This window comes from Somniosus microcephalus, chromosome 14 (assembly GCF_052327205.1).
Source record: "Somniosus microcephalus isolate GS21.2 chromosome 14, FLI_Smic_1.0, whole genome shotgun sequence".
Lineage (NCBI taxonomy): Eukaryota > Metazoa > Chordata > Chondrichthyes > Squaliformes > Somniosidae > Somniosus > Somniosus microcephalus.
Window position 1 is genome coordinate 104877380 of NC_141000.1, and position 144179 is coordinate 105021558.

The following is a 144179-nucleotide window of genomic DNA, read 5'->3' on the forward strand; positions in this document are numbered from 1 at the left end:
TGGGAGGCAGTGCGGGCAAGATCAGGGCTTGACACTGTCAGGGCTAATCGAACATGGGAGGCAGTGCGGGTAAGATCAGGGCTTGACACTGTCAGGGCTAATCGAACATGGGAGGCAGTGCGGGCAAGATCAGGGCTTGACACTGTCAGGGCTAATCGAACATGGGAGGCAGTGCGGGCAAGATCAGGGCTTGACACTGTCAGGGCTAATCGAACATGGGAGGCAGTGCGGGCAAGATCAGGGCTTGACACTGTCAGGGCTAATCGAACATGGGAGGCAGTGCGGGCAAGATCAGGGCTTGACACTGTACTTAGAGGCAGTCCTTTCTCTTGCAGGCCAAGCTGGCACATAACAGAAGACAGCAGCGACAGACCGGGGGAGGCCGTCCTGACCTGAAACAGCTGAGCGACCTCGAGCAGCGAGTGGAGCGGATCATGGCAGGCCGGCTGAGTGGCCCCGTTGCCACTGGAGATGCTGACCCTGTTCTGGGCACCAATGGTAACGTCATCACCTTTTTGACCTCTCCCTTTCCACTTGCGCCTCACACCAGCATCCTTTGCCACTATCGAACCAATGCAGTGCACAGCAGCACTCATGCCTCCCTCGCTGCTGCCCTGTCCTCACTCTAAAGCAACTCTTGTGCCTCCCTGCTTTCAGATGGTGACTCGCCAGGTGAGGAGGCGGCCCCTCAAGCTGGCACTGTGTCCGAGTCAGACATAGAGGAGGAGGAAGAGGAAGCCAGCCCATCAGGGACACCCTCAGCCGAGGCAGCCCATGGCCATGATGGTGACACATCTTCCCTGGAGGGGAGCAGGGGGGAAGGGTCGGAGGATAGTGAAGCTCCGGGGACCAGCGGGCTGCAGCAACGTGGGAGGGGTGGGGAAGCTCGGCGGCCTTCTCCCCGGAGGGTGAGTGCGACCTCCAGTCCTGCTACGGTGAGCGCAGAGGAGGTGCGGCTCCTAGCGGAAATGGGCGCCCAGGCTGAGCGCAGGCACACTGAGCTCATGGCTGCAGTGGCAAGGATGCCTGACTCCATAGAGTCACTGGCAAGGAGTGTGCAGGAATTCGGGGCAGCACAGGCCAGGAGTCTGCAACAATTCAGTGCAGCACAGGCCAGGAGTCTGCAGGACATTGCGGCAGCACAGGCTAGGAGTCAGCAGGACTTCACTGCTTCACAGGCGGCTTCTAGCCAAGTGCTCAGTCATGCCGTGCATTCACTGGCTGCTGTCATGCAGACACAGACCAGGGCCACACGGGCACTAACTGCTGCCACACTCGCTGGATCGGCCAGGTATCGCCGGGGCACTCGCTGTGCCGCAGCAGCCCAGCAGTCTGTGCCTCAGCAGATTGCTGCATATGCTGCAGTGCTGGCCCGTGCGCGTGCCAATGTATCAGCCGACCAGGGAGTGCCTGTGATCTGTCAGGTGGGCAGCATTCCTGCAGCCAACACTGTCACTCCTCCATTGCAGCTGCCACCAGCTGTTGGACAGACTGCTGCCGCCCAAGCAGAGTTGGAGCAGTCAGCAGCCGGCCCCTCCAGGCCCAGAGCTGGTCCAGGCCGACCCCCAAGGGCATCTGCCGTCTCACCATCTGACCCTCAGCAGCCTTCCCCCAGCCTTGCTGCAGCCACTGGGGTCCCATTGAGGAGGAGCTGCAGGGCGGGTAGGGGCCAGTCACGGAAGCGAAACGGATCACCCTCGCAGGGGAAAAAGTAGAAGGTGTGGCCAAATGTTTTGTTTTACTTATAAAAGCCGAGACTGGTGTATTTGTTTCATATTTAAAGGCCAAGACTGGTATATTTGTTTTACTTGTAAAGGCCGAGACTGGTGTATTTGTGTTTTTGGGGGGGGTTTCTCTCCATTAGTTTGTCATGTGGGAAGGGCACAGAGGAATCATAGTAAAAAAAATTCTTAAATTGCACTGTCCATGCTTTCTTTTGGAAGTCCTGGTTGCCCTGCTCGGCTGAGGGCTTGTGCAGCGGCTACATTCATCTTCTGCCATTGGCACAAGCCATTCCCTGAGAGGGGGCCTAGAACCGACTTGCAATAAGCCACCGATGGGCGGCCCTTGCACTTTCTGCCTCCCTCCTGTGCTGGTCCTCCTCCTCCTCCTCCTCTGGTGGTCCTCCAATGTCTGCTGGCAGTGGCTGAGTCCTGCGGATAGCCAGGTTGTGCAGCATGCAGCACACGACAACGAAATGGGAGACTCGCTCAGGCGAGTACTGTAGGGCTCCCCCGGAACGATCCAGACAGTGGAACCGTTGCTTCAGCACGCCGATTGTTTGCTCAATGATGTTCCTGGTTGCTTGATGGCTGTCATTGTATCGCTCTTCAGCAGGGGTGCTGGGCGCACGGAGCGGGGTCATCAGCCAGGTGCACAAAGGATAGCCTTTGTCCCCGAGAAGCCATCCTCGTGGGTGAGGCTGGGCCTCGAACATGTCTGCCACAGAAGTCTGGCGCAGGATGAAGGCATCGTGGCTGCTGCCTGGAAAGCGGGCATTGACAGCTAGGATGAGCTGCCTGTGGTCACACACCAACTGCACGTTGAGCGAATAGTAGCCCTTCCGGTTGCGGTAATCCTCGGCATTCTCTAGAGGTGCCCGCAAAGCCACATGCGTGCAGTCAATGGCGCCCTGCACCATGGGGAAGCCCGCTAATGCTGCAAAGCCCATTGCACGCTGTTGCTGCTTGTCAACGGTCATGGGGAAGGAGATGAACTGACGTCTCCTTCTGAAAAGGGCATTGGTCACCTGGCGGATGCAGCAATGTACCGCAAACTGGGAGATTTTGGAAATGTCCCCAGTAGTGGATTGGAAGGAGCCGGTGGCATAGAAGTTGAGAGCCGCCGTCACCTTCACTGCCACCGACAGAGATGTCCTGCTCCTCAGCTGTGGCTGCAGATCTCCGCGAAGCAGGTGGCAGATCTCAGTGACCACCGCCCTTCTGAATCGCAGCCTCCGAACACACTGCTCCTCAGACATGTTCAGATATGAGAACTGCTGGCGGTATACCCTGGGTGGGTAAGGCCTCCTTTGCCGATGCCTGTTGCCCCTTCTCCGTCTGGCCATGACTGGCACGCTTTCACGGCGTCTCTGAGCCCTTTGAATGCAATGGAGAAGCCCAACGTTTCCACCCATTGCAGCCCCCATTATATGTTTCCAATCAATGCTATGACTCTGAAGTTAAAGACAAGTGCAAAGCTGTGGCCTGAAGCCACAAGTACCTGTGCGAGTGTTGAGCCAAACCAGAAAGCTCTCTACCTTTGTCTCTCTCCAAAGATCCGTCTCTCACAAAGAAGGAGTGGTGCAAAATGGCTGCCATTTATACTGCAGGAGGAGTGCCCTTTAATTAGCGCGCCCCGCAGCGACTGGGAACCATTCCCCTCTACCAGTCGCTAGGGGCGCCAGGCGCACAATAGGCCAGCACCACTGAATTTCTGGTTTGGGGCGCACAAAGGGCGTTGCACCATGAAATGACGTCAGGATCTGCGCGCGCAGCTGAGCGCGCGCAAAGGTTTTGCGCCGCCGCGAAATCTTAACTGAAGCTTGCGACAGGCGCAGATCACGCTGCGCCCGGGCGATGGCCGCTTAGCACCCCACTTCTCCTCCTCCTAAGGCGCTAGCGGCTGGTGCAAACAACTGAATTTCTAGGCCTGTATCTTTTACTGTTTCTTCTGCTATTTGCTTTGATTTTGTGTCTGACACGGGCAGCGCAGCAGTGACCATACTCACATGAACATCCACGTCTTCTTCAGTAGAGCTCACATGACTCATTGTGGGTGCTCGGGATAGTGCATCTGCTAACACTATGTATTTGCCTGGTGTGTAGATCAGTTCAAAGTCATATCTTTGCAGCTTCATCATAAGTCGTTGAATCCTTGGAGACATCTCATTCAGATTTTTTTTTATGATGGCAACCAGTGGGCAGTGGTCTGTCTCAACTGTGAAAGTGGGAAGTCCATATATGTAGCCATGGAACTTTTCTAGTCCAACTACCAAGCCTAGACATTCCTTTTCAATCTGGGCATATCGACACTCAGAATCAGTCATAGACCTGGAGGCATAGGCAACAGGCTTCCAATCTTCACCCTCTGCTTGTAGCAAGACCGCGCCTATGCCATCTTTTGATGCATCCGTTGACACTTTGATTCTCTTTGTTGGGTCAAAGAAGGTGAGTACAGGTGTGGTTTTCAGCACTGTTTTGAGTTTCATCCACTCTTGTTCATGTCTTTCTGTCCATGCGAACTCATTTGTTTTACGTAGCAGGTCTCGCAGACAGGCTGTGTTGGCTGACAAGTTAGGAATGAACTTTCCAATGAAGTTTATCATCCCCATGATGCGTAGTACTCCTTTTTTGTCAGTGGGTCGGGGCATGTTGAGTATGGCGTTTACTTTTTCCATATCTGGCTCTATTCCTTTACCAGATAGATTATCTCCTAGGAAAGTGACTTCCTGGACGCCAAACTGACACTTGGCTTTGTTGAGCTTCAGTCCATTCCGTGTATGCTCTGTAGCACTTTAGTCAGTCTCTCATTGTGTTCTTTCAGTGTGGAGCCCCAGATGATGATGTCATCAACATAGACCCGAACTCCTTCCAGACCTTCAATTATGCGTTTCATCGCTCTATGAAAGATTTCAGATGCAGATATTATCCCGAAAGGCATTCTGAAGAAACAATACCTGCCAAATGATGTGTTGAAGGTACAGTATTTGGTGCTCTCTTCATCCAGTTTTAGTTGCCAAAATCCTTGTGAGGCATCGAGCTTTATGAAGTATCTGGCACCTGACATTTCACTGGTGATTTCTTCTCGCTTGGGAATCTGGTAGTGTTCACGTTTTATGTTTGCATTTAAGTCCTTTGGATCCATGCATATTCTTAGATCATTGTTTTTTCTTTACACATACCATGGAGTTAACCCAGTCTGTTGGCTCTTCGACTTTCCTGATGACTCCTAGTGTGGTCATTCTGTCCAGTTCTTTCTTGAGCCGGTCACGCAGGGGTGCTGGAACTCTTCATGGAGCATGTACCACTGGCTGAGCATCCTCCTTTAGCTGGATCTTGTAAATGAATGGTAGAACTCCAAATCCTTTGAACACATCCTGGAAATTACTCACTACAGAATCCACTGAGTCATCTGGTCTGCTTATGGCACAGTTTATACGGTAGACTCTCTTGACCAGTTCTAAGTCCTCACAAGCTTAGTCACCTAGTAGTGAATCAAGTCCTTCAGCCACAACAGAAAACATGAGATGATGCACTTTGTCTTTGACTGTCACTTTAAGTCTGCATACACCTAAGCTATCTATTTTCTGTCCATTATAGTCCTTCAGTAGTACTGACTTTTTCTGTATTTTGGGCTTTTCTTTCATATTTTTAATGTCACTCATACTGATTAAGTTTGCTTTTGCCCCAGTGTCTAGTTTCAATGTGACTAATGCACCATTTACCTGCAGTGACATTATCCATTTGTCCTCTTTTACTGCATTAACTTTATGTTCAGCATTATCCATTCCTGAGGGCTGCACATTTTCTGTATCCTTTTTGATATTGTCACATGACACCATTCCTACAAAAAATGTCTCACTTAAATCAGTGTCCTCAATCACATTGACTTGGACTTGTTGCCCTTTCTTTGTTTTTACTTTTGAAAAGCATTGTTTGGCAAAGTGATTCTTTCCATGATATTTTGTGCACATTTTTCCAAACACTGGGCATTGTCGTGACTGGTGTTTGTAACCACAGCATTTACAATTAAAAATTCCTTCCTCCGATTGCTTTTCATTTCTGTACTGCCCATGTTTCTTCCCTTTGTAGGACACAGCACCGACAGCAGCACTATCACTTACTACAATTGCATTATTATTAATTTCACTGAAAGTCTTCGCGTGCTTTTGAGCTAGCTCACTGGCTTGGCATATTTTCACAGCATTTTCCAATGTTAGTTTGGTTTCTCTCAACAGACGTTCCCTGACCTTTTTATCATGAATGCCAAACACAATCTGGTCACGAATCATGGATGATTTCAGCTCAGAGAAATTACATGTCTGTGCTTTCAGTTTTAGATCGGTCAGAAAGCTATCAAAAGTCTCAGTTTGCTGCTGTGTCCGTGAACGGAACACGTACCTCTCATAGGTTTCGTTCTTTTTGGGAGAACAATGTGTATCAAATTTCTTTAGCACATCGTCCAATTTTTTTCTGTCCTGCTCTGGATCAAATACAAATGTATTAAATACCTCTATCGCCTGTGGGTCTGCAACCGTAAGCAGCAATGCTATTTTCCTTGCGTCTGGCTTCGTACTGAATCCGATGGCAGCAATGTAGAGTTCGAATTGTTGTTTGAAAGTCCGCCAATTGCAGTCGACATTCCCCGTGAGTATCAAACCCTCCGGTGGCTTTAAAGTCTCCATGTCGCATTTCACAATATTCAGCAGATTTTACCAATCCTGGTAACATGTTATGTTCATTAATAACTAGTCATTTTCATTATGAACAGCTAGCTTCTAGCTAGTCACTTTATTCATGCCATGTGGACTTTTATACAGCATCCATCTTGACTACTGCCTTGTGGATAGCCTAGTGCATCATAGGTAGTCCACTCTTATATACATACAGCTAAACATACAGCAACATACAGCTGCACCTAGTGTACCATTCTAGAATGACATGTTACTGATCAATACACATGCCGGTTTATACTCCACACGAGCCTCCTCCCACCCTACTTCATCTAACCTCATCAACATATCCTTCACTTCCTTGCTCCCTCATATGTTTATCTAGCTTCCCCTTAAATGTATCTATGCTAGTCACCTCAACCACTCCCTGTGGTAGCAAGTTCCACCTTCTCACCACTCTCTGGGCAAAGAAGTTTCTCCTGAATTCCCTATTGGATTTATTAGTGACTATCTTATATTTATGGCCAGTTCTGATGAAGGGTCATCGACCTGAAACGTTAACTCTGTTTTTCTCTCCACAGATGCTGCCTGACTTGCTGAGTATTTCCAGCATTTTCTGTTTTTGCTTCAGATTTCCAGCATCCGCAGTATTTTGCTTTTGTATTTATATTTATGGCCCCTAGTTGTGGCCTCGCCTGCATGTGGAAACATCTTCCCTACGTGTACCCGATCAAACTCTTTCATAATCTTAAAGACCTCTATCAGGTCACCCCTCAGTCTTCTCTTTTCTAAAGAAGATCCCCAGCCCCAGTTTGTCCCTGGGCTGTTACATAGAATTAACAGCACAGAAACAGGCCATTTGGCCCAACTGGTCTATACGAGCTTTTTCCCACCTCACTTCATCTAACCCGATCAGCATAACCTTCTATTCATTTCTCCCTCATGTGTTTATCTAATTTTCCCTTCAATGCATCTATGCTATTCAGAGATAGGATTGTTAATTGTTTAATATAAAAACAGAAAATTCTGGAAACACTCAGCAGGTCAGGCAGCATCTGTGATGAGAGAAACAGGGCTGAATTTTCTGGGGTGGCGGGTCGGGTGGGAAATGTGTTATTTTCGACAGTGGGTCGGGAACCCACTGTCAACCCACCACAACATGCCTTTCCCAATGTCGGGTCTGTCAGCACTATGCAGACCCGACAGGCAGCGGCGGGTGACCCAATTAAACTCATTATAATGTACTTACCAGACCCTTAACAGGATTTTTTACCTTACTTTTTAACTTTAACGTCATGGTCATGGGAATCACGCTATTCGGGGACCACGCCTGTCAACCTGAGGCGGGAGTTCAGTGATCATTGCTCCAGCTGATTCCTTGACAGCTTCAAATGTACAGTAACAGCTCCCACCTGACAGATCATCGCTTTCCTCAGCCACAAGCTGTTCCTCACTGCATTTCCACAAAAGAATCAGCATGCTGCAAGTCTTTCCACAAGTATCCATCCAGTCTCACCATTGACAGATTGCTCCTGTCATCTGTACTTCACCTGCCATCTATTCCATCAGCATGGGTGTCATTTATACTGTCTCACCTTGGTCCTCAGAATCTGAGCACGATGAGCCCCAACACCAGCAGCACCAGGCACACCAGCAGCACCAACAACAACACCAACCTTCTTCACAATCACCCGATGCTGCACAGGACAGAAGGCATCATCACCCGAGCACATTGCTGCCCGGGAGGCCAGCGATGGCCTCATCATGGCCAGATTTACTTAACTTTATACTGTACATCCTGGCTGCCACATGATGCGCCAAGTTGGCACCACCCCACACCAACACCATAAAGCATTTTTACAATGACCAAGCCATTCCTTTCACACTCATCACCACACTTACCACCATTGCAGTGGGCACTGTTAGGTCTCACCATTCACTGCAACTCATTAAACCACTTCCAAAGGTGCACACAAATCTGTCCAAGACTGGAAAGTGTTGAAAATAAAGATTTCAATGTTTGACAGCACATTAACAGAAACTTTACATAAACATTAGATAAAACACCCAAGTGCCTACCCTTGTGTGTTGTTAATCTGATTGGAAAAAGCGAGTGTGAGGATTGGCTAGTGAGATGGGGAAGTGATAATATAGATAGAGGGGGGTGGGTGGAGGTGCAAGGTAAATTGGTGTGAGTAAGGATGTGTAGGAGCAGGGTAGGGAAGGCAGAGTGATGGGGATGTGATGAGAGGCACAGCAGGATGAGGTTGAGTGTGGCTCTGTACTAATGAGATCATTGAAAGGTTTGCGCCACTGCAGCCTGGTCCTCCTGACCACATCCCTGCTTGTGCCCTCCTGTGCAATGTGCAACCAGGCTGCGTTGATCTCCTGGGGAGGTTTCTTCCACCCATCGGAAGTAAAGATGACCTCCCTGCGTGCACTGACTCCTTCCAAAAACATATGGAGGGAGTCAATGGAGAACCTGGGTGCAGCCCTGCACCTCTGTGCAGTGCTTGTCAGTGTTTGCAGCACTTAAATGCTGTAGAACACTAACAGCACAAATGTCAGAAGAAAGTTGGCCATGGTCCCTTGAAGGAAACTGGCTGATGACATGTCATGAATGACATCACCAGATCTGCTTCCTCTAATTGGCTGGGAAACGCATTGGGCGGACTTAACAAGCCCTATCAACGGAAATTCAGTTTAGGCAGTGGGTTGGAGACCCGCCAAGGTGAGCAAAATCTTGGCCACAGTTAAGGTTTCAGATTGATGACCTTTCGTCTGCCAGTTTCAATTAATAATCTGTTCTAATATTATTAGGCTTCTTGAAATAAAATGTTTCTTCAGAAGAAAAAAAAGTCAGATTTAAAGAGAGAAAGCCTTGCATTTATATAGCGCCTTTCATGACCACAGGACGTCTCAAAGCACTTTACAGCCAATGAAGTACTTTTTGAAGTGTAGTCACTGTTGTAATGTGGGAAACACGGCAGCCAATTTGCGCACAGCAAGCTCCCGCAAGCAGCAATGTGATAATGACCAGATAATCTGTTTTAGTGATGTTAATTGAGGGAAAAATATTGATAACTCCCCTGCTTCTCTTCCAAATAGTGCATTGGGATCTTTTACGTTCACCTGAGAAGGCAGGCGGGGCCTCGGTTTAGCGTCTGATCCGAAAAAAGGGGCACCTCCGACAGTGCGGTACTCCCTCAGCGCTGCACTGGGAATGTCAGGCGAGATTTTTGTGATCAAGTCTCCTTCTGGCCCAGAGTGCGACCAACTGGGTCACTGGCTGACACGAATTGATGTTTATTGGAAGTCGTGAGGGGCTGCCTGGCTGACCTGCCCGCTATCAGGTTAAAAACGGCAACATATTTGTATCGTGTTGCCAGTGCTGACGTCCCGGGCAGTAACTTGTTGCGTGGTGTCCTGGCAACAAAGTATCGGCGCACGACGAAGGAGCAGCGGGCAACACAGGAAACTAAATCAAGAGCCGCTTTCCTTCAGACACAGGCGGCGAATTCAGCCTCCCGCAGGATGGGTGGGGGCGGCTGAGGGAGTGTGTTTAATCATTTTAAAAAAAAATTACCAAGATTATTGATTTTTTTAAAAACAAAAGCTGGGAAAATAATGACGGTAGCGAATAGCGGGGACAGCGAGAAGAGAAGCTTGGTTAATGCCGACATGGAGAGAGAAAACGAGATGTTTCCGGCCGCGCCAGAGGACGACTGTTCCGGAGCAAACGGCGAGCCGGAGATGGAGACGGAGCCGGCGGCTGCCTCCAAGGGTGGCGGTCCCGGCCGCCCCCAGCCAATGCACCTGGCGTCCCAGCTCGATGACCTGCCGACCTCCACCATCGCATGTAACGTGGACGAGCGGGTGTTCGTGGACGCCTTGTACCGAGTAAGTGGTCCCCCCTCCCCTCCTCTCTCTCTCTCTGCAGAAACACTAGGCCGCTGAGTCTGTGTCAGCACCAGGCCGGCAGGAGAAAGCTTGCTCTCCTCCAGCAGTTCCATTCACACCTGTTGTGACTTGCTGCTACCCGTGCCCTGCTTAAAATAACCCGGTTATTCCCCCCCCCCCCCCAATTTTTTAAATCATTTGGCCCACCGTGTCCCTACCGGCTGAAGAAAGCTATCCAGCCTAATCCCACTTTCCAGCTCTTGGAGTATGCACTCAAAGTACCACCAAGTACTTTTTAAATGCGATGAGGGTTTCTGCCTCGACCACCCTGTCAGCCAGTGAGTTCCAGACCTCCTCCTCTGGGTGAAAATATTTGTCCTCAACTCCCCTCTAATCCTTCTACCAATTACTTTAAATCTATGCCCCCCTGGTTGATGACCTCTCTGCTGAGGGAAATAGGTCCTCGTTTTAGTTACAACGTCCTCATGAAGTTATGTGGTCTTGCAGCAAAAAAAATTCACTTTGGTGACTTTGAGAACATGTATATAGTGCATAAAATGGACATAGGTTTGTCTTTGAGCAATAATGTTTTGATCGTTTTTTTCCCCTCCATCCTTTTACAGAAAAGATTGTAAATGTCCAAGTGACTGTCTTGGATAATGCTCCTAATCTGCCATTCTTTAGTGACTTAGATTGTGATTATGGAAATAGCCATCAGGTACCATTTAAACTATTGAACAGGTCTCCTAGTAGTCACATCGATCAACTTACTCAGGCTAGCGATAATTCTGAAGTGGGAAGGAAAGGAAACAAAATTAACTTGATGCAGTGGACCAATTGAGGTTAAATGGGAAGTCCTTTTAAGACATCTTGTTCACATTTCTATATTATATTGGTCTTGAAAACGTTTAAGCGAAAATGTGTTTCTGTTGCTGCTTTTGTGGGTTTTTTTTACTAGTCCAAATTATCAGCTGTGGGAGCTGAAAAGTTCACGTCTCTGTGTTTAACGGATGTTGGTCAGTGGCTTGAAAATGCACAAGGTCAGTTTGCCTGCAGGTTATGTTGTGGGTTTTGTGCAATGTAAAAGCAAAGTGAGTTGTTAATGTGAAATGTTGTCAGTACATACCTACATCTATGATCTTAGCTTTTGTACGTTTGACTGCTGATTCCTAACCCACTGGCTAGCACTTTATATGTACTGAAGGTGCATTTTGTTCTTCGAGAATGAGCTTTCTCTGAATACATTGCAGGAAAAATTGTGCTTAAGGCAATATGTGTTACTATTACCCCAATAAGCTTAGTTCATCTCGTTCTTCATTACTAGTGCCACCAGTGACCTATAATTATCAGTACTTCATGTTCTCTCCAAACTAAATTTGGAATGGCAGACTCTATAATCGTGCTGCTGGATTGCTTTTTACATTTCAAATGGTCATAGTGTGCAAATTCTACCAATTCACCATTACACTTTATTGAAATCTATTTGATAACCACTGCTGATTAATTTAGAAACATAGAAACATAGAAAAATAGGAGCAGAAGTAGGCCATTCGACCCTTTGAGCCTGCTCCGCCATTCAATATGATCATGGCTGATCCTCTATCTCAATACCATAATCCTGCTCTCTCCCCATACCCCTTGATGCCTTTTGTGTCTAGAAATCTATCTATCTCCTTCTTAAATATATTCAGTGACTTGGCCTCCCCAGCCTTCTGTGGTAGAGAATTCCACAGGTTCATCACCCTCTGAGTGAAGAAATTTCTCCTCATCTCAGTCCTAAATGTCCTACCCCGTATCCTGAGACACTGACTCCTTGTTCTAGAACCCCTAGCCAGGGGAAACATCCTCCCTCCATCCAGTCTGTCTAGCCCTGTCAGAATTTTATACGTTTCAATGAGATCCCCTCTCATTCTTCTAAACTCTAGTGAATACAGGCCTAGTTGTCCCAATCTCTCCTCATACGACAGTCCTGCCACCCCAGGAATATGGTTGAATGGAATGAAAGGATTAGGTGATTTTCTAAAACTCTTCTTTCACTTAACTGTGTATAATCTTCTAACCACAGAAAAGCTATTACCACATTTTCTGGATAAGTTGACATTTGTTTTTATCAATTGTGATTTAGTGGGTTTTTTAATTTAGTTGAGTGCCATTATACCACAAGTACCAGTTTCAGACTTGTATCTATGAGAAGGCTGCACAGTTGGCAGGCGTGCATTATACCAGTGATTTCACTTCATTCTCCTTGTCAAGCAAAGTAAAGTTCTGTGTAAAAGTGCAAGCAGACATGCGCAAAAAAAACTCGGCTCAGCACCGCCGTAAGTGCCAGTTAATTTTTAATGATGGTGAAAAGCCGATGGGACATTGGGCTCTCTGCCATCATCAAAATGGTTATTGATGAGCCATTTTAAAGTTTGCTCTGTACTGCTTTTGACTGTACTGCGGCCAATGCAATGCAACTGCCTCCTCCCAATGGTCTCACTCCACTTATGAAAATACGCAATGCCTGTCAGATCAGTCACTGCACTCCTGCCTGCCTCACATTTTTATCTCTGCAGCTGCTCCACATAATAACTGGCCCATGAAGCAAGCTGGGTTATCTTGCTTGTGACTATCTTGGTCCAAGTAACAGTTCTGCGGTATGTTGCATGAGTTAACACACTTGTGTATGTGTAAAAGCTTTGAGGATCATTCCGCATGTCAAGTTTGTTGCTATTGGAAACCTATAAGCAAAGGAGACAGATTGTAACAATTTAAGTATGTGGAGCTTTACTTTTGGGAATAAGATTCATCAAAATGTCTTTTTTTTTTCAACTCCACTCAAATGAGTGAGATTTACTCCAGGGTTATTGGGAGTAAACAGCAGCCAGCATGGATTCAGAAAGGGAAGATCCTGTCCGATTAAATCCCCCTTGACTTTTTCCAAGTGGACAGTGGAAAGCCCCATGACCTTGTTTTATCTTAACCTCCAAAAATAAATATGACCGTGTTCCACATAAACATAAGTGGTGGCGATTCAGGGTAGAAGCTGGGAATGGATAAGAAATTGGTAGATTAGCACATTACTTGTTCAATGAATGCCACGAGGATCAGTGTTCGAACCCTTTCCAATTTGTATTAATGACCTGGATTCAGAAACTCAATTCACAGATCTATCAAGAGGGGCAGTTGAATCTGACAAGACCGCTTGGGAACTACAAAATGAGTTGGACAAAATATGTAAGTGGGCAGATCAATCGCAGGTGAGGTTTAATATGGAAATGGAAAGTACTGCACATAAGAAAATGAATATAGGAACAGTAATCCATTCAGCCCAGTGCCTATGCCACAATTCAATTAGATCATGGCTGATCTGAAGCTCAACTGCATTTACCTGCCCTTGCGCCATATCCCTTGATACCCTTACATAGCAAAAATGGTATTGATCTCAATCTTGATCATTTTAATTGACTGAGCCTTAACAGCCTTTGGGAGTGGGGGGAGTTCCAGATTTCCACTACCTTTTTGTGTGGGGGAAAAAAGTGCTTCCTGATTTCACTCCTAAATGGCCCAGCTCTAATTTTAAATTAATGGCATTTGTTCAGGATTGCCCCACCAGAGGAAAACGTTTCTCTGTATCTACTCTATCAAATCCCTTTATCATTTTAAATAACTCAATTAGATCTAACCTCCAGGGAATACAAGACATTATGCAACCTGTCCTCATAATTTAACCCTTTAAGCCCTGATATCATCTGGCGGATATGCGCCTCCAAGTCAGTGCCCCCAACACTGGATGCAGTACTCCAGATGGGGTCTGACTAAGGCTCTGTACAACTGAAGCATCACTTCACAGAATCACAGAAACCCCACAGTGCAGATAGAGGCCATTTCGGCCCATCGAGCCTGCACCGACACATATCCCACCCTATCCCTGTAACCCCACCTATTTAATCCCCCTAACACTAAGGGTCAATTTATCATAGCCAATCAACCTAACCCACTTCCTCACTTTTGTATTCCAACACCTTTTGAGATAAAAGCCAAAATCCATTATCCTTTTTGGACAATAGAAGTACTTCATGAATAGTGTTGAAATAGCTCAGGATAAAGTTGAAAGAGATCTAGGGGGTTTTATTAGACCCAATGCTCAACAGTGCCACTCATTGTGAAACAGCAATCAACAAAGCAAATAAAACACTGAACGTTCTTACCGAAGCAAAAAAAGCCAGAAGACTGATCCCTAGAATCGAAGGACTGTGTTATGAGGAAAGACTGGAGAGACTTGGCTTTCACTCCTGGGAAGGAAGATTGAGAGGTTATCTCGTATGTAGTCCGACAGTTACTTCAAAATTGCCTGCTTCCAATTATCTGATGATTCAAAGTCTTTTAGCAATAAATTCCCACTTTATTACTTGCATTGCTTAATTTAAACTTTTTTTTGCACTGAGAGTTATCCAGTAATTTAAATTATCAGGAGTAGAGACTGTATGGAGGATCCTTAAAATTCAGTAGCATCTCGAGGCCAATTTCTACGGCAAGCCATCCAAATTATGTGGCAAGAGCGTTTAGATTCTGTAACATATTCTCAAGTGGTCTCCACACACTTGTGTCATTAAAAAGTTAGATAAGATTTTTTTTTTAAAGCATTAGGTTTAGGGAATAGCACAGCACAAGCTTGCCAGTCCCCGATGAGAAGAGACAGAGCAGGAGCTGGTGCAGAGACGGCAACTGTACCGCGGGAGAAACACACTCACAGGCCCAGGTACAACTTGCTTCTGATTCTGCGGCCATGGAATCATGGAGAATTGGTCGTTCTGATACGAGCTAGTAAACCGTATTTTTTTTTTTTTTTTTTTTAAAAGGTGGATTCGGAACAGCACTCTAAACTAAACCATAATCTCAAGACAAAGGGGACATGTTCAAAATTGATAAAGGATAAATTTTGGACTGATGTCAAGAAGTTCTTGACACCAAGACCGATCAACACATGGAATGGACTCTGCTCCAAGAATGGAGGGCATTTATGGAATCATTTAAGGAACAGTTGAGTTCCATGAGGGTAGGAATGGTCTGTTTAGGGTCTTCAGGTGTCAGCTTTGACTCAGTGATAGCTCATTTGCCACTGAATCAGAAAGCTGTGGGTACAAGCCCCATTTCAGAGACGGGAGCACATAATCTAGGCATTTCAGTGAAGTAGTGAGGGAGCACTGCACTTTCAGATGAGACATTAAACCGAGGCACCGTCTGCCCTCTCCGGTGGACATAAGACCATGGTACTATTCAAAGAAGAGTAGGGGAGGTCTCCCGGTATCCTGGCCAGCATTTATCCGTCAACCGACATTATCAAAAACCGATTATCTGGTCCTTTATCCCTTGCTGTTTGTGGGACCTTGCTATGTGCAAATTGGCTGTTGCATTTCCCTACATTGCAACAGTAACTACACTTCAAAAGTACTTCATTGGTTGTGAAGCACTTTGGGACATCCTGAGGACTTGAAATGTGATTCTGCCTGTCCTTCCTGAGCGAAGTTGGGCTTAATCTCGTCCTCATCTGTATCTATCTCGCCAGTGTCAGTTAATGGGGTTTTTCTAGGGAGTCATAAGTGAACTGGGGGACAGTCTCAATGTAACCCATACCACAAAACTGCTTGCGTTTGGCAGTCTCCGCCCAGCCTTGGGGCAGGACCTCACATGAGTGTGGTCTATATTTGTGAAAATTGCGATTTAAAAAAAAAAAAAAAAAAAATTTATAGATCAAACAGGCTTTTCTTTGTTAATTCTTTCATGTGACGAATGGCATCCGAATTGTGGGCCTGAGTATAAATGAGGCAGATTGCTTCAAACAGGAAAAGTGCACCTTTACAGAAGAGAAGTGGCTTTCAGGGCAAAGTTCTGTCATATGTTTTGTACACCAGGAAATGTTACAGGCTCTTGTTTGTAGCATTTGTATATAATGACCTAGTGAAATACTGCAATATCCATTATGTATGGCTCCTTCATTAAAGCTGCATGACGCCACAGTTCTAATATAGTTCTCAAAGTAGTCGCACTTTAAAGAGGAAAGCAACTAGTGGCTAAGTCCTTGCCTGTAGAAAATTCTTGCTTGCATCGTGTGTAGTACCAATCTATTCTTGGCTATACAGGCAGAACACTGCAGCAAAGCAGGTGCCAATATTCTATCACGTATCACAGGGAGCGAAAGAAGGCAGGAGTGCTGTCACACTAGGGACACTACAGAGACATTCTGCCGCCTTCAGGCTGCTGAGATCACAGTGGAAGATAGCTACAAGGTGATTTTATAAATTTGTCAGTGGATTCTAAACCTTCCAGCTGTTGAGGATAGGTCAAATAATCAAAGTTTGAGTGAGAAATCCTGTTTTATTGGAAGCGCTACAGTTTTATTCCCTCTTTATTTTAATTTAATTTAATGCAACGGCAATTCACCAGAATGATACTGGGGCTGAAAGGGTTAAATTGTGAGGACAGGTTGCATAGACTGGGCTTGTATTCCCTCGAATATAGACGAGTAAGAGGTGATGTAATTGAGATGTTTAAGATGATTAAAGGATTAGATGGTGTAGATAGAGAAAAACTATTTCCTCGGGGGGGGGGGGGGGTCCAGAACAATGGGGGCATAACCTTAAAATTAGAGCTAGGCTGTTCAGGGATGATGTCGGGAAGCACCTCTTCCTCTCCACACAAAGGGTAGTGGAAATCTCAAACTCGCTCGTTTCCTTCCTCTCTTTCCCCCCCACGACCCAAAAAAAAATGCTGTTGAGGCTAGGTCAGTTGGAAATTTTAAAACTGAGATTGATCGATTTTTGTTAGGTAAGGGTATTGAGGGATACGGAGCCAAGGCAGGTAGGTGGGGGTTGAGACACAGATCAGCCATGATCTAATTGAATGGCGGAACAGGCTCCAGGGACTGAATGGCCTGCTCCTGTTGTGTAATTTTTACTGCCTTGATTCCTTATGTGTGGCTCACAGGCCACATCACTGCCAATGTCCCCTGCAGCAGTCTGTCAAGAGGGATGATGTGCCATCCAGATGTCACGACCCCCCTTCTGATGTTTTTCTCCCCCTTCCCACTCCGCAAGGAGAAAGTCCAACCTCCACTCAGCGCAGCCAAGAGTCAGGATTAAACGCACATTCTTCGCACACTATGGCACTAAGTACTAGTGCTCTAATATGCAGCAGTGTTACATTACCCACAGTGCTTTCGGGTTTGTTTTCAGTGAACCTTTTCTCGTGGTTAAAAAATATGTTCCTTTTTGTTTTGAGAGTTTTGTTATTATGCGCTTCAGGAATTCCATGAACCTGAAGCATGGGCCACATATCACAAGAATGAATCCCATTGTCATTAAGGGCGAGAGCTTTGTGAGGTGACCCCTCTGCTGCCCCCTCGCCAACAATTTTGGTACGTATTGAGAGGAGCATGTGATTCTTTGACACCACCTTCGAGGGCTTGGTTCATCTTCAAGACAAAGCAAATTGAAAACGATAAATATAAGCAATGTTTGAGTCCCTGTGTCATAAAATACAATTCCACACAATATGTACAAAAAAGGTAGCTTCTGCAACATGAGCATTAACCCTGCAGGATCAGTGCTCTGTACAAGGCAGTTGACTGGTGTTTTCCTGTATGTTTCATTGAAACAAAGCAAGTGAAAGCTGATAAACACTCATACTCGAGCGCACACGCATTTAAACAAAGGCTGTATAAGGAGGTCTTATTTGTGGACACCTTCCGACAAATAACATTGCAGAGGATGCTGCTTTTATCATCATTCTAGAGGTGAAAGCAGCCTTTCTGGGACAAAATGACCTGTTGGTGTCTTCAACTGCTTTGGAGCGGTTTAAATACAGTACTGATATTTGGGAATGTACAGTGTTCCACGAGGCAGCCTTGTTGACGGTTTAAAATGTGGCTGTCTAGTGACATAAACTGCCCTTGGTCTTTACTGGATGATTTCTTGAAGTTCACATAGGAAGGATGTAAGGCCTAGCATACCAAGTGTCTGAGCAGCCTCTGTTAGAAGGGGGCGAGTTGCCATGTTAAGTGTTCTCTAATTCTTCACTTTGTAACCATAAAAGGCTAGATTTTATATAGCCCACACACAATATTAATTGAAAGGTACTTTTTAATTGAATTTTATACATTAGATTCAAGACATTTGATTCATACCAAGCCTGTAAAGCTTAGCTGTGCAATTTGTGTATGTGTTTTTTTCTCATTTTTTGCAGATATTTAATATATAGACCTATAATGTACAGGACAGCATCTATGAGGTTGCAAAAATGTTATCTGAAAGATGGGACAAGAATACTGGGAGTGGTCAATCTGGCATTTGTCGAAATCTGTGGCCTAAGAACTACCGGATCATCATGCCTTAAGAGTTAATGGATACTTGATCATTTTGTTGCCTCAGCCTTCAACAATGGGATGTCCCAGGTGTAATGATGTAAAGACTTGGCTTTCCAATTGCCAGGTTGTCTTTAAGGGTAAAATGAGGCTAATGTTCCCCAAAAGAATCGTGAGGGGAAAATAGAAGACCGCTTTTGTTGCTGGTTGCATGGGGCCAAGTTCCAGCTCTGATGTATGGAAGATATTCCAAGATTAGAAGACCTTGTAAGAGATGTGGATATACCTGGTGTAGCACTGCCTGTGGCACAGTTTTGTTTTATCTTTGGCATTATACAAGCAGTCAGGGACAGGGGGTATTTAAATAACAACAGAAAATGCTGGAAACACTCAGCAGGCCAGGCAGCATCCGTGGAGAGAGAAACAGAGTTAACGTTTCAAGTTTGTGACCCTTCGTTCGAACGGTTCTGACGAAGGGTCACGGATCTGAAACGCTAACTCTGTTTCTCTCTCCACAGACGCTGCCTGGCCTGCTGAGTGTTTCCAGCATTTTCTGTTATTTCAGATTTCCAGCATCCACGGTATTTTGCTATTGTACAGAGGGTACTTAATTGGTTTCTGTAAATTGTTTGACTTTGAAATGACATCGTGTATGAGTGGGAATCCAGTCTGGGTCTGAAGAGATCAGTTTGAACACTGTTCTCAAAACTGAACACTTTTGAGCATGTAGTCTTCATAGACAAGCAAGTGGCCTGTTGGCTTTGAAGTAGCCCAAAGGTCATAGGATTAAATTGAACTTGGTCTGATAGCATTTACCCTTCTTTTCATTCTGAGTGTTGTTCAGGAAAGAGTTTTTTGTAAGGAAGAATCCTTGGCAACTGTAGACATTGGACTGAAGTCCTGCTTTGGCTGTGAGGGATGAATACTGGTGGTTACAGATCTGTTGCTGGCAGTGGGAGCAATATGAAATGGCGAATTAAGAGTATTGCGTAAGAAGCATACAACTCGACATCAAAGCCTGTTGGCTTTCAGCTATTTTTTTAAAGCCAATACACTAAATAAACCTAGTGACGGCACTGTTTTAGAATGTGTCCAGCCGCAGTTGTCTTTCCCCTGAAGGTCAGGGAGAGTCCACAATCAACTGTTCAGAAATTGACCTGAAGTGGTTTGTCAGTATTGAGGGTCTGTATTGAATTTAACCTCTTTTTCAGTGCTGGATAATATCAATGTTGGTTAAAGTACGTGCTGTTGGCGATGATTTTGTGATATCTTTTGTGAGAGCACTTGTTCTGAGTACCTTTTTTTTTGTGCATGTAGGCATTCATTTGCAAATACCAGCAGGCTTCCCACCACTTGACAGTACTGGAGGGTCAGTGAGCAATAGGATTGAAGCGCTCTGCTTTAATGCTGCTAATGTTTATCAAACATTCTTGTCCTTGAGCTGTTGGCTTATATCTTGCTGCTGAAGCAGATCAACTGGTATTGAATGGTGCAGAGCTAATGCTGGATCAGCACAGGTCTCGATTAGAACATAACATAAGAAGCAGGAGTAGGCCATACGACCCATCGGGCCTGCTCCGCCATTCAATAGGATCATGGCTGATCTGAACTTAGACTCACGTCCACTTCCCTGCCCGCTCCCCGTAACCCCTTATTCCCTTATCAGCTAGGAAACTGTCTATCTCCGTTTTAAATTTATTTAATGTCGCAGCTTCCACAGCTCTGAGGTAGCAAATTCCATAGATTTACTACCCTCTGAGTGAAGAAGTTTCTCCTCATCTCAGTTTTGAAAGGGCAGCCCCTTATTCTAAAATTATGCCCCCTAGTTCTAGTCTCACCAGTGGAAACATCCTCACCGCATCCACCCGATCAAGCCCCCTCTCAATCTTTTATGTTTCGATTAGATCGCCTCTCATTCTTCTGAATTCCAATGAGTAGAGTCCCAATCTACTCAACCTTTCCTCATACGTCAACCCCCTCATCTCCGGAATCAACCGAGTGAACCTTCTCTGAACTGCCTCGAGAGCAAGTATATCTTTTCTTACATATGGAAACCAAAACTGTACGCAGTATTTCAAGTGTGGCCTCACCAGTACCCTGTATAACTGCAGCAAGACTTCCCTGCTTTTATACTCCATCCCCCTTGCAATAAAAGCCAAGATTCCATTGGCCTTCCTGATCACCTGCTGTACCTGCATACTAACCTTCTGTGTTTCATGCACCAGGACCCCCAGATCCCTTTGTACTGTAGCACTTTGCAGTTTCTCTCCATTTAAATAATAACTTGCTGTTTGATTTTTTTTCTGCCAAAGTGCATAACCTCACACTTTCCAACATTATATTCCATCTGCCAAATTTTTGCCCACTCACTTAGCCTGTCTATGTCCTTTTGCAGGTTTTTCATGTCCTCCTCACTCACTGCTTTCCTTCCCACCTTTGTATCGTTGGCAAACTTGGATACGTTGCACTCGGTCCCTTCCTCCAAATCGTTAATATAGATTGTAAAGAGTTGGGGTCCCAGCACTGACCCCTGCGGAACACCACTAGTCACTGATTGCCAACCCGAGAATGAACCATTTATCCCAACTCTCTGTTTTCTGTTAGATAGCCAATCTTCTACCCATGCCAGTATATTGCCCCTAATCCTGTGATTTTTTTATCTTGTGCAGTAATCTTTTGTGTGGCACCTTGTCAAATGCCTTTTGGAAGTCCAAATACACCACATCCACTGGTTCCCCTTTATCCACCCTGTTTGTTACGTCCTCAAAGAATTCGAGCAAATTTGTCAAACATGACTTCCCCTTCGTAAAACCATGCTGACTCTGTCCGATTAAATTATGCTTATCCAAATGTTCTGTTACTGCTTCCTTAATAATGGACTCCAACATTTTACCAACCACAGATGTTAGGATAACTGGTCTATAGTTTCCAGCCTTTTGTCTACCTCCCTTTTTAAATAAGGACGTTACATTAGCAGTTTTCCAATCTGCCGGGACCTTTCCTGAATCCAGGGAGTTTTGGAAAATTACCAACAATGCATCCACAATCCCTACTGCTACTTCTCTGAAGACCCTAGGATGTAAGCCATCAGGTCCAGGGGATTTATCCGCCTTTAGTCCCATTATCTTACCGAGTACCACCTCCTTAGTGATTTTAATCGTGATTAGCTCCTCCCCTCTCTTTCCCCCCCCCCCATAGCCCCCCGTTTGTCCAGTGTTGGGATATTTTTAGTGTCCTCTACTGTAAAGACTGATACAAAATATTTGTTCAGCGTCTTTGCCATCTCCATGTTCCCCACCACTAATTTCCCGGTCTCGTCCTCTAAGGGACCAACGTTCACTTTAGCCACCCTTTTTCTTTTTATATAACTGTAGAAACTCTTGCTATCTGTTTTTATATTTTTTGCTAGTTTACTTTCATAATCTATCTTCCCTTTCTTAATTAATCTTTTAGTTATTCTTTGCTGGCTTTTAAATGCTTCCCAATCTTCTATTCTCCCACTAGATTTGGCTACTTTATATGCCCTTGTTTTCAGTCGGATACTATCCTTTTATTACCTTACTTAGCCACGGATGGCTGTCTTTTTTCTTTTACGCCCCTTTTTCCTCACTGGAATATATTTTTCTTGAAAGTTGTGAAATATCTCCTTGAATGTACACCACTGCTCATGTACCGTCTTACACTTTAATCTATTTTCCCAGTCCACTTTAGTCAACTCTGTTCTCATACCTTCATAGTCTCCTTTATTTAAGCTTCGTACGCTGGTTTCAGATCCAACTCTCTCACCCTCCAACTGAATTTGGAATTCAACCATGTAATGGTCACTCATTCCAAGGGGATCCGTTACTAGGACATTTTTTATTAATCCTGTCTCATTACACAGGACCAGATCTAAGATTGCCTGCCCCCTGGTTGGTTCAGTTACATACTGCTCAAGGAACCTGTCCCTAATGCACTCTATGAACTCTTCCTCAAGGCTGCCCTGCCCAATTTGATTTGTCCAGTCAATATGAAAGTTAAAATCCCCCATGATTATAGCTGTTCCCTTATTACAAGCCCCAACTATTCCCTGATTTGTACTCCGACCAACAGAGTTGCAACTGTTAGGAGGCCTATAGACTACGCCCACTAGTGACTTTTTCCCCTTATTATTTCTTATCTCCACCCAAACTGTTTCACTATCCTGATCCTTTGACCCAATATCATTTCTCACTATTGCAGTGATTCCATCCTTGATTAACATAGCAACCCCACCTCCCTTTCCTTCCTGTCTGTCCTTCCTAATTGTCAAATACCCCTGGATGTTTAGTTCCCAGTCATGGTCACCTTGCAGCCATGTTTCTGTAATGGCCACCAGATCATACTCATGTGTAGTTATTTGTACCGTCAACTCATCTATTTTGTTACAAATGCTGCGTGCATTCAGATAAAGAACTTTTAAATATGTTTTGTGACAATTTATTCCTGCTTTTACCCCCTTTACTACTCTACCTTTTATCTTTATACACTCTGTCCCTTCCTGACACGCTCTGGTTTTTAATTCCCCCACTGCTACCTTGCTCTATTGCCTTTTCCGCTGACATTTTTATTTTTCGCTCTCTTGAAACCTTTCCTCCTCCCCCCCCCCCCCCCCCCAACTAATTAATTTAAAGCCCTCTCTACAGCCCTAGTTATTCGATTCGCCAGGATTCTAGTCCCAGCACTGGCCAAGTGAAGTCCATCCCAACGGAACAGCTCTCTCCCGTCCCAGTACTGATGCCAGTGTCCCAAGAAGCAAAACCCATTTCTCAAACACCAGTCTTTGAGCCACGCATTTAACTCTCTGATTTTATTTACCCTAGCCAAATTTGCTTGTGGCTCAGGTAGTAATCCAGAGATTATTACCCTTGTGGTTCTGCTTTTTAATTTGGCCCCTAGCTGCTCATACTCCCTCAGCAGAACCTCTTTCCTTGTCCTATCTATGTAGTTGGTACCAACATGGACCACGACAACTGGATCCTCCCCCTCCCACTCCAAGTTTCTCTCCAGCCCAGAGGAGATGTCCTTAACCCTGGCACCGGGCAGGCAACACCGCCTTCGGGACTCTCGCTCTCGGCTGCAAAGAACCCTATCTATCCCCCTAATGATACTATCCCCTACCACTACAACATTTCTTTTTACTCCCCCCCCCCCCCCCCCCCCCCCCACTTGAATGGCCCCTCGTTCCACGGTGCTGTGGCCAGGTTGCTCATCCTTCCTGCAGTCCCTGTTCCTGTCCTCACAGGGAGTAAGAGCCTCGAACCTGTTGGACAAGAGCAAGGGCTGCGGCTCCTCCAACACTACCTCCTGGATCCCCGTACCTGCCTCACTCATAGTCACACCCTCCTGTCCCTGACCACGGAATACTTCTGAATTAGTTAATCTAATTGGTGTGACTACTTCCTGGAACACAGAGTCCAGGTAACTCTCCCCCTCCCTGATGTGTCGCAGTGTTTGAAGCTCGGACTCCAGCTCATCAACACGGAGCCGGAGTTCCTCGAGCAGCCAACACTTACTGCAAATGTGATCACAGTGAACATCAGTGGTGTCCACCAGCTGCCACATATTGCAGCAGTAACACATCACCTGCTCTGCCATTTTATGTAATTAAATTTATTATTATTTTTAAATACCCTCTGCCCCGATTCTAGATAAATATCACACCTCTATTTAATTGAACTTACCAACTTATAAAGGTTTAAAGGGGAAGGAAAAGTACTCACCAACCAGCCAATCACCACCTAGCTTGGCTGTGATGTCACTTTTGAATTCTGACCTCCCTTTGGAATGTTGCCTGTTTAGGCTGCCTCGCCTCGCTGCTCCGACTCGACACCTGCTGCTCCCGGCTGCCTCGACTGGGCCTCGCTTCGCTGCTCCGCCTCCGCGATGTCTGCTAATCCTGAGACTGGCAGGAAAAACGAGGCAAAAACAAAACACAAACAGCACCTCACACCCCACTTACCCTAACTCTCCCACTTACCCAAACTCTCAGAAGGCACTCTCTGCTGCTAGCACTTTGTTCATTAAAGGAACTACAGATCTTAATCGTGTTTCATAATGGATCTCCGAGACCTGACTTGGCTCTGAAATTTGAGGAGGCTGGGATCTGGGCGTCGCTGGCAAGGCCAGCATTTATTGCCCATTCCTAATTGCTCTTGAGAAGGTGGTGGTGAATCACCTTCTTGAACCGCTGCAGTCCGTGTGCTGAGGGTACTCCCACCGTGCTGTTAGGGAGGGAGTTCCAGAATTTAGATCCAGCGACGATGAAGGAATGGCGATATATTTCCAAGTCAGGATGGTGTGTGACTTGGAGGGGAACTTGGAGGTGGTGGTGTTCCCATGTGCCTGCTGCCCTTGTCCTTCTAGGTGGTAGAGGTCGCAGGTTTGGGAGGTGCTGCAGTGCATCTTGTAGATGGTACACACTGCAGCCACGGTATGCTGGTGGTGGAGGGAGTGAATGTTTTAGGTGGTGGGTGGGGTGCCAATCAAGCGGGCTGCTTTATCCTGGATGGTGTCGAGCTTCTTGATTCTTGTTGGAGCTGCACTCATCCAGGCAAGTGGAGAGTATTCCATCACACTCCTGACTTGTGCTTTGTAGATGGTGGAAAAGCTTTGGGAAGTCAGGAGGTGAGACACTCGCCACAGAATGCCCAGATTCTGAACTGCTCTTGTTGCCACAGTATTTATGTGGCTGGTTCAGTTAAGTTTCTGGTCAATGGTGACCCACCCAGGATGTTGATGGTGGGGGATTCGGCGATGGTAATTCCGTTGAATGTCAAGGGGTGGTGGTTAGACGCTCTCTTGTTGGAGATAGTCATTGCCTGGCACTTGTGTGGTGCAAATGTTACTTGCCATTTATCAGCCCAAGCCTGAATGTTGTCCATAGACTGCTTCATTATGTGAGGAGTTGCGAATGGAACTGAACACCGTGCAATCATCAGCGGACATCCCCATTTCTGATGTTATAATGGAGGGAAGGTCATTGATGAAGCAGCTGAAGATGGTTGGGACTAGGACACTGCCCTGAGGAACTCCTGCAGCGATGTCCTTGGGGTTGTGATGATTGACCTCCAACAACCATCTTCCTTTGTGCTAGGTATGACTCCAGCCAGTGGAGAGTTTTCCCCCTGATTCCCATTGACTTCAATTTTACTAGGGCTCCTTGATGCCTCACTTGGTCAAATGCTGCCTTGATGTCAAGGGCAGTCACTCTTGCCTCGCCTCTGGAATTCAGCTCTTTTGTCCATGTTTGGACCAAGGCTACAATGAGGTCTGGAGCCAAGTGGTCCTGGCAGAACCCAAACTGAGCATCGGTGAGCAGCATGGAGTGGTTCCTTGTTCAGTGCACTAAGGACATGCCTGCTGTGGAACCAAAGTTCCCACTCAATTCTATATTTGCTGTGGATTCTTGCAGCATGAACTAAAAATCTCCAACAATCTATTGTTTGGAGGAGAGGCAACTCAGACCTTGAATAGCCAACCTGGAAGAGCACTGTTTGAAGCCAGGAGTTTTTTGTTCCTTTACCAAGAATAAGAACATAAGAAATAGGAGCAGGAGTAGGTTATTCGGCCCCTCGAGCCTGTTCTGCCATTCAATATCATGGCTGATCTTCTACCTCGACTCCACCTTCCCTCACTATCCCCATATCCCTTAATTCACTTAATATCCAAAAATCTATCGATCTCTGTCTCGAATATACTCGACGACTGAGCATCCACAGCCCTCTGGGGTAGAGAATTTCAAAGATTCACAACCCTTTGAGTGAAGAAATTTCTCCTCCTCTCCATCCTAAAATGGCTGACTACTTATTCTGAGACTGTGACCTAGTTATAGATTCCCCAGCCAGGGGACTCGGGTAAGCTCCAAAATTGCCAATAAATGGCAGTAAGCGAACTAACATTGTCAGATGGGTACATGTTACATACTTTGGGGATGTTGGACCTCTTCAGTGTCTTGCAGGATTTTACCTGTTGGTAGCAGTGTTTCACCATACTGGACTATGGAGAACGACCATGAATAATGAGTTATGGTTCTAGATTTTCTCCACAAAAAAAGACTTAGACATGTCATCATTTTAATGTGTTGGGCAGAAGTTTGCCTGAAGGCGAGTAGTTTCCCCAGATGTGCTGGGTTGACCATCCATAGGCAGATGAATGATTTTAAATGCAAGACGTGCAGTTGTTTTGCACAGATCCCAGAACAGTGGCCCGTTTGTCATCAGTCTCTAGCATTTTGGAAGTGACTAACTTCTTTGCTCTTTGCGAGTCTTTGAATCAACAAGGACACCTGAAGTCAGTCAGACAGCAGCAAGAGCCTGCTCACGTTTTTACATTAAGGAACGGGCCCATCGAAGTGGGCTAGGGTTCCTGTGTTGTTTATTTTAGTAGTGGTATGCATACAGAAGTTGAACTGACTGTGCCAAGTGATTTTCATCGCTCACTGTGCTCTATGTTTTGTGAAATAAAGCAACTTCCGAACCAAACCAAATTGCACTTTGTCTAGTGCTAACTTGGCCTTCCTTCAGAGAGATTAAAGGAAGACGCACGCTTAAGACACAGATCTGGTACAGATCACAAGGAGTTTCACTGTTACACAGGCACCTTTTTTATATGTTTATAAATTGCATGTTTTGATGGCTTTACGCAATTTTGAAATGTACGTATTTGATTTCCTTTGCTCCTGGCTGAATTTCAGTGGGATGGAGTGTATATCTTGGACTTTGTTGCAGCTTGGGCGTTCTCTTGCAATTCTACACGGCTACAGTATAATGGCATGATGGTTCGGTGACACTACATGTACAAGTGTTATCTTGATGTTGGTCTAAGCTGAGCAGAGTGCAATGTATTCTGTTATTTTTCAATCTGTGAAGGTGTAAGTTAGAAGCTCTGTAAAGAAGTGAAATCTACGGTATTGACTTTACTTTTTAACCTTTTACTGTTGACTTTTCTTAAACATGAATCATAGTTTATAGCCTGCTAACACCGCTTGATGATGCTTATTCTTCTGCTACCCAGAGACTGAGAGGATGCACGAGGGCTCAGTAAGCTAATGGTAGCTCCGAGGTTACGGTTACCGGACTCGCAACCCAGAGGCTAGGAGTTCAAATCCCACCATGATTTCAATAAATCTGGTAAATTATGGGCTGGCATCAGAAAAATGACCATGAAAGCTGCCAGATTGCCATGAAAAGCTAGAGGATTCACAAATGTCTTTCAGGATATACAGGTACAGTAGCATAGTGGCTATGTTACTGGTCTAGTAACCCAGAGGCCAGGACGAATGATCCAGAGACAGGAGTTCCACGGCAGCTGGGGAATTTAAATTCAATTAAATAAAGCTGGTGACCATGAAACTGCCGGATTGTTGTAAAAATCCATCTGGAAAACTGCCGTCCTTACCCGGTCTGACTTGTATGTGACTCCAGACCCACAGCAATGTGGTTGACTCTTAACAGCCCTCTGAAGTGGCCGAGCAAGTCACTCGGTTGTATTCAAGAAGGCGGCTCACCACCACCTCCTCTAATGCAATTAGGGATGGGCAATAAATGCTGGCCTTGCCAGTGACGCCCAGATCCCAGGAACGAACAAAAAACCGTCTGAGCCTCCTCAAATTTCACGTCCTGTGAATGAATTAAAGGAAAAAGGAAGCGACCTACCACATCTGGCTCATGTGTCACTCTAGTCCCACATGGTTGACTCTTGATGCCCTCAAGGCAACTAGGATGGACAATAAATACTGCCTTACATCCCAAGAATATATATATTTTTAAAAAATCACATTCAATCCCAGACAATGCTCCGATAACCAACTCTGGTGCGGAAGAAGAGCTTGTTTACAGGAATGGTCTTTGGCGTTTGCACTTGAGAACTATTGGGTAAACCTGTTGTTTAGGTAAGTGAGAGATGTAACTAAATCCAGCCCTGCAACTGATAAAGATTCACGGTGAACAAAGTCCCGAGCAGCTGCTTGGATTTCTTGTGGATCCTCTGGGATCTGAGCCTATCCACAAAACCTCCTCATTGCAGCAGTGCTTGAAGTTCAATTTTTAACCCGGTATAAACAGACAGGTTCGTTTTCTTAAAATAACAGCAATCAAATGATCTAGAAGGGAAGCTGGAAAAGAGAAATTCTGAATTTTAATTCTTTAAAGATTTCAAGCAAATCTGAATACTTTTTGGTGGGTTTCTTAAAATGCCCCCCAAAAATGACCATGCAACTATAACTTCAATTAGCCCCCAAAAAACTGTTTTTGGCCCTGATCTGTTAAATTCCTGGAGTGCGTTTTACATGGGTGGGAAAATGTATATTTTGGACAGTTATTTGCCCTTTTTTCTGAATCAACCAATGACCTTTCAATAATGACCTGCTTGTCCATGACCTCTGTCCTCGCTGACCTAGTTCCCTCAGTACCTCACATTTTAAAATATTCATCCTTGTGTTGAAATCCCTCCAAGGCGTTGCCGCCACACCTTTGTAATTTTTTCAGCAAATCTCTTCCCCACCTCCAAACTCTGTGCTTCTAAATCTAGCTTCTTGTTCATCTTCCCTTTCTCCCCCCACCGACTTCTATTGGCAGCCATGCCTTGAGTCGCCGAATCCCAATGTACTGCAATTCCCTCCCCCTCAAGGACCCTCTGTAAAACCTACCTCTTTGACCAAGCTTTTGGTTACACTTCGTAATATTTTCTTCCTTGACGCGCTATCCATTAAAAAAATCTTGCGCCTTTGTGAAGCGCCATGGGCCATGTTTCTATAGTAAAGGTGCTACGTAAAAAAAATTTATTCGTTCATGGGATGTGGGCGTCACTGGCCATCCCTAACTGCCCTTGAGAAGGTGGTGGTGAGCCGCCTTGAACCACTGCAGTCCGTGTGGTGAAGGTATTCCACAGTGCTCTTGGGGAGGGAGTTCCAGGACTTTGACCCAGCGACGATGAAGGAGCGGCGATATATTTCCAAGTCCGGATAGTGTGTGACTTGGAGGGGACCGTGGAGGTGGTGGTGGTGGTCCCATGCGCCTGCTGCCCTTGTCCTTCTAGGTGGTGGAGGTCACAGGTTTGGGAGGTGCTGCCAAAGAAGCCTTGGCGAGTTGCTGCAGTGCATCTTGTAGATGGTACACACTGCAGCCACGGTACGCCGGTGGTGGAGGGAGTGAATGTATAAGATGGTGAATGGGGTGCCAATCAAGCTGGACGGTGTCGAGCTTCTTGAGTGTTGTTGGAGCTGCACTCATCCAGGCAAGTGGAGAGTATTCCATCACATGCCTTACTTGTGCCTTGTAGATGGTGGAAAGGCTTTGGGGAGTCAGGAGTTGAGACACTTGCCGCAGAATACCCAGCCTCTGACCTACTCTTGTTGCCACAGTATTTATGTGGCTGGTCCAGTAAAGTTTCTGGTCAATGATGACCCCCAGGATATTGATGGTGGGGGATTCAGCGATGGTAATGCCGTTGAATGTCAAGGGGCGGTGGTTAGACGCTCGCTTGTTGGAGATAGTCATTGTCTGGCACTTCTGTGGCGCAAATGTTACCTGCCACTTATCAGCCCAAGCTTGAATGTCGTCCAGGTCTTGCTGAATGTGGGCATGGACTGTTTCATTATCTGAGGAGTTGCGAATGACATTGACTTCAGTTTTACTAGGGCTCCTTGATGTCACACTCGGTCAAATGTTGCCTTGATGTCAAGGGCAGTCACTCTGGCCTCACCTCTGGAATTCAGTTCTTTTGTCCATGTTTGGACCAAGGCTGTAATGAGGTCTGGAGCTGATACTCTAACTGGAGGTTCATTTTTGCTGTGCAGTGAAGTGATGTCAAAAGCAGTAGCCTTTTAAAGTGACTTCCAAGCTTGACTGCATTAAACATTATTTACAGCTATTTCTGGAGGGCTGTTTGGATATATTTTTGTCACCATGGATGACTGTTTCAGGATCTGAAATCATTTTTCTCCCTTTTTGTTTTCTCTTTTGGCATCCACTGCTACCATTGGGAACTCCTAGCTCAGGCGTGCCACCAAATTCAAAGCTCCAGGTATTCACACAACAATTTTCTATCCAACTGTTGCCTTTGATTGGGGGGAAAAAAAAAACTGGACTGAGGCTTGACTTGTGTTTTCAAAAAAAATCTATTTTATAAGCTCGGGACTAACCAAACTGTGTTGTTTTACCTTGGTAGTTTGTTTGTGTTGTTTTATATCTTGTTGTGGGGAGGTGTGTGCAAATACTGTTGCCTGCCTGCAGCACAGCACAAGATAAGAACATAAGGAATAGGAGCAGGAGTAGGCCATACGGCCCCTCGAGCCTGCTCCGCCATTCAATAAGATCATGGCTGATCTTCGACCTCAACTCCACTTTCCTGCCCGATCCCCATATCCCTTGATTCCCCTAGAGTCCAAAAATCCATCGATCTCAGCCTTGAATATACTCAACGACTGAGCATCCACAGCCCTCTGGGGTACAGAATTCCAAAGATTCACAACCCTCCTGAGTGGAAAAAATTCCTCCTCATCTCAGTCCTAAATGGCTGACCCCTTATCCTGAGACTATACCCCTAGTTCTAGACTCTCCAGCCAGGGGAAACAACCTCTCCGCATCTACCCTGTCGATCCCCCTCAGAATCTTTTATGTTTCAATGAGATCCCCTCCTTCTTCTAAACTCCAGAGAGGACAGACCCAAGATTTAATTAAAATATTTGAAAGTATCATCCCCATAAAAATTAACTAGCTTCCTTTTGAAATAAAACTCCTGGATTCTTGCCATGGCCTTTCTGTAGCATGATTCACTCTGAATTCCATTTGATAATAAGTGACCTGGGAACTGCACCTAACTGTTGTCCTTTTCCCCACCAGGTGTGACTCATTGAGAAGGTTACCCTCTCCTGATTGAGTTGATCTCCACTAGAGTAACAGGTGCTACACCTGGCCTTGGCGTCTTGGTTTGGGGAGAGAGCACATTGCAGCATCAAAGCCAAGCCACATCTTGTCCACACAAGCAGCATTTGGTGGTTAGCATATGTGAACCCTGGCTGTTTCTTCCCCCCCCCCCCCCCCCCCCCCCCCACCCTGGTGAAATCTAGTCACTAACTCATCAGACACAAAGTTGATTCTTGGGATATGCAAGAATGCCCAAACCTGTTATTGTAAACCTATACTTACGGTATAGGAAAAAAAGGACATTTGATCCTGATTTTTTTTTTTATCTCCCAAATTTGGCTTTCCCGATCTTTTGTGTACTTCCTGCATTTTTCTCGGCCTGCTTTTTTTAATTGACCTTCTACAAGAGGGTTTTAGAATTCTATCTCAAAGGCTTAAACAGCTGATCCATAGAAATAAATAAGAGTTTCTGAAAGCAATGAAATTTGTTCTTTGTCAATACGTTGCCCTTCCTTTGTCTAGGTGACACTAAAGTCCCACAAGTTGAACTACAACAATGCTGCTCTAGAAAGAACACTTGATAGAAATAGTATGAGAATAGTTTATTGTGTGTCACCAATAGTTTTGGTGTCGTGAAGGTACCTTTTATACTTAAAGGAATTATAGAGTCTTGCAACATAAACTTTTTAGGCAAGTTGGAAGCATCTAAAGCATCATGAGTTTATTTTTTTGTACTTAATCGCATTTAATAGACATAGTATGAAAATCATTTGTATTCTCCCTCCCTTTACAAGTTTAAATTCGCTTTCATTTTTCAGACTTTGACTCAAAGTTTGCTGTGCCACTATTCTGGCAGTGATGCCCTGGATTTTATAAATAGGTCAATAACCAGGAGGCATAGATTTAAAGTAATTGGTGGAAGGATTAGAGGGGAGTTGAGGAGAAATGTTTTCACCCAGAGGGTGGTGGGGGTCTGGAACTCACTGCCTGAAAGGGTGGTAGAGGCAGAGACCCTCGTCACATTTAAAAAGTACTTGGATAGGCACCTGAAGTGCCGTAACCTACAAGGCTACGGGCCAAGAGCTGGAAAGTGGGATTAGGCTGGATAGCTCTTTTTCAGCTGGCACAAACACAGTGGGCCGAATGGCCGCCTTCTGTGCTGAAAATTTCTGTTTCTATGAAAATGTTCCTTTCTTGAGGTGTTTTACGATCTTTAAGCATAAAAATAAATCCGACCCCAGAATGATCACCGTTCATACAAGGTCCAAAGAGACTAGGATTCAAACTTGGATGGGAAAAATGAATGGACAATTAAGACATAACTCCTTATGCAGAGATGGAAATCATGTGGAATAGCCCACCCAGGGAGGCAGTATAAGTAGAGGATGTTGTAAATTTCCAAGAGTGTAATGGATACAATTTTTGGCTGTCGGGACTACTAAAGGATATTGGAGCTAAAATGAGTAAAGAGGTCTGTGGCAGTTTGGAATCAGCCCAATGGACAAAAATGGTAATTTCTAGTCCTGTATAGTCCTAATATTTTTAAGAAAATTGAGGCATGTTAGTTCAGGTATGTCTAATGATGTCATAGGTAAATTTGGTTTCCTGAAGTTTGCTTGACTACCTTAGGGAGTCAGGAGCACTTTTCCAGAGTTTTTCCTAAAATTGAGCAAAAGTTTGCTGGATTTTTTTTCTTCCCCCCCCCCCCCCCCCGCCCCGCCCCCCAAGAGTTGCAGTACCAGCTGTTGGAGAGGGTGGTGCACAAGGTCTAATGGGGAGAGTGAATATGGATGAGCGTGATGGTATTTTCTCACCTTTGAATATGCTTGTGTGTAAAGTGATTCCTTTTTATGTAGCCCTCAAATCTATGAACTCCTGAATCAAATCTAAAACTATTCTCTATTCCTGTGCCAAAACAAACGGCTGTGACGTGCCTGAACGACTATCGACCTGTCGCACTCACACCCATCATAATGAAGTGTTTCGAGAGACTGGTCCTGGCTCACATCAAAGCCAGTGTTCCCGCCTCTCTTGACCAACACCAGTTTGCCTATCGTGCAAACAGATCAACAGAGGATGCAATCACAACTGCTCTACACTCGGCACTGAATCACTTAGATGGTAAGGAGACCTACATCAGAATGCTGTTCATAGACTACAGCTCAGCATTCAACACTATCGTCCCCAACAAGCTGGCCACCAAACTCTTGGCCTGAACACTTCCCTCTGCAACTGGACCCTGGACTTCCTAACAAACAGACCCCAGTCTGTCAAATTAGGTAACCACACCTCTTTTCCCTCCCCCCCCCCCCCCCCCGACCCTGAACACGGGGGCCCCACAAGGATGTGTGCTGAGCCCCCTCCTCTACTCCCTCTTCACCCACGACTGTGTGGCTGTTCATGGTTCCAACACCATCATCAAGTTTGCAGATGATACCACGGTTGTAGGCCAGATCACCAACAACGATGAGTCAGCCTACAGGGAGGAGGTCCAGCATCTCGTGAAGTGGTGCGCCAATAACAACCCGGCCCTTAACATCAAGAAAACCAAAGAAATCATTGTGGACTTCAGGAAGTCTAAAGGCGGAAGTCACACCCCCATCCACATCAATGGGGCTGTGGTGGAAAGGGTGGACAGCTTTAAGTTCCTCGGAGTCCACATCACGGAAGACCTCTCCTGGTCCCTCAATACCTCCTCTCTGGTGAAGAAGGCCCAGCAGTGCCTATATTTCCTAAGGAGGCTGAAGGGATGTAACCTGTCACCCCCGATCCTCTCTAACTTTTACCGCTGCACAATAGAGAGCATCCTGACAAACTGTATCACAGTATGGTGTGGCAGCTGTAGCTACTATGACCGGAAAGCCCTGCAGCGGGTAGTCAAAACTGCCCAATGCATTACCGGCACCCGGCTACCGACCATAGAGCACATATACCAGAAACGCTGTTTACGGAGATCACGGTCCATCATCAAAGACCCTACCCACCCCAGCCACAGTCTGTTCGCCCTCCTGCCATCTGGGAGACGCTACAGATGCATTCGCACCCGTACGACCAGATTTAGGAACAGCTTCTTTCCCAGGGCTGTCATCCTACTGAACTCCACAAATAAACTCTAAAGCCTGCACATCTGCCAATGCACTTTATTATGGTTATGTTTATGTTAATGTATTACAAGCCAAATGTATGTTGAATGTTTAAATGTCTTCATCTAAATGTACACTCTCGGGAGCCGCAAGCCTACATTTCGTTGTACTGCACTTGTGCACTAACAATGACAATAAAAGTTGATTTGATTTGATTCTATCTAACTGTACAATGCCAGCAGCACACCTGCTCACAGTAAGTGATGCTCAACAACATTGCTGCATGACTGCATTCTATATTTCTGAACCCCTCAAACACCAGTAGGTGTCTTCATCAAAAAACCTCTTTTTGTGGGGCATGGGCAGGAGTGATTTACTTAGAGTAAGTATATAATGAATCAGACCTATAATTAAACTTTGAGTTGTGCCCAATGTTAACTGTTGGTTAACTGTGGGTTGGTGGGGAGAACGATAATGTGTTGTTAATGGACTCACCTGGGGATCTAATGTGCTCTATTCACCTTCTTGAACAATTAGCTAACCACTGGGATAGGGTGGTAACTGAGGTGTTCACTGAGGAGACAGCAGCCAGGATGAGGGCCAGCAATTTGTTGGAGGAAGATCTGCAGGCACTCTTGGAGGAGATCGAGCTCAGGAGGGACAGGTTGCTCAGTAGCAAGGACATCAATTCATCCCATAAAGTTAGCCAGGGTGCTAAACAACAAGAAACGTTACATTGGAGAGAGTTTGGAGCGCATCGAGCAGCAGCAGCAGCCACGACGACTCGCAGTCCAACTGGGAGGAGGGGAGCCGGGAATGGTGGCCAGAGGGTGAGCAGGAGAAGCGGGCCACCACACGTGGAGCCGAGCCGGCAACAGTGAGGAGGAGGCCGCGGTGACGAGGAGGACGGAGCGGCTGAGGGACATCGTGCTCCCACTGCCACTGGATGCCAAAGAATTGACTTTCTGAACACGGCGCTGTAAAAATAGCTGATGTGTCCCTACGGGGAGTAAGCATTCCATTGTACTAGTTACATATGGCAAATAAAAATTGAATTGAATTTTATATCCCAGTAAACCATCATTTTGCTAATGTACCCTTGTTTAGCCACTAGATGTCCTCCCTCATTCAGGAGGATTTTGTTGTACTGTACTTGCTGTCTCTAGGCCTATGGCAAGGTATACCAGCAAGGAGCCAACACCTTCAGGAGAATGGAAAGAGAAAATTGACAGAAAGAGGAGGAAGAAAAAAATTGCACATTTTAATAAATTCAACTGTAATTGTGCCTGGTTGTAGAGATTTGGTACAGTGAATGAACTCTGGGCAGCTTATACAATCATTTATTAAAAAAAAAACATTATTTTATGTAGAGATTACATATACTTGCATTGTGTTAAATCCTGCTTAAACTAGAATGACCCAGTAGCACTCTGTTTTCACAAATTTTTCATAAAAACCAACATGAATTTCCAGTCACAGCATTGGCATTACTTCAGTCGGCAGTTGTGACAGTAAGCGTGTGCAGACTTCAGTTCCATTCATGTGGTGTATGTTCAAAGACATTCCTTACTTTCCATCTCCAAATGGAATTAAATCAGTGTGGCTTTGTTCGCAAGCGTTTTATTACTTTTAAAAACAAATCTGCAGTCAGCTTTATTTTATTGGTGTGTCGACTTATCTTATTAATTGCGCCATAAAGGGGTCCAACGTGGCAAAATAGCCTGTCTTCAATATGGTTATATTATTGTTCCAGTAACGTAATGGAAAGTTGGGATGGAAATGGCCTGATGCATTAGGGAAATGGTCATTGGATGAGCTTTTAAAAAGCTGTTGTATACAATGGATACCACTGTTCAGAATTTCCATTTCTCTAACCACCTTTTGCATTTGACTAAATCCACTGTTGTACCGGAGGCTGTAGAGTTGTTAAAGGTGTTTTTCCATTACAAGTATATAATTCGTAGAGTAAATGGTTCATAATGGAATTAAATCTGACTTCTGCACCTTTTCTGTGAAGCATCCAAACCTCTGCAGTTCAGGTTTGTTCTTTCAATTGGAAACATTTTGAGAAATAATCCCTGAAATTTTGTTCAGTGGAATACCCAAATAGTACTTTGGAGAAGAAAGGAAAATGTTAGATGAAATTGGGAAGCTATTTTCCATCAAATGGATGCTATTATCATTTTTTTTTTAATCCTATTAATTCTGAGAATTCAGCTGAACAGTTTATATTAAAAAAAATTTTTTAAAAACTATTGCTGTATAAATAGTCCTAAACTGACAGATTGGGATTTGTTGGCGTATTTGCAAGTATATCAAAAGCCTTTAGATCAACTTTGTTTTTTGTTTAATCGTATGTTACAAACTTTGGACTGTTTGGAGTACTGTGCAGTGCTGCTCATCAAATCACAGGTAAGCAACTACGATGGTTCTGGATATTGGCAATTTTAAAGCTGTGAGCAAGGTTAAGGAACTTGGGCTTGTTTTATTTGGAAAAGAGGAGACTGAGATTTGATGGCGTAATTTTACAAACAATTCAATTATACACATAACCGAAACGTCCCAACTTTTTTGCAAACTTCATAGCCTTGGGCACAAAAGGATTTTTCATTACTCGCCTGCAACTTGACTGGTCAGATCGATTGGCAATTCTGAAGTGTAAGATCCATCATTTAAAAACTTGTATAATGACCTATTGTCCCAAGTCCTTTTCATCACCTTGGTGTCTTTTTTTTGAAAAGTTGTCCTGATTTTAGGAAGGGATTTGATGAAATTGATCAGGCGAATTGTTCACTCTGGTGAGGTGTTCAAATATCAGGGGATGCATTCTTTCAAAATTTATGAATTAAGAGAAGTCAGGAGGAGTGCTTTACCTAAAGGGTAAAAAGTAAGGGAGGCTATTGATGTGGACTGTATAAGTTGATTCAAGGGACAAATGGATGCATTTTCTTTAGTGCAAAGGGATTGAGAGATAATGGTATATCAGTGGAATCATTGGGCAGAAGCCCCGATGGCCTTTTCAGTTTTTTTATTAAAAATAAATCTGATGAATTCCACTTATTTGTGTTAGGGTGACCATATTTTCTAAACCGAATCCGGGGAGACACAGGGTGGGAACGCAGCAAAGTAGCCAGGACAGAAAATCTAGGTCGCGCAGCGTAGCGAGGCAAAAAGTTTTAGCAGCCTATATTTTAACAGTTGCACATGTACACTACAAATGTGCATATAATTACCGCAGATGTGATGTCACAGTATTAAAGCCTATTCAGACACCGTTTATAAATAATACAGTAACACTGTTCAGTAATGTCAGTTTTTCGTACCCGTTTGTTTACATTGCTGACCCTGTCCTTTTGTCTCCGCTGTGCTTGAGCACAAAACTAAACATGTCATATATTAACGGAATCATTGGGCGGAACCATCACTGACCTACCAATCTGCTTCCGAATTGGGACCATTTCGAATTGGGGGTGGGTGACGTGAATCTTGTCATTCATGTGGAAATGACTTATGAAGTTGTTCAATCCGTGTATCTTGATGTAGTGTGTCCTTCAATAACTAGACAAGAGACTGCAGAGAACAATCAACAGGCGTTTACTGGATGAGGGTTAATCTAAAACTAACAGTACAGATCCCTACTCAGGGTTTATATACAGGTGTGGTCACTGCCGGTACTACAGTATACAGGAGCTGTAAAAAGTAGTTCTCCCCTTAAAGGTACATACACTACAGAAGTAATACGGGGTGGCCTGCTGGTGGCGCTGTCCAGGGAGAGTATAAATACTCGGGCATGGGCCCAGCTTGCTCAGGACATTCCTTAACAGGAACTAGTGAAGGACACAACTAGATCTCCATGTTGAAAAACAGTTGATTAAAGCCTTGTTTAATACTCAGACCAAGTGCCTAGCCTTGCGTCAATGGGGTTGTGGGGGGGGAGAAGACGACGCAATAAGAAGACCGCCGACCAATCGGCTCGCGACCGCCTGTGATTTTAAACTGGTACATCCTGTAGCGAAGGAAGATGGAGGGGCCGGGGAGGAAAAGTGGGGGTTTGGTTGTCTAGCAAAGCTGGGTTGGGAGCGCAGCCGAACTCGTCGGCAGCATATGCTCTGTGCTCGATTGACATGGACGCTAATAGATCAGCCCCTTACACCACCGAACCCGCATCCGGGCTGGCCTCCTGTCCAATCAGCGATCACAGTGGGCATGATTGACAGGTGGTTCCCAGGAAGAACACATGTAATCAAGTTCGAGTGAATGGTACGGTGTATGTGTACGTCATATCCCAACACGAGAAATTAAAAGTTAGGGTATTCGGGGCCGAGCTTCGTGAACCGGGGACATTGTTTACCCGGAGACATGGTACCTCATCCGGGGACTGTCCTCGCAAAACAGGGACGTGTGGTCACCCTAATTTAGGTGAAAGATGTTGATAACAGGAGTTGGAACAAAGTGTAAACATTGAAAGCTCCCGGGTATGTTTAATATGGTCAAATAGTTTACTCGTGTTTTTAGTCTGCCTCAAACCCAAATTCCAAGGTGCACTCACAATGCACTACTGAGGGAGTACTGCACAGTCAGAAATGTCATTTCAGATAAAATAGTAGCCCTCACAGGAAAAAAACTTGCATTTATATAACGCCTCTCACGACCTCTGGACGTCTCGAAGCACTTTACAGCCAATGAGGTAGTTTTGAAGTGTAGTCACTGCTGTAATGTAGGCATTGGATGTAAATGATCCTTTGGTACTGTGCAAAGCAGAGCAGGGGCATTCTTACATCTTGGCCAACATTTATCCCTTATTCAACGTACTTTTTTAACAAAAACATTATCTGGTCATTTTATCTCATTGATGTTGCTGTGCACAACTATACTTTTTTCTCATTACAGCAGTAACTGCTGTGAAGCAATTTGGTACATCCCAAGGTCGTTAAAGGTGCTATATAAATGCGGGTTTGTTTTATTCACTAGAACCACTACAGAAAACGCTTCAATTGCCCCTTGATCCCAATTACACAGCCCACTTCAATAGCCTTCCCTGGCAAATTATTCCATAACTTGTGTTAGAACGAAAGAACCTGCATTTATATAGCGCCTTCCACAACCTCAGGACATCCCAAAGCTCTTCACAGCCAATGAAGTACTTTTGAAATATAGTCATTGTTGTAAAATAGGGAAATGCAAAAGTCAGTTTGCGCACAGCAACAACAACAACTTTTATTTATATAGCGCCATTAACGTAGTAAAAGTCCCAAGGTGCTTCACAGGAGTATTATAAGACGCAAAATTTGACACCGAGCCACTTAAGGAGAAATTAGGGCAGGTGACCAAAAGCTTGGTCAAAGAGGTAGGTTTTAAGGAGCATCTTAAAGGAGGAAAGAGGTAGCGAGGTGGAGCGGTTTAGGCAGGGAATTCCAGAGCTTAGGGCCTAGGCAACAGAAGGCACGGCCTTCTGTAATCAGGGATGCTCAAGAGGGCAGAAGTGGAGGAGTGCAGAGATTGGGGCGGGGAGGAGGTGCTGTGGGGACAGTAGGGTTCCACAACCAGCAATGTGTTAATAACTAGACAATCTGCTTTAGTGATGTTGGTTGAGAGATAAGTATTGGCCAGGACACCGGGAGAAATCCATTGCTCTTGTTTAAGTAGTGCCCTGGAAGGAAGAAAGTCCTGAAGTGCATTTGCTTAGGGCTGGGAATCGTAGATAGTTTTACTGTGCTTCGACTTGAGTTTGCAAATAAAATGATGTGAGGCGCAGAAAACAGTACCACACAAAAAATACAATACTGCAGATGCTGGAACTCTGAAACGAGCACACAGTCTGGAAACCGCCAGTCAGTCAGCATTTGTAAAGAATGGAAAATATATCTTTTTTGTTTAAACCCCTTCATGATCTTGTCCCTCTCTCCTCCTTCAGCCCTACAATGCCCATCTCTCTGAACTCGCTGCTGCTCTGAGCCTGCCTTTGCTCCACCATTGGCAGCCATACCTTCAACCAACTAGGCCCCGTGCTCTAGAATTCAGGCTCTAAACACCTCTGCCTCGCCATCTCCCTCCCCTCCTTTTAAGGTCCCCCTTAAAACCCACCTATCCGACCAAGTTTTAGTTACCCCTCCTAATATTTCCTTGTTTGTCATTTACAAGGCTGTGCTGTGAAGCACCTTGGCATGTTTTTTTTTTCTCCCTATGTTAAGGTGCTATTTAAAGTTGCAGTGAAGATTTAGTGGACTTCAAAAAAAAAAATGAAGTGAAAGAACATTGTATTATATTGTGCAATGAGAGATGGCAGAACTGAATAATGGAAACCAGCTTTCAAACTGCACTTCAACATCCTATACAAATATCCCAAAACATCAACTCAAATTTCTGTCCACGGATGTTGCCTGACCTGCTGAGTTTTTCCAGCATTTTCTGTTGTTATTTCGGATTTCCAACATCCACAGTATTTTTGCTATCGTCCTTTTAATTAATGTTTACTGGCTCCTGTTTATTCAGAAGTACAGCACCTTCAGTGTTGAGAAATTCAAATCAATGTTGCAGCAAGCGACAATAAATGTAGTAAAAGCAGCATGTGCAGCATACAATTGCATCACGATTCAGTTAAGAGATGCACAATAATCCCAATTTATAAGGGCTCCCCCCCCCCCCCCCCCCCTGCTTTCCCTATCCATCTCTGAATTTAAACAGATGTCTACTGATTAAATTACTGTGCCATCTTAAATTTGGATTGTTTTAATTCTCTGTGGTTCTCTTTCCATGGATGCGTTTAAGCATTTTTAGTTACTCCTGGGTTAACTGTTGCAAGTGAATTTTAATTGGGGAGAGCTACACAAACACGGAGTTCAGTTAATTGCTTCCAATAATGTACCTGCCAAATCTTGGGGTTTTTTAAAGAATGCGATAGAGACAATGATGAAAGAACTCTACTTTTAGTGACAAAATAACTACCAGATGCACACAATAACAGTGTAAGTCCAAATTAGACAAAACAATTATTAGTGTCTGCATTTGGTATTAGTGATGTGGTTGCAAATTCTTCAAATGCAGGGCTTGAAGCAATTGAAAAATCATTGACTCAGATATTTGTGCTGGCCTGAGTTAAATGCGAGAACAGACACCCACATTTAAAATTTGTCAATGTCAGCAGACATGTGTTCACTTTAGAGACAGCTGCTTTGCCCAAAATTGTTGTTTTTTTTTTATATTAAATGCTGGAAACCATACAGGATGCTGGAAACCATAAGACCACGATGCACCTCAACTTGTTTGTAAATGGCGTGTCTTTAATCAAACATGGCTTTCCCTTTCAACAAATGAGGTTCGCCTTCTGACTCCCCAAAGCATTTTTTAAGATAAGACTACACACCACCTACAAGGTATAAGTCAGGGGTGTGATGGAATATTGTCCAGTTGCCTGGATGGGTGCAGCTGCAACACCACCCAAGACACCATCCAGGACAAAGCCGTCTGTCTGATTGGTACCTCCTCTACTAGCCTAAACATCCAACCCCATCACCACCAGCATAATGTGGCTGCAGGTTGCACTGCATCAAGTTACCAAGGGTCCTTTGACAGCACCTCCCAAATCCACGACCACCACCCTTTTAAGGCCGAGGGCAGCAGTTACACGGGAACACCATCACCTCAAAGTCGCACATCATCCTGATTTGAACATGCATGTCACTGTTCCTTCTTTGTCACCGGATCAAAGTCTGTGGACCTCTTACCTAACATCATTGTGCGATTGCCTTTACTACAGGGACTACTTATCTCTGTAACCTCCTCCAGCCCTAAAACCCTCTGATATCTGTGTTCCTCCAATTCTGGCCTCTTGCGCAATCCCAGATTTAATCAGTCCACCATTGGCGGCTGTGCTTTCAGCTGCCGAGGCACTAAGCTCTGGAATTCCCTCCATAAATCCTCTCTACCTCTCTTTCTTTCCTCCTTTTTAAGATGCTCCTTAAAAGCCCATGGGATCCAGGGCAAAGTGTCAAGTTGGATTTAAAACTGGCTCCGAGGCAGAAAGCAAAGGGTAATGGTTGATGGGTGTTTTTGTGACTGGAAGGCTGTTTCCAGTGGGGTTCTGCAGGACTCTGTACTGGATCCCTTGCTTTTTGTGGTATTTATCAATGATCTAGACTTAATCATACCCCCTATATTCAAGAAGTTTGCAAATGATACTAAAATCGGCTGTCTGGTTGATACTGAAGAAGGAAGCTGTAGACTGCAGGAAGATATCAATAAATTGGTCAGGTGGGCAGAACAGTGGCAAATGGAATTCAATCCGGAGAAGTGTAAGGTAATGCATTTGGGGAGGGCTAATAAGGAAAGGGAATACACATTAAATGGTAGGACACTGAGTACTGTAGAGGAACAAAGGGACCTTGGAGTGCATGTCCACAGATCCCTGACGGTAGTAGGCCAGGTAGATAAGGTGGTTAAGAAGGCATATGGAATGCTTGCCTTTATTAGCCATGGCATAGAATACAAGAGCGGGGGGGGGGGGGGGTTATGCTTCAACTGTATAAAACACTAGTTAGGCCTCAGCTAGAGTACTGCATGCAGTTCTGGTCACCACATTACAGGAAAGATGTGCTTGCGCTAGAGAGGGTACAGAGGAGATTTACAAGGATGTGGCCGGGAGTAGAAAATCTTAGCTATGAGGAAAGACTGGATAGGCTGGGTTTGTTTTCCTTGGAACAGAGGAGGCTGAGGGGAACCTTATTGAGGTGTATAAAATTATGAGGGGCCTAGATATAAAGTGGATAGAAAGGACCTATTTCCCTTAGCAGAGGGGTCAAGAACCAGGGGGCACAGATTTAAAGTAATTGGTGGATGGATTTGAGGGGAAATCTCTTCACCCAGAGGGTTGTGGGGGTCTGGAACTCACTGCCTGAAAGGGTGGTAGAGGCAGAAACCTTAACCACACTTAAAAAGTACTTGGATGTGCACTTGGGTTGCTGTAACCTGCAGGGCTACAGACCAAGAGCTGGGAAGTGGGATTAGGCTGGATAGCTTTGTTGGCCGGCGCGGACACGATGGGCCAAAATGGCCTCCTTCCGTGCTGTAACTTTCTATGATTCTTAAAAGCTACCTCTTTGACCAAGCTTTTGGTCATCTGCCCTAATATCTCCTTATGTGGCTCGGTGTCAAATTTTGTTTGATAACGCTCCTGCAAAGTGCCTTGGAACATTTTACTACGTTAAAAGGTGCTACATCGATACAAGTAGTTGTTGTTGTTACAGCAGTTCAAGAAGGCAGCTCACCACCACTTTCTCAGGGTAATTAGGGTTGGGAACTAAATGCCGGCCTTGCCCGCTATGTCCAAATCTCAAATGAACCAAAGGAAAGAGAGAAATTATGGCCTCTCTCTTGATGGTTCTTTCTTTAAAAAATCAGTTGTAATTGTGAGTTTGCTGTGTGAAATTCTGAATGTGAAATGATTCCTTGCCAGGCCATCACTGCAGTGTGTTAACAACCACTAAACCGTGTCAGCCTTGGTAACAGATTTGCCTCACAGCCAACAGTAATACAGTAACTCACTGATGGTCTGTATGTAGCTGGTAGTAATAGATAGGATATCCGGGGATTACATCAGTAACTAGTCGTAATCCTATAACCCACTGATCTTTATACCCTAAAACCATCGCCAGAAATCCCCTGCACTGCACAAGGTCTGTTGATGTCCCTTGTAATAGACCCCATCTCTTTCCCCATCTCCTTGGTCTCTGGTTTGGTGTGAAGGTGACAACTCCTGAGCTGGAAACCTCCGTCAGAGCTGATCTGTTCTTGGATTTCACACGTCATAACCGGCTGGTACAGACTGACCTGAACCAAACCGAGAGATCGCACAAAGGGCAGCGGGCTCAGTGTTTGGGGCTCGTCTCACGGGGCACATCGTCCTAAACTCAGCTCAGCACTGACATTTCTAAACCACACCCTGGGCTCAGTCTCAATATAAGAGAGTTTTCATAGAATGATAGAAATTACAGCACAGGGGGAGGCCATTCGGGCCCCAGAGTTGGGACATTCTCCTGTAACACCATTTCCCACCCGCCCGCCTCCCCCCTCCCCCAGTTCCTTTTTTATATTCCTCCTTTTTTTGAATATTTTTCCCCTTCCCTTTTTAAATTAAATTTTAGCCTCTACCTCAATAGCCACATGTGGAAAAGGATCCCATGGTCTAATAGTCCTCAGTTCAGGATCCTTCCTCTTCCCTTCTTCCTTGATTCATCCAGTGAGAATCCTTGGTTTCCATTCCCTAGTTCTCCATTCGCCCATCAATGGAAACATTCTTTCAATTTACCCGTGCACCCCTTTTACGGGCTGCTCCTCTCTCCGGGCTGCTCCCACACGCCACGTTGCCACTACTGCTCCCAGCTTTGTGGGAAGTGCTGGTCCCCATGTGCCCTCCCCGTCCCCTGATTCCCCCAATCCCCAGTCATCTCTTTTTCCCCCTTGAGCCCCCATTCCCCAGTCTCCCCCTCTCTCCCTCCTCCCCCCTCCCCCCCCTCTCTCTTCCCCTGTGAGTCCCCAGTCTGTCTCTCTCTATTCCCCCTTCAACCCCCATTCCCCAGTCTCTCTCTCTCTCTCTCTCTCTCTCTCCTTGAGCCCCCATTCCCCAGTCTCCCTCTCTCTCCCTCTCCCCCTCAAGTCCCCAGTCTCTCTCTCTCTCTCTCTCTCTCTCTCTCTCCCTCCCTCTCCCCTTGAACCCCCAGTCTCTCTCTCTCTCTCTCTCTCTCTCTCTCCCTCCCTCTCCCCTTGAACCCCCATTCCCCAGTCTCCCCCTCCTCCCCCCCTCGAGCCCCCAGTCTCTCTCTCTCTCTCTGTCTCTGTCTCTCTCTCGCTCTCTCTCTCTCTCTCTCTCTCTCTCTCCCCTTGAGCCCCCAGTCAGAGTCTCTCTCTCTCTCTCTCTCTCTCTCTCTCTCTCTCCCTTGAGCCCCCATTCCGCAGCCTCCCTCTCTCTCTCCTATTCCCCCTTGAACCCCCACTCCCCAGTTCCCCCCCTCGAGCCCCCATTCCCCAGTCTGTGTGTCTCTCTCTCTCTCTCTCTCTCTCTCTCTATCCCCCCCTTGAACCCCCATTCCCCAGTGTCTCTCCCTCCCTCCCTCCCTCCCTCCCTCCCTCTCTCTCCCCTTGAACCCCCATTCCCCAGTCTCCCCCTCGAGCCCCCATTCCCCAGTGTCTCTCTCTCTCTCTCTCTCTCTCCCCTTGAGCCCCCATTCCCCAGTCTCCCTCTCTCTCCCCCAGCCCCCATTCCCCAGTCTCTCTCTCTCTCTCCCCCCTCGAGCCCCCATTCCCCAGTCTCCCCCTCTCACACCCCCGTCCCACTCCACCCGATCGCGGCTCTCTATAGCAGCCGGTGACGAGCTCCGTGGAAAAGGCTGGGAAATGATTCTGTTTAAAATGAATGCAGCTTAATCTCATTCTGACTCCCGACGCCAGGCTAACCGTGAATAATTATTTACAGTACTTTCACATAAGTGCCTGTTCATGTGGCGGCGCATTGGGAAAGTGACTCTACCCCACTGGTAGCACCGTGTGTGCTTTGAGATCTGCTGTCATTTCCTCATGACTGTGACCAAGCGAACGAGACTGCGAGCTTCGGTTCCGAGTCGGTACTTTTAGGGTGAGCAACATGTCCTGTGGCAGCAGCCTATCCTGGGAGGGAGGATTCAGACGTGGGTACAAATTGTTCAAAGTTTCCACTGCTTGCATAACAGCTGTTGGAAGCTGTCATTCATAGCCTTCAGCAAAGTGCTGTCTTGAGTAGATAATGGTCTTTCCATAGACTGATCCTAGAGGTTACTCAGTGACGTGATCAGAATGTGCAATTTTTTGACAGAAGTCCTTTACCAGAGTATACATTTTCCTTCAGTGAAAAGGTTTGGGTTTCTCGGGTGTGCTTAAGCGATACTGATTTAGAATTCCGTGATGACTGAAGGCCCACTTTTATTTTCGGGGGGAAAAAAAACATGAGACCTTGAAAGGTAATTTTGTGTGTCTTTGGCAACTTTTCCCTCGGGATCAATTGTAGAGGACGTTTGTTGGCGATCTTTTCAGTTAGTGATTGATTGTAGAGGGGAGGAAAATTCTGCAACATTTTCCCCCATAAATGGGAAGGTTTCTCTCCTGAGATTTGCATCTTCCAGCAATGTGATTTTTCCAAAATTCCCCCCCCCCCCCCCCACCCCATTTCCCACAGTCATCTCAAGACCTTTGTGAAAAGTGGCTGATTTAGGTAACAACCCTTCTACATGTCATTGTACCTGTCAAGATCTCCATTTCAGTATGTTGATGATGGCAAAGTATCTACTGCAGGCAGGTTATATCCAAATGTTTCTTTCACTTTCTCTGCCACTTCCTGACCCTGTGCAGTTGCTGTGCTGGGTACAGATCATGGCTGCCAGCAGTCCTCCAGTACCTTGCCCAAGTGGTCAGTCTTTATATGTGAGTGTAGATGGGGAGCATCAGAAGGTTATTCAACTCTAACAAACAGTTAATGTTCTCTCTCTAACTTTATTTTTTCAGGTTCACTACTAACCTGTGGTTTCAATAAGTAGACAGAGTCTCTTGTGAACCGAAACTTGCACCTCTATTCTCTGCCTTACGTGGATTAATATAGCCCAGGTTGAACAATTAATCCCACATCATGGGAAATTGTTCACTGGAAAGCATGCAGGATGCCCACCACATTCTCCCGTTACCTCAGAAGGTGGAAAAATAGTACTGCTATATATCACAGTATGGGAGTGAAGATCATGTTTCCGTCCTTGTTTACAGATAACGTTTATATATAATAGCGGGAAAATTGGCAAGATACTAATGGTACAACAATGCAACTTGATTCTTCAGCTCCTCCCAGCTCTTGGAAACACACCTCTGATCATACCTACATAATGTTTATTTCTAATGCATTTGCTATTTTCTCTTCTTCCTCCTGTCCCCACCCTTCCAACTTGCTGCCACACGCACCTACTAGATGAAGACTTCGAGGGTCACTGAAGTTACTAGTAATGGGGCCAATTGGAGACTCTAGATTACTTGAAACTATCCCTCCAGAAGCGATCCCTTGTATGCTCCTAACTGAGGTCAGCTAAATTGGCACGGACTAGCAATTGATGCCCGGGCCTCCTTGTTCAGTGGGTTAGTGCTGAATTGGGTGTTGATCTTCCCATGAGCCATTGAGGCAGCTCAAGGGACTTCTTTTTAAAGTGTATTATAAAAATGACTTGTGTGGGAGTGGGTAATTGTTCAAAGACTAGGAGTTCTCCCAGAATCCTAGCCAACATTCCTCCCTCTAAGGACAATTTAATTGCTCATTAATTTCATTTTGGGATTTCTCTTGTGCAACAGGCTACCATGTTTCCCCACTCAATAATCGCCGCATTCCTGAAATAATTTATTGTGTGAAGGGCTTTTACATTTTTCAACATGATGGCGTACAATGTAAATACAAGTGTTTCTCTAACTGTTAGAAGTTTTCATGTTCCCCACTTAGAGTACAGATCAATCAAGAACAGTGGATATAACAGTGAGCCTATTCTATCTGGCTCTGTCGCACTGTTGGAGAAGCAGGCTGCCTGGTCGTTGGCAGGGTGTCCAAGTCTGCACTTGGTGCTGAAGCTGAGTGGTTTCTGTTCATTTTCAAGTCTGCTTTGTGGTGCCAAGTGATTAGCAGTAGAGTTTTTAAATGTAGAAATCCTTGTCTTAAATATGTATAAATCATCATTTTTATCCGATTCTGTCCCCTTACAGGGTGAGTGCATGTAAAGCAGTTTTGGAAGGGTAGATAAATACATTTTTAATTTTTTTTTTAAATGTAGATCCCCACCCACCCCTAAAGATTCTAGGTGCCTAAAGAAGTTTGGGAAAAAAATGAATAAACCTCTTGGGTGAGATCGGAAAAATTCTCCGGAATGTGACTAGGAATTTAAATGTACAGATTGGCCTGGAATTTCCTGTGGGAGCACAACCTTGAAATTACGCCCATTCCCGCATCATTCTGTCTGCCAAATTATGATCAAATCTCCTGCTAATCTCACTAACATACAGCCCAAGGAAAGCAGCAAACCCACACCATATAGTCCTCCTTTAAGTATGAAATAATTTATTGTGTGAAGGGCTTTTACACTTTTCAACAACATGATGGCGTACAAAGCTTCAACTCGTTTAACCAAATCATTCATGCACGTTGGGTACAACATGTGCAATTGGGGAAGCTTTTCCATTTTTAATGTGACTTATAACTGATGCCATAAAAACTCATTCAATGAAGCAGAAAATACAGTTCAGGTCTCTTGAGGATAATTTTTTTTAAAAGCTCAAAATTGCAATAAAACACCAGAAAAATGGCATTGTTTTGTGCTACATCTGAAAAAGTGGTCATAATTTGAAGCAAACGCAATTGCAGGAAACTTGTGTATACCTGGGGGTGGCGCCGTTATTTTTGGTGGGGGGTGGGGGGAGAGATGCGTTTGAGCGGAGGGATCAATAGATGGTCGTATAAGATCAAGGAGATTTGGGCGTATTGTACTTGTGCCCAAAACACACTCCCGCCACAAAATTCCGCGATCTTTTAGGCCACGTGTTTGCCTTGCGCCCCAATTGCGCGTGTGTCTGGGCACAATTACGCAGAAAATTTCCGGCCAGACATTTTTTTGTGGATTACAGTGAAGGTGAAATTAGAGGCATTGCAGATTTGTTTTAAGCAAAATTGAATGTGGCTGTGACTGATTAGATTTTAAGAATCTCAATTTTTAAAAACTGATATTTTCTGAGGTGGCTGGCCGACTGCTATCTGCCTCTTGTTGGGGGAGGGAGTGGGTTGGAGCAAATCCACAACCCTGGTAGTACCTAGCTGCCACTTCAAAGGGAGTTATTTGACCTCTTTCCATGCAGATTGCTGAACAAGCAATGCTTTTCCTGTATTGGCCCTTCCACTGAAGGAGGGAAGGGGAAGAGAGAGAGATAGCGAATGTTGCTCACTGGCAGTGTTGCTTTGTTCTACAAGTATTAGAAATTGAATGAGGAAACCTGGAAGACAGCCATTGTGTCTTGGAACACTGATGGTTTTGACTACTTGCCGAGGATTGCTTTTTGCAGCTGCTCAGTATCCGAGGGATAGAGAAGGGTATAACCCAGTACTTGTGTTTTCAGTTCCCTTCTTATCGTACTGCTATACTGGTGGCAGTTAATGAGGATTCAGTCATGCATAAAACATCTCATCATATATAATCCAAACTAAAAGTTTTACTGCTGAAGATACGTGACACCTTTTTTATTGTTTTAAAAGAGACATTGCAGTAAGTGAAGTATTGGAAACTAGCCATGCCTGCTGTTTTCTTTAATCTTGCCTCTTAATAAATTGGACATAGGTTTTTTAACCTGAGAGATAGGCTTGTTAATGTTTGTCAATTGGATAAATTAAAAGTGTATGGTGATGTGTTTCCAGTGCACTTATTGACAGTAAAGTTGTTTGTTGTTTTCTAGAACATGCTATATTCCAGGATACTTCATGGATGAAGTCATGGGGGAGATTTTAACAGCCAGCGGATTCTGGCGAGAATTTATTTTTTATATTCGTTCACTGGATGTGGACGTCATTTATTGCCCATCCCTAATTGCCCTGGAGAAGATGGTGGTGAGGTGCCTTCTTGAACTGCCATGATGCTTCTTTGCAGCATAAGAACATAAGAAGTAGGAGTAGGCCAATCGGCCCCTCGAGCCTGCTCCACCATTCAATAAGATCATGGCTGATCTGATCCTAACCTCAAATCTTCTATCACTCTCCATCCACCCGAACCCATGTGATCTCCCGGGAGAGGCGGAAAACCAGATAAAAGACCCAATGGCCAATTTGGGAGAAAAAAATCTGGGAAATTCCTCTCCGACCCATCTAGGCAATCGAAACTCGTCCAGGAGATCACTCTGTCCCTATATTTTCTACAGTACTTACCTTCTGTAAAGGCGATCTCCACCCCAGCCAGGAACAGGAATAAAACCATCTCCTGAAATCTAACAGAATTAGAACACAGTAGGAGCAGAACCAGGCTACACGGCCCCTGGGCCCACTCCACTACCCACAGGGCCATGACCATTCCGAACCTAGACTCATGTCCAATTTCCTGCCCGCTCCCCGTAACCCTTAATTCCCTTTACTTCTAGGAAACTATCTTTCTGTTTTAAATTTATTTAATGATGTAGCTTCCACAGCTTTCTGGGGCAGCAAATTCCACAAACCTACCACCCTCTGAGTGAAGAAGTTTCTCCTCATCTCAGTTTAAAAGAGCAGCCCCTTATTCTAAGATTATGCCCCCTAGTTCTAGTTTCACCCATCATTGGGAACAGCTTCACCGCATCCACCCGATCAAGCCCCTTCACAATCTTATATGTTTCAATAAGATCGCCTCTCATTCTTCTGAACTCCAATGAGTAGAGTCCCAATCTACTCAACCTCTCCTCATATGACCACCCTCTCATCCCCGGGATTAACCGAGTGAACCTTCTTTGTACTGACTCGAGAGCAAGTATGTCTTTTCTTAAGTATGGCCACCAAAACTGTATGCAGTATTCCAGGTGCGGTCTCACCAATACCTTGCACAACTGCAGCAATACCTCCCTATTTTTTATATTTTATCCCCCTAGCAATAAAAGCCAACATTCCATTGGCCTTCTTGATCACTTGCTGCACCTGCATACTAACTTTTTGAGTTTTGTGCACCAGGACCCCCAGAACCCTTTGTACTACAGTACTTTCCAGTTTCTTGCCATTAAGATAATAACTGCTCTATTAATTTTCCTGCCAAAGTGCATAACCTCACACTTTCCAGTATTGTATTCCATCTGCCAAATCTCTGCCCACTTACTTAGCCTGACTATGTCCCTTTGCAGATTTTTTATGTCCTCCTCACTCACTACTTTCCATCCCATCTTTGTATCATCTGCAAACTTTGATATGTTACACTCGGTCCCCTCCTCCAAATCGTTAATATAGATTGTAAAGAGTTGGGGACCCAGCACTGACCCCTGCGGAACACCACTAGTTACTGGTTGCCAATCTGAGAATGAACCATTTATCCCAACTCTCTGCTTTCTGTTAGAGAGCCAATCCTCCACCCACGCCAGAATATTACCCCCAATCCTGTGATTTTTTTTATCTTGAGCAATAATCTTTTGTGTGGCACCTTGTCAAATGCCTTTTGGAAGTCTAAATACACTACGTCCACTGGTTCCCCTTTATCCACCCTGTATGTTACTTCCTCAAAGAACTCAAGCAAATTTGTCAAACATGACTTCCCCTTCATGAAACCATGCTGAGTTTGTCCTATTAAATTATGTTTATCCAAATGTCCCGTTACTGTCTCCTTTAATAATGGACTCTAACATTTTACCAACCACAGATGTTAGGCTAACAGGTCTATAGTTTCCAGCCTTGTGCCTACTACCCTTTTTACATAAGGGTGTTACATTAGCAGTTTTCCAATCTGCCGGGACCTTTGCTGAGTCCAGGGAGTTTTGGAAAATTATTACCAATGCATCCACAATCCCTACCGCCACTTCCCTCAAAACCCTAGGATGCAAGCCATCAGGTCCAGGGGATTTATCCGCCTTGAGTCCCATTATTTTACCAAGTACCACTTCCTTTGTGATTTTAATCGTAGTTAGCTCCTCCCCCCCCCCCCCACACAAGAGCCCCCTGTTTGTCCAGTGTTGGGATATTCTTAGTGTCCTCTACCGTAAAGACTGATACAAAATAATTGTTCAGCGTTTTTGCCATCTCCATGTTTCCCACCATTAATTTCCCGGTCTCATCCTCTAAGGGACCAACATTTACTTTAGCCACCCTTTTTCTTTTTATATAACTATAGAAACTTTTGCTATCTGTTTTTATATTTTTTGCTAATTTATTTTCATAATCTATCTTCCCTTTCTTAATCAATCTTTTAGTTATTTTTTGCTGTCTTTTAAAGACTTCCCAATCTTCTATCCTCCCACTAGATTTGGCTACCTTATATGCCCTTGTTTTTAGTCGGATACTATCCTTAATTACTTTACTTAGCCACGGATGGCTATCTTTTTTCTTTTACACCCTTTTTTCCTCCGTGGAATATATATTTTTTGGAAGTTGTAAAATAACTCCTTAAATGTACACCACTGATCATGTACCGTCTTACCCTTTTAATCTATTTTCCCAGTCCACTCTAATCAATTCCGCTCTCATACCTTCATAGTCTCCTTTATTCAAGCTCAGCACGCTTGTTTGAGATCCAACCTTCTCACCCTCTAATTGAATATGGAATTCAACCATGTTATGGTCACTCATTCCAAGGGGATCCTTTACTAGGACATTTTTAATTAATCCTGTCTCATTACACAGGACCAAATGTAAGGTTGCTTGCCCCCTGGTCGGTTCAGTTACATACTGCTCAAGAAACCCATCCCTAATACTCTCAATGAACCCATCCTCAAGGCTGCTCTGCCCAATTTGATTTGTCCAGTTAATATGATAATTAAAATCCCCCATAATTATAGCTGTTCCCTTATTACAAGCCTCAACTATTTCCTGATTAATACTCCGTCCAACAGAGTTGCAACTGTTTGGAGGCCTATAGACTACGCCCACTAGTGTTTTTTTCCCCTTTATTATTCCTTATTCCCACCCAAACTGTTTCACTATCCTGCTCCTTTGACCCAATATCATTTCTGTGTATTATAGTGATTCCTTCCTTTATTAACATAGCCACCCCACCCCACCTCCCCTCCCTTCCTGCCTGTCCTTCCTGATTGTTAAATAACCTGGTATGTTTAATTCCCAGTCATGGTCACCCTGCAGCCTTGTTTCTGTAATGGCCACAAGATCATACCCATATGTCGTTATTTGTGCCGTAACTCATTCATTTTGTTACGAATGCTACGTGCATTCAGATAAAGAGCTTTCAAATATGTTTTGTAACACTTAGTTCCTGTTTTTTCCCCTTTTAGTACTTTACTTTTTACTCCATACCTTCTGTCCCTTCCTGACACGTTCTGTTTTTTAATTCCCCCACTGCTACCTAAGTCTATGACCTTCACAGAATCACAGAAACCCCACAGTGCAGATAGAGGCCATTTCGGCCCATCGAGCCTGCACCAACACATATCCCACCCGATCCCCGTAACCCCTACACCAACACATATCCCACCCTATCCCCGTAACCCCACGTATTTAATCCCCCTAACACTAAGGGTCAATTTATCATAGCCAGTCAACCTAACCCGTACATCTTTGGACTGTGGGAGGAAACCGGAGCACCTGGAGGAAACCCACGCAAACACGGGGAGAATGTCTGTGTGGAGTTTGCACAGTCACCCGAGGCCGGATTCGAACCCGGGTCCCTGGCGCTGTGAGGCAACAGTGCTAACCACTATGCCACCATTCTCCGTTGTCATTTCTATTATTTGCTCTCTAGAAACCTCCCCCCCACTAATTAGTTTAAAGCCCTCTCTACAGCCCTAGTTATATGATTCGCCAGGACTCTAGTCCCAGCACTGGCCAAGTGGAGTCCATCCCAATGGAACAGCTCCCTCCTGTCCCAGTACTGGTGCCAGTGTCCCAAGAAGCAAAACCCATTTCTCCCACACCAGTCTTTGAGCCACGCATTTAACTCTTTAATTTTATTTATCCTAGCCAAATTTGCTCGTGGCTCAGGTAATAACCCAGAGATTATTACCCTTGAGGTTCTGTTTTTTAATTTGACCCCTAGCTGCTCATACTCCTTTAACAGAACTGTCTTCCTTGTCCTATCTACGTCGTTTGTACCAACATGGACCACGACAACTGGATCCTCCCCCTCCCACTCCAAGTTTCTTTCCAGCCCAGAAGAGATGTCCTTAACCCTGGCACCGGGCAGGCAACACAACCTTCGGGACTCCCGCTCTTGACTGCAGAGAACCCTATCTATCCCCCTAATGATACTATCCCCTACCACTACAACATTTCTTTTTACTCCCTCCACTTGAATGGCCCGCTGTACCACGGTGCTGTGGCCAGGTTGCTCATCCTCCCTGCAGTCCCCGCTCCCGCCCTCACAGGAAGTAAGAACCTCGATCCTGCTTGACAAGAGCAAGGGCTGCGGCTCCATCAACACTGCCTCCTGGATCCCTGTACCTGCCTCACTCGTAGTCACACCGTCCTGTCCCTGACCACGGATTACATCTGCATTAATTAATTTCATAGGTGTGTGACCATCTCCTGAAACAGAGTCCAGGAACTTCTCCCCCTCCCTGATGTGTCACAGTGTCTGAAGCTCGGTCTCAAGCTCTTTAACATGGAGCTTGAGTTCCTCTAGCAGCAAACACTTATCGCAAATGTAGCGGTTTGGTACAACTGAGTGGCTTGCTAGTCCATTTCAGAGGGCAGTTAAGAGTCAACCACATTGCTGTGGGTCTGGAGTCACATAGGCCAGACCGGGTAAGGATGGCAGATTTCTTTCCCGAAAGGACACTAGCGAACCGGTTGGGTTTTTCCGACAATCCGGTAGTTTCATGATCATTATTTACTGACACTAGCTTTTGGTTTTTTATTCCAGATTTATTTAATTAACTGAATTTAAATTCCCCAGCTGCTGTGGTGGGATTTGAACTCATGTCTCTGGATCATTAGTCCAGGCCTGGATTAGCCCAGTTACTGGAAGTAACCTAACCACTATGCTACCATATCCCTGATGGCTCCAATTAGTTTCCCACTTGCCCGTGACAGTGTGAGGTCACAGCGATTTTTTTTCTTTTATATAACCGTCTGGGCCTCATTAACCTGCCGCTGACCCCCTTCCCGCCTGCTTTAAGAAGGTTGCTGACCTCCAAAGAATCAGGTGGCTTCCCCTCTTAGGTTGAGGTTAAAATGGCTGTTGGGGGCCTGATGACCTCATTGGACCCGGATCAGGACCCATCGGCTTTGGGTAGGCAGCTTGGCCGCCTGTCCAGCAGCGACAGCATCCAGGCAGCTTTCCAGCGGGTAAGCAACCCGGGGCATTTTAACTGCCCACCCATCCGTTTTCTGTCGAGGGAGGGGTTGGGTTTAAAATCTTCCCCCATATTTCTGTTCATGGAGAAACTAAGGCGCGCCTACAGAAGTGGACTTTTGCGTTGGGTACAAGGAAAAAGTATTTTTTAGCGTACCCAAATTATAAGTTTTAGAAACCTAGAGCTGTTGGTCAAACAGGCTCGCTCTGTGTGTAGTGAATGCAAGACTCTCCTCTCTATCATAAAACCCCTTTAAAGCCAGCATTTACTGTTTACATATGTAAAGTAAGATTATGAAAATGGAACCACATAATGTTTTAATTGATGGCACTGAATGATGTACATGCACTGCACATGTATAGAATATGTCCTTTTTCCATAATAGTTCATTTATAATGCTGATGGCTCCTAACGTCCTGCAATTGAAATTTCTTAAATGAGATTTTATTGTGCCATAAATGGCCAGCAGCATTGAACAGAAGTAAATATTTGATGGATCATTAACTCATTGGGGAAGTTTTTGCTCAGACTGTGTTCTTGAAATAGCTCATTCTGAAAAAACACAGCATGACTGTTCGTGTGCAGGCAAAGGTCGCTCTACTCCATCTGCTGCACCTTTTGTATCCCAGACTTTTTATTTACAGCGTACATTTTCAAAAGGAATATATTTTTTGCTACTTCGCACTGTCTCTTTTTGGTTGAATCCATTTGTAGGGCTTTATCCTGTGCTTTCTCATTGGGGTGAGGAATGCCTATATTGGGAAATGGAAATACAACAGTGACGGGCAGGGAAAGACCATCTGCTCCATCGAACCTGCCCCACACAGTTGAGATGCCTGAAGCAGAAATGCCTCCATCATTATCACAAGTCACGTTTAACATGGCTGGACACTGGGTGGGTGGGGAGGCATATGTTTCCTCTGCTCCTCTCGGCTGCATCGATCTAAATGAGTTGGCCATTGTTTCTAGTGGCATTTAGATTGCATTGTTTCTGCCAGTGCCTGTGCTGCTAACGGGAAAAGTCTTGACTATAAGTGCAGTATTAAAATTTTACTGTGGTGTATGTGACCTGAATGTGCTTGATGACAGTACTCTTTTCAAAAAGTGGAAACCGTTCATTCCCAAGAATTGCCATTGCCTCTTGATATGTGTAGGGAAAAAAAGTGAATCTTTTAAAATAAATTCAGATAAGTTGCATTTGCAGATGCTTTCATGCTACCAATAGGATTGGAATCAAAGGAGTTCTACTGCGTGTTTAATCACGTATTTTTCCATTAATCTTTTAATAGCGATTTATATAACCAGATTCATCCAGTTCCTTTTTGTTGGCATTTACTGCCATGACATTAATGGCGCTGTTCTACACCTCTAGTGGAGGGGGGAGGGAAAGGAAAATAATTTCCTGCCTTATTTGAGGCTTGGCAATTTTGTATTTTTATCCTCTAGTTTCATGATGTCAGTCCAACGTAAACCGGGTCCAGTCTGTGTAATCCATGCCTTGCGGTGTTTATAGACCTGGATTATGTTCCTTCTTCTCGGAGCCCCTCCAATGTACCAATGTTTTTAACGTAGGATGCCCAGGATTACACACAATATTCCAAATATAGCCTCACCTAATGAGTTATTTTAAACTTGCTGTAAACTGTGTTGCCTTGCTGTCAGATGCCTTTGAGGGGGCTTGTTGATTGGATACTTTGCTTAGTCGCAGCACAACCTTTTCCGGGTTTTGCTGGTAGGCAACCTTTTTTTTGTCCCCACAATTCCTACTAGTCTAATTTTTAAAAATCAGACCTTTTTAGTTAGTTTGAGTGGACACATCCCTTCCTGTATTTTCAATGCTTGCCTCCCTGTAAGGGTAGGTTACTGGTGTATTCCAATCACACATTCCACCGGCATATTGCAAACATGATCAACACATTGCGTACATGTAAGGTAATGTGCATTGATACGAGGAACATTTGTTCATATTCGATTCATTTACTAGCCCTAGGGGCTTAGCCCTTCCACTCTAGCTAATAATTTCCAAGGATCTAGGCAGTCTCCAACACTAGTGTCTGCCCTCGCAGCTTCGTATATTCTACAAACTTGGGAGAATTAAAAATAAACATGGGTTGTAGGAAAAGTAAGCGCTTGCATTTATGTAGCCACTTTCATGTCCTCGGAATGTCCCAAAAGCATTTTACAGCCAATGAAATACTCTTGAAGTGTAGTCACTGTTGTAATGTAAGAAAACACAGCATCCAATTTGCGCACAGCAAGGTCCCAGAAACAGCACTGAGATAGCGGCCAGATAATCTGTTTTAGTAATGTTGGTTGAGGGATGAATATTGGCCAGGACACCGGGGAGAACCTCTCATCCAAAATATGGCACCTCCGACAGTGCGGCACTCCCTCAGTACAGCACTGGAGTGTCAGCCTAGGTTACGTGCTTAAGCCTCTGGAGGGGGATTTGAACCCGCGACCTTCTGTCTCCAAGGGGAAAGTGCTACCACTGAGCTAAGGATTGACTAGGATTGTATTTTGATTATATTTCCATCTTCAGTTGCAGTTCCTCTATTTTTGGAACTTCAAAAACCTAACGTGAGGATTCTATTTGATTTGGTGTCCTGTAGGCAATTAAAGTTTTGAGTTTTAGAAATGCCGTGCTCGTCCATTTATCCATCCATTAAATTCCCAGTCAAGTTTGGATGAATCTGAGATCAATGAAAACTGATTTGAAGAATTCAGCACGCTTTGCTTTTTTTCCCCCCATCCTCATTTTCTACCTAACATACCTCCAGAACTAATTTGATCTTTTAACGCTCTTCTGCGTTCTATAGAAACGAGAGATATCAAAAGATTTTTTTTAAAAGGTATCAACAAACTATTAACTTCTAGCTTCCAATATTTTGAGTATCCTCAACACACTTATGATTCCCTAATGTTTTGACTATTGGCATCTTTAAAAGATTTTTTTAACCTCCAGCGTGTCTTTGGTATTTATTTCTTTTTCCCTTTGTTATAAGTGTCTTTGTCCATGTTTAACACTGGGTTCCTTTTTTTATTAAAAAAAAAGCGATTAGTTTTCGCTCGCTCTCCCTTGCCTTCCTCACCCTCGTATGTCTTAGTTTGTGTATCCATCACTAACTCGTTTTGAGATTTTCACCAATTCAGAGGATAACAAAAGCGTCTTTCATCGAGGTTACTTAAAAGACAGGCATGCTACAGAATGCCAGTGTGTTGAATCATCTGTTATCAAGCATACAGTTGTCATCACAGAGCTTAACTATTGTACCTTCACTGGCTTTGCTGAGATTTTTTTCATTCTTTCTTGTTTTTGTTTGATATGGGAAACTGGAAATCGTACCAGCATGCATTCAGCTGCACGTAAAGAGGTACGGCACGACCTCAATAAAGGAGACTTCATTGGTTTAAAAATTGAACGCCAAAGTTCCTCCTCCTCCTTGTCAGTCACTGGATCCGTTTCAAGCCTGGTACAAATTTTCCGTTTTCTCAATTGTGCGTGACTATCAGTGGGTACTATCTTAACACCAAAGATTATATTACATTTCCAGTCTTTCCAGAAAGTGCCCAGATCCTTATTGCTGGTGCAAAGCATTACTTTTTAAAAGAACATGCAATGCTATAAATGTATCTTGTACTTGGTATATTTAAATTCAAACTACATTTGCGACAATTGGGGTCCTTTCTTCAAAAAAAAAGGGAATGACTTTTTTTTCCCCATGTAATTTTCTGCCACCATTGCTTTTCGTGGGCACGGGATTTTTTTGAGCTTCTACCATTTTGATTTGGTGGCCTTCAATGGGTTAATGTAAACCCTGTTACAGATGCAACTGAGGCAAGGAGTGGAAAGTGTGATAGTGTATTAATTTGACTGAAAGCCAAATATTTAATAGATTGCCCTTTGTACAACCTGCAGCAGATTACCTGTGCATTGACAGAACTAAAGTTAACAAATGTGGTTTGTACTTTGGTACTTGTGGGTCTGTTTAGCTACGTATTATTGCATTAGAACTCTTTTCCTCTCCCCCACCCAACATTAACACAACTTAAATAAGAACAGAAAACGCTGGAAAAACTCAGCAGGCCAGGCAACATCCATGGAGAGGGAAACAGAGTTAACGTTTCAGGTCGAAGACCCTTCGTCAGAACTGGAAACAAGCAGGAAATGAAACCGCTTAAAAAGCAGGTTTTAGGGGCTGGGAAATGGGGGAGGGGATGAAAGAACAAAAGGGAAGGTCTGTGATAGGATGGCAGGCAGGAGAGGTTAAGAGACATTAAGAGATATTCAAGGCGAGACGAGATGGTAATGGGGCAGGTTAAGAAACAAAAGATGGCTCTAGATGAGGTGTGAATGCGCTGGCTGAATGAAAGCCAGCTGCCAAGTGGGAGAGAAAAAAAGGCACAGACCAAAAGTGTGGATAAAAAATATATATAAATATGATAGGGGCCAAGGTTATGATCTGAAATTGTTGAACTCGATATTGAGCCCGGAAGACTGTAAAGTGCCTAATCAAAAGATGAGGTGCTGTTCCTCGAGCTTACGCTGAGCTTCCGTGGAACAATGCAAGAGGCCGAGGACGGTGAGGTCAGAGTGGGAGTGGAGCGGTGAATTAAAATGACAGGCGACCGGAAGCTCGGGGTCACCCTTATCATATTTTATATATATATTTTTTCCACACTTTTGGTTTGTGCTTTTTTTTTCTCTCCCACTTGGCAGCTGGCTTTCATTCAGCCAGCGCATTCGCACCTCATCTAGAGCCATCTTTTGTTTCTTAACCTGCCCCATTACCATCTTGTCTCGCCTTGAATATCTCTTAATGTCTCTTAACCTCTCCTGCCTGCCATCCTATCACAGACCTTCCCTTTTGTTCTTTCATCCCCTCCCCCATTTCCCAGCCCCTAATACCTGCTTTTTAATCTTTCATTTCCTGCTTTTTTTTTTCCAGTTCTGACAAAGGGTCACAGACCTGAAACGTTAACTCTGTTTCTCTCTCCATGGATGTTGCCTGGCCTGCTGAGTTTTTCCAGCGTTTTCTGTTGTTATTTCAGATTTCCAGCTTCCGCAGTATTTTGCTATTGTATTAACACAACTTAACCTCCCAAGAAGCAGTCAATAACCAGCCTCTCTAGTGGTTATGAGAGCTGACCACTTATGCAAAAGATTTAGTTCTAAAATGTAGTTGCCGGGATCCTGAGTAGAAATTGTGCACAGATTAGATTTTTCAGTAGCAGTTACTAATGTATAATAATTCTGATGTTAAGTGTATAAAACGATTACAATTTTTTAAAATGAAAATTAGAATTGTAGGAGCAGCTGCCTCATTTTCATAGCAGCTTCTCTTACACGGCATTAGCATGAAGAGCTGCAGCTAGTCATATATCCAAATTTGCCGAAGACACAAAGGTAGGTAGGCAGTGTAGATGAAAGCATAAAATTACAAAGGGATATTGATAGATTAATGAATGGGCAAAACTGTGGCAAATGTGAGGTCATCCACTTTGGACCTAAAAAGGATAGAACAGGGTACTTTCTGAATGGTGAAAAGCTAAAAACAGTGGAGGTCCAAAGAGACTTGGGGGGTCCAGGTACATAGATCATTAAAATGTCAAGACCAGGTACAAAAAATAATCAAAAAGGCTAATGGCATGCTGGCCTTTATAACTAGAGTACAAGGGGGCCGAAGTCATGCTACAACTATACAAAACGCTGGTTAGACCACAGCTGGAGCACTGTGAGCAGTTCTGGGCACCACACCGTAGGAAGGATATATTGGTCTTGGAGGGAATGCAGTGTAGGTTTACCAGAATGATACCCGGACTCCAAGGGTTAAGTTACGAGGAGAGATTACACAAATAAGGGTTGTATTCCCTTGAATTTAGAAGGTTATGGGGTGATCTGATCGAAGCTTTCAAGATATTAAGGGGAACAGATAAGGCAGATAGAGAGAAACTATTTCCACTGGTTGAGGATTCTAGAACTAGGGGGCATCGTCTAAAAATTAGAGCCAGACCTTTCAGGAGTGAAATTAGGAAACACTTCTACACACAAAGGGTGGTAGAAGTTTGGAACTCTCTTCCACAAACAGCAACTGATGCTAGATTAATTGTTCATTTTTAAATCTGAGATTGATAGCTTTTTGTTAACCAAGGGTATTCAGGGATATGGGCCAAATGCAGGTATATGGAGTTAGATCACAGATCAGCCATGATCTCATTGAATGGCAGAACAGGCTCAAGGGGCTGAATGGCCTAATCCTGTTCCTGTGGTATTGTTAACCCCAGTTTTACAACCTGATTCAGTTTCCAATTGCTAATGGTACAGTGACGTGGTCACTGCACTTTAATCTGAAGTCCACTATTCGATGAATGGAAACTTCAACACATTAAAATGTAAGATTTTTTTTTTAATGGATTGTGAGCCTTGTTTCTAAATGCAGTTGTTTTTTTTTGGTTTTTGTAAAGTCGTAACTCGGGGAATTGCCCGCCATCTAGCTCATGAGTTACCAAGAACCAGATGTATGGAATTTACACGCACCCGGATTTTGCTGTACTAATAATGGCTGACGGTGCCTGCCGTTATTACAGGATAAAACTGACAGCAACTTCTGGTGTACGCACATGCGTAGTTAAACGCGGAAATCCGAAAGTTGCTGTTGGCGATACCCTGATCCTCCACAGGGTGCGCTGTTGCAGTCTTCGCCGATGGAATCTGTATTGATCACTATAATGGTGTGAACTTTGGGTACTTGCCCACTAGTCTTGCACTAAGGGCCGATGGAAAAAGTTAGGGCTTGTACACTCCGGAGTAGCGGAGTTTTCAACAGTGTAATAAGTGATAATTACTGCTGAATAACCTCTCTGGCCCTGAAAATTTAATTTTGGAAGTGTGGAGTCTCTCTTCCTCAAGAAAATGAATGTTGCAGATTTTTTTTTTTTTTTTTGTGTTTTTTTCTGTTCTCTTCCTTAATCACATATGTATGCCCCAATCTTTATTTGACTTCCTGTACAATGATTTAAATGTACTTATTTACATTTCCTGTTCTTTACTTCCTGCTTTGCCGTCTGCTTGTCCCAGTGAGGATTCTTCAATCTGATTGGTTGACGAGCCTCCCTGCTGCATGTTCAGCTCACAGGCACCACCGATCCCCTGTAGAGGGCGCCACATTCACACAGATGCTGGGTGACTGGAAGTCTCCACTGACACACATTCTGTTGTCCAAGTACAGTACCATACTCTTTAATATTTCTGATGCAAGCATTTAGTTAAGAGACCCCATTTCCATTTTGTATTGGTGTCGTCTTTATTTGTAGGCCTAGCCTGACACTTGCACCTGACCGCCCACTTGGATCAGTTCTTAAGTTGACATGCCAGAGGCTCCCTTTTCCTTCAAATTTCCTTCCACCATAGCTGGAGATACTGCAGCCCCCCACCGACCATTCACTACAACGCGAGCTGAGGAGAATCGGGTTTAAATCCATGACTATCCCCATCACTAATTTTGAATTCCAATTCTAATATTTGAATAAACATACTAGGTGGTTTTACACAGCAAAGTCCTATCTTGCCATAGCCGTGGGAGCAGGAGTAGGTCATTCAGCCCCTCAAACCTGTCCCACCATTCAGTTTAGATCATGGCTAATCTGTACTCCATAACTCCATTTGCCCGCCATTGATCCATATTCCTTGATACCCTTACTGAACAAATATCTGTCAATCTCAGTCTTGAAAATTTCAATTGACCCTGCATCCACAATCTTTTGGGGGAGAGAGAGAGAGTTCCAGTTTTCGTTTACCCTTTTGTGTGAAAAGTGCTTCCTGATTTCACTCCTAAATAGCCTGGCTCCAATTTTAAGATGGTGTCCACTTATTCCGGATTCCCCACCAGAGGAAATGGTTTCTCTATATCCACCCTATAGAACCCCTTTCATAATTTTTAAACACCTCAATCACCTGTTTTATATTTTGGCCTCATAACCTGACTGAAACTTGAACATTAGTGCATTTATATCATCCACACACTAAGGGTCATCTTCACCCATCATTGTTTGGGGTCCTTTATTGTTGCATTTACATTATCACAACAATGTCAGTCACATTACAGTGTATAATATATTTGCAACCTGAATCCAGAGTCCATAACCAACTTGACAAGGAGGGTAAAGCGTGAGATTCACTTTGGAGTCAGTTGGAGCCTAGATACCAGATTTACATTCCACAAATTTAGGGGAGGTTATTCAAAGGATTATTAGAATACGGAACACATTGTCATGTGGCTGCTGAAATTGAGTTGATCGCTACGTTCAGGGGGAAATTGGATAAACGTGGAAGAAATTAGGAGAGCGAGGAGGGGCCATGAAATAACACTGGCGAGCAAAATAAAGGAAAATCCTAAGGTGTTTTATAAGTATATTAAGGGCAAGAGGATAACTAGGGAAAGAGTAGGGCCCATTAGGGACCAAAGTGGCAAACTGTGTGTAGAGCCAGAGGATGTAGGTGGGGTTTTAAATGAATTTTTTGCATCTGTGTTCACTATGGAGAAGGACGATGTGGACATAGAAATCAGGTAGGGGGACTGTGATATACTTGAACATATTAGCATCGAGAGGGAGGAGGTACTAGCAGTTTTAGCAGGCTTAAAAGTGGATAAATCCCCAGGCCCGGACGAGATGTATCCCAGGCTACTATGTGAGGCAAAGGAGGAGATTGCAGGGGCTCTGACACAAATTTTCAGAACCTCTCTGGCCACAGGGGATGTGCCAGAGGACTGGAGAACAGCTAACGTAGTACCATTATTCAAGAAGGGTAGTAGGGATAAACCAGGGAATTACAGGCCAGTGAGCCTAACATCAGTGGTAGGGAAATTATTGGAAAAAATTCTGAGTGACAGAATTGGCCTCCACTTGGAGAGGCAGGGATTAATTAGGGATAGCCAGCATAGCTTTGTCAAGGGAAGATCATGTCTGACCAATTTGATTGAATCCTTCGAGGGGGTGACTAGGTGTGTGGATGAGGGTAGTGCAGTGGATGTGGTTTACATGGATTTCAGTAAGGCTTTTGATAAAGTCCCGCATAGGAGACTGGTCAGGAAGGTAAGAGCCCATGGGATCCAGGGTGCCTTGGCACATTGGATCCAAAACTGGCTTAGTGGCAGAAGGCAGAGGGTGATGGTGGAAGGTTGTTTTTGTGACTGGAAGCCTGTGTCCAGTGGGGTACCGCAGGGATCCGTGCTGGGTCCCTTGCTGTTTGTGGTCTACATTAATGATTTGGATGTGAATGTAAAAGGTATGATCAGTAAGTTCGCAGATGACACGAAAATTGGTGGGGTGGTAAATAGCGAGGCGGGAAGCCTCAGGCTACAGGACGATATAGATGAGCGGAACAGTGGCAAATGGAATTTAACCCTGAAAAGTGTGAGGTGATGCATTTTGGACGGACTAACAAGGCAAGGGAATACACAATGAATGGTAAGACCCTAGGAAAGACAGAGGATCAGAGGGACCTTGGTGTGCATGTACATAGATCCCTGAAGGCAGCAGAACAGGTAGATAAGGTGGTTAAAAAGGCATATGGGATACTTGCCTTCGTTAGCCGAGGCATAGAATATAAGAGCAGGGAGGTTATGATGGAGCTGTACAAAACGCTGGTAAGGCCACAGCTGGAGTACTGTGTGCAGTTCTGGTCGCCACACTATAGGAAGGATGTGATTGCTTTGGAGTGGGTGCAGAGGAGATTTACCAGGATGTTACCTGGGCTGGAGCACTTCAGCTATGAAGAAAGACTGGACAGGCTGGGGTTGTTTTCCTTGGAGCAGAGAAGGCTGAGGGGGGACCTGATTGAGGTATACAAAATTATGAGGGGCATAGATAGGGTGGATAGAAAGGAACTTTTCCCCTTAGTAGAGGGGTCAATAACAAAGGGGCATAGATTCAAGGTAAGGGGCAGGAGGTTTAGAGGGGATTTGAGGAAAAACTTTTTCACCCAGAGGGTGGTTGGAATCTGGAACTCACTGCCTGAAAGGGTGGTAGAGGCAGGAACCCTCAACATTCAAGAAGCATTTAGGTGAGCACTTGAAATGCCATAGCATACAAGGCTATGGACCAAATGCTGGAAAATGGGATTAGATTAGACAAGGCTTGATGGCCGGCGCGGACGCGATGGGCCGAAGGGCCTCTTTCTGTGCTGTATAACTCTGACTCTATGAAAAGTACTGAGGCATATTGGAATAGAGTAAATAGCTATGATGTGGGCTGAATCGCCTCCTTCTGTGCTAACATTTCTTGGGTTCTTTGTCATTGAGTTTTCCTATTTACTATGTTGACGATGCCACTTCAATGCATGCCTCCCCCAGCAATACAATTGTGACTTCTCTGTGTTTAATGCTGCCTTTCTATCATAAGTGCCAATTTAACAGCTATACTGCTGGCTAGGTGTATTCTCAAATTAGGATAACGCAGAACGCGTTGTGTGTGCTTCAATGTATACTTTGCTGTATAACTGCTGGTGGAAATGTTACTGTTGATCTCTACTACTAAAAGCTTGAAAGACTGGCTGGTAACTTCAGGCACTGCAGCAGGTGTGAAGCTGAGTGGTGCAAGAGTACCTCCTGGAGGTGGTCTCGATCCTGAACTCTGGCTTCAGTTGTGCTGCATGTCTTGCTGTGAAGCCAAGGTTGCTTTGTAGCAATGTGACATGCGCATTATAGCTGAAAACTAATCCTGTGCTTGCTACAGCTAGTGGTCCGTATATATCTGAATGTTCATGTGTAACAGCTGCAGTGGTTGTACAACCAAGGCATCCAGAGTGAAGTGTCAAATGTGACCTTTGGAAATGCGGAAACAAAGGTTACACAGCTTTTTAATTGAATGACTCCGGATTCCTGGAGACTTTAATTTGGTGCTTTGATTATTATCACAATGTTTAAAAAGTAATCGAATCCAGATGTGACTCAGTTTTCCTTTCTGCTCAGCGTATGATAGATTATTCAGGAACACATGTCTTGTAACTAGCCAGATTTGTAATGAAATTAACAATGATATGAAATACTTTTTATTCTTTGCCCATTTACAGCAGCACAGTTTGGCTGGTGATTCATAATTTGTATTCTACAGAGGCCGACACAGATGTGTTGTGTAAGTTCTGGGCAATCGTGCTTAAGAGTTTTTCCACTTTTTTTTTAAACCCAGTATTTACGAACATACACCAATGAGGGACAGGAAAAGACCCACTGGTCCATCCAGCCGGTGCCTTGTGCATCTGAGTCTATCCCCTCCCCACCCACCCTGAAAGCCACTTAATCTCCTGGGAAAAGCGCAAAACCAGATTTAAAACCCAGGCTAACCGGGGGGTCGGGGGGGGGGGGGGGAAACAATATGGAAATTTCCTCTCTGACCTCCTTAGACGATCAAAATTGATCCAGCAGACCACACCAGCCCTGATTTATTGTTCTACAGAACCTATTTTTTGTACCAGGTGATCTCCGCCCCCAACCAGAAACTGGTCCAGCTCTCTCATGAAGGAATTCAGCAAATCGGCGTTCACCGCACGAGCCAGCAGCCTGTTCCACAGAACCACTATTCTCTGGGAAAAGAACCACTTGCTAACACCTAATCTAGTTCTGGCCTTCGATAACTTGAGATTGTGACCCACCCCCAGTCCTCCTTAACCTATTTAGTTGAAACACATTGGGCAGGATTTTCATTGGGCTGTGGAGGTGGGATTGGAGGCGTGTGGGGGGGTTAAAATCTCAATCGGGGGTCCCGCCCCCAACCCGCCTCCATGCCAGTTTCAAAGGAGGCGGATACCCAACCTGTGCTGGGACCCGCCTCCCCGAGGCGGGAAGGGGATTGGTGCCAATTAACTGCCTGTTAACAGGCAGTTTTTAGCCTAATCCCTATTTTTATTGAAGTGTGGTATTCCCGACGGCTCCAAACCACGCCAAGTTAGCGAGGCGGACTGTCGGGCTGAAGGACTTGGAGGGTTCAAGATATCCGGTGTTCTGGTGAGTGATGGATGCATGAGTGAAGAGGTAAGTGTATTTGGTGTGTGAAGTGTTTAAAGAAGTTTTACTTAGCTTTACAGCCTTCCTTCCTTCAGGTCTCGGGAGTCCCTCATCTCACCGGCACAGAAAGCAGAATGGCCGCGAGCTGTCAAAAGTTGCAGCATTCAGCTTTCTGTTCTGGAGAGATTTCTAAATCAGCCTGAGAGGAAGGAATTAACTTAGTGTACAGATTGTCAGTGTTTGACAGCTTCAAAGAGTTGTCGAACGCTGATATTTCATCTGTCAAAAGCTCTTGACAGATGAAATGTCAATCTGTGACATTGCCGGGTGGCTCTTAATTAGCCTGCTGAGCACGCTGGGCGGGCAGGTCAATCAAGTGAAAATCGCGTGGGTTGGCCACAACTCGATGGAGGCGGGACTACAACCCCGAAAGTTGTAGTCCCGCCTCCTACCTGCCTCCAGAATCAAAATCCAGCCCATTGTCTACACGAACACGTTGGCCCGGAACTTGAGCTCCTGATGACGGCAAACTGGCGGCGTTCGCCGTCATTTCACTGTTGATGAAACTGACCAGCACACACGCAGCTTAATGCGGAATTCCTGAAGTTGCGGCCTGTCGTTTGCTGCCCCTCCACAGGCTGTGTTGTGAACACCACCCCCCACACAGCCAGCAATCGGTGTTATCTCTCAAATCGTGGAAACTGACACAAACTTTGGCTCTTCCGCAGTAATACCACTGTTAAATACCTCACTAAAAGTTAGACCCTTTGGATTAGGTGTAACTGGGATTTGAACAGTGTATTGACTGATAAACAAAGGTTATGGACCTGAAAAACTCATTTTAATTTCATGGCGTGTCAAATTTATCCATTTTAATAAAAATTAAAATTTAAGAAATTATATTATAAAAATATTATAAAAGTTTGTTCATCTTTATTTCAAGTTTACCTTTTCGTCATGTGAGAGCCCCAATCTTTGTTTTGCTCTCTCTAACATTTTGTAAAAAATTTAAGAATCAAAGGAGCTTACCTACTTCCCGGTTTGCTATCTGAGAATTCTGCATTTTGATTGGCTGCTTAGACAGCTTCTTGACGTCACAGTTGCTCGCGCTAGGGGATTCCCACTAAAGTACGTCAGAAAAGCCAAACTTCTCGCTACAGAGATATCAAGGTCTTTCTGGGAAGCTTACTTCGGGGCAAACGCCTTTGCTTTGCCGCTGACTGCAAGTTATGGGCCAGTCTATTCCCTTCATCATCTTCTAAACCTCGTTCAAATTTGAATTTTCTTAATGTGAATACAAAAGTTGTAAATCACATTATGGCAAATCTGGTAAAACAATACATTCACCACAATGATCCAATGTACAGTTAACATAGAAGATAGGAGTAGCCCATTCGGCCCCTCGAGCCTGCTCCGCCATTTAATGAGATCATGGCTGATCATCCAAATTCAGTACCCTGTCCCTGCTTTCTCCCCATATCCCTTGAGCCCTTTAGCCTTAAGAAATATATCTAACTCCTTGAATATATTTAATGAATTGACCTCAACTGCCTTCTGTGGTAGAGAATTCCACAGGTTCACCACTCTCTGGGTGAAGAAATTCTTCCTCATCTCTCTCCTAAATGGCTTACCCCTTATCTTTAGACTGTGACCCCTGGTTCTGGACTCCCCGCCATCAGGAACATCCTTCCTGCATCTAGTCTGTCCAGTCCTGTTAGAATTTTATAAATTTCCAGGAGATCCCCTCTCATTCTTCTAAACTCTAGTGAATATAAGCCCAATCTCTCCTCATACATCATTCCTGCCATCCCAGGTGTCAGTCTGGTGAATCTTCGCTGCACTCCCTCCATGGCAAGAACATCCTCAGATAAGGCAACCAGAACTGCACACAATACTCAAGATGTGGTCTCACCAAGGCCCTGTACAACTGCACCAAGACATCCTTGCTCCTGTACTCAAATCCTCTCGCTACGAAGGCCAACATACCATTTGCCTTCTTAACCGCCTGCTGCACCTACATGCTTACCTTCAGCGACTGGTGCACAAGGACACCCAGGTCTCGTTGCACTTCCCCTTCTCCCAATCTATTGCCATTCAGATAATCTGCCTTCCTGTTTTGCCACCAAAGTGGATAACCTCACATTTATCCACATTGGGCAGATGCAGTATAATCACCCAACCTGTCCAAATCATACTGGAGTTTCTCTGCATCCTCCTCACAGCACACACGCCCACTCCGCTTTGTGTCATCTGCAAACTTGGAGATATTACATCTAGTTCCCTAGTCTAGTCATTAATATATATATTGTGAATAGCTGGAGTCCTAGCACCGATCCCTGCGGTACCCCACTAGTCACTGCCTGCCACTCGGAGAAAGACCCGTTTATTCCAACTCTTTGCTTCCTATCTGCCAACCAGTTCTCTATCCAAGTCAGTACCTTACCCCCAATCCCAAGTGCTTTAACTTTACACGTTAATCTCTTATGCGGGACCTTATCAAAAGCCTTCTGAAAGTCCAAATACACCACATCCACTGGTTCTCCCTTATCTATTCTACCAGTTACATCCTCAAAAAATTCTAGTAGATTAGTCGAGCACGATTTACCTTTTGTAAAGCCATGTTGAATATGCCCGACCCTGTCACTGTTTTCCAAGTACTCTGCTATTACATCTTTTTATAATGGACTCTAGCATTTTCCCCACTACCAATGTCAGGCTTACCGGTCTATAATTTCCCCGTTTTCTCTCTACCACCTTTTTTGAATAATGGAGTTACATTAGCTACCCTCCAATCCATGGGAACTGTTCCAGAGTCTATAGAATTTTGGAAGATGACCAGCAATGCATCTACTATTTCTAGGGCCACTTCCTTAAGTACCCTAGGATGTAGATTATCAGGCCCTAGGGATTTATCGGCCTTCAATCCCATCAATTTCCCTACAAATACTGATTTCATTCAGTTCCTCCCTCTCATTAGACCCTATGTTCCCCGACATCTCTGGGAGGTTATTTGTGTCCTCCTTTGTGAAGACATAACCAAAATATGTATTTAATTGGTCTGCCATTTCTTTGTTCCCCATTCCCCTGATTCTGACTGCAAGGGACCTACGCTTGATTTCACCAATCTTTTTCTCCTCACATATCTATAGAAGCTTTTACATTCAGTTTTTATGTTCCCTGCAAGCTTACTCTCATTCTATTTTCCCCCTCTTAATGAATCCCTTTGTTGTCCTTTGCTGAATCCTAAACTGCTCCCAATCCTCAGGTTTGTTGCTTTTTCTGGCCAATTTATATGTCCTCTCCTTGGATCTTATGCTATCCCTAATTTCCCTTGTTAGCCACGGTTGAGTCACCTTTTTTGTTTTACTTTTATACCAAACAGGGATGAACAAATTCTGTAGTTCATCCATGCGATCTTTAAATGTTTGCCATTGCCTATCCACCCTTTTAAGTAACGTTCCCAATCCATCCTAGCCAACTCGTGCCTCATACCATCGTAGTTTCCTTTATTTAAATTCAGGACCCTAGTCTGAGTCAAATACTTCACTCTCCATCTTAATGAAGAATTCGATCATATTATGATCACTCTGCCCCAAGGGGCCTCGCACAACAAGATTGCTAATTAATCCTTTCTCATTACATAATACCCAGTCTAAGATGGCCTGATCTCTAATTGGTTCCTCGACATATTGGTCCAGGAAACCATCCCGTATACACTCTCAGGAATTCCTCCTCCACAGTATTGTTACTAATTTGGTTAGCCCAACCTATATGTAGATTAAAGTCACCCATGATAACTGCTGTACCCTTATTGCACGTGTCTCTAATTTCCCGTTTAATGCCATCCCCAACCTCAGCATTACTGTTTGGGGGTCTGTATACAACTCCCCCCTAACGTTTTCTGCCCCTTGGTATTTCTCAGCTCTACCCATACAGATTCCACCTCATCAGAGCTAATATCCTTCCTTACTATTGTGTTAATCTCTTTAATCAGCAATTCTACCCCACCTCCTTTTCCTTTTTGCCTGTCTTTCCTGAATATTGAATACCCCTGGATGTTGAATTCCTAGCCTTGGTCACCCTGGAGCCATGTCTCCGTAATCCCAATTATATCATATCAGTTTACATCTATTTGCGCAACTAATTCATCCACCTTCTTACGAATGCTCCTCACATTAAGACACAAACCTTCAGGCTTGTTTTTTAACACTCTTAGACCTTTTAGAATTATTATTTACTGTGGCCATGTTTGATTTACTCCCTTGATTTCTCTGACTGCCACTTTTGCTTTTCTCCTTCCTGTCTTTTGCTTCTATCCTTGTTTCCCTTTCCTCTGTTAAACGAGAGAAATCTAGATAATCCACTTATCAAACTGTTGTCTATATAGTATACAAGGCGCGATCCTAAATCCAAGCAGGCTAAAATGCAATGAGATGAAGGTGGCTAATTTCACGCCCCCACTGTTTTCTTATACCCACGTACATAAAGCCTGTTGTTGCAGTAAGTTTGACCGGTAGTTCCTGTGAATTTTTGTACGGACTCTATTGTAAGGCCAATACTGGGAAATGGGACACTTTCTTTTTTCGGGTATAGCTTTTGGCAAAGTATAGCTCCCCGGTCAGGGATAGCCAGAACCATCGGCAGAGTGAAGCAAATATACCTTTGAACTCGAGCAAAAAATAACCCCCTCCCTCCTTTCTTCCCCCCCCCCCCCCCCCCCCCCGGGTATCAGTATTGCACTCTAATTGCCAATTTGTGCCAACTACTTCTCAAGGGCCAGTAGGGATGGGCAATAAATGCTGGCCTTGCCAGCAACGCCTACATCCCAGGAATGAATAATTAAGAAAAAGCAACTAGGGTTACTTCTATGTACATGACCTGTGTATACTGGGTAGAAACTGCCCAATTTCTTTTTGCAGAAGCCTTTGCCGTTAGTGGAGAGTTTTGCTTCAACTGCTGGTTTAGTTAATGCGATGCCCTGTTGGTTCCATTCTGATTGTCAGTATCTGAATTTGAGGACATTGCAATTCAAAGGTTTTTAAACACACCCTATACTGACGAAACATTAAAATGTCAAACTGTATTTTAGTCAACAAAGGAAGTACCAATAAATACTTTGTGTAAATATTGTCATTGTGCTGATCTCACAAGCTGTGCTGTGAATGGCTGCTAAAGGTTAGCTGTGCAGCAAAGATAGTTGTATTGACGTAACTGAAATTGTTCATTGGCCCTTCCACGCTTAGCGCAGCCTTTGCACTGCATTCTGCATTGGAGCTCGATGTTCCAAAAGTTTCTCACATTACATTTTATTGGGCTTGGCTTAATAGGTCGCGTTCTATTTTGTGCAGTACTTCATGCAATAAGAGGAGGTTTTTGCAGGGAAACATTATTGGACACTTGACTACAACAGCTATCAAAGCTGGTTCCTGCACTGAGTCAGTGAAACGGATGGAACGGCCACTGATGTTGCTTGAGGCTGCTCTGTACTTTCATCGTCTTCATGTGAGCTTCCTGGTAGTAATAGTTGGCAGACCTAAGTGGATATTTTTTGAACTATTTTGAAATAGATATGTTTAAAAGAAAAACTGCTTAATGGGCAAGGCCCTACATATTTTATTAGGCTGTAATTATTTTCCTTCCTCATTCTCAGTCACGCATGTGTATATATAAGTCCTTCCTTGTTTCTACAAACTAAATGTGACACAGATTTTCCAAGTGCTGTGGTTTTCCAGAGTATGCATCTATTTAAGTCTTGCATACTTCTATAAGTGCCACATTTAATTCCTCCAACACTTTCCCAGTCACATTTTGTTGATGATGCCTTCCTTATTAGTTGTAAAGCAGCAGATACTCATACTCAGACTATGTATATCTAATTTTTTTTTTTGTCCTGACTTTTCATCCTGGGTTGTTACCTGGAGATTGAAATGGCATCTAATTTAAATTGGGAATTTATAAGCTGCTACAATTACATGGAATTTACAGCACAGAAACAGGCCATTTGGCCCAACAGGTCTATGCTGGTGTTTGGGCCATGGGAGAAAGAGGATACATTTTATTGCTTCTTCTTGGTCATGACCTTTTCCAGTCTGTCTGATGATTTCCTCTCGTTTTGTATTAAATTTGTCCAGTGTTGTCAGGGATTCAATTCCTAGGAGCCAGCATGGCTTTCTTTAACGGAGAAACTGATTCTTGTTTCTCTTCCTTTCCTCCCCCCCCCCCCCCCCCCACAAGAGTTTAGCTTTCCTTGGCTGGAATATGATATGAAGCTGACAGTATAGCTGAGGTCTGCTGCCTCCCATCACATTTGACAGATAGCCATTCTCTAAAGAAAGAAAGACTTGCATTTATATAGCACCTTTCACGACCACTGGACGTCTGAAAGCTCTTTACAGCCAATGAAGTACTTTTTGAAGTGTAGTCACTGTTGTAGTGTGGGAAACGTAGCAGCCAATTTGCACAACAGCAAGGTCCCACAAACAGCAATGTGCTAATGACCAGATAATATGTTTTCATGTTGATTGAGGGATAAATATTGGCCAGGACACTGGGGATAACTCCCCTACTCCTCTTCGAAATAGTGCCGTGGGATCTTTTACGTCCACCAGAGAGCGCAGACAGGGCCTCGGTTTAATGTCTCCTCCGAAAGACTACACCGCCGACAGTGCAGCTCTCCCTCAGCACTGCACTGGAATGCCAGCCTAGATTTATGTGCTCAAGTTTTTGACAGCCATTCTCTAGCCACTAATCGTAATATAATCTCACCTTTAAATGGTTTTTAGCCTGTTGGACATTTCCCAAAGAATTCTATGAAATGTATAAATGGAACATGCTATGTGTGTAATGGTGGTGGAAGTTTCTTTATATTTTTGGTTTTATTCGAGGTAGTTAAATTCATGAGGGGCCATGAGTGGAAGGAGAGAGGCTTGGGGAGATTCAAGGGTGGCTTGTTAATTTTCCTATCATTCTCTTTTTTAATATCTTCAAAAACAGTTTAATGATTTATTCCTGTTACAGTTCTTTTAATGCTGTAAAATTTTCCATCTCAGGCAAGCCATTCAAATCAAGTGCACATTGTGGGTGTGAATGGAATTACTGCTGATGGAAACTATGTGCAGAACCAATGATAACACAGCTGCCGGGCAACATCAGCTGTTTTTTCCATCTTCCAGTGCAAAGCCAAGCTGATTAGCATAGATATCTTGACTTAAGTGCTGATGTCACTACTTTCCATTCGAAGTTCATTTTGTCCTAGTTGGAACGTGCAGGTTTTATTTAAGAATTTGCTGCCTCACACCGTAAAGCTCCTGAGGGCAAGCACGAGATGCTATATAAATTAGAGTAGTGCACTGAACGGCAGCTTGTAATTCATAGGAGTGTCATTTGATCAGCAGCTTAAGACCGTTTTGCTGGTTTACAAACCAGACCTGGGAGTCTTTTTTTTTTTTCCCCCCCTAGAGACAAACCATGCATCTGCAAAGCCTTAACTGCAACATTATTCTGATTGCCTGCTTGCCTGACACTGAAGTCTTCAGTGATGTTGATGTTCGGGTAAGGAGTTAGCTTAATTTGTATTTTTTTAAACGGCTTAAGAGTGACTATCTCATTTCAATTTATTGTCCATTTTGGGTTAGTTTATTGTTGTCTAGGACGTTGCTGTCTAGGACGTATTTAACTGGCTTGGTATATATGAGCACCATTAAGAATGTTTGGCATTTGACTTGTGGAGCACGTGGTAATTTAGTGTGTGTTTGTGTGTGAAACTGATATTGGGGATATCTGGTATTTGGTTTCTTAATACTCTCTAAATAGCTAATATGGAATGAACACCTCGCTGCATTTTATGATCCTCTGTTGCAAAACGATTCTTTTCCTTTGCTTCCTGCTCACTTAGTGTATAACTTATTTTGGGGAGAAGATGGATTTGTGTACAAAGATGGTGAATTCTCTCTGCTGTGGGTCAAATCTAGGTACCAACTTGTTGCTTCTGAAATGAAGGGAGAGGGTTGCAAGGGGTCGGACTTTAACGGGTGACTGCATTGTCCCAGCTTATTACTTCAGTACCTATATTTGTATTACAATCAGAGAAACAGGGCTTCGCTATAAACTTTGTGCAGAATAGTTATTGCCAAGACACAAGTGGGGAAGGAAGGAAAGGGAGAGAACACAATCCCAGAATTGTGAATTGGTGAGTATCCCACGAAACTGAATAATTGCATATCATGGTGTTTTCCCAGGGAGAACTTCTACTCTGTGCAAGTTCTAAATGACGGGCCTTTCTCATTATATCCCACATTTCAAAGAGCATAATGTACTCGAGTTAATGAGTAGGTTATCTGAGGGTGTCTATTGGTAGAAATTTATGAATGAAGTCCCGAACCCTTGTCTAAAATCTAATAACTTGAGAGAAGCTTGTTGCTGTTCACTGGCATAAACCTAATTTAAGATTTAAAATGAGCCCTGGTTGGCATTAAACCTATTCATGTTTGAACCCTACTGTACAGTAACCTGATGAATACAATTTTACATGGTGCAGCATTCTGTGAATAAAATGTGTATTGGGCATTGTTTGAAGTTCTCATTTGTACCACATGCGGTAAATAATTGTGGTCCCTTTTTTTATTATTTCGGTATTTGTGAAAAACATTTACCATTTGTAAATAACAAAGTTCCCATGACTAAAAAAAAGTTTTAGACTTGACGCTAAGGAAGGTGCAGATAACGTGTAACCGCCAACAGCCTAGCAAAAGCACACTGTGGTTTTTCTCATGGTATACAGACCAGATAAAACATTTTTTTTTAAATGGAGATTGAGAAGTCTGTTTGGGGCAGCAGTCAGAATATTTCAGATAATTTTGTTATATTAAAAAAAAATGGATAGATGCTAACTGGAATTTAACCTAGCTTTCATCGGACATGAACAACTGTAGTGCTCAATGAGTACTGTTCTGGCCGGATCATTGAGGAACGCTCTTTGTGTCATGTAGTTACTAATGTTTTTACTGTTTTACATAACAAAAGAATTAGGAGCAGGAGTAGGCCATACGGCCCCTCGAGCCTGCTCCGCCATTCAATAAGCTCATAGCTGATCTTCGACCTCAACTCCACTTTCCCGCCCGATCTCCATATCCTTTGATTCCAAAATTCTATCTATCTCCGCCTTGAAAATACTCAACAATTCAGCATCCACAGCCCTTTGCGTAGAGAATTCTAAAGATTCACAACCCTCTTGAGTGAAGAAATTCCTCCTCATCTCTGTTAAATGGCCAACCCCTTATCCTGAGACTATGCCCCCTAGTTCTAGACTCTCCAGAAAGGGGGAAACAACCTCTCAGCATCTACCCTGTCAATCCCCCTCAGAATCTTGTACGTTTCAATGAGATCACCTCTCATTCTTCTAAACTCCAGAGCGTATAGGCTCAATCTAGGATTATTTATGCCTAGGATGGTACCGCTTTTATATGATGGCAAAATAATAGCGGGTGCTGCTGAGTCACTCCTGGCTGTGCTGCTTATCAAGAGGCTTTACATGCTGTTGTATTGACTAGATGCTTAATTCTTCATAGGCTTGAATTGGGTGACAGATGAAAGCATCCGCATGGCTAGACCTTCATGCCATCCTGAGACCCAGAGTGCAATGTCAGCAGTAAAGATAGGGATTGCAACATACTCTGTTGTATTCATCCCTATGTTGCTGGTTTTGTGGCAAATCAAAGTTGTTATGCTGACCTGAGTAGAGCGGTCAGGTCCCTTTTTGCCCTGGCAGTTTACTTCAGCTTGAGCATACTTTCAGCGTTCAGCCGTGCACAGACTTTGCACTAATAGGACAGGCACAAAGCTGTAAGTGCCATTTTTATTTTTCTCTGACTTATTAGGACATGCAAGGGAGTGGCACTGTTGGAGGTGCCATTGATCGGGTGGGACCGTCTCCCTGGTGTCCTGGCCAATATTTATCCCTCAACCAATACCTACAATCAGGTTATCTGGTTATTATCACATTGGTGTTTGGGGACATTGTGTGCAGATTAGCTGCCGTGTTTCCTACATTACACCAGCGACTACACTTCAAAAAGTATTTAATTTGTTGTAAAGCGCTTTGGGACATCCTGAGGTCCTGAAGCACCCTGGGACTTTTTACTAGGATGAAGGCACTTCTACAAATGCAAGTTGTTGTGAAAGGCGCTGTATAAATGCAAGTCTTTCCTTTTACTATCTGGATGTACAGTGGAACCTCCCTTATCGACGAGAATCTTCATGGGAGATCAGCAGCCCATGTTGTGGGGAGCAGCTGTTCAGGGGGAGTGGAGCAGCCTCTTGTATGGTTTCCCCTATCGCATTTCCCAACCCCCCCAAAATCTTTGAGTTTTTCCTCAAATTGGCAGAAGATTTGCGAAGCGACTGTAGGTGGAACGAAAGGAATGTAAGAGCCCCTGGACCAGTGAGAGTATGGCAGTGGTTAGCTGTTTAGGGAAGTGGAGCATCTTCTTAAATTTTGTTCTCTTTAGACTTTTTTTTTTTGAATTTCTTGCCTCTGTAAAGCTGATCATTGTATTCTGTGTTCCTAGCTTTGTGTCTTCTTCCATTGGGAGAGAACATTCATGGGCCTTTCTGATAATCACATTCCAATAATACACTGCCCAAACTGGGTCTCTGAAGAAAACTTTTTAAACAACAACAACTTTAATTTATACAGCGCCTTTAACGTAGCAAACAGTTCTAAGGCGTGTCACACACACAAGCGTTATCGATCAAAATTTGACACCGAACCACAGAAGGAGATATCAACTGACCAAAAGCTTGGTCAAAGAGGTAGGTTTTAAACTACAAAATTGGGGCTCCTAGAACTTTACCTTTTTTTATTATTGACTCCAACCATATTTTCGATGGGGGGGAGAAGCCACCTGATATTTGACACTCTCTCTGACAAAATTCCTTTAGGGGAGGTGGGAGCCTGGGTGGTCTGGTACGCTAATAATGCCCTGCTTCATAAAGAACTTGAACTGGCTTAACATGAGAAAAAACATGAGGATTTGGAAAATTAATTTAAGGAAGTGGTCTGAACTTAGACTCTGAGCCAGGATGGAAAATTCCATTTGCCAATTAGCCTGGGAGTAGATTTACAGTTTAGATATGCATTTGTTTCCTCTCCTTCTCTTCCCTGTCCCACCTTAACACATAAAACCTTCTTCTGTTTTGAGAACTTGCAGTCAATTTAGCCAGAAATCACTGCTGATCTCATTCAATAGTCAATTTTTGTTTTTCAAAATTTGTACGGACGGAGAGTTAAGCATAGATGGGGATAATATGAATGCCTTGTGGAAAGTGGTTCATGAGCTGCAGCCATACCAAAGACTACTGTTGCACTGAGTAAGGCAGCTGGTCAATGGTGTATGTGCATAGCGTTAATGTAGGATGTAAGGTTAGATGTGTTGGGAGCATTCACTTGACTATTGAGTGGGTGGTTGCATAACCCTTAGATGTTGAGTTGGGTAGCATCCATGATGGAATACGCTATCCATTATCTGAAATGAATAGGCACAATAGGTTGAATTGCCTCTTCACATTCTAACTTTTCTTGCATTGTTGTAGTTTTTCTCCGAAATGGTGATTTTGTTTTTCTCTTTTTTTTTAAAAAAAAGGCAAATTTTAGGTGCAATTTTTAAGTCCCATCAGAAGGAAGTTTCTATTTGGATTGAGACCACTCCAATCACAGGAGAGCAGTAAAATAATGAAATTTGACTTGGCAGCATTCAGAAGTAGTTTTATATCTAAATGTTTTACTGCTCCGTGTGAACATAATGTGCCCCATGCAGGGAAATGATTTAGATTTGGAGATAAGCGTGTACCAGCAAGAATCTAGTACAGTACCTTGAAATGTGCCTATATCTAGTAGGGTTTGGCATTTATTGAGAAATGTGTTTGGCATAAACTTTTTTTTTAAGAGGTATTTGAATATCGGCTTCTAATGAATGATGTGGCTAGAAAATGGAGCCACAAACCCAGTTACCTAGCCACCGATTCCATTCCCTCCCTGACCACCGTCTGAGGCTGAACTAGACTGTTTGCAACCTCGGCGTCCTATTTGATCCAGAGCTCTGCTTCCAACCCCATATCCTCCAACACAAAGACCACCTATTTCCACCTCTGTAATGTTGCCTGTCTCCACCTCTGCTTCAGCCCATCTGCTGCTGAAACCCTCATCCATGCTTTTGTTGCCTCCAGACACGACTATTCCAATGCCCTCCTGGCTAGTCTTCTACCCTTCATAAATTTGAACTTGTCCAAAACTCTGATTCCCTTATCCTAACTTGCACCAAGTCCTGTTCACCCCTTGTGGTGCTCGCTGATCTATATTAGCTCCCAGTCCGGCAACGCTTCGATTAAAAAATTCTCATCCTCGTGCTTACATCTCTCCAAGGCCTCGCCCCTCCCTATCTCTGTAACCTCTTCCAACCATACAAGCCTCCAAGAACTCTGCATTCCTCCAACTCTGACCTCTTGTGCATCCCCCACTCCATTTGCCCCAGCATTGACCGTGTCAGCTGTGGCTCAGTGGGTAGCACACCTCTGAGTCAGTAGGTTGTGGGTTCAAGTCCCACTCCAGGGACTTGAGCACAAAAATCTTGGCTGACACTCCAGTGCAGTGCTGAGGGAGTGCCGCACTGTCAGAGGTGCCGTTATGAGATGTTAAACCGATGTCCCGTCTGCTTTCTCAAGATCATGGCACTATTTCAAAGAGCAGGGGAGTTATCCCTGATGTCCTGGCCAATATTTATCCCTCAACTAACAAAAACATTATCACATTGCTGGTTGTGGGAGCTTGCTGTGCGTAAATTGGCTGCCGTTTTTCCCACATTACAACAGTGACTCCACTTCAAAAATACTTCATTGACTGTAAAGCGCTTTGAGATGTCCGGTGGTCGTGAAAGGCGCTGTATAAATGCAAGTCTTTCTTTAGCATTGGTTGCCGTGCCTTCAGCCTTCTAAGCCCAAAGCTCTCGAATTCCCTCCATAAACCTCTCCACCTCGTTATTTTTAAGACACTCCTTAAAACCTACCTCTTTGATCAAGCTTTTATCTCCTCCTTGGCTTGGTGTCAATTTTTGTCTGATTAAAGCACCATGGGACGTTTTACTATGTTAAAGGAGCTGTATAAATGGAAATTATTTTTGTGTATGGTGGCTGTTTTAATGATACAAATGTAATTAGATATGTGTTTGAAATTAGATGAATTTAATGTTTTTTTCTTCCTTGACATTCACCTTTGAATTATAACACATTGGACCTTGATTGTAAATAAAGATGCAACATTGCATTCTTTCATTATTTATATATACATATTACACGTGCATGCATCAGACTATTCTACACTTTGCTTTCTCTCAAGTTACAAAGATTTGAAAGTGTGAGCTCTTGGTCCTGTATTGTACCCTGCAAGCACATGGCTGGTTTAGTTTTAATGCCAGAAATTCTAAACGTTTTCGATGACCCCTTTTCTTGCCAGTTTTTCTCCTTGCCCTCCAGCCTCACTTCCTCGTTTCCCATCCTCCTCACTGTTGTATCATTCCGTTGATGCCAGAAACCCTCTGATACATCAATCAAGAGCCTATACATTGAGCATCAAGCCTGAGCCTGTCCCTGCACATTAGGTGGCATCGGGGATCAGGAAACCTGGCAAAGATGCACGCCAGCTAAATCGGCACAAATCATGGCAATTGTTTGGAGCCAACCAAAATCTCTAGGGCTGAAGCATCATTTCTGACTTCTGTGCGCCTTGCCTCCTTATCAATTATTGTATTTGAGTAACTATCTGCAATGTCATTAAAAAAAATGGAGTGAAAAATATTAGATTTGTGAATGGCAACCTATTCTCCTTTCCCAGTTGGTTCTAGCTAACCTATGGCCCTTAGTTGACCTTTGCTGAAATAGCCAACCAAAGATGTACTGAGCAGACTTGGGTGGGGGGAGTGAGGAGGGTCTGTCTGTATGTGATTAGGAGGGATCCTTGGCTGTGTTACTGGTAGAAAGGTGATTCTGTTTACCCATGAATACAGGCAATCGTTTTTTAACTTTTAACATCCACCAACATGGCATGATCATGTTAAAGCAGATGGTTGCTGTGCATGACTCGGCATGAGTCTAGGTTCGGAATGGTCATGGCCCTGTGGGTAGTGGAGTGGGCCCAGGGGCCGTGTAGCCTGGTTCTGCTCCTACTGTGTTCTAATTCTGTTAGATTTCAGGAGATGGTTTTATTCCTGTTCCTGGCTGGGGTGGAGATCGCCTTTACAGAAGGTAAGTACTGTAGAAAATATAGGGACAGAGTGATCTCCTGGAAGAATTTCGATCGCCTAGATGGGTCGGAGAGGAATTTCCCAGATTTTTTTCTCCCAAATTGGCCATTGGGTCTTTATCTGGCTTTTCGCCTCTCCCGGGAGATCACATGGGTTCGAGTGGATGCAGAGTGATGGAAGATTTGAGGTTAGGATCAGATCAGCCATGATCTTATTGAATGGTGGAGCAGGCTCGAGGGGCCGATTGGCCTACTCCTGCTCCTATTTCTTATGACTTTGGGTCAACATTGGAATGGAGCACTTTTAAGTGCATTTGCAGCTGATGGCTCAGGCATTGCTACTAAACTGTACTGGATTGGGTTTACTTGCTGCAATCTTCCTAGAGAGCACATTGCATAACTAGCCATTGCCCCTGCATTTAACTGTGGACTGCTTGCAGAAAGAGCGTAATGAGTGAAGCGAGCTGGGACTGCTCAAAAGAGAGCCACAGTGAAAATAGAAGCAAATAATTGAAAGCTAAGCTGCCACTCGCTCTATATCGCACCGATGCCACTGGGCTCCCCAACCGCTGGTCTCTCTCAGCTGGCTGTAGGCCAGATGTAAACCTGCTGGAACGGGCCAAGACGTGCAGCCCTGAAGACAGTCTCAGTAGTTTTACATTTTGGCTTGGAGCCAGGCGTGTGAGACCCGCATTCTGCTGGAGGGGGTGGGGGGTGTGACCTGGCAGCACTATCGTGGGTGTTGTGCGTGTATAAGTGCCGTTAATAAGGCATTACGCTTTGTGTAATCAGTATTGGTATGCATCGGAAGCCACGGTCAGTTGTTGCATTTTGCTTTTAGACATGCAGGATGTCGTACATCTACGGGAAACTTTCTACACGTATTATGGGAACTTCATGCAACTATATGTCGTGTGGTTTCCTTTTTTCAAGGCAGATATGAGTTGTTTTCATTTGTTACGGTGAAATGCAACAGCTTTTACCTTTTTGGAATGATTTGAAAGATCGGCTGCTTGCGTATCTCGTGCAAAATGTTAAATGTCAAAGTCGTTTGGCCTTTTGTAAAAAAAAAAGTAACAGTGCAATGTGATTGCTTGGATGTCTTTATGGGAAACAAACAAACTATTTGAACAGTGATATTTTCCATGCATTCAGAAGTAGTAATAAACTCTTAGTATGTGTTTGCAATGAGGTGTTCTGATTCAAAAACGTTGCACCCAATTATTCCTGAAGATGTGATCTATTTGTCAGTAGTCCCATTATACACGTTTAAACTTTTTATTCAAGTCATGATACATCAAGTTGGCTGTGACACATTATGGTCAAGTGCAATTGTCTTGTAACTCTTTAATAAAGTGATATATTCACCAGTCTGCACCAGTGGATTTGACCTAGTTTGTGCCAATTATTGGCTATTTAATTGAATACCTCAGATGTTGAGGATCAATCTTGCCAGCTCTTTGACTTGAAAGAGGAAGACAAGCCTGGAAGACTTCGTATGTTGAGGGGGTGGGTGACGGAAAGAGATCTACTTACAATAGTCCAATCCAGTGAAGCCCAAATACACAAAACAATGTAACCACTTGGGTATGCTCATCTCCCAGTCAGTTAGCTTGGTTCCCCCTGTTCTGCTCCTGCATCATGGCTAGTGCCAATCCAAAGGCATGGCTCTGTTTGTTTCCAATGGAACCATTCAGGATACTGCCAGTTAGCCATTATTGAGCAACCTTGGAGGGAGGGTGATCTGGTCTTGTGTGTCCTTGCAACTCAAAATCGATGAAAAATCAGAAAACTGAGGGAGTCTCTAAAGGGACGAGCACTTTGAATAGAGAACTTTCTGTCTCCTCCTCCTCGCCTTTTGATCTACAGATTTCTGTGACGGTAAAGTGGTGGAGAACTATGACTCGAATCTAATGTTGAAAGCTGTTCAACCGAGTCTGGAATTAATTGCTTGGAATTTGACCATTCTTACTGTATTAAATCTCTCCACAGGATGACTTTGAGACACTATTCAGAGCCTATGACAAGAATGTGACCTTTCAGTTTTTTAAGAGCTTCAGACGTGTGCGGATCAACTTCAGCAACCCCATCGCAGCAACTGAGGCCAGAATTCAACTTCACGAGACGGAGTTTAATGGGAAGAAAATGAAACTATACTTTGCACAGGTATTCATTTCTGCTATTGTAATTTTAAAGCGAGTATCTATCCAATTGCTTAAAATATATTGAAGTACCTCCAAACTGTTTTGTGCTTTCATGAAGCCTTGTCCTAAATTATGTAATACTGAAAAAAGTATTTAAACACTAAATTTGCAATTTGATTGCAGCCACAGGATGACTGGTATGGGAGAATAGCGCTCTGTTGCCATACAAAGTGAGGTTGGACACATTTGGACTCCGAATAGAGGGAGATCTGGGAGCCTTGGACACAGGCACTTAGGGCTGGATTTTCCTAAGCCCCTGGAGTCGGGTTGGAGGCGTGCGGGCGATAAAAATCGGAGATCCAGGGGTCCCGACCCCATCCCGCCTCCATGTCAATTTGATAGGAGTCGGGTTGCCGACAAGTGCTGGAACCCGACTCCTAGAGGCGGGAAGGGATTAAAGGCAATTTAAACTGCCAGTTAACAGGTAGTTTTTTGCCTATTCGCGATTTTTATTGCAGGTTTGTGGGCTTCCCGACAGCTCCAAACCACGAAAAGTTTTTGAGGCGGGACGTGGGTCTGAGGTCTTGGAGGGGTCGAGATGCCCAGTGTTCAGGTGAGTGAGGGGTGCAGGAGTGCAAAGGTAAGTGTTTTGCAAGTGTTTAAATAAGTTTAACTTACTTTTACTTACCTTTTACAGGAGTCCTGCATTCCGGTGTCGGGAGTCGGCTGCAAGAACCACAGAAGCTCCGATTTTTAAAAAAAAATCAGCTTCTTGGTTTCTGCATCAAAATGATTTTAAAGTTATCCTGAGAAAGGACTGAGGCTGAATTAGCAGTTTTTCAGTGCTTGACAGCTTCAAACAGCTGTTAAACACTGATATTTCATCTGCCAAAAGCTTTTGACAGATGAAATGTCAATCTCTGACGTCACCTGTTGCCGGGTGGCCCTTAATTGGCCTGCTGAGCCCACAGGGCGGGCTCAACAAGGTCAATCAGAGGAAAATCCAGTGGGTTGGCCACATCTCCATGGAGGCGGGACAACAAGCCCGCCCCCGTAGCAAAATCCAGCCCTTAGTGTTTCCCGTCCCAAGCAAGTGCAGTCCAGAATGGCTAGAAATGAGTTCAATGCTGGCCAGACATAATGAGCCGGAATTTGCGGTTGGAGGCGTACCTCCGGAGTACGCCTCTGGCCCGGAAAAATAAATAACGAAATAAATAAATAAAAATCCGAACCTACCTGCTGACTCCCGGGCTTCGGAGCCTTCGGGTCCTGGGACTGCCGGCATACGCCTGCGTATCCCAGGCCCACGCAACCCAGGGACGCAGGCGGATCAAAAGCGTCCCTGGGATCACGTGGGCCAGGTCCTCCTATCAGAAAGGAGGATTCTTCATATGCTTATAGCGATTCCATTTACAAACAGAATCCCCATTAGCATATGCAGAATCCCCAAATAATTAAATAATTTACACAACTGGAATCAAAATAAATGTTCCCATTTTCATATTAATTAAAAGTCCCTCTAATGAAGCGTTTACAATAAAAAAAATTATTTTCAAAAAATAATTTTAAATATTCTGGGCCAAAATTTACATAAACTAATTTTAATTGTTTTTGGATGATTTTTTATTAATTTTTAATTTAACATTTATATTAACCCTCACACTGGTGAAAGAAGGCCCTGAGCCTGATTTTTACCAGGAGTAAGGGCTGCGTGGGCAGTAGTTGGGCAAATAGCCCAACTCTGCTCCAGCGACAGTGATTTTTGGGTCAGTTAGTATGATCTGTCAAGGCGAATGTTGGCATCGCACGTTTCGAGTTTTCACGCATGCTGTGCATACACCGTCATTGGCCCCGCAGAATCCGGGCCGAAGTATGTTAATTGCATGCAATTTTATGTGGTCAACTCATTAGTGCCATTATTCCTAGCTCCATGTGCATCTTTGGTCTTGTGGAAGGCAATCCGTCTATTGGGAGCAGGGCTGACTGGAAAATAGTGAATTAAGGTGAAATTTAAAGGGTTGAAGAAACTTAATCCTATTTCTTATGCTCTTAAAGGGAAGGGGCAAAAATGTTGAATCCTTGGAAAGGCTTATAAGGCATATCGACCAAAGCTGAAGGTGGGGGGGGGGGGAGAATGGACGGATTGAAGAGAAGTGAAAGGAAAATAAATGTGAAGGCATGACATGGAGTCTGCAGGCAAGTGATTGAGTAGCCCAGTGCCTGGCCCCTGTCTGGCTAAAGTGGTTGTACTGTACGAGGTGGTTGTGAGTTAGGCGGTGGCAGATTTGAGGCTGTGCTTGATCATTTTATGTCACTGATGGTGTATGGTAGCTGCCTGTGTTGCAGCAGATCAGACCTGGCACCAGTAAAACCAGCTCCCCACAGTTGCCATGTAGGTCTGTGCCAGGACCTGCAGATATTGTTGCCTGCACAATAGCAGATGAGGCCAATTACTGTTGATTTACCTTATCATTCAGTACCCCTACAAAGCATGAAATACCATGACTGGACCCGACTAACCATCCAGCATTATGGTTAGTCAAGTCTTTCCTATATCACATTCATGCCATCAAGTCTGCACCACTGCCATCTACATCCTTACTGTGGATGATTGCAATGATGTCCAGGCTTTGAAAACTGGTTCGGGGGTGGGGATGGTATCGTGCAATGCATTAAACGGGTGAAGATCCCACGTGACTCGTCTCGGACCCATTTCCCGATCAATAATACCCACTTTATGTCTGGAAAATGAGAGATTACTGATCAGAAAATATACTCTTGGGTGTTTGAAATAGAAAAGTCTTCCATTCTTCAGTGCTATTTAACTTTGAGCACAAAATTTGCACACTGATTTTTAGACCAAAATATAACTTCAGTTTTACACAAAAAAAACTTGCAGCATTTTTAAATGAGTAATGTTGTTTTTTTTTTCAGATCCAGAACAAATCTTTCGGTAAAGGTAGCCCACACCTGGCTCCACCCCATCCAGAAAAGCAGTTCCTCATTTCTCCACCAGCGTCTCCTCCAGTCGGCTGGAAGCAAGCAGAAGATGCCACTCCGGTTATAAACTATGACCTGTTGTATGCAATCTCTAAGCTGGGCCCAGGTAATCACAACATATGTTTGTTTGTAGTTCAATAGGACTTGAGACCTTCCTTTTTCACCCACCATGCATTTTTTTCTTGCACTATTGCAACTTGGTTCAAGGTTTTGTACAAGCACATCAACACTTTCTAATTGGTGAGCATTCTTGTCGTAAATTAGTGTTTTTATTAAATTTACCCATTTTATAGCTTCCATAAACCTGTATGAAAATTTGTTCCTAAATGGATGTGGACAAGCATTAATTGCCTACTTGAAGTGCTGCAGTCCGCGTGGTGAAGGTATAATTGTTTGAGTGGCTTGCTAGGCAGTTTCACAGGGCAGTTAAGAGTCAACCACACTGCTGTGGGTCTGGAGTCACATATGGGGCCAGACCGGGTAAGGACATTAGTGAACCAGATGGGTTTTTACAACAATCCTGGTAGTTTCATGGTCACCATTACTGATGCTAGCTTTTTATTCCACAGTTGCCGTGGTGGGATTTGAACTCATGTCTCAGGCCTCTGCATTACTAGTCCAGTAACATAGCCTGGGAGCGGTAGCATAGCAGTTATGTAGGGCTTCTCTTTGGCACCAGTTTCCTGTATTTTGTACATGGAGGGAAGATGAATTTTTTTCTGTCCCAGTGGTACATTCCTACAAAGTGAGTTGGCTGCGATGCCTTGAAATATGACTCTGGTAACGAGGAAGAGATATTTGAAGGGCAAGTCAACCCAGACTGCTGTTGCGTAACTTCCAGATTACTGTTCGGGGAATGATAGAAAAGAGGACTGTAAGGGGAGGAAGGAAAGAGAACTAAAATGGAAGAAGTATATTGAGAGGGTGTGGTGACTTTTGAACCATAAGGAATATTATTTTAAAACTGCTGAACTAAGATGAAGGGACTAAGTACCATAGTACAGGACCCATCAAGATTGAAAGGGGCAAGAGGAAAGACCAGCTAAATCAAGAAATAGTTATTGGGAACCAACAAATTTGGGATTTAAAAGCTGTAGATTGTAAGGGGAAAGAAGGACTGAGGATAATGAGTTCTCTATTTTTGAATTCTTAGAAAGAATGGCTCGGGATAAGTGGTGATCCATTGAGTCCCGGCCAACACATTGGGATGTAGATGCAACAATGTATAATAAACCCTGTCGTATCAAATGTAAGGAGGTAATTTTTTTGTTGCTAAGATTTTTTTTTTCTTTTGTATTCTGTATAGGGGAGAAATATGAATTGCATGCTGGGACTGACACCACTCCCAGTGTTGTCGTTCACGTCTGTGAAAGTGACCCGGAGCTGGAGCAGGAGCAAGAGGAGGAGGAGGAAGGGAAAAATCGACCGAAACCAAAAATCATTCAGACAAGACGGCCAGACTATACTGCCAGCCATTCTAAGTGAAAGTGAACGTGACCACTTTTCTTTTTGGCATTTGGACTCCTCGCGCAGAGAGCGACCGCACTACTGAGTTATATTGGGGATACTGGACAGCAGCATAACTAGTGCAAATGATTGAGTTCCCAAATACGTAACTGTATGTGTACTGATTGGCAGAAAGAATGTGGGAAATTTGTACTGTATAAATTCTTTAGCGTTATTTTCTGCTCCAAGCCTGCACATTAAACTGTAAAGGTATTAACTGAGGACTGCCAGATCAGCTGATTGAGCAGTGCAGTGGTGGTGGCGCACATGAAAATGTAGTGGCTGTGGTTGGCACTGAACATTTCTTGTTAGTTGTCTGTTTTACCATTTTTGGTGTCTTCGAGTGTTTGGAATGACTTGTTTCCTCACGGTTTTACTTCATTTGCATATTGTTGCAAAATTGCAGTTAATCCTGTGGTGTTCAGAGTGGCCTGCTACGATATTTAAAGTAGTCCTTTCCAGCAGCACCGGCATGTATGGAATTTTGACCATATTCGAGACTTAAGCAGGGAACTGAATTTAATTGCAAACAGCAGCTCGTGCGCATGTTAATTCAACTACTTATCAGGATCAGTTTAATTTTTTTTTACTTTGAAACTTTTATCGGTACAGCTACATACTGTAAAGCATTATCTTTTATATCAAACTGCATCACAAAGGGTGTGTTGATAGTTGACACGCTCTCTTTTGCGCTTTCTCTTTCTGCATATCTTCCACAACGTAGCTACCTATTCCCATGCACTAAAACTAACCGCATGTACGAAAACACAGGATAGTGTATGGAAATTTTTTTAATTCATTTATCCTAGTGCAGATGTTTTTTTAAAAAATTAGCTGACAAGTCACGTGAGCTGTTTTACGATGTACTTCATGATAAATCATGCATGACCAATCCCACTTTAGTTTGTCCTTTTTTATCTTTAATGTCAAAGCGCGACTTAGATACTTAAGCCTGTTGCGTTTTGTTTCCTCTGACTGGTTTACTTACACAGTGAAGGACTGCAGTGCTGTGTACTGTACTACCGCAACAAGTAATATTGCTGATGATTGGAAGGGTTATTGCACTTCATAATCCAGAATGAAGGCCAGCTCTTGGAGACATTTATTGTATGGAATGGAATGAAATTCAAACCAAGCAGCTGTCAGAATGTGGTTATCTTTTCTTTTGTTCTCTTCCCAAACCAATCTACCTACCAATTTTCCTTTTGGACTGGACAGCAGATCAGGAATAAAAGGGGCCGAACTCACGTGGCTTTATATACAAGGGTTGAAAAGGGAAATCTTTACCACACATTCAAAGGTACAAGACCAGTTATTTGGGAGGGGAAATCTGCAGGAGTAAGACTGATTAACAGTGATTGTTATTGTAATCGCAATCTGAATCCAATTCCATATGTACCACTACACTTTAATATGTTGTCCTGGCCTGAAATATTGGTTACTTGAGCTACCCGTAAATTATTTATGTTAATGTGACTACCTTGAGTAAATGTGGAAAGTACTAAATTACTGATTTGTGATGTCTTGTCACAGTATACTCATCCTGTGTATAATGTTAGAACCTTTCAAGCTGTTTCTCTAGAAGTGTAATATCAGTAAAATATTAAATTATTGAACTGTCTGCTGTACATATTGTTCATATTTGTACAGATTGGAATAATTGGGCAGATGTGGGATGTTTGCAAATAAATACATTTGCTTTAAAGACCTTGTTAGTCTTGTTTGGATGCAGCACTTCTCTTATAAAGTGAAAGCATTGAATACTTTATCGAATCTGTGGCCAGTCCTTCTCGGGATGGTTATTAAGAAAATGGCCCATCTTTTTAAGCTCTAAGCTGCTTGCCCCATGTTAAAACCGCAGGCAGAACCAAAATCAGAGTTGGTTTTAAAGGTGGTTGTGTACTGCGACTTGTCTATAAATTTATTGAAATCGCTGCTTATGGACCAGTGATTCGCATTAGCTGAACTTTGCTCCTTTTTTGTACCATATTTTCACTCAACTTTTCAACTATTGGCATTTTATTAAAAATTAAAGTTGCTTTTGATGCTCTATTGGATTTTGATCTTTATCTCCTCTAAGCTCGTCAAGCTGTAGTTGTGTTGAATGTAAATTCAACAATAGAAAAATCTTAAGATATTGTTTGTAGTTATTGTGGAAATACAGAAAACTTCCAGGCACCCCACGCACCACTGGCCCCTTGGAATCTGCTACTGGATCAGTAATCACCATCCCTCTCTCTATATTTCCCTCCAGCATGCTCGTTCACTCTTAAACAAGGGCCTTGTCATCCACAACTTTCTTGTGAATAATTACAGTTGACGGAAACTTAGTTCACTTGTGGTGACACCTTGTCCCTTACTGAAGCCCCCCTTCCTGGCTATATTTTCTATCATCTGCCTTGCCGAAACCACCGTGGTAGTGGGGTGGCCCTAATCATCAAATCACACCTTGGATTCTCCCCCAATTTCTGATACCTTCTCCTCTTGAGAACATCACCTTGTTCCACCCCTTCTCACTCCTTTACAATCCAAATTTTCTTCCACTAAGTTCTTACCTCAACATCTGCATTGAGACTCCTTGTTCACGGTGATTTTGAATGTCTATCTCAACTAAGCTTCTCCTGTCTCCTGTGATTTCACTGCCTGCCTTTACTCCTTTAACCCATCCCTCCATATAAACTCTCCTGCCATATTCACAGTCACCCACTTCAACATTGTCATCTCACATGGCCTCCCTACTGTCATGACCTCGAGCACAGATAAGATCGTCTGCGGCCACTTCTTGTATCACTCACCTCCCCCTTCCAACCCCACTGCCTTCTGCATCTGCCTCTGGAATGAATTCACCCGCAAGTCACTTAGAACTGCGCTTTTAGACTGCCAACTGTCTAGCCTGCAGGTGTCGATCTGCTCAACCATTCCCTCTCCTTCAGCTTGGTGCCCTTGTCCTAAGTAAAAACCATTTTTCTCTCCCATCTGTGTTGTTCCCACTCCCAGTATGGCCCCATCTTCATGCTGTCAAGTCCAAGGGGCACAAACTTAAGTGTCTCTAGCACAAAACTGGTTTAGACATCCATCACCATATCTGGTTGGACCACTATCAGGCCTTGCTCCTCTCTGCCAAAACCACTCACTGACTGCTACAGGATCATCCGGGAAAGCAAAGATGAACCCTGTCCTAGCTTATTTTATCCACTACCAAGCAATCTCTCTAAATCACACACCTCTGCCCTCATCGCTAACAACAAGCGCATGGACTTCTTTGTCGTTAAAATGGAGACTTTTTCAGTTGCCTCTCCCTTACCCACCAAGCCAAGGCTACCCCCGCCCTACCCCTGAAACCGTGTCATTGTCTCTAGTTTCTCTCCTATCACCCCTCATGCCCGCCTTTATCTCACCTTATCCATAAGTGTGGAGATGCCAGGGGTGGACAAATGTAAGAAGTCACAACACCAGGTTATAGTCCAACAGCTTTATTTGAAATCACAAGCTTTCAGAGCGCTGCTCCTTCGTCAGGTGAAGGAGCAGCGCTCCGAAAGCTTGTGATTTCAAATAAAGCTGTTGGACTATAACCTGGTGTTGTGTGACTTCTTACACTTATCCATAAGACTTACCTTCTGCTCTCTTGATCCTATTCCCATTAAACTGCTGACCACCCAACTTCCCTTCCTGGCCCCCCAATTATGGGGAGGAAGAGAGTTTGAGAGGAGACAAGTGCATTTTTGGCCATACGCAGGATTTACGTTCATAGACTACCCCGCATGTATCTGGACCTGGCTGAGGAACCCTGTCTCTGTTGCCGCTGCTTCCCAAAAATAGCTGCCACAAAGTTATAGCAACTTTTGCACAATGACCTGCAGATCACATCTAGATCAAGACAAAATCCTATATAAAAAAAATATTACCACAGCATGATACTTTCATGCTACTGGATCCTTCCAAGTCACCTCAAGATCCATCTGCCACATCAGGTAATCTGCAGTGAGCACATGGGTCAAGTGAGAGACAAATGTTACATTTAGCAGAGGCAACCCCTTCAGCACCTGCAGAAAATGGGACACAACCTTGTTTACAAAATGTGGTGATAAAGCAGACAGCGACAAACGCACTGCTGATGCATGTCCAGGTTTGTTAGCCACCTGACTGCATTTACAATTGCGACGAGACCAGACTTCTGTAATCCCCAGCCTGATCAAACCTACACCAACAAAGGAGAGAAGGTGAGCGGTAGCAAAATGAGAAAAGACCGCCTTGCATTATTTATTTATTATTGCATTATTATTTCAAATGGGAATTGGATAAATACTTAGAGAAAAAATTGCAGGGATATGGGGGGAAAAAAGCAGGGGAGTGGGATTAAGTGAATTGCTCTTTGAAAGAACAGGTGCAGACTCAATGGGCCGAATGGTCTCCTTCTGTACTGTACTATTCTGTGATTCTAAAGTGGTGCCAGCTGTAGAGTGCACAGCTTTCACTGGGTGGCAGCGTTCCCTTGGGCGCCGTACATAGTTTACATTGTGGTTCCTCATATCAAGCCTATGGTCTTCAGGAAAAGAATAACTTTGTACTCAATTACTGTTCAATAGTATCTGATCATTCCTACACATTAATGGCTGTTAGCCAGAAAACCGGTGATCACTTCCTAGAGCAGCATTCCATCGAATAAATGGGTCTTTTTCCAAGTGGCAGGCAGTGACTAGTGGGGTACCGCAGGGATCGGTGCTAGGACCCCAGCTATTCACAATATATATTACTGATCTAGACGAGGGAACTAGATGTAATATCTCCAAGTTTGCAGATGACACAAAGCTGGGTGGGCGTGTGTGCTGTGAGGAGGATGCAGAGAAACTCCAGTATGATTTGGACAGGTTGGGTGATATGGCAGATGCATGGCAGATGCAGTATAATGTGGATAAATGCGAGGTTATCCACTTTGGTGTCAAAAACAGGAAGGCAGATTATTATCTGAATGGCAATAGATTGGGAGAAGGGGAAGTGCAACGAGACCTGGGTGTCCTTGTGCACCAGTCGCTGAAGGTAAGCATGCAGGTGCAGCAGGCGGTTAAGAAGGCAAATGGTATGTTGGCCTTCATAGCGAGAGGATTCGAGTACAGGAGCAAGGATGTCTTGCTGCAGTTGTACAGGGCCTTGGTGAGACCACACCTTGAGTATTGTGTGCAGTTCTGGTCGCCTTATCTGTGGAAGGATGTTCTTGCCATGGAGGGAGTGCAGCGAAGATTCACCAGACTGATAACCTGGGATGGCAGGAATGACGTATGAGGAGAAATTGGGTCGATTGTGCTTACATTCACTGGAGTTCAGAAGAATGAGAGGGGATCTCATTGAAACTTATAAAATTCTAACAGGACTAGACAGACTAGATGCAGGAAGGATGTTCGTGATGGCGGGGGAGTCCAGAACCAGGGGTCACAGTCTAAAGATAAGGGGTAAGCCATTTAGGACTGATGAGGAGGAATTTCTTCACCCAGAGAGTGGTGAACCTGTGGAATTCTCTACCACAGAAGGCAGTGGCGGCCAATTCATTAAATATATTCAAGAAGGAGTTAGATATATTTCTTAAAGCTAAAGGGATCAAGGGATATGGGGAGAAGGCAGGGACAGGGTACTGAAGTTGGATGATCAGCCATTAAATGGCGGAGCAGGCTCGAGGGGCCGAATGGCCTACTCCTGCTCCTATCTTCTATGTTTCTATGTACCTGTATTATTTGGAGACCTATGGTTTCCAAAGCTCTCCACCACTGAGATTTTCCTCGCGTCCTGAGTCTGTTGTAGACTAATTGATAGCGATAGATTGCTATGATTCGTCAACAACTCCATTATTGCATCATGCGATTACCAGGATGGTAGAAGGCAAACTAGACAGACCTTGGTCTCCATTCGTCAAGCAATTGCTATGTTGTGAAGGAGCACTCTATGGGTGGCTCTTGGGAGAACAGGACCATTCTCTGCATTCATGGTCGCTGATTCCCCCTGAGAAACACCTGAACAGTAGAGGGGAGCCGTGCCCCTAATACCTCCGCATTTATTAGCTGTTCCTTGGCTGCCACCTCTACTTTCAAGGCAACTGTACCATGTAGTTTGGGCACAATGAAACTGTAGTAAAGAGCAATGGTGTGCCCAATATATTTTTCAACAGAAGGAGATATTTTTGTTGAGCAACTTTTAAACTGTAATTTGCTGTTTTTGTTTAAAAAAAACATGAGATGGGGTTGCCAACTCTGGTTGAACATGTTCCTGGAGGTTTTTCCAACCGCCCTGTCCACTCAAACAACCATTTCCCCCCCATCTCCAATACTTTTATAACTAATAAACAAACGTGTTCAAAGCAAATGAAAATAGCGCTGCACCTATGATTTTTCTCCCGGGTTGCTCGCAGCTGTGTCCTGGAGATCAAGTTCTGGAGAGTCTTGGACAATCCCAGAGGGTTGGCACCGTACCGTGGGATGTTGTTCATCTCTCGAGAGTCAACGTCAGCCTCACTTGCAGCTTCCCCATCATTTGGCTGCGCACTCTGTAAAAGTGCAGAAAGGCGAACTCCATTTTCCCAATGTGAAATGTCGGTTGTGCAGTCAAGTCCCGAGATGACGAGGAGCAGAAAGCCGGCAAGGATTGCCTCCACCTAATGTTTAGCGGAAGTGGGAAGACTTGATTAAAATTAGTTTTTGTTTTTGAAGAGCATGTGTAAACAGTACATTGACAGTATGCAATTGTGTATATTCTGGTAACTTTAAAGGTTGATAACACTTCAGTGTTGTGGAGAGCCTAGTGGCAACATCAATATACTTTTTCTTTACCCCACCCTTCCTCCTTTATGCTGGTTAGAATTAGTTCAAACATATTGCAGCAAAGTGGGACCAGCAGAGCGGACCACCAGCAAAGGAGACCACCTTAAACTTTCATTCCCTCCACCACCGGCGCACCATGGCTACAGTGTGTACCTTCATAAGATGCACTGCAGCAACTCGTCAAGGCTTCTTCGGCAGCACCTCCCAAACCCGCGACATCTACCACCTAGAGGGACAAGGGCAGCAGGCGCATGGGAACACCACCACCTTCAAGTCACACACCATCCTGACTTAAAAGTATATCGCCGTTCCTTCATCGTCGCTGGGTCAAAATCCTGGAACTCACTCCCTAACAGCACTGTGGGAGTACCTTCACCACGCGGACTGCGGCGGTTCACGAAGGAGGCTCACCCACCTTCTCAAGGGCAATTAGGGATGGGCAATGAATGCTGGCCTTGCCAGCGACGCCCACATCCCAGGAACGAATGAAAAAAAAAGTAGATCCGTCACTGTTGAGCTGCTGGCGTGCTGGAACTTTACAGCTCGTCAAACAATAAGTTATTGGGTATCCCTTTACTGTTTCATAGCATTTGAAGGTCTAAATGAAAGGTCCTGAGTTTAAAGGTGGACCTGAGTGGTCTTAGAAGAGGGAGACTTTAAACACAGGTCCAATTCAGTGAGGTGTCGGAGGAGGAGGTTTGCAGGCTCCGATGGGACCTCACTGTATTTTTCCACAATTACAACAATTGCAACAGCTTCAAAACTGTGACTGCATCTTCTAAAATGTTGAGAACCATCATGTTCAAAGATGTAATTGCACTGGAGAAGTACAGAGAAAATTTACGAGGATGTTGCCAGGACTAGAGAATTTTAGCTATGAGGAAAGATTGGATAGGCTGGGGTTGTTTTCTTTGGAACAAAGGAGGCTGAAGGGAGACTTGATTGAGGTGTATAAAATTATGAAGGACCAAGGTAGGGTGGATAGGAAGCACCTATTTTCCTTAGCAGCGAGGTCAATAACCAGGGGGCATAGATTTAAAGTAATTGGTCGGAGGTTTAGAGGAGAGTTGAGGTGAAATCTTTACACTCAGAGGGTGGTGGGGGTCTGGAACTCACTGCCTGAAAGGGTAGTAGAGGCAGAGACCCTCATCACATTTAAAAAGTACTTGGATATGCACTTGAAGTGCCGTAACCTACAAGGCTACGGACCAAGAGCTGGAAAGTGGGATTAGGCTGGCTAGCTCTTTTTCAACCAGAGCAGACACGATGGGCCAAATGGCCTCCTTCTGTGCCGTAAATGTCTATGATTCTATGTGGAAATGTGCTGTAGCTTCCTTCTTTTATGCTCTATAGAGCGGTGCTGCTTCGCATTCATCTAGCAAGACAGAAACTGACCTTGCTATTTTAAGGCTTCTAGGTCAGCCAGAATTGAGATAAGTTTTCATTTCTCAGCTCCCTGCTGAATGTGCGTTGGAAGTCTTTAACCGCCCCTCTCCTGAAGGTGCTGATTTTTGATGGGGTATAATTCTACAGGTACGGGCATGCATCCAGTATCTCGCCCAAGTGGGCATTTTTTGTGTGCGAGCCTGGACCAAGATTGTCGGGAAGCCAGTCGAGCAGAGCTGAGCTATTTTGCCCAATATCCGCTTCTGTATATTGCCAGGTTAGGCACTGAACAGCAATCAGGAACCCTGACTGGTTTTCAGTTAATTAGCACAACATTCATGGGAGCTAATTGCAGGCCTCCTAGTGAGATCGGTTCACTCTGCACGAACCAGGAATTGAGCCTGGGGCCCATTGTGCTGTCTGCGGCTCCGTGCTATAGCCACTGAGCCATCAGGAGAGCAAATATTTAACAGAAAAACAGACCAGAAAAAGAGTGAGGGTTTATAAAATCAGCTTGTGGACACGGAGTACCTGAATTAGATGCCATTGGAGCGCATTTGCCACTTACATAGAATTTACAGCACAGAAACAGGCCATTCGGCCCAACTGGTCTATACTGGCGTTAATGCTCCACAAGCCTCCTCCCACCCCTCTTTATCTCACCCTATCAGCATATCCTGCTGTTCCTTTCTCCCTCATGTGCTTATCGAGCTTCCCCTTAAATGCAGCTATGCTATTCACCTCAACTACTCCTTCTGGTAGCGAGTTCCACATTCTCACCACTCTCTGGGTAAAGAAGTTTCTCCTGAATTCCCTATTGGATTTATTAGTGACTATCTTCTATTTATTATGGTCATAAGTGAGTCTTGTCCGTTCTCATCTGGATTGCTAAATGGAAATAGTATCAAATAGGGGAAAGAAAATTGGTGTTTTTCACCCATTGCTTCATCGAGCGATCTTGGAGAGATCACTTTGGAGAAATCCACCACCCAAGCAATTCTAATCTCCTGAATCAAAGCAAATAGTGAATGAGTTATTGAGAGATAAGGAGCATAGAAAATCTGTTGTTATTTAATGGCAGTGATCTATTTCAATTATTATTACAGCTTCACTAGGGCTGTAGGCTACCTTTATACTGGTTTACGAGGCACACTAAATGTTGTATTTATATAGCAGTGCAAGAAGGAGGCTGTGAAGTTATGTAAGCAAGAAGTCCATGTGCACATGCTACTCACCAACCTTGATCTGTCAGTAATAGAAACATAGAAGATAGGAGCAGGAGTAGGCCATTCGGCCCCTCGAGCCTGTTCTGCCATTTAATGAGATCATGGCTGATCATCCAAATTCAGTACTGTTGTGTATGTACCTTTAAGGGAATAACTGGTCTTAGACTGCAGTACCGGCAGTGACCACCCCTGTATAAAAGGCCCTAGCAGGCTTCTGTATTTTCAGTCTGACGCTGCCTCCTGTTCAGTAAAGTATCTGTTAAACTGTTCTCCCGAAGTCCGTGTATTATTGAGGCGTGGACTTTACAGTGGCGACGAGGAAGTTCGAACTCACCTGCAGTGTGGCATCATCTCACGGGGATCTCGCCTGAGAGGAGGGTCCTGGAAGGTCGTAGTCTGAGCAACGGGCGTCGACCGAGGGCAACCGCCCAAAGAATTCATCGGTGTTCGGAGAATTGCGGGAGAGACTGTGGTTGTAGTGTATGTGCCTTTAAGTCAGAACTACTTTTTACAGCGCCTGTATACTGTAGTACCGGCAGTGACCACACCGGTATATAAGCTTTGCGCATGCCTCTGTACCCCAGTCTAGAGATTACCCTCCTCCAGTAAAGACCTGTTATTTGTTAATGTACAGCATCCATGTGATTATTTATCCACTGAACCACGGATCCAACAGTGGCGACGAGTGTCGATTCGAATCTACCTGCAACATAAAAAAAATAAAAATAAAAATAAAATAAAATAAAAATTAGTCGAGGCCAGGAACACGGGCGTCGACCACGAGCAACCGCCCAGCAGTCAGGCAGAGATCCAACTTCGCAGGGGAGGCTGTGGAGAGCCGGGCGTGGTTCCCCAGCCACAACGAGCAGTAAGAGACCGACGACAGGTCCGGAGCAGACCCTTCCCGAGCAGCGGCGGCTGGAGCCGACCGACGGCAGAGAGAGAGCCGAGCAGCATCGACAGGGTAAGACAGAGGGTGAAGAGCGCAGGGCGCAGCCGGGGGTTGAACACCGAGCGGCGTCGAGGAAAAATAAAGCAACCGGAGAGAGAGAGGGTAAGAAACAGCCGGGTTCTAGACTGAGCAGCGTCGAAAAATATCAAAAGAAGAACGCGCAGAGCACAGCCAGGGATCACGGGCTGATCAGGGTCTGCAAGGGGAGACGCCATTGAGCCGCGGAGAAGAAGGAAGAGCACGGGTGGCGCCATTGAGCCGCGGAGAAGCAGGGAGAGTGCGGGAGACGCCATTGAGCCGCGGAGAAGCAGGGAGAGCGCGGGAGACGCCATTGAGCCGCGGAGAAGCAGGGAGAGCGCGGGAGACGCCATTGAGCCGCGGAGAAGAAGGAAGAGCGCGGGAGACGCCATTTTGAGAAGCCGCAGCGGAGAAGAAGGGCGAGCGCGGGAAGGAAGGAAAGCGCGGGAGATGCCATTTTGTGCTAGCGGAGAAGAAGGGGAAGCGCTGGAGGCGCCATTGGTGATAGTTAACGCACAACCAAGGATGCCGAAGAGTGGCAGTATCTCTACGTTCGACAATGAAGTCGAAGATTGGGCGACATATGTGAAACGTATTGAGGTGTACTGCAGGGCGAATGAAGTGCCAGATGCTAATAAAGCACTGGTTCTGTTAAACTCCATGGGTGCAAAAACTTATGGGTTACTGCGAAATCTAATAACCCCAGAGAAGCCGGTAAACAAGAATTTTGAAAGCATAGTAGAAATCCTACAGGACCACTTAAACCCCACACCGCTGCTGATAGCAGAACGATTTAAGTTCCATAAAAGGAACCAACACAAAGACGAAAGCAATGCTGAGTACCTAATGAACTGCGCAAGCTATCGAAATACTGCCAGTTTGGAGCGGGACTAGCAGACACGTTAAGGGACAAGTTTGTGTGTGGGCTACAAAGTGAAGGAACCCAGAAATGGCTTCTATCAGAAAAGGACCTTACGCTGGACAAAGCTTTCAGTATGGCAGTATCACACGAAGCAGCCGCAAGGGGCGCTGCAGAGATACAATGGAGACCGCAAGAATATGGCACCAACGAAATGACCTATGGAACAGGGAAGTACTATCGCTGCGGCAGAACAACACATGACCAGAAAGATTGTTGGTTCAAGGACCAAGTGTGCAGACAGTGTGGGAAAACAGGACATATAGCAAGAGTCTGCAGGTCTGGGAAGAAAACCAGCAGTAAGAAATCTCCACAGGAGAAGTACAAAAAGGTACACCAGGTGATGGACAGTGGTTCAGACGAACAGAAAAGTGACACAGACTCCGGAAGCAAGGAGCTGGGTTGTCTGAAACTACATAATGTAACAGAAATGGAGGATCACCAGACTATCTGGGTTACACTCAAGATAGACGGAGTCCAAGTGGAAATGGAATTGGACACAGGGTCAGCTCTAACAGTCATAAATCAAAGAGACTACAAGCAGCTATTTTCACACATACCCTTGAAAGCTACAGAGATTGTCTTGAAGGCGTATACGGGGCAAAAAGTCTACCCCAAAGGAAAAATAAGGGTGAAAGTGACATATAAAGGCCAGGAAATACCTAAAATGGATATATATGTATTGCCAAATGGAGGACCACCACTGCTAGGACGTGAATGGATCCGGAAGATACAATTAGATTGGCATTCCATACAGGCACTGAAGGTTGAGGCCAAAAAGGATGACGACGTCACACCTGGCCGACTGTCAAAAATGCTAACTGATGCAAAAGAAGTGTTCCAGGAGGGACTAGGAACACTAAAAGGAATAACAGCAACAATTAAAATAGAGGAAAATGCAAGCCCAAAGTTTCTGAAGGCCAGACCAGTGCCTTATGCGATCAGACCAGCGGTTGAAGCAGAGCTGGAAGGGTTGGAACGTTCAGGAGTACTGTCCAAAGTGGACTGGAGCGAGTGGGCTACACCCATCGTTCCTGTAATGAAGAGGTCGTTGAGTAATACGCCTGGGGAACCAAAGAAGGTCCGCATCTGTGGGGATTTTAAGGTGACAGTGAACCCAGTCCTTCACACGGTGCAATATCCGCTTCCACGTATTGAGGATATTTTCGCCTCACTATCTGGTGGTAAACGCTTCACCAAAATTGATCTAGCCCAGGCGTACTTACAAATGGAGGTAGAAGAAGCTTCGAAACATTACCTTACGATCAACACTCATAAAGGTCTCTATCAATACAACCGGCTGGTGTTTGGAGTAGCCTCGGCTCCGGCTATCTGGCAAAGGGCGATGGATCAGGTCCTACAAGGGAGTCCAGGGACCCAGTGTTATTTGGACGACACCTTGGTCACGGGCAAAAATGACGGTGATCACCTCGCTAACTTGGAGAAGGTGCTCACCAGATTAAAGGACTATGGGCTACGAGCTAATCGCCACAAGTGCGAGTTTTTCCAGAAACAGATCTCGTATTGTGGCCACATCATTGATGAAGAGGGGTTACATAAGTCCCCTGACAAGATTGAGGCAGTAGTCAAGGCTCCAGCACCAGAAAATGTGTCACAACTGAGGTCATTCCTCGGGCTGGTAAACTATTACCACAAGTTCTTACCAAATTTGTCTACGGTATTACACCCGCTGAACACCCTACTGCAAACAGGGGTACCATGGAAGTGGGATGACGAACGGAGACGAGCTTTCCAGAAGTGTAAAGAATTGATCACATCAAAAGAGGTGTTGGCCCATTTCAACCCAGCACTACCAATTCATTTGGCATGTGATGCATCACCCTACGGCATTGGAGTGGTGCTGTCGCACAAATTCCCAGATGGGTTGGAGAGGCCAGTAGCCTTTGCGTCTCGGTCACTAACCTCAGCCGAGCGCAACTACGCCCAGATTGACAGGGAGGCCCTCAGCCTAGTATGGGGAGTAAAAAAATTCAACCACTATCTGCATGGGCAGAAGTTCACCTTGCTGACTGACCACCAACCACTTGTCTCCATCTTTAATCCTAAGAAGGGCGTGCCAGTAATGACTGCACAGCGGTTACAAAGATGGTCCCTGTTTCTAGGGGCGAATCAATATGAAATAGAATATAAAGGCACGAAACAGCATGGGAACGCTGATGGGCTATCGCGCCTGCCACTGCCTACTGTGGAAGAAGCACCAGCAGTGGACCCTATCGAGATATTTTATTCGTCGATAATTGAACGATTGCCAGTAACAAACGCGGATATAGAGAAGGAGACCCGCAATGATCCGACGCTGTCACGGGTATATGAATTGACGGTGAGGGGATGGCCAACACATGGCGACTCGCTGTTGCCAGCATTCTCATCCAGAAGAGAACAGCTGTCAGTATGCCAGGGGACAGTGATGTGTGGATCCAGAGTGGTGATTCCACCCAAGTTAAGGGAGAGAGTGCTAAATGAGCTACATGAAGGTCATCTGGGGGGAGTGAAAATGAAAAGCCTTGCTAGGGTTTATGTGTGGTGGCCGGGAATCGATCCACAAATCGAAGACCTAACTAAGAGCTGCTTAGGATGCAAGAAGGTCCAAAATGCACCACCACATGCCCCTCTACACCCATGGGAGTGGCCCTCCTCTCCATGGCAACGGGTGCACATTGATTTCGCTGGTCCATTCATGGACTCAATGTTCTTAATAGCAGTGGATGCTCATTCAAAGTGGCCTGAGGTGAGAAAGATGTCTTCAACCACTACAGAGAAAACGATTGCAGTCCTACGGACCATATTTGCCGGAAACAGTTTGCCAGAGCAGATCTGCTCTGATAATGGACCACAGTTTGTGTCCGACGAGTTCCAAAAATTCATGAAAAGGAATGGGGTAAGGCATTACACATCCGCCCCGTATCATCCAGCCACCAATGGATTGGCTGAGAGGTTCATACAAACCTTTAAGAAGGCGATAAAGGCCATGTGCGACGAGGAAATTCCACTACAGCATAAGATGGACAATTTCTTATTAGCCTACCGAAACGCGACCAACCAGACCCCGGCCATGATGTTCTTTAACCGAAGGTTGAGATCTCGTCTGGACTTGCTCAGACCAAATGTGCGAAGAAATGTTGAGTACAAACAATTCCAGCACATCAACGAGAAGCCGACAAGGAGCTTCAATGTAGGGCAACCAGTCTTGGCCCGTGACTATCGAACAGAGAAGTGGCAACCCGGAACGATATGTACAAGGCAGGGGCCATTAATGTACACAGTGGATGTCAGGGAGAACATTGTGAGACGCCACGTCGATCAGATCTTAGCGTCACAGGAGCGCATCAACCCCATGTCTCGAGTACCTGGGGATGAACCCGACATACCGGTAGCATCTACTTCAGACCCAGTAGCAGTGGAACCCGATGAACTACCCGATGAAAAGGGGTCAGAATCGCCTCTGCACCAAGAACAAGAACCTCTGGAAAGGCGCTATCCCGAAAGGGTCAGGAAGCCGCCCCAAAGACTGAATCTATAAATGGACTTTTGTTATTTAATGTACATGTAAAAATGTAATTGTTATTTGAATATTAAGGGGGTTATTATTAATCTAAAAGGGGAGGAATTGTAGTGTATGCGCCTTTAAGTCAGAACTACTTTTTACAGCTCCTGTATACTGTAGTACCGGCAGTGACCACACCGGTATATAAGCTGTGCGCATGCCTCTGTACCCCATGTAGTGTATGTACCCGTCTACCTTTAAGGGAACTATTGAATGTAACCGTTCACCTTTAAGAGGACTACTTTCGGGTGGCACTATTTGTTTGGCTTCTGTATACTGTAATACCGATAGTGACCACACCAGTATATAAGTGTTGTGGCATGATTGCTGGGGCAGATTCGCCCGGACCTTCGAATAGTAAAGACCTGTTTTGTTTGTTACTTCTGAAGTCTGTGTATTTATTAACTGCACAACCCACAGACTTTACAGTGGCGATGAGTCCGATCGTACCCTGCGGCAAGATTACCAAAGCAAGAAGAGCGTCGAAGAGAGGCAACCGCCTTCGTCGTGCTGCTGGAAGAAAACACGAGGCTGCAGCAGGAGAAAGGTGGAAGACTTTAGCAACAAAAGCTTCCATTAGCAACAGGCACTGACTACCCTTCTACCACGGTGCGGAGTGAGCCGATCAGCAGGGAACAAGGCGGCCGAAGAGACTGTGAGTAGGGGAAGGTGTAGAAGTATCCGGAGGATAAGGGCAGAGCACTCGACCTCGGTCGAGGGGGAGCTGTGCCGGCCAAAAGTCGGGTCCAACGGCGTCGGGTGACAGCCGGACCGCGATCGGCGGGAAAAATCCGGGCAGCGACCGCAGCCACGAAGCGCTGAGCCTGCGAGTAGGCGCGGGAAGAGAAACCCAGCCGCAGCCGGGGAGGGAAACACCGGTCTGCGAGAGGGCTGGGGAGGCGAACGGGAACCGTGCGGGTGAGAGCCGGGTGCGGAGAGAGAGACTGCGAGGAGCCAGTCCAGCGGCTGAGCTGTTCTCCACCAACGGGGTACTCAGAGCCGGCAAAACCGAACGTGCGAGAGTGGGTGAGAGACACAGCCGAAAATGGGGTGAGAGACTGCGCGAGAGCCAGTCCAGCGGCTGAACTGTTCTCCACCAACGGGGTACCCAGGGCCGGTAGCACCGAACGTGCAGGTGAGAGAGCGACAGAGCCGGGTACGGAGAGAGAGACTGCGTGAGAGCCAGTCCAGCGGCTGAACTGTCCTTCGTTAACGGGGTGTACCCAGTGCCGGTTGGGCCGTGCGGGCGGGAGGAAAAGACATAGCCGAGTAAGGGGAGCTGTGCGGAAGCCAGCCAGCGGCTGAACCTGTCCGCTGTGGGGGAAGCGTACCCCTTCCACCGGGAAGAAACGCGGGAAGCCGCCATTAGGCGGAGAAGACGCCAGAAGCGGGGAACCGCCATTGAAGTAGGCGGGGCGAGAAAGGAAGAGCAGGAAACCGCCATTTTCGCGGGAAAACCGCCATCTTGATTGACATACCGCCATTGAAGTGGGCGGGGAGAGAAGGAAAGAGCGGGAAACCGCCGATTTCGCGGGAAAACCGCCATCTTAGAAACAAACAAATAAATAAGAATACTTAAAGAAATACTGGTGCTGCTCCCAAGGGAAGAAAAATGCCTAAGCGAGGGAATATTAACGACTTTAATTCGGAAATAGAAGACTGGGCCACGTACGTGGAACGCATAGAGATCTATTGCGAAGCCAACAAAATAGAGGAAGACGACAAGGCGATAACATTGCTAAACTCGATGGGGGCAAAAACATACGGGCTCTTGAAGCATCTAATAGCACCAAATAAACCAGCGGATCAGACCTTCGAAGAGATTGTGGCTGTGCTGAAGGACCATTTGAACCCCACACCGCTGATGCTGGCTGAACGATTCAAATTCTACGCAAGAACGCAGAAGAAAGACGAAAGCAATGCGGAATACTTGGTCGAACTGCGTAGGCTAGCAAAATACTGCCAGTTCGGAGGGAATCTGACAGAAGCGCTGCGGGACAAGTTCGTATGCGGATTGTCCAAAGAAGGGGCGCAGAAGCGACTACTGGAAGAGAACGACCTCACACTGGACAGGGCTGTCCTTATAGCTGCATCGCACGAAGCTGCAGCGAAAGGAACGGCGGAAATGCAACTAAAGGCGGCGGCACTTGGGGTGGACCAAATTACTTCAAGCACAACAAAATGCTACCGTTGTGGGAAGACCACGCATGACCAGAATCAATGCTGGTTTAAGAACCAAGAGTGTAGGAAATGTGGCAAACTGGGTCACATCGCGAAGGTATGCCGGTCCGGGAAAAAGACCAATAATCAAAGGAAGCCACCACAAGAAAAGTACAACAAGGTACACAAGGTGGCTGAGAAGAGTTCAGACGAACAGAATTCAGACTCAGACCCAAACAACCAGGAGCTGGGTAGGCTGAGAATCCACAATGTGGGTAAAGAAACGGATCTACAGGCCATCTTGGTCATACTAAAAATAGCTGGAGTCCAAGTAAGAATGGAGCTGGACACTGGATCAGCTCTATCAGTCATCAACCGAAGGGACTACCACAGGCTATTCTCTCACATACCTTTAAGAAATACCAAGTTCGTATTACAGACATACACGGGGCATAACGTATACCCCGTGGGGAAAATAAGAGTCAAGGTGAGAGATAGGGGTAAAGAACACCCAAGAATGAACTTGTACGTATTACCTGAGGGAGGACCACCACTTCTAGGACGGGAGTGGATTAAGAAAATAGACATGGAATGGAATTACCTAAAAGCCATAATGAGGGAGGACTCGGTGCAAGCTATTAGCTCAGATTCTGAAATGGATGATGATAAGACCAAGTCGAATATGGAAGACGAGGCTAAAAGGGACTTGCCGACGATGGGAAAGAAAACGAAGACATACAGAAGGACTTATGGTACCAAGAAGAATAAAGCTGCAGAGCAGAACTCCAGGTTGACAGAGAATTCTGAGCCTGTTCAAGCAAAGGATTCATCCATGACGGAAGAACACCGAGCTCGGACGCAAACTTATGTCAAAGTACGACAACAATTAGAACAGTTGAGTGACCGTCTCGTACAAGAGATGAAAAATATGGAAAGGTTCTGGGACACCGAATGGGAGAACCTGGAAAGACTACAGAGACAGCTAGCTCAAGCAGAGAGCGACCATAGAGCCATCGTGGTCAAATACCAATCACATTCCCCTGATGCTGTTCAGGAACTAGAATATTTACAGAATGAACCAAAGGAAGAGGAATCTTCAGGGAGCCAGGATTTTATTCCAGTTCTTCTCTACGACTCCTTACAAGCAGAGTGTGAGAAGTTGAAAGAACAGTGTGAACAGGCCCAGGCTACAATTCTGGAGGGGGTTAACTCGGCAGCCTCCGAAAAGCTAGTTTCAGTAGAAGCATATGAACAACTAAAGGTTGAACATGAGCAAGAAGTGCAAAGGCTGCAGGAAATTCTTGACGAGCTCAAGGCCAAGACAGACTCATCGGTAGGAGATCCATCCATAGATGAGAAATTAGAGGTGAAAATCATGGCAGAGCATGAAAGACAGGATGTCCAAGAACTTATAAAAACATTGAAGGACACCCAAGACAAATATGAGGCGGCAATGACCGAGGTTCAACAACTTGAAGAACAGATTCAACTGGGAATCCTTTCAGTGGAAGAACAGGACACTGTAAGAATGGTCCCTGAACATGAACTAGAGAGCATCAGGGCGCAACTTTTCCGAGCGCTGAAAGCCAAAGTTCAAGAGGAACGTAAGGTGGAAGTATTGGAGAAAGAGGTGGAGGAAATGGAGAAGACTCTGATCCACCGTGTTCCCAGGGAAGAGTTAATGGTCAGCCAACTCCTTCATATGCTGAAGGACAAGACTCTGCAAGGGGAACAATCTGAACACAAGCTTCAATCTTCAGGGGGAACGAGTTCGGAGCTCTCAAAAGTCACGGAGATAGCTGAGGTGGCAACACAAATTTTACAAGGATGCCAAAAGTACGTTGAATCACGTCAAGGTGAACAGAAGAATGTGGAAACCGTTACTTCAGTAGAAGGGTTAAATAGCCTGATAACGCAATTACCGATGGAAAGGAAGGTATTGAACTCACAAATGAGGTCCGTCGTGAAGGAATGGCAGATAACCCAGGAAGAGCGGGATGAATATGAATGCATGAAGAAGGCTTTTCAAGAAAGATGTTTAGGGAAGGAACCACCGTCAGCTAACGTCCAGACGGGTGAGGAGGAAGAAGAAGTCTCTCTCGCTGGCCTAACTCAGGACGAACCCGAATATTACCATGACCTGTTGAGTGACACTGAATATTACGAGGATGTGGTCTGCCCAGCTTGTGCTGAGAACTCTCAAAGTGCTGAAATCCGGAGGAAGCACTTAAGGTCTAAGGAACATAGAGAGTTGGTGGCGCTACAGCTGGCAGCCGAGAAAGGAGCTCCGAGAGTTTCAAAAAGGCAGAAAAGAAAAAGAAGAAGCAGAAGATAATAACTGTCTAAAATATTAGCACTTCTACCATTCCAGGCGGGACATTACGAAAGGAGCTAAATTAGTTGAAAAACCGGAAAATGTCAAGACAGCCAGTTGGTTGTAAAAGTCCGCACTGCTGGTTCAACAGGACGAAGGTTCAAGCTGTTACGTCAAGAAAAAGGCTATGGAGGAGTCACGCTAGCCAGGTAATCCGGCTACACCAAAGAAATGTTGTTCGGAACGAGTCAAGATCAGAGACTGAATCTATGAACTGTTTCCGCAGAGACTGAACCTGTGAACTGTTTCCACCGAGATTATATTTGTAAATTGTTTTATATGACATTGACTCCACCGAGATTATATCTGTAATTTGTTTTATAGGAAGTTGAAGATATGTATGTTTAACGGGGACTCTGTAAGTAATAAGCTAAAAAGGGAGGATTGTAGTGTATGTACCCGTCCACCTTTAAGGGAACTATTGAATGTAACCGTTCACCTTTAAGAGGACTACTTTCGGGTGGCACTATTTGTTTGGCTTCTGTATACTGTAATACCGATAGTGACCACACCAGTATATAAGTGTTGTGGCATGATTGCTGGGGCAGATTCGCCCGGACCTTCGAATAGTAAAGACCTGTTTTGTTTGTTACTTCTGAAGTCTGTGTATTTATTAACTGCACAACCCACAGACTTTACACCCCAGTCTAGAGATTACCCTCCTCCAGTAAAGACCTGTTATTTGTTAATGTACAGCATCCGTGTGATTATTTATCCACTGAACCACAGATCCAACAGTGGTTCCAGCAAATCCTGCTGGTAGCAGGTAGCGCGCTGACCCTTCCGGACTGCGGCGGGCTCAAGCTCGATCGAGCGGCTCTACAAAATGGGCTGCGCAGCGTCGCCGGGAAAAGAAAACAAGAGAGAGAGGGTGGAGCGCACAGGGCATGGTCGGTGCTCAAGAACAGGACAGTGGAGAGAAACTAAACGGGGGGAAGGAAAGCGAGATGCGCCGAAGCTGCGGGTCACCGCCATTGCCCCGTAGAACGCTAGGAGCAGTGTGGCAGTAAGGGGAAGAAGCAAAAGCGCGGGAGGCGCCATTTTATCCCATTGGGGAAGAAGCAAAAGCGTGGGAGGCGCCATTTTATTCCATTGGGGAAGAAGCAAAAGTGCGGGAGGCGCCATTTTATTCCATTGGGGAAGAAGCAAAAGTGCGGGAGGCGCCATTTTATTCCATTGGGGAAGAAGCAAAAGTGTGGGAGGCGCCATTTTAAATCGCCCAAGATGCCGAAAAGTGGCAGTATCACTGCTTTCGACAACGAGGTAGAAGACTGGACCACATATGTGGAAAGAATTGAAGTGTACTGCAAGGCAAATGAGGTGGCCAATGGAAAGAGGGCGTCGGTATTATTAAATCTGATGGGTGCGAGTACGTACGGCCTACTGCGGAATTTAATTACCCCAGCTAAACCAATGGAGAAAAGTTCTGAGGAGATTGTCATATCTTACAGGAACACCTAAGCCCTACACCACTGCTGATAGCAGAAAGATTCAAGTTCCATAAAAGAAACCAGCACAAAGATGAGAGCAATGCTGACTATCTTACGGAACTACGCAAGTTATCGAAGCACTGCCAGTTCGGAGCAGGACTGGCAGACACCTTACGGGATAAGTTTGTCTGCGGGCTCCAGAGTGAAGGAACCCAGAAACGACTACTTTCAAAAAAGGACCTGACGCTAGAACAGGCTTTCAGCGTGGCAGTATCCTACGAAGCAGCAGCACAGGGAGCTGCGGAAATACAACAGAAACCACAAGAATACAGCGCTAACGAAATGGCGTATGGAGCCGAAAAGTGCTATCGCTGTGGCAGAACAACCCATGAGCAGAAGGACTGCTGGTTTAAAGACAAAATATGCAGGCAATGTGGAAAAATGGGACATATAGCAAGAGTCTGCAGGTCAGGAAAGAAAACCAACATGACAAGAACTACTAAGGAACAGTACAGGAAAGTAAAGAAACTGACAGACAGTAGTTCAGAAGATCAGGAGAGTGATAAGGACTCCGGGAGCAGGAGACTAAGTTGTTTAAAGTTACACAACGTGATCGCAAAGGAAGATCACCGAACCATTTGGGTCACCCACATGATAGCAGGGTCCCCAGTAAAGATGGAACTGGACACAGGATCAGCCCTAACTGTCATGAATCGACAAGACTATGAGCGGCTATTCTCACACATACCCTTAAAGGACACGTTCATTGTATTGAAGACATACACGGGGCAAAAGGTCTACCCCAGAGGAAAAATAAGGGTGCCAGTTGAATATAACGGAAAGGAAACACAGAAACTATACATGTATAGACTACGAGATGGAGGACCACCATTATTGGGATGTGAATGGATCCGAAAACTACAATTGGATTGGCATTCCATTCTGGCACTAACTGTGACTGACAAAAAAGATGATGACGTCGCACCTGGACGTCTGTCACAAATTCTATCTGACGCGGAAGAGGTGTTCCAACAAGGACTTGGGACTCTAAAAGGAGTAAAGGCAACCATAAAGATTGAGGATAACGCAACCCCAAAATTTTTCAAGGCCAGACCGGTGCCATACGTGATCCGCCCAGCCGTGCAAGCTGAACTGGAGAGTCTGGAGCGTTCGGGGTGCTGTCTAAGGTGGACTGGAGCGAGTGGGCCACACCCATCGTTCCTGTAATGAAGAAAGCATTGAGCAGCACGCCTGGGGAGCCAAGGAAGGTTCGAATCTGTGGGGACTTCAAGGTGACTGTGAACCCAGTCCTGCACACAGTACAGTATCCGCTTCTGCGGATAGAAGATATTTTCGCCTCACTATCTGGAGGGAAACGTTTTACAAAGATTGATCTGGCTCAAGCGTATCTACAAATGGAGGTGGAAGAAGCATCTAGGAAATACCTCATGATAAACACTCACAAAGGCCTTTACCAGTACAATCGACTGGTGTTCGGGGTAGCATCAGCCCCGGCTATTTGGCAGAGGGCAATGGAACAAGTCCTGTAAGGGATCCCGGGGACCCAGTGTTATTTGGACGACATCCTGGTTACGGACAAAAATGACAATGAACAACTTGCCAACCTGGAACAGGTGCTCACGAGATTACAGGAATATGGGCTACGAGCCAACCGTCCCAAATGCGAGTTCTTCAGGAGACAAATCTCGTATTGTGGCCACATGATTGATGAGGAAGGGTTGCATAAGTCGCCAGACAAGATTGAGGCTGTAGTCAAGGCTCCAGCGCTGGAAAATGTGTCGCAACTGAGGTCGTTCCTCGGGTTGGTGAACTACTACCATAAGTTCTTGCCGAATTTATCTACAATTCTGCACCCACTGAACGCCCTGCTTCAAACTGGTGTAACATGGAAATGGAGTGATGAGTGTAAGCGTGTCTTTCAGGAATGTAAATGCCTAATCACTTCAAAAGAAGTATTGGCCCACTACAACCCAACACTACCGATTCGGTTGGCATGTGATGCATCACCTTACGGCATTGGAGCGGTGCTGTCACACAAATTCCGTGACGGTTCAGAGAGGCCAATAGCCTTTGCATCGCGCTCGCTAACCTCAGCCGAGCGTAACTATGCCCAGATTGACAGGGAGGCCCTCAGCCTGGTGTGGGGGGTGAAGAAGTTCAATCACTATCTGCAAGGGCAGAAATTCACCCTACTGACTGATCAGCAACCCCTGGTCTCAATTTTTAACCCAATGAAGGGCGTTCCGGTGATGACGGCGCAACAGCTGCAAAGATGGTCACTTTTTCTAGGGGCACATCAGTATGACATAGAGTACAAAGGTACGAAACAACATGGAAACGCTGATGGGCTGTCGTGCCTACCGTTGCCTACGGCAGAAGAAGCACCTGCAGTGGACCCTGTGGAGATGTTCCATGCGACCATAGTCGAATGTTTGCCTGTTACAAACGCAAGTATTGAGAAGGAAACCCGAAATGACCCGACACTCTCTCGGGTCTATGATTTGACGGTGACAGGATGGCCAGCATATGGCGACTCACTGTTGCCAGCATTCGCGCCAAGGAGAGAACAGCTGTCAGTGTGCCGGGGAACCTTGATGTGTGGATCCTGAGTGGTAATTCCACCCAAGTTGAGAGATAGAGTGCTCAATGAGCTTCACGAGGGTCATCTGGGAGGGGTAAAAATGAAGAGCCTAGCCAGGGCATTTGTGTGGTGGCCGGGAATCGATAAAGAAATCGAGGATATGACCAAGAGATGCACAGGATGCCAGAAGGTCCAAAACGCTCCACCACAGGCCCCGCTACATCCATGGGAGTGGCCCTCATCTCCATGGCAACGGGTACACATTGATTTCGCTGGTCCATTTATGGACTCAATGTTTCTAATCGCTGTGGACGCCCATTCGAAATGGCCAGAGGTCATTAAAATGTCCTCCACCACCACGGAGAAAACTATTGCAGTCCTAAGGACCATCTTCGCCAGGAATGGGTTGCCAGAACAGATTTGTTCTGACAATGGCCCACAGTTTGTGTCTGAGGATTTCCGGAGGTTCCTGAAGAATAATGGGGTGAAACATTACACATCTGCCCCATATCATCCAGCCACAAATGGATTGGCTGAGAGGTTTGTTCAGACCTTTAAAAAGGTCATAAAGGCAATGTATAATGACGACATACCACTGCAACACAAGGTGGATAACTTCTTGTTTGCTTACCGGAATGCGACACATGCAGTAACCAACCAAACTCCAGCCGTACTGTTTTTCAACCGGAGACTAAGATGTCGCTTGGATTTGCTCAAACCAAACATAAGACAAGATGTTGAGGATAAGCAGTTCCAGCACATAAATGAGAAGCCAACCAGGAGCTTCAAGATAGGGCAACCAGTCTTGGCCCGCGACTACTGAACAGAAAAATGGCAGCCAGGAACGATATGCACACAGCAGGGACCACTAATGTACACAGTGGACGTTGGAGAGAGCATCGTGAGATGCCATGCTGACCAGATTCTAGAGTCACAGGAACAAGCCAAAGCTATACCACAAGCATGTGCACTTGGTAATGAGCCCGAAGTACAGATTGCGTCTACCTCAGAAGCAGGGGTATTGGAAGCTGACGAACCAACCAATGACAATGAGCCAGAATTGACTCCACCGCCAGAACAGGATACTTGAGAAAGGCGCTATCCAGTCAGGATCAGGAAGCCTCCTCAAAGACTGAACTTATAAATGACTATTTCAGTTGATGTATATAGTACCGAGAAAATTGTAATTGTAATTAGTTATTATTTAGTTGTTAAATGAATGTTATGTACTGTTTATCTAAAAGGGGAGGAATTGTTGTGTATGTACATTTAAGGGAATAACTGGTCTTAGACTGCAGTACCGGCAGTGACCACCCCTGTATAAAAGGCCCTAGCAGGCTTCTGTATTTTCAGTCTGACGCTGCCTCCTGTTCAGTAAAGTACCTGTTAAACTGTTCTCCCGAAGTCCGTGTATTATTGAGGCGCGGACTTTACAAGTACCCTGTCCCTGCTTTCTCCCCATATCCCTTGATCCCTTTAGCTTTAAGAAATATATCTAACTTCTTCTTAAATATATTTAATGTATTGGCCTCTACTGCCTTCTCTGGTAGAGAATTCCACAGATTCACCACTCTCTGGGTGAAGAAATTCCTCCTCATCTCTGTCCTAAATGGCTTACCCCTTATCCTTAGACTGTGACCCCTGGTTCTGGACTCCCCCGCTATCAGGAACATCCTTCCTGCATCTAGTCTGTCTAGTCCTGTTAGAATTTTATAAGTTTCAATGAGATCCCCTCTCATTCTTCTAAACTCTAGCGAATACAAGCCCAATCAACCCAATCTCTCTTCATACGTCATTCCTGCCATCCCAGGTATCAGTCTGGTGAATCTTCGCTGCACTCCTTCCATGGCAAGAACATTCTTCCTCAGATAAGGCGACCAAAACTGCACACAATACTCAAGGTGTGGTCTCACCAAGGCCCTGTACAACTGCAGCAAGACATCCTTGCTCCTGTACTCGAATCCTCTAGCTATGAAGGCCAACATACCATTTGCCTTCTTAACCGTCTGCTGCACCTGCATGCTTACCTTCAGCCACTGGTGCACAAGGACACCCAGGTCTCGTTGCACTTCCCCTTTTCCCAATTTATTGCCATACAGATAATAATCTGCCTTCCTGTTTTTGCCACCAAAGTGGATAACCTCGCATTTATCCACATTATAGTGCACCTGCCCAATCACCCAACCTGTCCAAATCATACTGGAGTTTCTCTGCATCCTCTTCACAGCACATACACCCACCCAACTTTGTGTCATCTGTAAACTTGGAGATATTACATCTAGTTCCCTCGTCTAGATCATTAATATATATTGTGAATAACTGGGGTCCTAGCACCGATCCCTGCGGTACACCACTAGTCACTGCCTGCCACTTGGAAAAAGACCCGTTTATTCCAACTCTTTGCTTCCTGTCTGCCAACCAGTTCTCTATCCAAGTCAGTATCTTACCCCCAATCCCATGTGCTTTAACTTTGCACGCTAATCTCTTATGCGGGACCATATCGAAAGCCTTCTGAAAGTCCAAATACACCACATCCACTGGTTCTCCATTATCTATTCTACCAGTTACATCCTCAAAAAATTCCAGTAGATTAGTCAAGCACGATTTACCTTTTGTAAATCCATGTTGACCTTGTCCGATCCTGTCACTGTTTTCCAAGTGCTCTGCTATTACATCTTTTATAATGGACTTTAGCATTTTCCACACTACCGATGTCAGGCTTACCGGTCTATAATTCCCCGTTTTCTCTCTACCACCTTTTTTGAACAGTAACAGTTTTAATGATCAGAAGAGATGAAGCTACAGTCAGCTCTTGTCAACCATTCAAATATAAATGGTGGTACAGTGGATCTCAAGTTTTCTTTAAAAGTAACAAACTTATCGGTTGTAACACTAGCTGCCTTTATGCCGCAGCCTCTATGCATCATTACTGATGTGAGATCAGAATGCCAATGTGCAGTTAACTCTTTATTCTGCTTTTAGTTTCTGGTCAGAAAGGTTGAAAGTTTTTTGAGACAGTTCAGATGAACTATAGAGTCTTTTCCTGTTCCGTATTTTCCTGTGTTCCTGTAGTGTCAACTCTATTCTACGGAAGTGTTAACGTTACCCTACGGAAGAAAAAGACCATCTATTGTCTTTGAGCAATGCCTGACAATTTCTGTCACCCTATCCATATTGACCGACAGTTTTATGCCACTTCTCCGGGCTTTCTGTAGAAGATATGGTGGGAGATCGGGACAACCCCCCATGGAAATTCTACAACATTGTTTCAGCTTGTTGCTGTCTTTCCAAGCTTATCTCCTATTTTGACTCCATTCTCTCTGCCCTCATCTAGTCGCTATCCACCTAGCTTCAAGAGTCCTCAGAATCTCTCTGTAGCTGTGACAATTTTAGGTTAAAAATTGTTTTTTGAACCTAATCTCACCCAACACATTCATTAATTCTCTTTCAGTTGCTGGTTAGTCTACTGTGCTTTTTCACTATTTATTTCAGATTTTTAGCATTGAAACATTGACATTTTTAGCATTGAGTGTCAGCTGTGGCTCAGTGGGTAGCACCCTCACCTCTGAGTCAGAAGGTTGTGGGTTCAAGTCCCACTCCAGGGTCTTGAGCACAAAAATCTAGGCTGCCAGTGCAGTACCGAGAGAGTGCTGCAGTGTTGGAGGTGCTGTCTTTCAGATGAGATGTTAAACGAGGCCCTGTCTGCCCTCTCAGGTGGATGTAAACGATCCTATGGCACTATTTTAAAGAACAGCAGGAGAGTTATCCCCGGTGTCCTGGCCAATATTTATCCCTCAATCAACATCACTAAAAAACAGATTATGTGGTCATTATCACATTGCTGTTTGTGGGAGCTTGCTGTGCACAAATTGGCTGCCGCGTTTCTTACACTAAAACAGTGACTACACCTCAAAAGTACCTTTGTAAAGTGCTTTGGGACGTCCGGTGGTCATGAGAGGTGCTGTATAAATGCAAGTCTTTCTTCTTTCTTTCTATCTCTACTAATGATTGTGCTATTGCAGTATGAGTTGTGCACTGTACAATGCATATAAATCTTACTTTGCATGTGAGAGAGGTTATGAGTCAGTCTATGTACCTGCAAGTGAGCAGGCATGGTAAATGGAAAAAGTCTGGCACGAATAAGTGATGTACAGCCAAGCGTACAGTCGAGAGTGAGCTGTGAATTGTTTTCTTATGCAAATAACAAATGAAAGCAACAAAGGTTATATTTTGATAAGTATTTTGTTTCAAATCCATGATAGCCATTTGATTTTTTTAAACGCTTCTATTTAAAGAACAGAATGTAAAGTTTTGTCACACAGTACTTACAGAACATTTTTGATGGAAAATGTCACCCTCCTCCTAATTGTGGACGAAAGGAAATGTCACTTGTCATTACAGTCAGTTTTTTTCCAAGACTTATGAGAAAATGGAAGTGGGTTGGGTTTTATAACAATAATAGGGGGGATTCCATTTTAACACAGTCCTTTCTTGAGGTCCATTATTCACTTAGTTCACATACCAAACAAGATAAGATCAAACTTATATATATGACAAACATTTTTTTTAACATATTAGAACAAGTTTGTCTGAATATTTAACACTGTGTTTGAATCAGGGCAAGTTTTCAGTTGCCTATTTTGGTTTGCATGACACACTCGTACCTACAATGTGCTAACTCATTGAAGTGTCTTTACATAAATAAATGTATATCACAGATCATGGAGTGTCAGATAGTGATAAAAGAACCAGCAGAGTAAAACAAGATAAAACGAAAGCTGTTGAAAGCAATGCCCTGATCCGTTTAGATGACTTTGATTACTAGTCATTCACTGAGAGGTACTGAACTTTGCGATTAGCTTCTATACAATGGCTTCATTCATATTGTCTTTCATACATTATAAAAAGGGGACAATGGACAGATTTCCATGGTTGGTTCTTGAACTGATTTGCTGTCAGATCTAGTGACAAGTGGCCCAACAAACACAAGTCACCTTGGACAGATCTATGCTACCAATGTCTGTAAAGGTCAGCAAAAAGGAGCAAGAACATAATACTGTTTTTATATTGTGTTACTGTGTTGGTGCAGCATCCACATGAGCACTCAGGTCCTCGATGACTTGCAATGGCTTCCGATTCCCCAGCACCTCGAGTTTAAAACTCTCATCCTCCATTGTCTTGCCCTCCCTATCTCTGTAACTTCCTACAACACTGCAAACACACACTCTTCATTCTGCTGACTTTGGCCTCTTGATCACCCGCCTCTTTTTGCCTCATCATTGACAGCTGTACCTGTACCCTGACACCGTATTGCAAAAACCTGATTGCTGCTGCTGCTGAGAAGGCTTCTAAGAACATAAGAACATAAGAAATAGGAGCAGGAGTAGGCCATTTGGCCCTTCGAGCCTACTCCGCCATTCAATAAGATCATGGCTGATCTTCGACCTCATCTCCACTTTCCTAAACTATCCCCATAACCCTTGATTCCCTTACTATTTAAAAATCTATCAACCTCTGTCTTGAATATACTCAACGACTGAGCCTCCACAGCCCTCTGGGGTAGAGAATTCCAAAGATTCACCACCCTCTGAGTGAAGAAATTTCTCCTCACCTCACTCCTAAATGGCCGATCCCTTATTGAGACTGTGACCCGTGGTTCTAAACTCCCCAGCTAGGGAAAACATCCTCCCTGCATCTACTCTGTCAAGCCCTGTAAGAATTTTGTATGTTTCAATGAGATCACCTCTCATTCTTCTAAAATCTAGAGAATATAGGCCTAGTCTACTCAATCTCTCTTCATAGAACAATCCTCCTGTTATGTATTGTATGTTCTCCTCCCACCTGTGGTGGCGCTGTCACAGGAGATAAATGGTTGGGTATTCTCTCGGTTAAGTTTAGCTCTCTTTGTTCGGAACTTTCCAGAACTTCCTTTCCTTCCAATAAAGCACTTCATGTTTGAATCTCTGAGTCCTAAATTGTGTCTAGGTAGAAAGGTACCGACACAACAAGTGGCAACGAGGAGCAGATGAATCTGCGTACGTTACGGGTGCAGTGAGTAAACAGAAAATTTAATTTGAAACGTGAGATGGCTACTATATTAGGAAACATCGGTGATTTTGATGAAAATGTGGAGCAATGGAGCGCTTATACAGAACGTTTTGACTATTTTGTATTGGCGAATGCGGTGGCAAATGAAAAGGTCGTGCCTACCTTTTTGAGTGTAATCGGGCCGAAGACATTCAATTTACTTCGCAGCCTCGTGCAACCAGATAAGCCAGGAACTAAAACATATAAGCAACTAGTGGAAATTCTTGGAGCACATTTTTCACCAAAACCTCTGGTTATTGCTGAGAGATTTAGATTTCATAAACGGAATCAAGAGGAGGGGGAATCAGTGACGATGTTTATTGCTGCTTTAAAAAGGTTGTCGGAACACTGCCAGTTCAAGGTGGTGCTGAATGACACCATTAGAGACAGACTTGTGTGTGGTCTGCAAAATGCAGCCACACAGAAGCGCCTTCTTACTGAGGACAACCTTACTCTTGAAAAGGCCATTGAAGTTAGTGTCTCCATGGAGATGGCGGAAAAGGAGGCTCCCCAGTTGAGTTAAACAGGGAGAGTTCACAAGGTGTCATCTGAGCCTAAAGGTGCGCGGAACGGCACATGTTACAGTTGTGGGAAAACGGGCCATCACGCTAATGACTGCTGGTGTACGGAGCTGGAATGCCGAAATTGTGGCAAAAGGGGTCACATTGAACGCGCCTGTAGAGGTAAAAAAAGAACAGACAGAGCTGGGAAGCATGGAAGCAAAATGTCTGTATTTGGACAAGAGAGGAAAAAGAGTGTTCATTCAGTGCAGTATGATGGAACAAGCAAAACAGAGGGGAGCGACACCTCTGAGGAGGAAGAGGTGCACATACTGACGGTTGCAGGTGATTCAAATGGCTGCTGGGTGTCACCACTGGTGGAGGGACAATCAGTGCGGATGGAGGTGGACACAGGCGCGGCTGTGTCCCTTGTTTCAGACACTGGCCTAGAAATTCACTTGGGCGCGGGCAGCTCGCTCGCGCCCAAAAGTTAGCGCTGGGCGGGGAGGCATTAGCGCACGCCGTATATTCATCTTCTGCGCCCCAATTCAGAAGCGGGCGCTATACCAGGGTGTGCCCGCCTCCGTTTGGGGCGCTGCAACTGAATATCGGTGCGCTAGTTGCCGCAGCGCCACCCGATGCGGTGCGGCAGGCTGCGGTACTGCAGGCCTCCTCCTTCTCTTAAGGGGGAGGTGCCTGCAACGGCCGGAGCCCCGATCGCGAGTGCCGCCAAAAGAGCCCGGCACAACGGAGAAGTGCCGGGCTCCACGGAAACCAGCCGGCAATGCCGCGGGGGGGGTGGAGGAGGCCGGGGAAGGAGGTGCGGGCAGGCAGCCGCCGAAAAAGCGGCCGGCCGCACCTTCAGCTTTAAAGCGCCCCACTATGGCAGCAGGACGGCCCCGTTTTCTGTTCGCTGTTTGCGCCCGCTTCGGAGGAGGCGGGCGCAAATAAATATGGGGATCGGCGCGGTTTCGGGGCGTTACGGGCCACCGCGCACACCGATGACGTCATCGGTCCCGGCGCAGCGCTAACGGCTACCGCCGCCAATACCGCTGCACTCAATTTCAGCGCTACCACCCCGCTGGCGCAAAAGACCTCTTTAGGCGCTAAGTGGGCGCAAGGCCCACTGAATTTCTAGGCCACTGTCTATAACAAAATGCTAAAGCATCTTACCCTTCAGCCAACAAACATTGTGCTAAAGACGTATACCGGCGAACCTGTGGCCATGAGAGGCGTCATTGAGGTGACAGTTAAATTGAACGGACAGACTGCAAAACTGCCACTATATGTGGTAAAGGGAAATTACCCATCGCTACTGGGACGTGCGTGGCTAGATAAAATCACGCTGGACTGGCCTGCAGTCCACATGATGTCAAAAGGAGAGTCAGGCCTGACTGCAGTGTTAAACAAACATGCAGAACTCTTCAATGGGGAACTTGGGAGCATAAAAAGGATCAGCGTGAGACTGGACATTAAACCTGACAGCAAGCCGAAGTTTCACAAAGCCCGACCTGTACCCTATGCAATTAGGCCAAAAGTTGAGGCTAACTTGGAGGCCTTAGTCGAGAATGGAGTCCTGGAGCCTGTGAGCGTGAGCAAATGGGCCACACCCATTGTTCCTGTCCTGAAAAAGGATGGATCTGTTCGAATCTGTGGGGATTTTAAAGTGACTATTAACCCGGTGCTGTCTGCGGAACAGTACCCTCTTCCCCTCATTGAGGATCTTTTTACGGGCCTGGCCGGAGGGCAAAAGTTCAGCAAAATAGACTTATGCCAGGCTTATCTACAAATGCATGTCGATGACAAATCAAAGGAGCTGCTGACAATTGTGACACACAAGGGGCTATACAGGTACTGCCGCCTTCCGTTTGGAATTACGTCGGCCCCTGCTCTATTCCAAAGGGCAATGGATCAGATTTTGAGTGGACTGCCAGGAGTCCAGTGCTACCTGGATGACATCCTTGTCACTGGGACAAATGAGGAGGATCATCTTCTGAACTTGGATGCGACACTACAACGACTGAAAGAGTACGGACTCAGAGTTCGTAAAGACAAATGTGAATTCTTTCAGTCTTCAGTTGAGTACCTGGGGCATGTGATTGACGCTACTGGCCTGCATAAGGCGCTGTCAAAGGTCAAGGCGATCGTGGAGGCCCCAGCACCCCAGAATGTGAGCCAGTTACGTTAATTTCTGGGGCTACTTAACTACTATGGGAAGTTTATTCCAGACTTAGCAACATTGCTGAAGCCGTTACATCAGTTGCTATGTCAAGGCAAAACATGGAAATGGACTGAACTGTGCAACGAAGCTTTCGCCCAAGCAAAGAAAGCATTGCTGAAATCGGAGGTCCTGACACACTTCGACCCAAAGCTACCCGTGCAGCTAGCATGTGATGCATCACCATATGGTGTGGGAGCAGTCATATCCCACATCATGCCTTCGGGTGAAGAGAAACCTATCGCCTTCGCATCACGCACCTTGAACAAGGCCGAGAGTAACTATGCGCAGATCGAGCGCGAGGCCTTGGGAATCGTTTTTGGAATTCGAAAATTTCATCAGTACCTGTATGGGAGAAGGTTCACACTCCTGACGGACCACCGTCCATTGACTTCAATCTTCGGGCCCCACACTCTCTCGCTGCAAGCAGGATGCAAAGGTGGGCTTTACTGTTGTCAGGACACACATACGACATCAAATACTGCAAATCAGACTTGCACGGCAACGCAGACGGTCTCTCGAGGCTACCCTTGCCTGTTACTCCCCCAGAGCCTCGTCAGATAGACATCTTCTACTTTAGACAAGTGGAGGGAGCACCTGTCACGGCAGTTCAGGTGCGAAGGTACACCCGCAACGATCCAGTCCTGTCTGAGGTAATGGACAATGTCATTCGAGGGAGAGCTATAGGAGATTCTCCTAGTTTGAAACCTTACGTTTCAAAAAGAAATGAGCTCTCCGTCCAGGCAGGTTGTCTTCTTTGGGGACGCCGTGTCATCATTCCGCCACCTCTGAGGGAACCTATACTGCAACAACTTCATACAGGCCACAGTAGGATGGTTCGGATGAAGGAAATGGCAAGAATCTACTTCTGGTGGCCAGGTCTCGATGGGAATATTGAGGAGAAAGCCAAAACATGTTCCCCATGTCAAAGGGTCCGGAATGTTCCACAGCTGGCAACCCTACACCCCTGGGATTGGCCTGCAGAAGTGTGGCAGCGAGTACATGTGGACTTCGCCGGTCCTTTCGAAGAGAAGATGTTTATGGTGGTTGTAGATGCTCGTAGCAAGTGGCCAGAGGTCGCTGTGATGAGGTCTACCACGGCAGAGAAAACAATTGAGAAACTTGGTGAGATGTTCAGCCGTTATGGCTCACCGGAACAACTCTTAAGTGACAATGGTCCACAATTTGTATCACAGGAGTTTGCAACTTTCCTGCATGTGAATGGTGTCCAACACATCAGGTCTGCGCCCTATCATCCCTCTACTAACGGCCAGGCAGAAAGGTTCGTGCAAACTTTGAAGCACGCCTTGAAGGCATCGCAAGGTCAGGGCTCAATCCACCAACGTCTGAACAGCTTCCTGTTGTCCTACAGGAACGAGCCGCATGCCAGAACCAAAACTTCCCCCGCTTCGCTCATGATGAAGAGGCAGTTGCGGACAAGTTTTGACTTACTCAAACCTCCAAGGGCAGAGCAGGTTGTCCATCGTCAACAACAAGCTCAAGTTGAAAAGAGAGAGAAAAGAGCCAAGGAGAGACGGTTTCATCCGGGAGAGCACATCCTAGCTCGAAACTACAACACTGGACCGAAATGGGTTCCTGCTACGGTGATCGCGCAGACGGGCCCTGTGTCTTACACGGTTGAGACTGCTGAGGACGTCGTCTGGAGAAGACACACAGATCAACTGTTGCTAGGAGCAGAGACAGCCACAGAGGCTCCAACGGCTGGTTGGCCTGAACTGTTTCCGAATGATACCGCAAACCAGCATCCTTTGCCACAGTGCTCTTCTCCAACACAGGAAGTCAAAGAGACTGTTCCACCTGTGCAAACTCCTGACTTTCAACTGACACAGGCACCTTCTCCATCCAGGCCTGTGTCAATGCCTACTGCTGTGGAAGCCAGCGATGACCGCCGGTATCCTGTCAGAGAGCGGCGGCCTCCAAGACGCTTGGATCTGTAGGCTTAGTGACTTACCCACAAGACTGAGGCAGAATAAACCCCAGGGTAAAGTCAGGGTTTGAGGCAGTCTACCTCTACCCTAGGTTCGTTGAGTGCATTGAAAGTAACTTACCTGTTGAGGAATAATGGGGACCTTCCATTTAAGAGGGGAGGAAATGTTATGTATTGTGTGTTCTCCTCCCACCTGTGGTGGCGCTGTCACAGGAGATAAATGGTTGGGTATTCTCTCGGTTAAGTTTAGCTCTCTTTGTTCGGAACTTTCCAGAACTTCCTTTCCTTCCAATAAAGCACTTCATGTTTGAATCTCTGAGTTCTGAGTCCTAAATTGTGTCTAGGTAGAAAGGTACCGACACAACACCTCCCATCCCAGGAACCAGTCTGGTGAACCTTTGTTGAACTCCCTCTATGGCAAGTATATCCTTCCTTAGGTAAGGAGACCAAAACTGTACACAATACTCCAGGTGTGGTCTCACCAGGGCCCTCTATAATTGCAGTAAGACGTCTTTACTCTTATACTGAAATCCTCTTGTAATAAAGGCCAACATACCATTTACTCTCCTAATTGCTTGCTGTACCTGCATGTTAACGTTCAGTGATTCATTTACAAGGACACCCAGGTCCCTCTGAACACCACCATTTCCCAATCGCTCTCCATTTAAAAAATATTCTGCTTTTCTATTTTTTCTACCAAAGTGGATAACTTCACATTTCTCCACATTATACTCCATTTGCCACATTCTTGCCCACTCACTTAGCCTCTCTCTATCCCCTTGAAACCTCCCTGCATCCTCCTCACAACTTACATTCCCACCCAGCTTTGTATCATCAGCAAATGTGGATATATTACATTTGGTCCACTCATTCAAATCATTGAGATAGATTGTGAATAGCTGAGGCCCAAGCGGTACCCCACTAGTTACAGCCTGCCAACCCGAAAATGACCCGTTTATTCCTACTATCTGGTTTCTGTCCGTTAACCAATCCTCAATCCATGCTAGTATATTACCCCCAAACCCATGAGTCCTAATTTTGTTTAATAATCTCTTGTGTGGCACCTTATTGAATGCCTTCTGAAAATCCAAATACACCACATCCACTGGGTCCCCCTCATCTATTCTGCTAGTTACAATCTCCTGAAACTGTAACAGATTTGTCAAACACGATTTCCCTTTCATAAATCCGTGTTGACTCTGCCCAATCCTATTATTATTTTCTAAGTGCCCTGTTACCACATCCTTCGGGGCACTACCTGGCCCTTCAAGTTGCTGCAGGACTTTAAATCCTGGATGGATTCAAAAGGGGGAGACTCTATTCTGGGATGGGTACACTGGAGAAACCTTTGTAGTGGGATATATTTGCCGGGGATGATTGTACTGTGATGGTTTCAACAGGGGGAATCTACTGGGTTGGAAACACCAGGGAGAGACTCTGTACTAGGAAGGATTCACCAGAGAAGTATTTGGACTGGGATAGACACACCAGCGGGAGTCTGTATACCAGGATGAATGCATTTGAGGGTGACTGTACCAGGATTGCTTCACTCGAGGACATTGCATCAGGATGTATTCAGCAAAAGGACGCACTGTGCCAGATGGATTCACTGGAAGGGGGGTAAGAGACCTTTCATCAGAACTTATTTTGAGTTTGTTTTGCGTCTGTAAATTTGCGCGACAATGGTGGGTGCAAGGGATGCCTGAGCGTCCTTGGCATCCAGAGCTGCTGAGAGCCTCGAGGTGGATTTAAACTTTAAAAGGCCAATTTCCCAAAAGTAATCAATTGCAGCTGAGGTGGGCGCCCCATCAGTATTGTAAATGGTCTGGGCACCCAGTTGCAGTATGCAAATTACCCTGAACCCGAGATATGGGGTGGAATCCAGGCGCATCCATGCGGCACTGGAAGAACTGCCTCCAAAAGGCCTCCCCCAGAATTTTGCCCCCCCTTGTTCTTATTTATTGTAAATATAAATAAAGCACCAAGGAAAAGAGCTAATATGCGGCAATGGAGATCAGGGAATTCTATTAGGCGGTTGAAGGGAAAGGGAATAAAGAGGTATAGGAACAGGGCAGGCACATGGGATTAGGAATACTGCTTGTGTGGAGGATAAACACCAACACGGACTAGCCTTTTTCTGTCTTGTAATTTCTATGTAATTCTATGTATGAATCTAACTGGCCTTTTTTGTAGTGATAACAAAAATATAATAAAAGGGAAATTTTTTAAGCAGTAGATCAGTAATATTATTAATCACCTCCCCTCCCCTTATCTCCTTCCTGAGCCCTGGCTATGGTTCCAAGGAACCATGCAATATTACTGATAGTAAGTACCACATTGTACGAGAACTTGAGAAATTATGTCCTATCTAGACCAAAGTGAATAACCCATGAAAATGGATAATATTTATGGGTGAATTGTTGCAGTAATATGAAGAGCGTTTCTAAAATCCTAACTCTAATGCAGCCTGATGGTAGTTGCTCTTCTGTCCACTGATAACCTTGACTTGTTCTTGCTGTGGATGAATCGCCATAGTGTTGGATAAAGTAATAAGAAAATGTTGAAATCAGTGTGCTTGATAACCATCTGATGCTGGATTTGAAAATGGCAAGGACAATGAGGTCAATGTAAATTTGATGACAGGAAAATGGACGTGGTTAATACAAGTCAAGGTAGTGGTGGACACATGACCGCAGCAGAACGTCACAACAATCAGAGGACCAATATTCCCTGTAATTTTTTTTTGGGTGCGCGGGCCCTTTAACTGGCTGCGCGGCCCATTCAATGCGTGGTTATTACCATTGTAAAGCCGGTGAGCGGCCTACGCAGGACCTCCAGACCGAAAGGGAATATTGGAGAGGCACAGAATTGATAGTACACTCGGTTGATCAATACTCACAGTTTGGATATCAGTGTCTGCTGTGACTCAGTGGGTAGCACACTTGCCCCTGAGTCAGATGGTTGTGTGTTCAAGTCCCACTCCAGGAACTTGTAGATCATAAATCTAGGCTGACGCTCCAGGGGAGTGCTGCACTGTCGGAGTGCGCTGTCTTTCGGATGAGATGTTAAACCAAGGCCCTGTCTACTCTTTCAGGTGGATGTAAAAGATCCCATGGCACTATATCCCTGGTGTCCTGGCCAATATTTATCCCTCAATTAACAAAAACAGAATATCTGGTAATTATTACATTGCTATTTGTGGGAGCTTGCTGAGTACAAATTGGCTGTCGCGATTCCCACATTACAACAGTGACTACACTCCAAAAGTGCTTCGTTGGCTGTAAAGCGCTTTGAGACATCCGGTGGTCGCGAAAGGTGCTATATAAATGCAAGTCTTTCTTTATTTCTTGTGACCATTTTTCCACAGAAATTGACCTGGGGGGTTGGGAAAGGGTTTTACTTTTAAAGGTTGGCATCTGGAATTTCTACAATGATTCTCCCAACCGAGCATAGATGCATTTAAAGGGACGCTAGATAAGTGCATGAGGGAGAAAGGAATAGGAGGATATGCTGATAGGGTTAGATGAAGTAGAGTGGGAGGAGGCTTGTGTGGAGCATAAACACTGGCACAGACCACTTGGGCCGAATGGCCTGTTTCTGTGCTGTAAATTCTATGTTGTAAACCTCCGAGAAATGTAAACGGCTATTTATGTCATCCCACTGGGGTTTCTGCTGATTTTCTGCCGAAGTTATGGTGGGAAATTTTAACCCTGAGTTTTTAAGACAAAAGATGTGATCACACAAGTTTAAAAATGAATACTGGAATGATGCAAACAAATTTCAACACCGTACTGTTTAAGTCAAGTAAGATAACCCACTGAGCAGGGAAAGCATGGTGTGCTCATCAGTTTGTATTATTACACAACGATAAGTTGTACTGTTTGAAATGAGTGAATCCGATCATGGTTGCTGTTCTTCACGTTTACACGCAAAATAAAGCAGTTTAAAGATTCACACCTGGACTTACCTTACTGTTGTATCTATGCTTTAATGCGTTCAATCAAGCATGTAGATACGTCGAATTAAATCAGAGTCAGGCAGACAGGCTTCTAACTGCAATCTTTACTTTATTGGTAAAATGGCTGACTGCAGCGTTCCCAGGTAATTCCCATAATGCAATGCATATTACATTACCGTATTGACTGGTGTCAAACTCGCAATCAATACACGACATCCCCCTTTCCCTTGGAAACAAACTTGCAGTTTACAAACAGTTGCTTACAATAACACTGCACAACTTATTTGGTTTATAAACTTTTTACAAACTTGTGTCTTACCACACAACTAAATAATTCCCAGGTTTAAACATTTAACATCACCCATGCAGTTCTCGCACAGTTTATGTTGTGACATAATCAGACAGTCTTTGGGGTTTTCTTTTAACCCTTTGAGGTCTGGCTGTATTGGGTATGTCTGACATGTTGGTGTCAGTGGGTATTGCCTGTGTCACAGTGGTATGTGTGTCAGGGTCTATTATACTGTTCTCAGTCCCTTGTGTTTCCTCCTGCTCATGGAGTGTCTCCTTTGGTCCATTGGTTCTGTATTTCTTCACAAACGTAGTGTTTCTCGAGTAGCGTGCTCCTTCTGGAGATTCCACTACTACTTGACTCCCTGTTTTACTCAAAGCTTTGTGGGGTGTGGCATTAAAAGGAGTGGTGAACTTGTCCACTTTGTCCTGCCGTACCAGCACCGTGTCGCCAACTTCCACCTCTGAGTATTGTGTTCTCCGCTGTTCATCTGCGTACAGTTTGGACTTGCCTTTTTGTTCTGCGTCCCGGTCACGTACTTCCATGTCTGCGCGCGACTCTGTGATGTCTGGCAGCTTTCCTCTCATTTTCCGTTTAAAGAGCAGCTCTGCCGGGCTCTTTCCTGTCGTGGCATGGTCAATGCTCCTGTACACAGTCACATATTTTCTAAGTTCACGTTTCCAATCTAGTCCTTCTGACTGAGCAATTCTGATTCTCTTCATCAGCATTCTGGCGCTCGACTTCTCCGTTAGCCTGAGCCCATTTTGCTGTCATTTTCAGGTGTTTGATCCTGTTATTTTCACAGTATTCTCTGAATAATTCAGATCTGAACTGGGGACCATTATCAGATTTGCAGGTGATTGGCAAACCATGACGGCTGAAGATTGACTCTAAACTATCAATAACCTTCTCTGTTGTTATGGAGGTCATGATGTCGTATTCATAGTAGCGACTATAATAATCAACTACCACAAGAATGGAGTGGTTGGATGGCAAGGGTCCCAGTAAGTCTATAGCTACATCCTGCCAGTGGCCCTCCGGTAATGGTGTTGGTCTCAACGGTTCAGGTGGGTCGGGTCTGGCTACTATCTGACAGCCGTGGCACGCTTTACAGTGTTTTTCAGCTGCCTTGTCCATGCCAGGCCACCAAACCTTGGTTCTGAGATGTTGCTTTGTTCCAACTATTCCCAAGTGTCCTTCATGTGCTAACACCAGGGCTCATGCGTGTAACACTGTGGGTAGCACGATGCGTGTTCCCCGAAGAACTAGGTACCCCACTACGCACAGCTCGTTTGCAATTGCTGCATAAGCTTTACAGTTCTCAAAATGTCCGTTTGTGATTGCCTTCCGTACCTCAATCAGCTCTGGGTCGGTAGCAGAGGCTTCCTCCACCTCTCTAGTAGTGAGTGCTTTTGGTGTCGCACTCACAGCTACAAATCTCACATATTCATCCGAGCCATGAGAATATCTCTCCTGTTTTGCTGTCTCCCCCAGCAATCGTGACAGTGGGTCTGCAATGTTTTGCTTGCCTGGAATGTGTATCACCTTAAAATCATACGGCTGTAATCTAAGTACCCATCTCTCTATACGGGCACAGGGTTTAGAGTGTGGGCTGTATATCACTTGTAATGGCTTATGGTCAGTTACCAAGTTAAATTTTCGGCCATACACATATGGATGCAGCCTCTCACAAGCCCATACAAGAGCTAAGGCCTCTCTCTCTGTTTGAGAGTATTTCCTCTCACAGTCTGTTAAACTATGACTTACATAGCATATTGGCACCTCTTGTCCCTGTTGGTCCTGAACTAGTACTGCGCCTAAACCTACAGGACTGGCATCTGCTATCACCTTGGTTGGTGCGTCCTTATCAAAATATGCTAAAGTGCCGGCTCTGGCCAACTCTTCCTTGAGTGCACTGAATGACTGTCTCTGTTGTGATCCAAATTTAAATGGTGTGTCTTTTCTCGTCAGGCGTCGCAGTGGCTCTGATAGCATTGCAAACTGTGGGATGAATCTGCTACTGTACCCAACGAGTCCCAAGAAACTCCTCACCTCTGTAGCATTCTCTGGTTCCCAAGCTTCTGCCACCGCTCGCACTCTCTCTGCTGTTGGTCCGATGCCCTTTTCAGACAACAGGATTCCCATGAAAATCAATCGGTCCATGTTGAATTGGCACTTCTCTGAATTTAGTGTCAGTCCACTTTCCGTTAGTCTGGTCATGACAGCGTGTAGGCGTCTGTCGTGCGTTTCCTGGTCGTGTGCATGCACGATAATGTCGTCTGAGATGTTTTCAACACCCTCTATTCCAGCTAAGGCATTAGCTATCTCGTGCTGATATTGCTCACTAGCTGAAGATACACCGAACATCAGCCTCTTGTACCTGTATACTCCGTTATGTACTGCAAACGTTGTGATTTCTCGTGACTCAGGGGTCAGTTCTAGCTGGTGATAACCCCATTTCAGGTCTGGCTTACTAAACACCGTCGAGCCATTCATACCTTGGAGTATCTCATCAATGGTGGGGATTGGATATCGTTCCCTCACTATTGCCTGGTTTGCTTGTCTCATGTCTAGGCATAACCTTACATTCTTATCCGCTTTTGGTACGATAACCACAGGATTTACCCATGGGGTGGGACCAGTTACAGGTTCGATAATGTCCATGTCCCTCAATTGTTTTATTTTGGCCTCTACTGCCCCCCTTAAGTTGAATGATATACGCCTGAGTGGCTGGGCCACAGGCTTCACTTGCGGGCCGATATACAAACTGATCTGTTTTGTGTTCAGCCTTCCTACTCCCTGGAACACCTTTGGATACCGCTGTTCTTGTAGCTGTCTTACATCTACCACAGCTGAGACATCTGCGCCTATTTTTAAAACTCCCAGTTTCATGGCTGTCTCCCTTCCTAGCAACGGCTCTCCATGGCCTTTAACCACAATGAAATCCGCCTGCTCAGTTCTCTTACCTATTGTAATCCCACATGTGAATACACCTTTAACTGACAGTGGTCGGCTAGAACCATAAGAGAATAACTTTCTCTCTGTCTTAGGGACATGTGACTGACACTTAATGTGTTCTGACTTTAGTCCTTCCCATGTATTCTCATCTATCACATTATTAGTTGCACCTGAATCAATTAACATTCTCAGGTTTACTCCTCCCACACAAAAGGTAAGTCTCTCTGTCACGTTATTTCCAGTAACAGCCAATGCAAAGTCATTTTGTTCCTCTACATTGTTCACACTGTGTTTCTTTGTACCTTTTGTGCGGCATACTTTGGAGAAATGATCCTTTCCTTTGCACTTATGACACGTTTGTCCGCGTGCTGGGCATTTCGGCTCTCTGCCTATGTGGTCTGTGTGTCCACATCTGTAACATTTCCTTTCATTCCTATCGCCATTTCCCTTTGGTTTCTCTGTCAAGCTTTTCGCATAATACCCTCTTTTCCGTGTAACACGACGAACAGTATCTGTCTCTGCCTTCTCTGTACATGACATGGCTGACATCTGCTCTTCGACGTTTTCACATAGTGAGGCCAATTGTAACGTGCGGGCGAGCGTTAGATCATGCCCTTCCTCTAGCAATTTCCTCTGCACATAGGCTGACGTGCACCTACTCAGGATAGCGTCTCTTATTTGATTATCCGCATCCGCCCCAAAAGCACAGTCTTTAGCAGCCTGCCGCAAGCGAGTAGCAAATTGTTGCACAGTCTCACGTGTCTTCTGGGACAACTTATGAAAAGTCTGTCTAGTAAATGCTGCGTTGACCTGGGGCACGAAGTAGTGATTCAAAGCACTAACCGCCGCTGTGTAGTCTGCTGGCTCTCCTGTGTCCGGTAGAGTCGAAAAGATATCCTGGACATCTGGTCTTGCTAGGTGTAGAAGTAGAGCTCTTCTCCTCTGCTTTGTGGCAGCTGTAGAGGTATCGTCGATAATGAGTCCTTTGCCGTCGGCATAAAGCTCAAAAGACGTTAACCACCTCGTCCATCTTGGACCCAACGTGGCTGGCTCGGTGAAACATGCAAAATTTTGAATGCCAGTCTTCTCCATCCTAGCTAACTAAAACTTGGACATCTACCTATTTAAAATGATTCTGTTCGTTATCCTCGTCGCCAATGTTGTATCTTTTTTTTAATTCATTGATGGGATGTGGACGTCGCTGGCTAGGCCTGCATTTAGTGCCCATCCCTAATTGCCCTTGAGAAGATGGTGGTGAGCCGCCTTCTTGAACCGCTGCAGTCCATATGGTGTAGGTACACCCACAATGCTGTTAGGAAGGGAGTTCCAGGATTTTGGCCCAGCGACAGTGAAGGAACGGCGATACAGGTCCAAGTCAGGATGGTGTGTGGCTTGGAGGGGAACTTGTAGGTGGTGATGTTCCCATGCGTCTGCTGCCTTTGTCCTTCTAAGTGGTAGAGGTCGCGGGTTTGGAAGGTGCTGTTGAAGGAGCTTTGGCGAGTTGCTGCAGTGTATCTTGTAGATGGTACACACTGCAGCCACAGTGCGCCGGTGGTGGAGGGAGTGAATGTTGAAGGTGGTGGATGGAGTGCCAATCAAGTGGGCTGCTTTATCCTGATTGGTGTCGAGCTTCTTGAGTGTTGTTGGAGCTGCACTCATCCAGGCAAGTGGAGAGTATTCCATCACACTCCTGACTTGTGCCTTGTAGATGGTGGAAAGGCTTTGGGGAGTCAGGAGGTGAGACACTCACCGCAGAATTCCCAGCCTCTGGCCTGCTCTTGTAGCCACAGTATTTATATGGCTGGTCCAGTTCAGTTTCTGATCAATGGTAACCCCCAGGATGTTGATAGTGGGGGATTCAGTGATGGTAATGCCATTGAATGTCAAGGGGAGATGGTTAGAGTCTCGCATGTTGGAGATGGTCATTGCCTGGCACTTGTGTGGTGCGAATGTTACTTGCCACTTGTCAGCCCAAGTCTGAATGTTGTCCAGGTCTTGCTGCATATGGACACAGACTGCGTCAGTATCTGACGAGTCTTGAATGGTGCTGAACAGTGTGCAATCATCAGCGAACATCCCCACTTCTGACCTTATGATGGAGGGAAGGTCATTGATGAAACAGCTGAAGATGGTTGGGCCTAGGACACTGCCCTGAGGAACTCCTGCAGTGATGTCATGTGATTGAGATGAATGACCTCCAACAACCACAGCCAACTTCCTTTGTGCTAGGTATGATTCCAACCAATGGAGAGTTTTCCCCTTGATTCCCATTGACTTCAGTTTTGCTTTAATGCGTTCAATCAAGCATGTAAATACGTCGAACTAAATCAGAGTCAGGCAGACAGGCTTCTAACTGCAATCTTTACTTTATTGGTAAAATGGCTGACTGCAGCTTTCCCGGGTAATTCCCATAATGCAATGCACATTACATTACCGTATTAACTGGTGTTAAACTCGCACATTACATTACTGTATTGACTGGTGTCAAACTCGCAATCAATACACGACACTTACCACACCTGATTTTTTTCAATCCGCCTTCTCTGAGATTGAAGAATCTTGCATGCAAAAAAGACATGAATATCCAATTCCGATCACAAGGGGTACTAGTGTTACATTCCTGGGTTATGCAATTGTACAGTCAGTTTTTTGGGCAGAACGGGCACGCCCATAATCGTAAAATGCTCACACCGTTTACAGGAGTGACTAGCCCTGCTGTACCTGAGGCAAGGCCCTAAACTTGTAATGGTGCCAGAGAATTGACTAAAGGATGAGGCATTGGTAGATAGCTGGAGTTGCACTCCCATTTCCCATAGTGTGGGGGTAATTTTGACTTTGTGCAATAATGCAAAACAGGTGATAGCGAATTGGCAGCCCGTTTTACACCTCTCCCAATTAAATCACCCACTTTACATTATCGCACAATTACCCCCAGTGAGTTTCTAAAAAAGGCTAATGGAATGTTGACGTTTATAACTGGAGGGCGAGAATTTAAAGAGGAGGAAGCTTTGCTACAGCTATACAAAATTCTGTTTAGACCACATCTGGAGTACTGTGTACACCGCGCCTTAGAAAGGATGTCTTGGCCTTGGAAGAAGTTCAGCACAGATTCACCAGAATGTTACCAGAGCTCCAAGGGTTAGATTATGAGGAGAGATTACATAAACCAAGTTTGTATTCCCTGGAATATAGAAGGTTAAGGGGTGATTTGATTAAGGTTTTTCAGATTTTGAAAGGAATTGATAGGGTAGATAGAGAGAAGCTTTTTCCACTGGTGGGGGAGTCTAGGACAAGGAGACATAACCTTAAAATCAGATCCAGGCCATTCAGGAGAGGTTAGGAAACATTTCTTCACACAAAGAGTAGTAGAAATGTGGAACTCTCACCCACAAAAAGCAGTAGATGCTAGCTCAATTAATAATTTAAAATCTGAGATGATAGAATTTTGCTAGACAAGGGGATAAAGGGATATGGAGCCAAGGCAGGCGGATGGAGTTAAGATATAGGTCAGCCATGATCTCATTGAATGGCGGAACAGGCTCGAGGGGCTGAATGGCCTACTCCTGTTCCTATGTTCCTATTCTCTGCCAGCATATTAGGGAGAAGCATTCAGAAGAGTTTAATGCTTCCTGCTGGAGAAATCAGTGGATAGATCATTAGAAGAGAAAACGTAGGCGTAGAGAAGAGTTACGGAGAAACTTCTTTACCCAGGGAGTGGTTAGAATGTGAAACTTGCTACCACATGGAGTAGTTGTGGCAAATAGCATAGCTGCATTTAAGGAGAAGCTAGATATGTACATGAGGGAGAAAGGAATAGATGGATATGCTGATAGGGTGAGATGAAGTAGGGTGGGAGGAGGTTCGTGTGGAACCGGCATAAACCAATTGGGCGGAATGGCCTGTTTCTGTGCTGTAAATTCTATGTAATTCTGTGTAACATAAGAAAACGCAAATTGAAAAAAGGCTATTTGTCGCATCAGGCTAACTTCTTCTGCAAATTCAATATAATCTACTCTATATGGGCTCTACTTTACCTATTTAATCTCCTAGGAAGTTATGTATAAATACTTCCCAGGGTAATCAAACGTAACTCCAGAATATTTACAAAAACCCATCCATCTGCCCACTTGCGCTATTCAAACTTACTTTGTTCCGCAGGTAACTTTCCCCATCCCCAACCCAAGCATTGGCAGGAGAGGCCTACTGTGTCCCATTGAATATTTGATCTCAGACTTTACTTATCCTATAACCTTCATTGTATTCCCAATCAGATATTTATCCACCTCCTTTTTGAAAGTTTTTCAACTCAACCTCAGCTACTTTTGCTTCTGTTCTATATACCGTCTGGTGGCAGGTTATGGTGCAGTATTAGTGGATCCTGAGATGGATTGTCTGACGATTGTGCCAGGTATAGAATAGTGCAGCATGGTGGAGCAGGAACTAAACAAAACCTAAAATTTAAACAAATGTGAGACAATAATGAAGCATGTATTAACAGTGCAGATTCCAGGAGGCTCTGTACCATATGGAGAGACAGAGAACTGAAAGCTTGAAGTTCCATGTTGCAGTATTGAATTTGTATCTTCATGTGTTATCGCCATGAGTCAATTGTTAGATTGTAATGCACTTGGTACAAGTTATAAACATGCTGCTGGAATTTAATGAATTTAAAAGCTAAAAATAGATGGGGACATTTTCCACAAGTCAGCAAAGTCTTTGACTTGTTTTACTAAATGCCTTTTACATTTGCTGGCCCCTCCCTTAGTCCTTCTATCAAATTCTTGGCTTCACTGTGCAGTTCTGGTCTCCTTATCTAAGGAAGGATATACTTGCCTTGTAGGCGGTGCAACGAAGGCTCACTGGATTGCTTCCTGGGATGAGAGGGCTGTCCTATGATGAGAGATTGAGTAGAATGGGCCGATACTCTCTGGAGTTTAGAAGAATGAGAGGTGATCTCATTAAAACATATAAGATTCTGGGGGGGATTGACAGGGTAGATGCTGAGAAATTGTTTCCCCTGGCTGGAGAGTCTAAAAAGAAAAGAAAGAAAGACTTGCATTTCTATAGCGCCTTTCACAACCCACCGGATGTCCCAAAACACTTTGTAGAGAATACTTTTTGAAGTGTAGTCACTGTTGTGATGTAGAAAATGCGGCAGCCAATTTGCACACAGCAAGCTCCCACAAACAGCAATGTGATAATGACCAAATAATCTGTTTTAGTGATGTTGATTGAGGGATAAATATTGGCCAGGACACTAGGGATAACTCCCCTGCTCTTCTTCAAAATAGTGCCATAGGATCTTTTATGTCCACCTGAGAGAGCAGACGGGGCCTTGGTTTAACGTCTCATCCGAAAGACGGCACCTCCGACAGTACTAGTGTCAGTCTAGATTTTTTGCGCTCAAATCCCTGGAGAGGGAATTGAGCCCACAACCTTCTGACTCAGAGGCAAGGGTGCTAGCAACTGAGCCACAGCTGACACTAGGGGCCATAGTCTCAGGATAAGGGGTCGGCCATTTAAGACTGAGATGAGGAGGAATTTCTTCACTCAGAGGGTTGTGAATCTTTGGAATTCTCTACTCCAAAGGTTGCTGAATCGTTGAGTAAATTCAAAGCTGACACAGATAGATTTTTGGACTCTAGGGGAATCAAGGGACATGGAGATCGGGCAGGAAAGTGGAGTTGAGGTCGATGATCAGCCATAATCTTATTGAATGGCGGAGCAGGCTCGAGGGGCCGTATGGCCTACTCCTACTGCTATTTGTTATGTTCTTATGTTCACCATTTCCTTCACTTTTGAGTGGAAATTTGGTGGAATTTTTGCCACTTCATATTGTCTAACCATTTTTAAACTGGATGAAAGAAAATTTATACACAATCAGAAAATTTGCCCATTAAATTAATTATTCCTACATTACAAGAGTGACTACACTTCAAAAAGTACTTCATTGGCTGTAAAGCGTTTTGGGATGTCCGGCTGTTGTGAATGGCACTATATAAATGCAAGTCTTTCTTTCTATTGCTGACAAATCTCATCTAATTTTCAGTCTTGAACTGTTTGACAACCATAAACTCAACATCTCTCTACATGCGGACTTTAAACCGTTGAAACATGGCCCAATAATACACCTGCAAAGAAGAACAGACAAATATTTTATTTCAACTATATCATCATGTTCAGGATGCAATGCGTTGTATAGCAATATTTTTCTATCACAAATCATTGTAGGAGGAAAACCAATTATCTGGTTTACAAACCTGGCCGCACACAAACTTTCTTAATGCTATTATTGCACCGCGTTAAATAGAAAAGAATGATCGCAGCAAATCACGTCATTTATTTGTGAAATGATTTTATCCACATCATATGTTACATAGGGACAGGAGTAGGCCATTCAGCCCCTTAAGCCTGTTCCGCCATTCAATTAAATCATGGCTGACCTGTTTCCTAACTCCATCTGCCCGCCTTGCCTCCATATCCCTTACAACAACAACAACTTGCAGTTATATAGTGCCTTTAACATAGTAAAAGGTCCCAAGGCGCTTCACGGGAGCGTTAGCAAACATAATTTGACACCAAGCCACATAAGGAGATATTAGGGCAGATAACCAAAACCTTGGTCAAAAAGGTAGGTTTTAAGGAGCATCTTATGTGTGTACAGATTTGTGTGCACCTTTGAAAGTGTCTTAGTGAGTTCCAGTGAATGGTGAGACATTAAATCCCCCCCCCAACCCCCAATAGTGATGAGTGTGAAAGGAGTGGCTTGGATATGGTGCTGGTGTGGGGTGGTGTTAACCTGGTGCATCATGTGGCAGCCAGGGTGTACTGTGCTAAGTGAAGCCAATCTGGACATGGTGAGGCCATCGCTGGCGTCCCGGTCAGCAGTGTGCATGGGTGATGATGCCCTGTGTCCAGTGCAGCATCAGTTGATTGCGGAGAAGGTTGGTGTGGATGTTGGTGCTGCTGGTGTGCCCGGTGATGCTGGTGTTGGGGCTGATTGTGTTGGGATTCTGAGGACCAAGGTGAGATTTTTTCAAGGGCACCAATGCTGATGGAATAGATGGCAGGTGAGGTTGAGATGACAGAAGTAATCTGTCAATGTTGAGAGAGGTTGTTCCGTGGAGGTGACAGTGGATAGAGAGATTACTCCAAACACTTCAAAACTGCATAAAGCTCAAAAGTTGGTTCCAAATCATTAATGCTCCAGCTTCTAAAATTGGGAAGTGAACAGCTGTGAAATGGTAGGCTTTAGACCACTTTTGCAGATTTCACCTATTCACAGCAATCCACAGTCATTGAGAACCCGACATACTTACCTGACGTGATAGCCGCTCTCCGGGAACCTCGTTGAAAACCTGGTAAAATGGTAAGTACATGGGAAAATGGTTCTTAACTACCTTTTAACAAGCTTTTAACTATCTAAATTGGCTGACCCGCCACTTGGTGTCGGGTCTGTTCAGGGATGACAGACCCAAAACTTGGGAAACTGACAAGGAGTCGGGTTTACAATGGGATACCGACCTGCTGTCAATCTTTGTGATTTTGACAGCGGACACACCTCCAAACCCGCACTCTGAGCACCAGTAACATTCCGACCGAAGTGTGTACAGATGTAAGATTTTTAGTAGATTATAGATTACTAGTCAATCTCCTGTGAGGGTTCAGGACCAAGTATAGTCTCCAGGTAAACCAGGTTAGCGGCTGAGTATACAAAAGCAAAATACTGCGGATGCTGGAAATCTGAAATAAAAACAGAAAATGCTGGAAATCTTCCTCTTCTTCTTCTTAGGCAGTCCCTCGGAACCGAGGATGACTTGCTTCCACATTAAAAAGGAGTTCGCAGGTGACTGATGAGTCCAATGCGGGACCTACAGTCTCTGTCACAGGTGGGCCAGACGGTGGTTGAAGGGACGGGTGGGTGGGGTGCTTGGGTTGACATGCGCGCCTGCGCTTGGCTTCCGCTTGCTCCCGGCGAAGAGACTTGAGGTGTTCGGCACCTTCCCGGATGCTTCTCCTCCACTTTGTGCAGTCTTGGGCCAGGGATTCCCAGGTGTCAGTGGGGATGTTACACTTTTTCAAGGAGGCTTTGAGGGTGTCCTTGAAGCATTTCCTCTGCCCACCTGGGGCTCTCTTGCCACGCCGGAGCTCTGAGTAGAGCGCTTGTTTTGGGAGTCTCGTATCGGGTATGCGGACAACGTGACCCATCCATCGGAGCTGATTGAGCGTGGTCAAAGCTTCGATGCTGGGGATGTTGGCCTGAGCAAGAACACTGACATTGGTGCGCCTATCCTGCCAATGGATTTGCAGGATCTTGCGGAGGCAGCGTTGGTGGTACCTCTCCAGTGCTTTGAGGTGCCTGCTGTGCATGGAAATACTCAGCAGGTCAGGCAGCATCTGTGGAGAGAGAAACAGAGTTAATGTTTCAGGTCAAAGACCTTTTGTCAGAACTGGAAAAAGTTAGAGATGAAACAGATTTTAAGCAAGTGCAGGGGCAGGGAAAGGAGGGAGGGGAGGAAAGAACAAAAGGGAAGGTCTGTGATCGGGTGGAGGGCAGGAGAGATTAAATGACAAAAGAGATGATGGTGCAAGGCAAAAGGAGATGGTAATGGGACAAGTTAAGAAACAAAAGATGAGTCTAGATGGGGTACAAATGGGAATGACAGAATCATCAACAGCTGCCATGTGAAAAAAATAGGGGCAGAGGTTATGGTCTGAAATTATTGAACTCGATGTTGAGTCCAGAAGGCTGTAAAGTGTCTAATCAAAAGATGAGGTGCTGTTCCTCAAGCTTATGTTGAGCTTCATTGGAACAGTGTAAGAGGCCGAGGACAGCGAGGTCAAAGTGAGAGTGGAGCTGAGAATTAAAGCGATAGAGGCTGAGTATAACTTCACCAGGATTCACAGATGTAGTTCAGTCCCCATTTTAAATTCACTCATTCTGTCCTTATTTTCATATATTTCGATTATAAATTCCTATGCCTACACTGATAATGGAAACTGCCAATGTAAACTTGTCACACTCGAATTGCACCCACCTGGCAGTGCCGATTAAATAGAAATGTCTCTGTGAGTTTCACTTAAATAGGTTTAAGGAACCGATAATCTGAACATTGGGTCAGAAACCTTTGCACTGAGAAATTGCTTTAGCCTATTTATTTTTAAATGAGTAAATGCCTCCATTAAAATAGTGGTTGTGGGAACGTCATAAAAATACATAAAGCATTTGTCTCCTAGTATTGCAAACAGTAATCTCTGAGCTTAACTGCCTAAAGCAAACCGTTCCAACACAAAGTAGACAAGGACTTGAGAAATGGTCCTAATTTTGAAATCCTTCTTCTCCCTTAATGAGCTGTCCAGATTTGAATGGCAAATAGAGATGGAGAAAAAGTTTCTAGGGATTGTTGAACAGTACGTTGGTTACAAAGAAAGTGTTTCAGACACTGATGTGATGATTTCAGATCATAAAATCAGATTACGCAGACTATAAATTCCTTGGCAACTCAGTGGATCAGTTAGTTACCAGCTCTTTCCACAACTTAACAGGTAGGTCCAGAATCGAATCTTTTTTTGTTATTATTCTATTTTATAAAATTTGAAGAATTTGTTAAGTGGTAGCTCAAAGATAGATTTTCAATATTGTACTTATAAATAAGCAAGAATTGCGTTAAGTAATGCAGTTCCCAAGGTATGCAGAGAGAGAAGCTTGTTTGCACTATTTTTCAATCTTCAACCTGCTAAGTAAGGGCTGCAGAAGGAGCTTTGCTCCATTCGCAATACTTGACTGGAGGATGCAAGTCTAGTTTTATGTTTACTGGCAAGTATTGAGTCGATTTAAAATAATATCCATGCAGTTTAATTTGGATTTGCTTGCATGTAAAATATTTGCAAACAATAAATTTATGCAGTAGATTCCAACTGGATTTTAGTTAAGACAACTTATACACAGCTGTGACTGTTGAGTTATATCTGAAGCATATGTAGGTCTGACATTTTTATATCTTTGGAGTGTACTGTAGCAAAGATTGACTTTCATTTTACCTCTAGATTTAATTATTCTGCTGTAAAAAATGTTTTTATTATTTGTACATGGGATGTGGACATCACTGGCAAGGCCAGCATTTATTGCCCATCCCTGATTGCCCTTGAGAAGGTAGTGGTGAACCACCTTCTTGAACCACTGCAGTCTGTGCGGTGAAGGTACTCCCACAGTGCTGTTAGGGAGGGTGTTCCAGGATTTTGACCCAGCGACGTTGAAGGAACAACAATATATTTCCAAGTCAGGATGGTGTGTGACTTGGAGGGCAACTTGGAGGTGATGGTGTTCCCATGCGCCTGCTGCCCTTGTCCTTCTATGGGGTAGAGGTTGTGTGTTTGGGAGGTGCTGTCAAAGAAGCCTTGGCGAGTTGCTGCTGTGCATCTTGTAGATGGTACACACTGCAGCCACAGTACACCAGTGGTGGAGGGAGTGAATGTTTAAGGTGGTGGATGTGGTGCCAATCAAACGGGCTGCTTTGTCCTGGACGGCGTCGAGCTTCTTGAGTGTTGTTGGAGCTGCACTCATCCAGGCAATTTAAATTCAATTAATGAAGTAAATCTGGAATAAAAAGAAAGTATTAGTAATGGTGACCATGAAACTACTGGATTGTCGTCAAAACCCATCTAGTTCACTAATGTCCTTTAGGGAAAGAAATCTGCAGTCCTCACCCGGTCTGGTCTACATGTGACTCCAGACCCACAGCAATGTGGTTGACTCTTAACTGCCCTCTGAAATGGCCTAGCAAGCCACTCAGTTGTACCAAACCGCTACAAAGTTCTATGGCCTAAAGTGAAATGACAAAACTTTTAAGATCCCAGTCAGCAGTTCTTAGGGTCCTCAGCACAGAATCATAGAATCTTAGCATTTTAAAGCACTGAAGGCCTATCGCACTGTGCCAGCTTTTGAAAAGAGCTATCCACGCAGTCCTATTTTCCCGTCCTTTCCCCACACCCTTTAATATTGTTTTCAACTAGTCACCCACTTCTCTTTTAGACACAATTATGCTTCCACCACTGTTTCTGGTAGGGTATTCCATTGCTCTTATAAAACAAATCTCCTAACCTCTCCCTTCATTCTTTTGATGATGATTTTACATTTATGCCTCTAATTACTGATTTATCCACCATTGGAAATAATCGTTCCTTGTTTACCTTATCAAAACCTTTCATAATTTTAACAGCTCTAACTGATCTCTTAACCTTCTCTGTTCTAATGAAAAGAGCTCTAGCCTCGCTTCATCACTGAAGCCTCCCATCCCTGATATTAGTTTAGTGAATCTCTTCTGCACTCTCTCCATGGCCTTGACATCCTGCTTAAGGTAGTGCAGCCAAAGCTGGATACGATCTTCTAACTGCAGCCTACCCATAGATAGGTTTAGTATTACCTCTTTGATTTTGTATTCCGTGCCCCTGTTTATAAAACCTAGGATCCATACACTTTTTTTTACAGCTTTATCAACTTGTCCTCCAAATTTTAAACATGTGAAACATTGCAAAGCACCGCAGTTTTAGATATGGTTGCCATCTGCATAAGCAGTATGACTAAATGTCCATAATTAAAGTGGTACACTTATTATAGACATAATTAACAGTTGATATAACATAACATGACATACTGGCCCTGAATTTCCTCAGTCTGTTACACTGTTGTTAAGTGGGAAAGTAACATAGAAACATAGAAACATAGAAGATAGGAGCAGGAGTAGGCCATTCGGCCTTTCGAGCCTGCTCCGCCATTCAATGAGATCATGGCTGATCATCCAAATTCAGTACCCTGCCCCTGCTTTCTCCCCATATCCCTTGATCCCTTTAGCCTTAAGAAATATATCCAACTCCTTTTTGAATATATTTAATGAACTGGCCTCCACCGCCCTCTGTGGCAGAGAATTCCACAGGTTCACCACTCTCTGGGTGAAGAAATTCCTCCTCATTTCAGTCCTAAATGGCTTACCCCTTATCCTTAGACTATGACCCCTGGTTCTGGACTCCCCGACCATCAGAAACATCCTTCCTGCATCTAGTCTGTCCAGGCCTGACAGAATTTTATAGGTTTCGATGAGATCCCCTCTCAATCTTCTAAACTCCAGTGAGTATAAGCCCAATCGACACAATCTCTCCTCATACGTCATTCCTGCCATCCCAGGTATCAGCCTGGTGAATCTTCGCTGCACTCCTTCCATGGCAAGAACGTCCTTCCTCAGGTAAGGCAACCAAAACTGCACACAATACTCAAGGTGCGGTCTCACCAAGGCCCTGTACAACTGTAGCAAGACATCCTTGTTCCTGTACTCGAACCCTCTTGCTACGAAGGCCAACATACCATTTGCCTTCTTAACCGCCTGCTGCACCTGCATGCTTACCTTCAGCGACTGGTGCACAAGAACACCCAGGTCTCTTTGCACTTCCCCTTCTCCCAATCTATTGCCATTCAAATAATAATCTGCCTTCCTGTTTTTGCCACCAAAGTGGATAACCTCACATTTATCCACATTATAGTGCATTTGCCATGTTTCTGCCCAATCACCCAATCTGTCCAAATCGTACTGGAGTTTCTCGACATCCTCCTCACAGCTTACCCTCCCACCCAGCTTTGTGTCGTCTGCAAATTTGGAGATATTACATCCAATTCCCTCATCCAGATCATTAATATATATTGTGAACAGCTGGGGTCCATACACCAGCAGAGGAAGTTGCACACAAGTTTCCTGGGGTAAGTTTTTCAGTGTAGCTTTGGTGTAACTCGAGTGTAGAAACTGTGTAAAATGCTGCGTTTCCCCTCCCCCCCCACCCCCGCAGGAAACGTCCGTGCAACAATGGTGAAATTCGTTAAAAGCACTATACAGACGCTTGGCAGCAGCAGAACACTGTTCTACAGCAAGGTAAGCAGCCAACATATGGCACCTCTCACCGACAGCATCAGTCCAGATTGGCACCTTCGCGAACACTAAGCCGGGGCAGCAGGCAGAAGGAGTACAAGTGGTACAAGTTAGGAGCCTCATGCTCTCAGGTCTTCCTTTCACCAGGCTGAACACCAACATCAATCATGACTCCTGCAGAGAACTGACTCCCAACTCCCTCACCACCATTCCCTTCACCTTCTTAAAGCAACACTCACACTACTAACCCTTCACTCTACTCAAAGGGCACCCCTCTTAAAGCAACACTCACACTGCTAACCCTTCACTTGACACAAAGGACACCCCTCTTAAAGCAACACTCACACGCTAACCCTTCACTCTACACAAAGGGCACTACAACACACATGAAATGCCTTGCACAGGCTCAAAACCTTCCTCCACTCTAACATCCCTCACTTACTGAAAGGGTGGTGGAAACAGATTCCATAGAAACTTTCAAAAGGCAATTGGGCATGTACTTGAAGAGGACTCATTTGCAGGGTTATGGTGGAAAAAGCTGGGGCGTGGGACTAAGCATGACTGCTCGTTCAAAAAGCCAGTACAGGCATGATGGGCCAAATGGCCTCCTTCTGTGCTGTAAGGTTCTATGATTTACCTCTCCCTTCACAATTGCCACAGTCCTTAACTAACAGCCTTATTCACACGCACAACATTCCACCCCCTTATAAATAAATGTTTACTTTGAAATGCACTGGACCCTTATGTTGTGATTTGATTTTTTTTAACCTTACAGTAAGTCAGGAAATAAGACCATTCAGTATGCTTGGGCTTCTTCACACAGGTGAGGATTCCTAAATAGGTCCTGCTGGACCAAAGAGATCTTCTTTGGTGTCATCTGGTCGGGCGGGTAGAAGAAGGCAAGGCCGAAGTGCTGCCACTGCAGACGATCAGTCAACGAAGACAGCCTCGGAATCTGCCCTCTGATGCCCCTTTGCAGCAGCCTGGTTTGCATCACAGGCAATGGGGGTCCTGGGAATGGAACCGTTTCCTATTCACACACTTCTGCGACTGATCAGTTGGTGCCTTCAGTGCCATGCGTGCGTCACCATGGCACCCTGGGGAAACAAGATTGCCTGTCGAAGGTCCAGGCTCTGGGCCTACATCAAGATAAGTTAGCAACATAACTTGAACATCTCCTGCAGTACTTTGAACAGAGATGTGTTTACGTTGAGTTCTTAGGAGGGGGGTTTTGTCAACTTTTTCCTTTTACCTGTTGCCAGAGAATAATTCCATGGGCAACAGTCCAGTCCCTCCCCCAAACTATTCTTAATCCGTGAGTC

General features: G+C 44.9%; 1 protein-coding gene across 1 annotated transcript; it reads left to right on the forward strand.

Annotated features, from left to right (window-relative positions):
- Positions 1–9535: 9535 nt before the first annotated feature.
- On the forward strand, positions 9536–90252 carry LOC147107793 (calcipressin-1-like). Its single transcript, XM_086007104.1, has 4 exons — positions 9536–10294; positions 83890–84063; positions 86976–87147; positions 88348–90252. The coding sequence occupies exons 1-4, from the start codon at positions 10022–10024 to the stop codon at positions 88524–88526; spliced, it is 798 nt and encodes a 265-aa protein (XP_085863230.1). The 5' UTR covers positions 9536–10021; the 3' UTR covers positions 88527–90252.
- The last annotated feature ends 53927 nt before the right edge of the window (positions 90253–144179 follow it).

Bases quoted from the DNA above. Each gene is read 5' to 3' on its own strand.
- LOC147107793 (XM_086007104.1), top strand. From the start codon at position 10,022: ATGACGGTAGCGAATAGCGGGGACAGCGAGAAGAGAAGCTTGGTTAAT. The intron at 84,064-86,975 runs GTATTCATTTCT...TTTTTTTTTCAG, and splicing joins TGAAACTATACTTTGCACAG to ATCCAGAACAAATCTTTCGG. The intron at 87,148-88,347 runs GTAATCACAACA...TATTCTGTATAG, and splicing joins AATCTCTAAGCTGGGCCCAG to GGGAGAAATATGAATTGCAT.